The sequence below is a fragment of the Sorex araneus genome, chromosome 9, assembly GCF_027595985.1.
Source record: "Sorex araneus isolate mSorAra2 chromosome 9, mSorAra2.pri, whole genome shotgun sequence".
Lineage (NCBI taxonomy): Eukaryota > Metazoa > Chordata > Mammalia > Eulipotyphla > Soricidae > Sorex > Sorex araneus.
The window spans coordinates 47,501,222-47,645,400 of NC_073310.1; the positions used below are offsets into that span (position 1 = coordinate 47,501,222).

Genomic DNA, 144,179 nt, shown 5'->3' on the forward strand with positions numbered 1-144,179 from the left:
ATCATGCATGGATGAAAATCTGTGATGACTGAAAACTAACAAAGGATATAAAATAACAGTATGAAAGATCTTGTTGGATAGATGAAACTTTTCTGAATTCAGCTGGTGGTGGCTATCCAGATTTCTAACTGTCTTAAAGCAGAACTGGAGGGCCGGGAGACAGCTGAAGGGGCTGAGCATGTACTTTATGTGTGGGGCTTGGGCCCCATCTCCAGCACTGCATGGTTCCCCAAGAGCCTCCCTGAGAAAGCTCCCAAGCAGTGAGTGAGCTGGGAATAGTTGCTGAGCATCCCAAGGTGTGAGCCCTCCCAGCAAAACAGAAACAAAACTGTTAGAACTCTATACATCCCCCATTCATTAAAGTGTATAATTAGTAAAAACAAAAAAAGTGCAAAACAGTGCCAGGAATTCATGCCTCTCCCTTTCCTATCTTACTAAACAGCCATAAGGTAAAGGTAACGGGGATCCAGGTCACCTGAGAGACACTTGTTACAGATGGCCTCGGTCAAAGTTCCACCATATTCACATGCACTTGGGTTTCCCAGATATGACCAGATATGCTAAATCTTTCACTTAGGTTTTCTCTCTTTCTTTTACCAGAGAAGATATCTTCTTTTTTTAGCTTTGGTGGATGCACAAATAATTAGATTTATGGGATATTTTATTCAATGTTAAGATACCATACAATTCTTAGTATAAAACAATATATATATGTTTCTACACAGAGCTCTTAGCATGTAAACCATGAGGTTAATTAATAAGGGTAAATTTTGTTTTACTTATTTGACTTAGAAATTCTTTTTTATTCTGTTTTTTTTTGGCACAAAAAAAAATGATGAGGGCTTACTTCTGTCTCTGTGCTCAGGGAATACTCTTGGCAGGGTTCAGAAAACTATCTGGGTGCTCAGGAAACTGTATGGGGTGCCAGGGATTGAACCTAGGTTGGTCATGTGCAAGGTAAGTGCCTTACCCACTTGCACTATCTCTTTAGCCCCGAAAATTCTATTTTTGGATTAGGTAATACTGAACTAAGGTCCTTAACCTTGACATAACTAAGTGTGCTATCTGGTTGCCTGATCTTCTATAATTCCTATTTCTAATATTTTGGGGAGGGATTGGGAAGCTCCTGGTCAATGCCTAATATTTTGGGGAGGGATTGGGAAGCTCCTGGTCAATGCCGAGGAGCTCTATTGCAGCTCCACCCATTAGGCTAGAGAGCTCGATGCTTCGGGCTGTGGATGTGATGCTTCTCAGGTTGGATGGTGCTGGGGACCACGAGGGTTACAACTGGTGATGAGTGGAACTGGGACTGGGGGAGTAAGTTGTACCAGAGTTTGAGCTTGGGCCCTGCACATGCAAGGCATGCACTCCCGTCTTTGGACTCTCCCCTTGACCCATCTATTTCTCAATTTGACATTGAGCATACTTAGCTGTTAGCCAGGCACATGTAAACATATTGATGAGCCACCTTCCTTTCCAGAGACTCTTTCCGTCCATTTATCCTTTATCTTAGTTCCCTTCCAGACTTGCCATATTTGATTTGCTCTGCTTTCTTTGTCTTTTTATCCTTGACTGGGAGGGACTAGAGTGTTTATTTTTATTAAATTATAAGTTTCCCCAGCACCTCCGTCATCATGCTCACTTGGATGGATCGTGATTCATGTTTTATTCTTAATGGCACACATATATTTTACTATAGTGGTTGACAAAATGTCACTTCTTTTATATATTATGTATTGTTTATTGCAATCCATTACTCCGTTTTGCTCTGTAATCCCAGTTCTAAGAAATCATCTTCTAAATGCACGATCTATCTCAAATAATGAAAACTATGTGTCTTTCTTTAAAATGAGGTCCCTTTCAATGCAACTTTAATCTTGTTAAATTACGTGTCTGAGTGCAAAGAAATATAAAGGATTCATAAGTAATCTCTTCAAATTTAAAGTGGAATACATTTTCTTTTCTATTTAAATAGCTTTCAACCAGATTTGTCCCACAGGGGCAAGGCAATAACCTGTTCATCAGATTCCACTTTTCCATATAGAAAAATTGTATAGATTTTTAGCTATTTGGATTAGAGATTTTATTCTTTTTTTTAAGTGCAGATGGATTTTTGTTTTTTTGGTAAACAGTCAATGACTTTATATTGTAAAACACTTTTATTTTTTTTTTTTTTTGGCCACACCCGGCGATGCACAGGAATTAACTCCTTGTTCTGCACTCAGGAATAACTCCTGGCGGTACTCGGGGGACCATGTGGGATACTGGGAATCGAACCCGGGTCGCCTGCCTGCAAGGCAAACACCCTACCCGCTGTGCTCTCACTCCAGCCCCTGTAAAACACTTTTAGATTTACACAGAAATTGAACAGATTATGGAGCTCCCATATACAAATAATAGAGTTCCCATATATCTATTATCTTACCTTAGTATAGTATATTTGTTATATTAGTAGATCAGTTTTTTGTTTGTTTGGGGGCCACACTGTTACTCCTGGCCCTGTAATTAGAAATTACTCCTAGCAGTACTGTGGGGACCATATGGGATGCTTGGGATTGAACCCAGGTCAGCCATGTGCAAGCCAAGTGCTCTACTTACTCTAGCCCAACTCCTTATTTTTCTTATATGTGTATGGACCCAAGTATATTTATTTTATACTTTAAGTTAAAATCAATACTACCTTCACTAACTTATATCCTCATACTATGCTTTTTTCTATTGTGCTTCCCAAGTACTGGTTTTATTATTGTAATTATTTTGACTTTTGGGCCACACTGGTGGTGCTCAGAAATCACTGCTGGCTGTGCTCAGGGGACCAAACGTATTGCCAGGGATTGAACTGTGGTAAGTCAAAATGCAGGCAAGTGCCTTAAACCCGATACTCTCAGACCCCCTATTGTTATTCTTTCCCCCACAGATTGAGAATTTGTGGTAAGTCTGTGTCAAGCAAAGTCAATTTCAAATAACATTTGCTCACTTTGTACATCTGTGCTGCATCTTGCAACATTTCAAAGTCCTTATATAGTTAATTCCATCTGTTATAGTTTGTTATGATGCTATTGCTGAAATTTCTTGTGGTCACTGGGAACCACCCACATAAGACAGGAAATTGAAGTGTGATCTGACCACCTAGCAAACTGATCACTCTCATCTCTCCTCCTCTCCAAGAATTTTCTTAGTCCTTGAGATCCAACAATACTGAAAATTGGCCAAATTAATAGTCCTATGATGACTTTTAAGTGATAAAATAAAAGGAAGATGCTATATATCTCTAGGTTTAAATAAAAAAATAGAGAGAATTAAGCTTCAGGAGGATGGCATGACCAAAGCTGAAAGAGCTGAAGGCTAAGCCTCTCCTCCTGAACAGTGACGTCATGTTTGAAGGAAATGGAAAGTGTTCACTACTCAGGAAACACAGGATTCTAAGAAGGTGAAATCATCTCATTGCCCATAGACCATTTCTTCCAGCTCTTCCCTTGGTTGATGTTAGTGTGCAGTTGATGTGTGAGGGTCTGGCCCCCTTACTGTGTGTGTGGATCTTACGTATGGTTCTGGTGCTCCAAAGGGGTTGCACATCTGCTAGAGTGCTTGCTGGAGTGAAGGACGTGTCACACTAATGAGTTGTGGTGTTGCCACCCATACTCATATTTCCTGGATGTGCCAGGAGTGCATATGATTGTGGTGCTTACTGGGGTTGAGGGGGTCAGACCCTTTAATTGCAGTGCTCTCATTCACCTAACTGTGGTGTGCTTGGAACTCAGTTAGTGATGTTGAGGTCACAAACAGCGGTGTGCTGGCTCCATACTCTCAGACAGTGCTCTGCTCAGGGTTTACTTCTGGAGGTGCTCAGGGTTTACTTCTGGAGGTGCACGGGGACCGTACGGATTGCCAGGGATTGAGCCCTGGTCTACTAAGTACAAGGCTAGTGACCTACCCACCATACTATTGCTCCACCAAACCCTCCTAGAGAAAGTTTTAATGGGCCATAGTGCTCAATCCAGAGCAGGACCCTAAAACTCTGTTCAATTCATAAGACCAAGAAAGTATAGAAGCTGTGAAGGAGAGCTTGAAGGTAGTAAAAGTTGAATCTTAAAGTTTAGGGAAAGAAACCCTCTCTATAGTATTGGGATGGTTGGAAACTGTAGCACAATACTCAGAAGATGTAGCTAAAAGGATGCAAGTGTTTACACTAAACCACAGATCTTCCCTCTGGACAAGCAGAATTAGATAGTAAGAAGATGCCATCTAAGACTTTCTTAAGGAAGGGGTGGAGCGATAGCACAGCAGGTAGGGCGTTTGCCTTGCACATGGCCGACCTGGGTTCGATTCCCAGCATTCCGTATCTGAGCACGGCCAGTAGTAACCCCTGTATATTGTCGAGTGTGACCCAAAAACAAAACAAACAAACAAACAAAAAAAGGCTTTCTCCTGTCTCTGCACTCAGGAATTATTCCTGTGCTGGGGGACCATATGGGCTGCTGGGAATCAAACCCAGGTCAGCTGCATGCAAGGCAAATGCCCTACCTGCTGTGCTATCGCTCCAGGCCCACCCAAAAAGCTTTCTTAAGGAGTGAGGAGACAGTGCCTGGCTTTCAAGCTTTAAGGAACAAGCTGACTCTCCTAGGGGCTAGTTCTGCTATTAACTTTAAGTGGAAGCCAGTGTGCATTTGTTGTTCTGAAAACCCTAGGGCACTTATGAATTATGCTAAACAGACTGTATTTATGCTTTATATGAACAGAACAAGGCTGTTGGATGGGAGTGTGTCTGTTTATATCATGGTATAGTTATATTTTAAGCCCACATTGAGATTTAGTCAGAAAAAAATTAAGATTTATTTCAAATTAATATTGCTCACTGGCAATGTATTTGGTCATCCAGGAGCTGTCACGGAGCTGTATAAGGAGATAGCCATACCCGGCAGGCAGTGCTCAGGCCTTAACTCCTGGTTCTGCGCTCAGGGATCACTCCTGGTGGGGCTCAGGGAACCGCCTGTGGTGCTGGGGGGTCAAACCTGGGTCAGCTGCATTCAAGGCAAGCCAGCACCTTTACCTGCTGGATTATCTCTCCAGCCCTCAAGGAATACTTTTAAGTTTCTAGTCTTATACCCTTTGTAAGTCTATAGCTGCCCTGGATAGTGATTTCCCTGATGGAGCTAGGCAAAATGGTGTTTGTTTGTTTGTTTGTTTGTTTGTTTGTTTGTTTGCGTCACACCCAGCGATGCTAGGGGTTAATCCTGGCTTCAGGAATTACTCCTGGCGGTGCTTGGGGGACCATATGGGATGCTGGGATTCGAACCTGGGTCGGCCACGTGCAAGGCGAACGCCCTTCCCGCTGTGCTATCGCTCCAGCCCCCATGGAGCTAGGCAAAATGAATGGAAAATATTGAAAAAAATTCTAAAGAGTATTTACAGTCTCCTTTCTTTCTCATTCTCCCTCCGTACCCACCCCCCTGGCCCTGGGGCTAGGAATTATACCCAGAGTCTCACACAGAAGAGAAAGGATCTCTACTTCTATATTATTTCTCTGGCCCAGGGGCTTCAATCTTTTATAAGCACAAAACATCTTAAATTGGCTATTATAGAAGTGAAAGCGATTCTTCAATATAGTTCTTGTTTACTGGGAATAAAAAGGGAGAACATGCTTGATAAATGATATACTCAAAGATTCCAACTCAGATTGATGGTTTAAGAAAAGATGATTTCGTTGCCTAAGCAATAGTACAGTACTATGTCTCCAACCCCAACTACAACTTTTTTTTGGTTGGGGGGAATTGGGGGACAAACCTAGCAGTGTTCAGGTGTTACTCCTGCCTCTGTTCTCATGAATTAATCCTGATGGTTCTGGGGGACCACTGGGAATGCTGAGGGATCGAACGATGGTCAGCTGTGTGCAACTGCCCTGTCCACTGTGGGTGACCCCCACGTGGAGTGCACCATGTTTTCCCTTCTTTGTAGTCTCCACTGTCTGTTGGAATTGTGGACTTTTCTTGAATAACAAGAGCAGCAGTGGTTCAGAGCCAGAGAACAGGGTTTCTCAAACTCTTTAGTTTCTGGATCACTTCACACTGTTTCTTTTTTAGGGAGACTGGGCTTTGGGGCAGGGTGGCGGGGGCGACGATACCCAGCTGTGCACAGGGGTTAACCCTGGCTCTGTGCTCCAGGGTTGCTTCCAGTGGTGTCAGGGATCAAACCTAAGTCTCCCACCTGCAAAGTATGTATTCAGTACTTTGTGCTATTTCTCTGGCGCTCACAGCACACTCCTCAACATTTCATTTTTTAATGTAAGGAGAACTGCTATTTATTCAGCCATTGATTAAGCTGATTGAATTGTGCATGAACTCTACATTACTTTTTTTTTTATTAAATCACCGTGAGATACAGTTACAAAGCTTTCATGCTCTAGATTCAGCCGTACAATGATTGAACATCCATCCCTCCACCAGTGCACACTTTCCACCACCAGTGTCCCCAGTATGTCCCCCGCCCACCCACTCAATCCCAATCCTCACTCTGCCTCCATAGCAGGCAATTTCCCCAATACTCTCTCTCTACTTTTGGGCATTATGTTTTGCTCAAATTTTCCCACCACCATTCAAGCCTGCCTGCCAGGGGCAGATGCTAGATCATTTATTGTCCATTGTTCATTTATTGTCCACTGTTTTTAATATCATGGTTGCTGCGGCCGTGCGCTTCTGGAATCCTATATTGTACATGATTGGGTTCCAGAGACATCTCTGTAGGGCACCAATCCATTTTGGGATTCAATTGGGCATCTCTGGACAAGGGCTGTTGGTGCACTAAGATGGCACCTGGAGGCACATTGTGGGTGTGACAGCCAAGCCAGTGAGCAGGCGGGAAGCCAGGGAGGGACAGCCTGGCACCTCTGCTGCCATGTGGCATGGAGATTTAGTCCTGGAACCCACATACCTGGGTCTTGCTTGTGGAAGCTCTTGGTCACTGGGATTCCATCTAGAGTAGGCAAGGAGAGGGCACCTGCTGCATCTGGGGTGCCTTGGTGAAATTGATGTGGTATGGGACCCAGAGAGATCTCTAGCTCTGTGGTGTCTTCTGGAACTCGCTACTGTGTCTCTGGCTTCTGATGTCTTTCAAGATTTATTTATGGGTCTCTGAAGCAAGACCAGTAATTGAGTTTACAGGGTGGTGCTGGAGTTGGTTCATGAGAGTGACTGCCAGTGCTTCCATGTTCATTGGGAAGTGGACGGAGATAGCCCACCCTAACTCCATGAAAGCCTGGAGATTTCAGTCACAAAACCCGAATCCCCGAATTTTCAGCAGATTATATCTTGGAGGGTTGGTCCTGAGATGGTGGAACCAGGCTGGGAATACGGTGGCGATTTTGGATTGTGGAAGCAAGTGGCTGCTGGGAGTTCTCCCTGGGCAGGCACAGGACAACCTGTCCCCCTCCGATTTACCACGATCTGTTTAGCCATGCGTGGGTCCGAGATAAACTGTGGCTTTTGATCTCTTTCGAGATTCATCTATGGGTCTCTGAAATAAGGCCAATAAATGAGCTTGTATAATAAATGAGCAGGAGGTGATTTGTGGGCATGGCTCTCACATACTTAACTTTAATTTCTTGGTAAACTTGGTCCCAAGTTGTTGACCAAAGGCCAGCAATGACCAAAGGCACAGTGGCAATTTGGGGGTGTTAGGAAGCCTGAAGTCGTCATCAGGCTGCTGATGCACTTGCACTGCAGGTATAGATTGAATTTTTTTTTTTCATTTCTAACCTACTTTACTGAACCTAATCTTTGGGAAAACATAATTTAAGGAAAGAAACCAGAGCTGAAATATTTATTAGTGTTTATACAAACTGCAACCACTTATTCAAAAACAGCAAAGTTTTATCCTCAATTCGAGTATATTCTTTAATAGGACTGTATTTGAATAAGAATTTCATACAAATAGAATATATGCCTTAACACAAGAAAGCAAGGAAGGAATATTTTATGTTACACAGAACAGACATTCAGTTTGTTCAATCAAGGTAAGTTGCCCCCCCACTGCTTTTTCTTTCATATGTATTACAAACGTGGCAGTCAGTTTGGTGGAGGCCGACAGTCATACAGCCTGTCAGGTTAGTAGTGTGAAGTACATGTGACTGTTGCCGCAGGGATCGTGCTAATACAATTTTCTTTGCAGAGACGTGATTGAATTTACTGCCTACTCTTCAGTGTTTCCACTAACCATTCCATGGCCTCATCGAGACCAGTGCCTTTGGTTGCAGAAGTTTTGAATATCTGCCATTTGCGGTCCTTCAAAGCAGGTAACCCAAGCGAATTGGCCATCTCTGACGGAGTCATGGCCTGTTCCATGTCCTGCTTATTTGCAAACACCACCAAAATCGCTTTCCTTAGCTCTTCCTCCTCCAACATGGCAACCAACTCAGATTTGGAAATGCCAATTCGGTCTCGGTCACAACTGTCTACTACATATATGACAGCATCTGTGTTAGAGTAATAACATCTCCAGTAAGGCCTGATACTAGTCTGTCCTCCTAAATCCCATACTTGGAATTTAAGATTTTTATATGTTACCGTCTCAACATTGAATCCAATGGTCGGAATTGTAGTAACGACTTCTCCAACCTGCAATCTGTACAAAATTGTAGTCTTTCCTGCTTCGTCTAATCCCAAAATTAAGATCCTCATTTCCCGGGTTCCAAACAGACTAGAAAAAATACTGGAGAAAAAGCCCCCGTTGGCGGCGGTCCCCGTCGATGGTCACCCGGCCCAGTGTGTGCGCCCCGGCGCCGCCGCCTCCGCTCTATGTGGGCTGGAGCTCCGGCGCGGTTCCCCGGGACGCCAGCCGCTCCGCCAGCAACTTCCACGTTGGACTCCCGGCGGGGGCGGGGGCGGGGGCCCAGATTGAATTTTTTTTTTTTTTTTTTTTTTTTTGCTTTTTGGGTCACACCCAGCGATGCTCAGGGGTTACTCCTGGCTTTGCACTCAGGAATTACTCCTGGCGGTGCTTGGGGGACCATATGGGATGCCGGGGATCGAACCCAGGTCGGCCGCGTGCAAGGCAAACGCCCTACCCGCTGTGCTATCCCTCCGACCCCCCAGATTGAATTTTTGAGAAACTTTTTAAAAAACTTTTTTCCTTTTGGCTTTTTGGGTCATACTGAGCAATGCTCAGGGATTACTTCTGGCTCTGAACTCAGGAATTACTCCTGGCAGTGCTCAGAGGACCGTATGGAATGCCAGGGATTGAGTCAGAGTCAACTGTGTGCAAGGCAAATGTCCTTCCCTCTGTACTATCACTCCGGCTCCTTAGGAATTTTTTTAATGTGTTATGCCTAACAATAATTAATCATATAAGGATCAGAGGGGCTGAAGCGATAGCACAACGGGTAAGGCGTTTGCCTTGCACGCAGCCTACCCGGGTTCAATTCCCATCATCCCATATGGTCCCCTGAGCACCGCCAGGAGTAATTCCTGAGTGCAGAGCCAGGAGTAACCCTTGTGCATTGCCAGGTGTGACCCAAAAAGCAAAAAAAAAAAAAAAAAAAGTGATTTTGTATATCTCTGATCCTTTTTTTTTTTTTTTTGGGTCACACCTGGCTCTGCACTCAGGAATTACTCCTGGCAGTGCTCAGGGGACATATGGGATGCTGGGAATCGAACCCCGGTCGGCTGCGTGCAAGGCAAACGCCCTACCTGCTGTACTATTGCTCCAGCCCCCAAAATCACTATCTTTAACTTAAAAAGTAATAAACCCAAAATACATTTTAAGATTGCGTGATTTTATGCAAAATACTTTTTTATTATTTGTTTTTTGGGCCATATCTTGTGATGCTCAGGGGTTACTCCTGGCTCTGTACTTAGGAATTACACCTGGTGGAGCTCAGCCTACCTGCTCTACTAACTCTCCACCTCCCCAAGTAATCTTATTTTCCCAAATAAAAGTAATTTAGTAAGAAAAATGGCATTGTTTTATATTTTTCTTTATCTCTTTAATATCTGGATTACTAGAAGGCAGCTATGTTCTCTATGGTTCAAGTATATGAAATAAATAGGCGGAGAAATTTATTCTGTAGACATTTATGGATATTCTATGATACTTCAGAAAAGCTGAGAATGTGTCACATTAGAACTGAGTTGTATTGGGCATGTGGGTTTTGTGACCAAAATCTCCAGGCTCTTACTGAATCGGGCATGGGTAACCTCCCCTCATCTCCCTGTTCTTCGAGGAGCCTGACAGTCATGCCCATGAACTGTTCTGGTGCCATATAAGCTCATTAATAGCCATGATCTAGAGATTCACAAATAAATTGTGGAAGAGATCAACAAGTTGCAGAGATGCCTCTGGACCCCAAACTCACCAACTAATTAAAAATTTAATGACAGCTGTATCACTCTATTAAAAATCTTAGACTTCCCAGAGTGCATGGCTGTGAATGCTCTATATCACTGTGGAGGAGCACACCACATTGGCTGGGGTGTCAAGTAGAAGGCAAACAGATCTTGACTAAAAGAAAAAAAATTAGCACGCAAGGCTCAATCTGTAACAACATGGTAGTAATTTCTTATACAAGGGCTTAATGGCTCCAGGGTGAGATACAACAATCTCCACACACTAGCTTCTAAGGAAACGTTTTTGGATAACTTTTGACAGATTATTCATAACAAGCAATACAAAATAAATTATTTATGTCCTGCTATTGGGGCAGGTTGGGGTGGTGTTTGGAAAATTGGAAATAATGGTGGTTGGAATATTGGATGTAATAAATTATTGTGAACTACTTTATATGAATATATATATATATGGAAGAACTGAGTTCTAAAAAGAAATATGAAATGATACCAAGAAACTTGCTTCTCTCTCTTCACTCTCTCTCTCACACTCACACACACTCATACACACAAACATCTCTATCCAATCATCTGTTTTGCACTTTGAATGTATCTTTTACCCACAGATGATTTCATAATGTTCTGTCTGCACTGATCATTTGAATAGCATTGTGTCATGTAGATCTTGCATATGTTGACATATCTCATCACACAATATCAAAGGGTCACGTTCATGGCATTACATAGCATTACATTTTTGTTTGTTTTAAATTATAAAATTTTAAATTATAAAAAATTTAAAAAATTAAAAAATTATTTAAAAATCTTAAAAAATTTAGACATGATTTACAAAGTGGTTTACAATCAAGTTTGGGGCATACAACTGCCCATCTCCATTCTCATAATGTTCCCACCTCCATTTTCACCACCCTTGTAGTACTAGTCTTTTTTTTTTTCTTTCTGGGTCACACCAGTGATGCTCAGGGGTTACTTCTGGCAGTGTTCTGGGGACCATATGGGATGCCAGGGATTGAAGCCGGCTTGTCCACATTCAAGGACAACCCCTGTACTATTGCTCCAGCCCCGGTACTATGATGTTATCAGAGAAAAAAAAGAATCTTTAAACTTCCAGGCTCAGGGTGGTGAAAATGTTTTAAATTTTTAAATTTCACTTGAAAACAAAATTTTATCATTGGCAACAAAAACTGTCAGTTTTTTTTTTGCTTGAAGTGTTAGGCTCACTTCATTTTGAAGAAATATTTATCAATTCTCAAAGCAGAGCAGCATGAATTTGTCTGTCAATTTATCTTTCAAGAAAAAGAGAAGTGTTTCAGTGGCAAAACCAGTTAGATCAACTTAGAAAACAGCCCTTATGTGTTGCTCTTCAAGACAAGTCCCCAACGTTGGAATAACGCAGAACTTCTAGATTCTTCAGACAGAATGTTAGGGAGAAGAGCTTGAATTTCTAAAAGATAATATTTGCTCTGCTTCATCAAGGATGATCCTGAATCAAAACACAAACAACTACAGTGTGCGGCAATACTGTGAGCTGGTCACTACTAGGAATATTGTGTCACTCTGGATTCTGGTGGCGAATGTCAACAGTGTTACTGTAGCCTTGCATCATCACTGCCATTGAGAGTCCAATGAGAAAGGCAGAGGGACTGGGAAGGAAGTGGTGCCGAGTTAGATCCTCCAGAGCATCGCATAGTTCTTAGAGCCCCGCTGTGTGACCCTGGGGACCAACCCAAAGTGGTGCTACCCAAGTAGCATCTGGGTCCCTAAGCATTGAGCTTCGAACCCGACTCTCAGGATTGGCACGAGAACCGCCGTGGAGTGCCCTTCCCACTTGGCTTCAAAGAGCATGTTGTATTGTGGTAACAAGTGTTCTGTTTTCATTTTTTAGGTCACATCCAGCAGCGCTCAGGGCCAATTCCTGGCTCTGTGCTCAGGGGGACCTGGTGGTGCCCTGAGGACCATATTTGGTGCCAGGAATATGAACTGGGGTCACTCATACCTTAGGCAAGCGCCTTAACCCCTGTACTTTCTCTCTAGCATATCCAATTGTTCCTCAAACTTGGTTTTGAGACCACGTATTGAGAATTGCCGAACTAGAAGAGGGAAAACATTGTGAGAAAAATGTCACATAATGGAAAAAGCCTGTTGAATTAAGTCCCTGATACTTCTATTAAATGAAGAGTACCCATCCAGAGACAGTACAGTATCTGGGCACATGTGTAGTATACACTCAGTCCAAGTTCTATTCTTGGGACTACAAGATCCCCAGAGCGTCTCTAGGCTCAGCCCTGGAGGCCCCCAGGACTGCTGGGTGTGTCCCTGGAGAACCCCATCGCTCCTGGGTATGGTCTGGGGATCCCCAGATTTTGGCAGCACTGCATCCTAGACCCTTGCACTAAACTGCCAACCTGGGTGACCAGCACAATTTGGCGTCTTGTGCACCCCACTCCCCAACAAATAGAAAAACCTAACCCTTAAGCCTATTCCTTAGGCCTTATTGCACATTTACATGCTTTGGAGATTTAGTCTAAAAATTAAAGCACAGTGTGACAGGTCCAGTAGCACTAATGGTGAGGCTCAAGCAGAAGCACTACATAAGTGTTATTAGAAGCATATTAGAAGAGGGGGAAAGACTGTACGAATTATCAGACCAGAAGACAGGATTTTAATGGTCCTTGAAAAATGGGTACAGTTTGTCGAGGGTGGAAGCAAAGGCTTGCTCAAAAGCACCACCGAGGAGCAAGCCTGAGCTGAGAGCTTGTGGCTATGACTGGCAAAAAACGGAGTAAAGCCCGGCTTTTGTTCCATTGTCGTCCCGTGTTTATGAAGAGGCGAGGGGGACGTCTGTTTGGGTCAAGATTGTCGTTTCAAACCTTAGAGAGGAAAACCGTTTAGACTGATGGTGGCAAGGAGCTGGGGAGTTAGTGTGGACAGAGAGTTCCTTTATCGAACACGCATATAATAGCTCAGAATTTGTCTTTAGACGAGGTCAACCAACCAACCGGTTCGCCTGGGGGGTGGGCTGGGGGTGTGGGATGACAGTGGGAAAGGAGTTTTGCTAATCCAACATCCACGATGACTGAAATAACAGCCCGTGGGGGCCCAGGAGAGCGCCGTCTCGGGCGGTGTGCATCTAGGTCCGAAACAACACCAGGGTTGGGGTGGGAGGAAAAAAGCGCTTCCGCCGCACACGCCGCTCCGCACATTGTTCTCACGAGCCCTCTCCCCGCCCCCCTCGGCCCGGCGTGGTCACGGGCACTGCGACCGGGGAGCTCAGCGCCTCGCGATCGCCTCCGGACACCCCCTTCCCCCTCCCCGCCCCCGCCCCGCGCGCTGGGCGAGTGGACTTCCGCGGCCTTCCGCGAGCGCAGCAAGTCGGGCTCCCCGCGCTTGCCGTACGGCGGACCGTACCACCGCGGCGGGCGGGGGCGCCGGGCAGCAGCGGAAGCGGGAGCGCGGAGGGTGTGTGTCAGGGAAAGCCGGGCACGGAGGAGGACGCCGGGTCGACGGTGCCCGCCGCCAGCCCGTCCCTCTCCCCAGCCCGCGCTGCCCCCGCGTCCCCGCCGCGTCCGGGCGCCGCGGCCGCCGGCAGCCGGGCCGCCTCTCCGCGCCGTGGCAGGTGAGCGCCGGGCGCGCGCGGGCTCCCCGGGCTCGCTCCCCACCCCCCGCGGGCCCGGGGCCGGTGGCGGCGGCCGGCCGGGGAGGCGGCCTCGGCGCCCAGTAATGGCAGCGCGGTGAGCCGGGGAACGCGAGCTGACAGCCGCCGCCGTCGCCGCCGCCCACCCGCCTCGCCGGGGGGCTCCGGCCTTCGCGCCTGGGGGGCTGCCTTCCCCCGTCCCTTTGTCCCCCACCCCCCCGCCCCTTGTCCCGCTTCTGCCGCAGGTAACCCCGCCGGGGAGGTGGGGGCGGGGGGATCGGGGCTGCAGACGCCGGGGCAACTTCCCTCCCCGGCTCCCGGGGGGCGGGCGGGCGGGGAGTTGGGGGGCGCCGTGCGGGGGAAGGGGCGAGGGATGGAAAAGGGGCGGCGGGGGCTGAGGGTGCCTTCGGCGGGGACCCGCTTCCCCGCCGGGCCGACCCCCGAGTCCTGCCACCCCTCGGTGCTGGATCCCGGGCCTCCCTCCCCAGCCCGGCCTGGGCCGCCCCTCCCTCGGGCCCCCGTTTTCCTCCGATCGGGGGAAGGTGAGCGGGCGGAGGACTCACTTCTCTGCTCGTTTTGCGGACTCACGGAGACCCGCAACTCTCCGTGGTTGGGGGCTGGTGTGTGTGTGTGTGTATGCGCGTGGAGGGGGGGTGTCGGGAGGGGGGGTGCATACAGATCTTGCATTCTTGCCGCAAGTATTTTCACTTTTGTTTCAGCAGGCAGCGAAGATCGGTAGCTCTGGGGAGGGGAGTAGCCTGTGTGCATGCTAGCCCCTGTCTGGACACTTCGGGGCTGGTGAAATGGGATCCCCACACTCCTTAGAGCATTGACTTACACACAGGGAGTCTGGACCTGCTCCCTGCCACCCCACAAATAGGGGCATGTAAATAAGACATCGGTGACTTGCAGCCTCGGTACTGTTGTTAAATTCTCTCTCCCTCCCCGTAGATTGCTATTACCAGTTGGAAGGGGAGGAACCCCCCGCCCCCCCCCAGCGTAAAATTGGAAGGTAATGAGATTATAAACTGATCGCATTCCCGCCACAGCGTTGACCTTTCCATAAAGCTTTGTGCCGGACCTGCCCCAAGCCAGCACTCGCAGTAAAAACCAGGCGATACTCATTTTTGTTCTGATTACTCCCCACTCCCTAATAGACAGTTATGGACATTCAAATGACTGTCTCGCCCTTTGGAATTTGGCATTACTTTCGAGGAGCAAAATGCTTTCCCTTCCTTTTGCAGTGTTTGGAAAACCCGTTCAAAAGAGTCACAGATGAAATGACAAGTCCAGTGTTGAGAGTTACTACTCCCCATTGGTAATGGTCCGGCAAGTTGGGGAAAGTTTCTGCAGCCAGCAGGCCCAGAATGCGTGGAAAATGTCTTTTCTGTGTATTTGAATGTTCATGAGCATCAGACACACTTTCGCTTCATTCCTCTGCCTCTCTGGTGGGTGATAAACTGAAGCTAGTTCATCCATGTCTTTTATCTTCACCAGTCTGTCGTGTGGTAGCCGTCTGTTAAATGTTGTGGACCTTGTTTAAAGTCAGTTTTGCATTTTCCCTCAGTCAAGTATTTGTTAAGCTCTCAGGTCCCATGCAAGGCATTATTGCAGGCATTGGGAGTGCACCAGACCCATGACATTTCTGCCCTCATGGACCTTGGGTTCTGGTGGGGAAAGGAAAGAGACACAGTAAAAAAGAGAACATTGAAAGTGAGTATGCCAAGGAGGAAAATAAGCTTTGGAGTTGTGGGGCAGACTGGGGCATCAGTTCAGATGCTGTGGTCAGGAATAACTTGGTCCTGAGGTGACCTTTGAACTTGATATCTGAAGAGGGAGAAGAATTTACCCTTTGGAAGTCTGAGGGAAGTGTGTGCCTGGTGGAGGGAACAGCCAGTGGCCACGCGGTGGTTTCTGAGAACTGGAAGGAGCTCAGTAAAGGTGGAGTGAGTCGATTGAGAGATGCGTTTGTCTGACCTCGAGGGGCCAGGGCTGGTGAGGGCCTGATGTCCAAAGGGATTTGGCTTTTATTCTTGAAGTGTGTTGCGTAGAGCTGGCGGTGTGGCTGCATCGTTGAGCACTTGTGTTGCTGAGTTTGCCTGAGTTTGATTCTTAGCATGGGGGAAAATTGTTTTTGCGAGTTTTGCAAAAGAGATGGCCAGGGTCTGATTTCTTCCTGCCTGTGGGGAAGATTGCATAATAGGAGAAAATCAGCAGGGAAACCCGTGAAAGGAACAAGGTGTATTTGAGTGGAGTGGTGGCCGCAGACTGAGAGATAAGTGAATAACTATCGGGAAGTTAAGGATGTTTACTGAACTTGTGGTGTTCAGGCTGTGAGTGCAGTTGGATTGGGCTGTGGTGACATAGGGGTTGAGTTTCTGGAGGACAGTAAAGATGCTTTGTCTTGAGCTGGGGAAGAGACGTGGGGCACTGGTTGTTCTGTGGGAAATAGGGTTGAATTGGACCTGTTAAGTAGGTCCGATGAAATGTGCAACGGGCAGTTGGATATGCAGCTCTGGAATTTGTGGTGTGGTTAGTCCACAAGTAACTTCCAAGCATCTGGGTCAGGCAATGGGAATAGTAGTGGTGAAAAATTCCTGTCTTTCATGTTAACTCTAGGCAGAGTTGGGAATCATCAGCATTTGTATACTGATTTATTTCTGTTCCAAATAAAAGTCACGTGATTGGAAATTTTAAGTGTGCGATACGGTTTAGAATGGGAAGCTCTATTTCATACCCACCATTGTTTAGTTCTGAGTGGAGCCCAACAGTGTTTGTGGGCTTCTTACCCTTCCAATGATACATTTTGTACACATGTAAGTAAACATGTCAGATAGTCTTCTCCTCACTTTGCAAAAGTGATGACGTGTTTTGCCTGGAGGTACTCAGGGCATCCTGTCAGGTGCTTGCATGGACCTAGGTGGCAGCATGCAAGGCCTTGACACCTAGGCAGGCTCTCTGGCTCCCTGCCTGTTTACTTCCTCCCCCCTCCCCCCAAGACTTTTTTCTTTAAGGACTGTTTACTTCAGTTTGTTTTTTGTGGTTATTTTGTTAATACCTCTCACTCTTTCCTCCTGACATTAAAATAAGTAGCTAGTTTTTGTAGGGTAACATCTTTGATAGAAAATATTTAATAATGCTTTCTTGAGCAATGGATACTAATTACAACATCGAAGAGTCCAGATCATAGGTGGGGAGCAAGCTCAAGCGCAACATGTTTTGCAGACAGGAGGCCCAGGTTTGATCTGTGACCCCACATCTGGTCCCCAGAGCATCACCAGAAGCAGAACCCCAAGGATGGAGGCAGGAGTAACTCCAGAGAACCACTGGGTGTGGCGCCTCCCCTCCCCCACCCAACAAAAATAATTGAGACTGCAAATCATTAAGTGATAGAGCTGAAGCTAATATGTTATATTGCAATTAACAAAAATGAAAGACAACACACCACACTTTAATTCAGTGTAACATTTAGTCTGTAATTGTGCACTTTTTAATGTACTGTTTGAAAATTTTAGCTAACCAAAGGATTATCATTTATGTTTTAATATTATACATGATGTTGCTGCTGTTATTTAAGGTAGGATTATTTGGGACTGGAGCGGTGATACAGCGGACAAGGTGCTTGTCTTGCATGTGGTTGACTTGGGTTCGATCCCTGACGCCCCATATGGTTCCTTGAGCACCTCCAGGACTGATTCCTGAGGGCCGAGACAGGAGTAAGTCCTGAGCATTGCCAGGTGTGCCTCTCCCTGCCCCTCCTTTCGCCCCCCCCCCCAAAAGGATTATTGCCCGATTATTTGTGTATGTCAGGATGTTTCATCAATCAGATAAATAGTTCAGTGTTTTTGCTTTTTGAACTCAGCACCTCTGGCCCTTGGTAGGGATCTGGAATATAGTAAATACCTAATAAGTATCCATTAACTCAGTCTTGTCTTATTTTTGGATTTATTTTGTGCAAATATTTTTTGGTTGTTTTTTTGTTTTGAGCCCCACCTGGATGTTCTAAGGCTTTACCCCTGCTCTGTGCTCAGGGATCTCTCATGGCGGGGTCCCAGGAGAATATATCCTGTGCTGGGGATTGAACCCTGGTTTGCCTCGTGCATTGTAAGCCCTTTAACCCCTGTAATAGCGCCTCAGACCAATATTTCCTGAATATCCGAACTTTGTTGTAATTCAGTTGAAGGAAAATACAGGATACTTAACTTTTTAATTTTGAAATAATTTTATTTATTTATTTATTTTTTTGTTTTGGTTTTTTTTTTGGGGGGGGAGGTCACACCTGGCGATGCACAGGGGTTACTCGTGGCTCATGCACTCAGGAATCACTCCTGGTGGTGCTCGAGGGACCATATGGGATGCTGGGAATCGAACCCAGGTTGACCACGTACAAGGCAAATGCCCTATCTGCTGTGCTATCGCTCTAGCCCCTATTTTGAAATAATTTTAAACTTACAGTGAAGTTGCAAAAGGGCTGAGAGAACCCAGAAGTACCACCCAACTTTTGTTCATTTTAATGGCAAGCGGAGCATGATGACCAGAACCAGGAAATTAGCATGTGGTCTGGTACATTCTGCAAAACTGTAATTCGGTCCAGTACTTTCTCCAAAACTGTAGAGCTTTTGCATCTCCCAGTTTTCCCCACTGATGCCCTTTTTCTGATATGAGTCCGTACAGGGACTGGACAGATAGTATGGGTAGGGTACTTGCCTTGCATGTGGCCACCGGGGTTCAGCTCCTAGCACCTCATATGTTTCCCCAAGCACTGCCAGGAGTAATTCCCGGCACAGAGCCAGGAGTAACCCCTGAGCATGGGGGGTGGGGTATGGCCCCAAAACAAAAGGAGTCCATCCAGATGAGACCTAATTGTTGTGTGCCCTAATCTCTTCTGATCCCTGGAAGTCTCCCCTCCCCCCCCTTTTCATCTTTTATGGTCTGCATGTTTGTAATTGTGACGAATGGGATCAGACTTTGTTTGGTAACAAATTTGGTGCTCAGGGCTAATTCCTGACCGTGCACTCACGAATCACTTGCGAATCACTCTCGGATGCTCTTGGGAGACCATCTGGGGTGCTTGGACTTGAGTTTGGGCTGACTGCACTGGCAGGCTCCTAGCTGCTGTACTGTCTCTCTCGCGCCCAGGTTTTGTTTTTTGTTTGGTAGAATGGCTCCAGTTTGGGTTTGTATGATTTTGTTGTTGTTGTTTTGGACCACACCCTGCAGTGCCACTCCTGACCCCTCCCTGAGGATGGCTCTGTTCTTGCTCTGGGGACTGTGCTATGCCAGGGATCAACCCAGGGCTCCAGCAGGCAAAGCATGTGCTTCAGCCTTTCCGAACTATCTCCCTCAGCTGGCCTGTGATATTTTCTCATGATTAGATTGAGATTATATTGGGTTTGGCACAAATATTACAGAAGTGATGGCAGGTTCTAGTTAGTGCCTCTTGTCACAGGCTAAAGGATATAATTATATCCTATAAGAGAAGGTAAGGACTTTTGCTTGGGTAAGGTCTTGTTCCTGTCTGTCCGAGTTTCCAATTGTAAAGTTATAGTTTTTCTCTTTGTAGTGATTGTTTTCTTGGGGAGATTCTTCAGACTCTGCAGATTCTGTTTTAAAATTTTTTCCCACTCTGTCCAGGTTTCTCTGGTAAATTTTGCCTGTTAATTACTATAGTGCTGTTTGCCTGATGATTTAACAAATATGTATATATACATATATCCATATGCATATGCATATAGACACCTATATATACATATATTTTGGGGGAACACCCTGCCGCACTGGGCTTGGGGGATTAATTCTGGTGGGCTCATGATGTGCCAGGGATTGAGCCTGGGGCTCCTACATGCAAAGTATGCATTCCAGCCCATCCTCAACTGATTTGATTTCCATGTTTCTTATCTCTTTTTCAGTTTGTTGTTGTTGTTGTTGTTAGTGGGTGGGAGTGGGCAACTCAGCAGTGCTCAGGGGCCACGCCTGGACCATATATGATGCTGGGATTTGAACCAGAGTAATGGCTGTGGCTATAGGCAAGCATCTTAACTTGTGTTCACAGAGAACTCTGTGGCTCTGTTTTTATTTCTCTTTTCAGTAATGCTTTTGAGTAGTTCCATAAGGAAGAATGGCTCCTTCTCCCTCTTTATTCATTCAGTAATTTTTCCTACTGGTATTGCGTCATATATATTTGCCTCTATTCTGTTCTAATCCTGCATTTATTTTGTTGCTCTGCTAGCTCTGGCTTTCCGGTTGGCTCTGTCTTTTCAGTGCATCCCCGAGTTCTTTTCTTTAGGGAAGCTCTTCCTGTTTTTCTGACACCATAAGATGTTTCAGGCTCATCTTGCATTTTCACTGCGACAGCCCTAGAGCCAGTTACTTGTCTCAAGGTCTCTGCTTCTTTCTATTGGATAGTAGGGTTACTTACCAAGATTTTCAGCGCTGTGTATACTGTTAGGGGGGTGTCATTGCTTTCAGATCCTCTCAGTAGGCAGATCTAGAAAAAAATATATTAATAATGATCTATGAGTACTTCAAATGTCAGTTTACTTCATCTTTTTCTGTGTGTTTTAAAAACCACAAGTTGATGCTGCTAACTGTTTCTAGTCAGGAGCTGGAAAAGTATATGCTAACCTTCTCGCTCTTTATTTATTTTTACTTTTTGAAATGAAACAAGTTTATTTGGGAGAGAGTGATAGAGGTGCTCAGGAGACCGTGGAGGGATGGAGAGACAGTACAGTGGGTAGGGAGCTTGCCCTGCACGTGGCCCACTGGGTTCAGAATCTGGGACCCCATATGGTCCCTGGCGCTCCTCAAGGAGTTATCCCGGAGTGCAGAGTCAGGAGGAAGCCCTGAGCACTGCTGGGTGTGGCCCAGCCTCCTTTCCCTGCAATAAAGGCCTGTTCTCAACCTTGGAAAAAATTGTAGCACTGTAGCACTGTCTTCCCATTGTTGATCGATTTGCTCGAGCTGGCACCAGGAACATCTCCGTTGTGAAACTTGTTGTTACTGATTTTTGGTGTATCAAATACGCCACAGGTAGGTTGCCAGGCTCTGCTGTGTGGGTGGGATACTCTCAGTAGCTTGCTGGGCTCTCGGAGAGGGTCGGAGGAATCGAACCCGAGTCGGCTGCGTGTAAGGCAAGTGCCCTACATGTTATGCTATCGCTCCAGTCCATTGGGAAAAATAAAGAAAAAAAACCAATGCCTTCAAATAATTTCTTTTTAAAAGTCTGCCTGAATCAAAAAGAACAATGACATTTTGTCCTCATTTTGATTAGTAATATAAATTTAAGTGAGTACTTCACATTTAGATTTAGGTACTTAAGCACTGGAGACTGTTAAGTACATTCTTATTACGTATCTCTGTATACTTCTATTATTGTGGGAAATTCACATAAAAATGTACCATTTAAGCCCCCTGGGAGGGGAATAATTTAGGATAGTTTATTTATTTATTTATTTTGCTTTTTGGATCACTCCCGATGATGCACAGGGGTCACTCCTGGCTCTGCACTCAGGAATTACTCCTGGTGGTGCTCAGGGAACCATATGGGATGCTGGGAATCGAACCCGGGTCGGGTCGGCTGCGTGGAAGGCAAATGCCCTACCCGCTGTGCTATGGCTCCAGCCCAGTTTTACTATTATATTTTTATTTTTGTTTTTGGGCCATACCTAGTGATGCTCCGGGGTTCCTGGCTCTGCACTCAGAACTTAGTCCTGGTGGTGCTTGGGGGACCATATGGGATGCTGTGGATTGAAACCTGGTTGGGTGCATGTAAGGCAAACGCCCTCCCCACTGTACTGTCACACCAGCCACCAAGATAGTCTTATTTTTCTTTCCCTTTCCCCTCCCTTTGTTCTGGTCATGGGGGTTGCAGACCTGGCCATGGCGGAGAATCACACAGTTTGTTGTGGTGCTCATATATTTGGTTGGGTGGTTTGTAGTCACTTAATTTTGTTGTGGCACCAGGTAGCCCAAAGGCAGGGGTGGAAATGGGGGTGTTTAGGGTGGGGCTGCCAGGATCACCCCCAGGCGCCTGGGGTGGTGTTGGGGACTAAAGGCGCATCCTAATCCTCTTGGTTTTGGTTGTTTTGGACCATAGCAGAAGGTGCTGAGAGTCATTCCCCGCTCTGTGCTGCAGGGGCGGTGGTTGCTTAGGCAGGATAGCCCCCAGGTGTTCCGGGATAGGGAGTCCCGCTGGCCGCCTGTGGGCACTCGGCCTGCCGCTTTAACGCTGACCCCTAGGCCCTATTTTAACTATTTTTCATGTACAGTTTATTGATACGACTTACACTCAGGTGTTATTCTCAGCTATCGTCACTATTTCTAGATTTTTCTCCTTTAAATAGAAACTGTGATCATTGAACAGTCACCCCCTATTCTTCCTCCTGCCAATTCCTGGTGACTTCCTGATCTATTTTGTGTTTTTGTGAGTTGACCTGTTCTCAGGACCTCCTGTAAGAAGGAGCGCGCAGGGCCAGAGGGGTAGCACTGGAGGTAAGGCATGTGCATACAGTTCAAATCTGTAGCCAGTGGGTCGGTAAAGGGGGGCACATGGGAGAGCGTTCCCACCTCTCTGCTTGACCCACCTTGGCCGCCAGTGCTCGGGGAAGTGTTTGGCCTAGATCCTAACCTCAGCTCAGGCATTTGGAATCCATTGCCTTTCCCTCACAGAAAAGTATTTCAGGAGATAAAATGGGGAAGCAAGAACATATTTATTGAAACTTAGAAAGATGTGAGAGGACAGAGAGGGAAAAGTACGTGTTGGAGAGAGAACACAGGTTTTTCCAGACTGGAAATAAACAAGCAAAGAAACAGACAAGCAAGTGAGATAGGTGTTCAGGGGAGAACAGGGATTGAAGAGGAAGCCCCGAATGGCTTTTGGAAGGAGTTTTTTTTTTTTTCTTTTCTTTTTTGGGTCACACCCGGTGATGCACAGGGCTTACTCATGGCGGTGCTCAGGGGACCATATGGGATGATGGGAATTGAACCCGGGTAGGCCGCGTGCAAGGCAAACGCCCTACCCGCTGTGATACTGCTCTAGCCCCGGAAGGAGCTTTTTAATCTCTTCTTCCAAATGGGTTTTTCTGAAGTTCTGCATAGATGAAAGTCAGCCTGGGCATTGGCACAGGGCAGCTTTGTACTGTTGGTGATCTCCTCGTAATCTCCCCGATTCTTCTGTAACTTCTCCCTCCCTGAGGTGTCCAATCTTAGTGGTGCCTTGATTTCTTTTCGCAGAGCTCAGGATTTTTATGTGTCAAAGGGATGTGGTCTTCTTGCCTTTTGGGCTAATTCAGAGGTAGGAAATCTCTATTGTTAAGTTTCATTATTTCCCAAAAGTTCATTGCCAGGTTTCCCTTACCCATCTGCCCATGACGGATCCACGGCATGGGTTATGGTCCCTACTCCCTCAGCCCTCAGCACTGCCAGGGTTCACTCCAGAGCACAGAGCCAAGAATCGCCCTTCAACACCACCAAGTATGGCACCCCTCCCTCGCCTCCTCCAAAGGAGATAGTGTTTGTTCCTTTTCTCTGACTTGCCTGACTCCGTGTCTTCAGGGTTCACCTATGTTATAATATCTACCCAAACATTCCTTTTGTGTGTATAATATCACACTTTGTTGATCTATGTTTTGTTTTGATTGTTTTGGACCACACCAGAAGGTGCTCGGGAGTACTTCCCAGCTTGGTGCTCCAGATGGGGTGGGTTGGCTTAGGAGGGGTTGCTCTCCAGAGTCTCAGAAGCACATTTGTACTGTTGCACACCACACTTTGTTTATCTGTTCTGCTACTAGCTGCTGAATCCTGTCCACCTGTTGAATATTTTGAATAATGCTGCTGTGAACATAGGGGCACAGTGTTTTTTTTTTTTTTTTTCAGTCTCTGCCTTCACTATTTCTGCTATTCCTATTTTTACCTCCTCTTCCTCCTTCCTTTTCTTCCTTTTCTTCATTCCTTCTTCTGTCCACCTGGCAGTGTTGGGGGACCAAGTGATACTAGGGATCAAACTCTGACTTCCTGTTTACAAAACATGTACACAGCCCCATTGAGCTATCTCTTTGGCTCTAAATGTTTACCCTTTTGAGTTCCTGTTAAACTTTTATTTAGTTTTATTTTTTGGGTGGGAGGGGTGTTTGGGATGCATCTGGTGGTCCTCAATGGTTACTCCTGTATCTTCACTCAGGAATTACTCCTGGCAGTTCTTGGGGGACCATATGGGACGCTGGGGACCAAAACCCAGTCTGCCACGTGCAAGTCAAACGCCCTATCACTGTACTTTCTTTCTGGCCTGAGTACCTGTTAGATTTTTTCAATCATGGTTGCACCATCTTAAATTCTTAGCATTGCACATTTCTTCACATCCTTGCCAAAATTTGTTGTTTTCTATTTTGTTTGTTTGGATTAAAGAGTAGCTTATTGGGTGTGAAGTATTCTGTTATTTGGGCTGGATTTGTTTTTCCCTAAAGGCCTGTGAGGTTGGGCATATTTTCATATATTTGTTGTAGAACTTTGTATGGCCATTTGATAGCTTTGAAGAAACTTCTGATGCAAATCTTTTGTTATTTTAAAATTGAGTTTTGTTGGTGAAGTATATACTTCTTTGTATATTATAGTTATGAGTCTTTTGACTTTTTTTGAGGGGATAGCTGAGGATCAAACCTAGAACCTTACACATTTAGGGTACTCGTTCTCCTGAACCACATCGCTGGTCCTGAAAATATGTGTTTGTCTCTTGACAAATAATGGATTCTCTTCATTTTTTAAAAATTTATCTATCTATCTACCTATTTATTATTATTATTTTTTGAGTCACCATGTGGAAAGTTACAAAGTTTTCAGGTTTAAGTCTCAGTTATACAATGCTCAAACACCCATCCCTTCACAGTGCACATATTCCACCACCAAGAATCACAGTATAGCTCACCCCGCCCCCCCACCCCCCTGTGTAACTGATACATTTCACTTTACTTTCACTTTGATTACATTCAATATTTCAACAAAACTCACTGTTATTGTTTGGGGTTTCTTCCCCCTAAAGTCGGACCTGCTGAAAAGGAAGCATTTGATAGTTTGTTTTCCATTGCTGAGAATGAAGAGATATGAGGTCGAGTGACTGCACTAGCGGCCTCACGGTTTTGGGTTTTTGTATTTTAGTATTTTAGTAAGTAAGTCCAGAGAAATATCTGCCAGAAATTGCATCACTACAAACTTGTACTTCTCAGTTATATTATATTCCACATATGAGTGTAATCTTTCTATGTCTGTCTCTTTCTTTTAATAGTGAATCTCAGGGCTGGAGAGATAATACAAGAAGAAAGGTTCTTGCCATTTTTTGTTTTGTTTTGGGGCCATACCCAGCTGTATTCAGGGGTTATTCTCAATTTTGTGCTCAGAGATCACACCTAGCTGGGTTTGGGGAACATATTGGGTGCCAGGGATGGAACCTGGGTTGACCACGTGCAAGGCAAATGCCCTGAAGACTGTGCTATCAATTTGGCCCGAAGGTTTTTGCCTTGCCAACCCCATTTCAATCTCTGGTTCTGCACAGCTAGGAATTACCCCTGCGCACAAAATCAGGAAAGAGTAAGACCTGAATAACTGTTGGAAGTGACCCCAAGCTCCACTTCCCAGAAATAGTCAACTTTGGCACATGAAAGATTTAAAATTTTTTGAAAACCATTTTTTTTTGTTTCCTTTGCTCTTGGCGTCATATCCAAGAAGCCATTGTCCAGTGGCATAGAGCTTTACCACTATGATATTTTTTCCAAGAATTTTATAGTTTTAGCCCTGAAGTTTGGGTCTTCCATTATAAGTTAATGTTTATATAGGTAATTACTATGTGCATGGATTGTCAGTAGATGGCTTACATTGGAACATATAACAGAAACGTCTAACTTTGACCTGCATGAATTTTAATTTTTAGGGTGCTAAAAAAGCAGTTAACAAAGATGAAGAAGGAAGTTGTGTGGCGTTATGATGAAGGGATGGCATTTTTTCCTGCCTGACAAGCTAAGAATGAAATGAAACGATAAAAATGTTTCCTTAGAAGAAAGTTAGTGAAGATTGTTGTATCTCACCATAGAGCCATTAAGTCCTTGTATGAGAGATTACTGAGATGTTGTTACAGATTAAGCCTTCTGTGTTTATATTTTGTTAATCGGGATTGGTTATGTTCTGTATTACATCCCGTGCAATCTGGTGGGCTACTCCTGGTTCATCAGTGTTGTAGAGTTTGGGATGTTGTGCAGCTGCATTTGTGGCTACGTGCTCCAGGATCCAAAATTTTTAACAGTGACACAACTGGAGTTATATTTTAACTGAGTGGTGTCTCCAACTTTTGCTTCTGGCCAGTGCCCGTCTGTTCTCTGAATCTGTGAATTTAGTGTTTTGTTTATGATTTTGTATTCTGCATGCAAATGAGATTATAGGGAATTTCTCTTGTCTTTGACTTACTTTCATTAGCATAATGCCCTTTACTGTTATTCCATGTTGTCACAAATGGCATATTTCTCTTACTTGTTTTCATTTTCTTTTTGTTTTTTTGGGGGGTGGTGGTGGGTGGGGTGGGCCATACCTAGGGGTGCTCAGCAGCAGGGGCTGCTCCTGGCTCTGTGCTTGAAGGTCACTCTTGACAGTGCTCAGGAGGCTGAGAGTTGCCTGGGATTGCACTGGGCACGCCAAAGCATGCACTGCACCCTTGGAGCCATTTCTCTGGTCCATTTTTCCCTGCTTGGGGTCTTAATTACTTACATGCTGCATGTTATACATAAAATAACACATTAAGATTGTGTGTAACACATTTTCTTATCCATCAGTGGACACCTAGGTAGTTCCCATATGGTGGGGGTCTGTTGTAAATGATGCGACAATAACCAGGGGAATACACATATCTTTTTGAGTGAATTTTTTTCTTTTTCTTTGGCTATATACATGAAGCAGAATTGCTGGATCATATGGTAGTTCTAGATTTTTGAGCCAGCACTGTATTTTTTCCAGTTACTGCATCAGTTTTCACTCCCACCTATGGTATATGAGGACTCCTTTTCTCCAGGCTTCACACAAGCACTTATACTTATTTCTTGTTTCCCCCCACTCTGGTGATAGTCATTTTTACAAGTGTGAGTTGCTATAATTTTTAAAATTTCCTTCCTTCCTTTCCCTTCCCTTCTTTCCTCCCTCCCTCCTTTCTCTTTCTTTCTCTCTTTCTTTCTCTCTTTCTTTCTTTCTTTCTTTCTTTCTTTCTTTCTTTCTTTCTTTCTTTCTTTCTTTCTTTCTTTCTTTCTTTCTTTCTTTCTTTCTTTCTTCCTTTCTTTCTTTCTTTCTTTCTTTCTTTCTTTCTTTCTTTCTTTCTTTCTTTCTTTCTTTCTTTCTTTTTCTCTCTCTCTTTCTTTCTCTCTCTCTTTCTCTTTCTTTCTCTCTTTCTCTCTCTCTTTCTCTCTTTCTCTCTCTTTCTTTCTTTCTTTCTTTCTTTCTTTCTTTCTTTCTTTCTTTCTTTCTTTCTTTCTTTCTTTCTTTCTTTCTTTCTTTCTTTCTTTCTTTCTTTCTTTCTCTCTTTCTTTCTCTCTTTCTTTCTTTTCTTTCTTTTCTTTCTTTCCCATACTTAGTGGTACTCAGGGTTTACTCCTGGCTCTGCACTCAGGGGTCCCTCCTGACAAGCCTGGGGGACCATATGAGGTGGCAGGGATCAAACTCAGGTTGACTGTGTGTGAGGCAAGTGATTGACCTGCTATACTGTTACTTTGGTCCCTCATTGTGGTTTTGGTTTTCATTTCTCTGATGATTAGTAATGTTTGTGCCTTTTTGGGGTAGCCGTTGGGACACTGTTTTCAAATCTTCTGTCCATTTATCCATTGGATTGCTTTTTTGTCATTGTTACTGAATTTTGTGTACTCTTGAAGGGACTCAGTGGTAGACCACTTGCCTTGCGTGTGTGAGACCCTGGATTTCTTCTCTCTGGTACTGCTAAAAGTCAGAATGGAAAAGCAAAACTATATGCACATCCTTTACTTATTTCAGTTATTAGCCCCCTCTTAGATATGAGGCTTGGCAACTCTTCCATTCTGTTGGTTGCCATTTCATTTTCTTCCTTTGCTGTGCAGAAACATTTTTGCATGATGTCATCCCACTTATTTGTTCCTGCTGTTTTCTTTAAAAGGGGGCACACCCAGCAGTGCTGAGGGGTCTGGGGCCACTTCTGGTGATGCTTGTCCCATGGTGTGGGCCTGATGATTTGGTGCTTGGAGGGTGACCCAACTGCTTTGTGCACGCTAAGCATGTATTTCACCATTAGGGTACCTTTTGGCCCCTGCTTTTTTTGTTTTTAGTGTTAAAACTAAAAAAGTTACCACCAAGATCTACGTTAAACAGTTACTGTCTTTTTCTTTGTGGGGGGTGGGGGATGGTTCCTATCCAGTGATGCTCATGGATTACTCTTGGCTCTGCACTCATGAACCATATGGGATGCTGGAGATCAAACCAGGATTGGCCATGTATAAGGCAAATGCATACCTACACACTGTACTTATGCTCTGTATCCTGTTTTGTTTTGTTTTTGGGTCACACCTGGTGGCGCACAGGGCTTATTTCTAGCTCTGCAGTCAGGGCTCACTCCTGGTGGGGCAGGTGTTGGGAGGTATATGGGATGCCAGGTATCGAACCCACATTGGCCATGTGCAAGACAAGTGCCTTACCTGCTGGGCTATCACTACAGCCCCCAACTGTCTTGTTCTTCTAGTTTCTTTGTGGTTTCAGGTCTTAGGTTCAAGGCTTTAACCTATCTTCAGTCCACTTTTGTGTATAGTGAATAATAGTGATCTAGTTTAATTCTTTTGCACACAGCTGTCCAGTTTCCTTAGCGTCATTTAAGTGACCATGCCCCCCTACCCCCCCCTTGTATATTCATGACCATTTTACCTTAAATTTATTGACAGCATATATGTGGAATTTTTTTTTTCCTAGATGAGCTTTGATCAGCTCTACTAAGCTGTGTGTCCTTTCTATGCCAGTACCATAATCTTTGGGTATTATTGTAACTTTGAACTATAGTTTGAAATCAGAGAGATGATGACACCTTCAGCTTTGTTCTTCCTCAGCATTGCTTTGGCTGTTTGGGTCTTTATAGCTCCATATACATTTCAGTACTGTTTGTCCTATTTCTGTAAAATATATTATTGGAATTTTCATGAGGGTTACGTTGAATTTGTTGGTTGCTTTGACTGATATGAACATTTTCTCAATATTCTCCTCTGAGCATGGGATATGTTTCCACTTATTTCTGCTTTCTTCTATTTCTCTTGTTAATGTGTTGTGGTTTGCAGTATACAACCTTTCACCTTTGTCAAATTTACTCCTTTTATTTTTTTTGGGGGGAGAGGTAATGAAATTATAAATAGGATTATTTTGTTTCTCATAAGTCACAAATAGGATTTCTCAAATAGGGTTGATTTCTCTTTTTGATAGTTCATTATGTGCATAGAAACAATTAATTTTTTGATATCAGATTTTAAATTCTACTATTTTATACATTTTTCTTCATGACAGTATTTGGAGGAGAATTTAAGGGTTTTCTAGATGTACAATATGCCAGCTACACATAGTAATGGTTTGACATTTTCCTTTCCAGTTTGCATGCCTTTATTGCTTAATTGTTCTGTCTAGGGCTTTCAATTTTGTGTGGAATAAAAATGGCAAGACGAGAGCATCCTTGTACCATTGTCTTGTTCCTGGTCTTGTAGGATGTGCATTTTTGTTTTGGTTTTGGACCACAGCCTGCTGTGCTCAGGACTTATTCCTGGCTCAGGTTTCCAGGGGATCTTAAGGAGTGCTGAGGATCAGACGTAGGTCATCCACATGCAAGGCCGACTCCCTACCTGCTGTACTATTGCTGTACTAAGTGCTTTAATGTTTCACTGTAGAATAAGGTGCTAACATTGGCCCTCCACATGTTGTCATTATTGTGTCGAGATGCATTCTCTCTATACCCATTATATGCCGGTAAGAGAATTTCTTTTCTTTTTTTTTTTTTAATCAGTGGATATACAATTTCATTGAATGTTTTTTCTAGTTAATTTTTTTCTAGTTTACTTAGGGTCTATTGTGATGATCATGCAATTTTTATTCTTTGTTTTATTAATGTGGCTTTTCACATTGATTCATAGGTGTTAAGCTGGTCTTACATCCCTTAACATTGTAGATTGTAGAGTATGATCTTTCTGTGTATGTCTTCTGTTTTCTTTTTATAATGCCCAGGATTGAACCCAGGACCTCATCCATACAAGGCAGGTGCTCTATTCCTGAGCCACTTCTTTGGCTTGCAGTTTAATCCTTTTAATTTTGGATTTGTTTGGGGTACACCTAGTGATGCTTGGGGATTTCTCTTGGCATATTTCTCAGGGGTCACTTCTGGCAGTGCTCCTGGGAGTACATGGACCATGTGTGTGCAATTAACAAATATGCAAGTGAAAAAAAAGATGTAAAATATAACTGTATCACTGTATCACTGTCATCCCATTGCTCATCTATTTGCTCGTGTGGGCACCAGTAACATCTTCATTGTGAGACTTGTTACTGTTTTTGGCATATCGAATATGCCACGGGTAGCTTGCCAGGCTCTGCCGTACGGGTGAGATACTCTTGGTAGCTTGCCAGGCTCTCTGAGAGGGACGGAGGAATTGAACCCAGACCGGCCACGTGCAAGGCAAATGCCCTACCTGCTGTGCTATCGTTCCAACCCGTAAAATATAACATCAGAAAGATTCTGTGTGGGGCTGGAGTGATAGTACAGTGGGTAGGATGCTTGCCTTTCATGTGGCTGATCCAGGTTTAATTTCTGGCATTCCATATGGTCCCCTGAGCATCACCAGGAGTGATTCCTGAACCTCAGAGCCAGGAGTAAGTCCTGAGCACTGCCAGGTGTGGCCCAAAAACAAAAAGCAAAAGATTCTGGGTAGAAAAATTAAAATGATAAGCTTTAGAATGGATAAAACTGAAGCTGTTGTCAACTTAAAATAGCTTTTCTATAGATCTAAGTTGTTAAATGTAAAACTCAAGGTAACCAAACGCAGGGGCCAAAGAGATAGCGCACCAGAAGGGCATTTGCCTTGCCTGTGCTGAACGTGGCCTCAATCTCCAGCACTCCCTCATAGTTCGTCAAGTCCTTCCAGATGTGTCATCCCTGAGCACAGAATCAGGAGTAAATCCCAAGCACTCCTGGGTGTGCCTCTCGCCCCGCTTCCCCCAAATTAAAAAACCTATAGTAAACATGAAGAGAAAACTACACTGCCAGGGCAAGCGAGCCCACATCTCTTGCGCACGGTGTGGTGTCCTCTATAATAAAAGAGAGAAAGAAGAAGGAATATAAACATTCCACTGAAAAAATTCATCAAGCCAGGAAGTGTGTGAGAGCAAGAGAAGACAACAGGAGGAACTACCAAAAAGCCAGAAAACAGTTAATAAAATGGCAGTAAGCTTGTATCTACATTATTACTTTAAATTTGGGTGGACTAAGTTCTCCAGCCAAAAAAAGTAGTGCTTAAACGTGTGCCAAAATAGACCATTGGACCAAGTGGACTTAATAGATATAAATGTATCATTTTATCCAAAAACATAAGAATGATTTTTTTTTGAGAAACACATAGAAACTGCATCCAGGATAGATCATATGTATTCAACCTCAAATACGTATTTAATATTTTGTAATACATTAAAATTCTACCCCCCCCTTTTTTTAACACCACACCCAGAGGTACTCAGGGCTTACTCCTGGCTCTGTGCTCAGGGCTTACTCCTGGCAAGCTTGGGGGACCATATGGAGTATGAACCTGTGTTGGCTGCAAACAAAGCAAAGAACCCTGCCTGCTATACTATTACTCTGGCCCCTGAAATTCTTTCACGTGTCTTTTCTGAACCTAAAAAATTGAAATAATTGGGGGCTGGAGCGATAGCACAGCGGGTAGGGCATTTGCCTTGCACGCGGCCGACCCGGGTTCGAATCCCAGCATCCCATATGGTCCCCTGAGCACCGCCAGGAGTAATTCCTGAGTGCAAAGCCAGGAGTAGCCCCTGTGCATCGCCGGGTGTGACCCAAAAAGCAAAAAAAAAAAAAAAAAAAAAAAAAAATTGAAATAATTGCATAAGAAGTAGAAAATCTGCTAGTATGTGGTGATCAAAAGACAATGCTACTGAACAACCAGTGGATCAAAGAACGTATAAGAAAACAAAAGTAAACCTTGAAACAAAAATGGAAATAAAGCAAAATATGGACTTCAGCAAAAGCGCTTTAGAGGGAAATTCATAGCAATAAAACCCTGTGTCAAGAAGCTAGGAAAAGACGAATAAAGGCCAAAGTTAGTAGGAAAAAATAGTAATGAGAGCGGTAAATGAAATGAAGACTAGGAATAGAAAAGATTAGTTAAGCTAGATTTCATTGTTGGTTTTTTTTTTTTTACTATTTATTTATATTTTTGCTTTTTTGGTCACACCAGCAATGCTCAAGGCTTACTCCTGGCTCTGCATTTAGAAATTACTCCTGGCGGTGCTTGGGGGATAGTATGGGATGACTGGGATCGAACCCAGGTTAGCTGTGTGCAAGGCAAATGCCCTATTCGCTGTACTATCACTTGGGCCCTTTCATTGTTGTTTTAAAAGTTTTAACAAGGGACTGGAGAGATGACTGAAAGCATCAGTGTTTGTTATTTTGCATGCAGAAGAGTCAGGTTTTATCCCCCAAACTACATAGTCCACTGAATACCGCTGAGAGTTGCCCCAATACCATAAAATATCCCTGTATATTACAAAGTTACAAGATTATTCATGATTGAGTTCCAGTGCTACAATGTTCCACCATAAATTCCATCACCAGTGTCCCTTTTTCTCTACCAATGTCCCCAATTTCCGTCCTGCCCTTCTAGCGCCCACCAACTTGTCTCTATGGCAGGCATTTTTTTTTTTGCTTTTCTTTCAAGCACTGTGTGGTTTACAGTACTGTTGCCGATAGGGTATCGTGCGTATCACTTTACCTCCTCTGAGCATCCGGTTCTCCTCCAGGCTGACCATTTCCCTGCACCACTGTAGTCGTAGTGTTCGCTTTCCTGGCTGAGCCTCCCACCCAGATGCAAACTTCTTCCTGAGGATCAGTTCTCATGAAGAGGCCTGGGTTTGATCCCTGGCACTGTGTTGTACCTCAAGCACTGCTGAGAGTGACCCCTGAGCACAGAGCCAGGAGGAGCACCTGAGCACTGTTGTGTATCATAGAAATTACTAAACAAAAACAAACCAGAAAAACAAAACATTTAAAAACTTGGTAACCCAGAATAGCTGAGTTCCTAGAAACATGCAGTCTACCAAGAGTGAATAGTGGGGAAATAATACTGTAATGAAAAGCTGAATAGATTGGGGGTAAGAAGATTGAAGCACTAATCAAAAATCTCACAACAGAATTCAAGATCAGGTGGCTTTCCTGAAGAACTCTACCAAACATTCAAAGGAAGATAGTGGGGCTGGAGCAGTAGGGCAGTGGGTAGGGCGTTTGCCAGTAGGACAGCGGGGAGGGCGTGGCCGACCCAGGTTTGATTCCCAGCATCCCATATGGTCCCCCAAGCACCGCCAAGGGTAATTCCTGAGTGTAGAGTCAGGAGTGACCCCTGTGCATCACCGGGTATGACCGAAAAAGCAAAAAAAAAAAAAAAAAAAAAAAGATTTGTTCCTACCCTTTTCATATTCTTCCAAAACATTGAGGAGGGTGGAATTCTTCCAAACTTATTTTACAAAGCCATTTTTACCCTGATATAAAATTAAGAAATTAGAAAAGTCATTTTCACTTTCAGTATTTTTAGTCACTTCACTAGCTTGATAGCTTCATTTCACTTGCCCATTGCTTTTACTATGTATTTATCTTTCAGTAAAAATTTAGTAGTTTTTTTTTCTTTACTAATTAGCACCCTTTATTTTCAGCATGAAAATAATCCTTCTAACATTTCATGTAAGGCCAGTTTAGTGGAAATAAACCCATTAACTTTTTCTTGTCTAGAAAATGATCCCTCCATTAACTCTGAGATAACAGCTGGGTAAAGTATTTCTGTTTTTTTTTTTTTTCCTTATAGCAGTTTGAATATATTATGCCACTTCTTTCTGGACTGAAAGTTTTAACTGAAAGTCTGCTGTTAGTATCATGAAATTTCCCATGTACGTAAGGGTTGTTTTTCTCTTACGCTCTTATACATCCTTCTTTTTCGAGGGGAGGAGGTTGGACCACACCCAGCGGTACTTAGGGACTAGTCCTGGCTCTGCTCAGGAGTGACCCCTGGCCATGCTCAGGGAACCTTATGCAGGGACCAAGATTTAAACCCAGCTTGCTGCAGCCACAGCCTTACCTCCCCAGCTGTCCCTCCAGCCCCTAAGTGGCTCTCTTCTTAAAAATAACTATTGGGCCAGAGAAACAATACACTTGGCTTGCATGTGGCTGACCTGGAATTCGATCCCCAGCACCTCATATGTATGATTTCCTGAGCACTGCCAGGAGTGATCTCTGAGCAGAATTACCCTGAGTACAGCCAGGTATGGCCCCCAAACCAGCCAGCCAGCCAGCCAACCAACCAACCAACCACAAACCAAAAGCCTGTAGTATTATACTAAGCACATTCATTAGTTTCATTTTAGTGTGAGTGTGTGTGTGTGTGTGTGGTGCTGGGAACCATGGTCTCATATGTGCAAAACATACATCATACATGCAAATCATGTGCTCTGTTTCTAAGATCTCTATCCAGCCCTGTGTTTCCTTTTTCTTTTGACATTTTAATCCTGATATTCCTTGTAGTTTTGGGGTCAGACCTGGCAGCGTTCCGGGGCTGCCGTGGCCCTGTGCTTGGAGGTTGTCCTGCTGGTGCTGTGGGCTGGTTGAACGGGGCTTGGCGGCATGTAACACAAATGTATAACCCCTGTGCTACCTCTCCAGCCCTCGACATTTTAATTATAATTTCTTGGTATGGCTCTCTTTGGGTTTCTCTTAATGTGCACTCTCAATGCATACTCAATCTGGATATTTGTTTCCTTCCCCAGGTTAGGGAAGTTATCAGACATTATTTCTTCAATGATTTATGCCCCTTTGTCTCTTTTCCTTTGGGATTTCTACAACATGAATGTAAGTTCATTTGATGTTGTTTCATAAGTTCTTTATGCTGTCTTCAGTTCTTTTTATTCTGTTTTCTGTTTCCTCCTCTGGTTGGCGTGCCCTCTGTCTGGTCTTCGAGGTGATGGATTCTCCTGCTTCAGTTAGTTTCCTTTTTTAAGTTTCTAGTTTTCTCATAATTGCTTCCCCCTCATGAAAATACTAATGTTGATGATTTTTAGAAACCCCCTTTTAAAGTTGCAATTATACACAAAAGGCTAGTATATTTAAACATTATGTGTCTTTTTCACTCATGCAGTCTCAGAAATAATCAATTCATTGAAAATTACTTAATTTTAAAGCACATTTCAAGTAGTGATACACTATATCCAGAAGTGTTTTAAAATTTGTGTCTCAAACAAATAAAAACCTGTACTTAAAAACAATTTAAAATCTCATTTTAATTCCCGTGGTGTATTTGATATGCCAAAACCAGTAACAACAAGTCTCACAATGGAGACGTTACTGGTGCCTGCTCAAGCCAATTGACATACAACGGGACGACAGTGCTACAGATATAAAGCTTATTATAAAATAACATCACTTACTACCCCATTATCAGTCAAATTTTCAGAGGTGTCATTACTATATTTTTAAAATATTCTTGTTGATCAAGACTATAGCTCAGGCTCTCATAGAGAACATCCCTTGCATGTGGGGTACTGTGGGCTTGGTCCCCAGAGCCGCAGAATGTGTTAGCTGAGTATGTGACTCACCAGCATTGCCTGTGCAGTAGGTTTGATCCCTGCACTCGCATGGTGCCCCACCCCTCTCCCCAACAATAACAACCCCCCAAATCTGGCCAGGATATAGCTCAATGGAGAGCACTTGCTTTGCACTTACTGGGATTTAATCCCCTGTTACCACCCCTCCCCTCCAACAAACACACACTTAAGTGTAAAGACACTCATAATCTAAGTCCAATTAAATTCAAGTTGGTGGATAAATAAGCCATTTTAATGTATTTTAGTTCACTTTCACTTCCATATATCACGCTCCCTCTCTTTGATATGCTCCTGTGTTTTTGTCATTTATTTATAACTTATTACTATTAAAAATCTTGTTATCCAGAAATTCCTGTATTTGGGAATTTGCTGATTTCACGATTAAGTGGCTGTAGCTCTAATAATAAAGATGCATTTTTGATAAGTGGTATTTTAACAAGTGATAGCTAAAGATAACACTGCGATTTATTTCTCTTACTAATAAGTATATTAGTTTTAACTTAATCTGTGTTAGTAAAGCCTGTAGAAAGAAACCTCTTAAATATCCATAACTGTTAAAAATAGAATTTTCAGTTTTAATTTTAAAGCTATTGATAATTAATTTCAATTAATTTTTAAATTATTGATAATAAATTGGACTCTTTAATTGTGGAGGAATCATTAGAAGTCATCAGATATAGTAGACTGGATTCACATGCAAAGAATGGATTACTATTCCAAATTAAGGAATTTTTTTCTCTCAAGTGTACTGTTACATAGTTTATACTGTTAAGTGAGTAGTACAACACTTATGTAAATAGGTGTATAAGGCCAAATCTCTAATGTTTAAAAAACTGTTAAAATCGTTAAAATATGCTTAGGGTTATGCATATTACTTCAAATAATAGGAGCTGGTAACTAGCACACAGGAATGAGAATGGTACTAAGATTTCAGAATTTGTAACTTCATAAGAAACTCCCTTCCCTGTTATATGAATCTAAATTTTTGATAACATTTTTATAACCACCCTTTTAATGTTTAAGTTTTATTTATATACCTCACGCTATTCATTATGTGTGCCCATTTGACGTGTGTAGCTTAGTGAAGCTCAGAACACCCAGGGAGTTGTACAGTCTGTGAATATGAATGCGGTGTAGTTAAAGTGGACTTAACGTCATCCCATTGGCTGACCAGCTTACACTGGTGGGATGCTAGAGCCCAGCCATGTGTGTGCGTGAGGCCCACTTGACCAGTCCTCCCAGACTTTCCCTCGAGACTGAGGGGGGTGAAGAGGAATGCGCCCACCTCTTTCCTCACTTTATATAAGTCACCCACATCACTTGGCAAAATGGTGTTTAAGTAAAATTGAGCCAGAATGTAGCTTAAAGTCAGTAATCCATTCACTTTGTTTTTTAGATGATAATCCACTATATTGCATTAAAAAATCTATTAACTACTTGGTAAATATTTGAGTTAAATATTTGAGTATTTGAATTAACCACCTTTTGGCTTTTATGATTACTCAGTGCTGCTGTAAACATTTGTGCACCAGCATTCTGGTTATTAATATTTTTTGATTTTGTTTTTGGCTCACACCTGCTAGTGCTTAGGGCTGACTCCTGGCTCTGTGCCCAAGGCTCTCTCCTGGGGGGCCTTAGGGGACCATGTGGAGAGCTGGGGATCACACATGGGGCAGGCTTATACAGGGCAAGTGCTCTGCCCTCAGTACTCTCACTCCAGTACCAGGTATGAGCATTTTTACGGACATTTCTTCTTGGCCATGTACCTAGGTTTGAAGTTACTGGGTTATCGTTTAGATACCTTAACTTTTGTAATGTAGATTACTTAGTTTATTGTAATCATGCTATGTAGAAAAATAAAATATGGTTGGTGCTCTGACTGAGAAACACCTGCAGTTTGTTACAAATATAATGAAAAGTTTGCAGATGTTACAATATTGATGTGTATTAACCTTCAATTTTATTTCTCAGTTTTGTTTTAGTAGAGTGTGATTGTTAGGGCCCATAGTGCCATTGACCTGAGGGTGTCATTCGTATCACTGTATAAGCGAGATGGCGGAAATGTAGATGAACTTTTCAGACACCAGTAGAATTGATGTTAACAGTGGGAGTAGAAGAGGCCTGGCTCAGGGTCGAGTGGTTGGGTCACGATACAGTCTCAGGAAGGCACTGGAGAAAGGCTCTGTCTTCGTTTGTAGTTGAATGAGTTGTCGGAGAGCTTGGGAAGTAATGGTCTGTCTGTTTCTTCAGGTGCCAGATCTAAGAGTTCAGCCTCGAAGGGCAAGAGTTTTGTTTTTGACAAGAGTAACCTCTGGACCTAGAGAGGCCCCTGGTATTAATTACTTATGTATTTCTGAAAAACATTAGTTAGGGCAGTGTATTTGCAAGGACAGGGGTCCAGGGCAGGTTTCATCACAGGAACTTCCTGAGTATGTCGTTAAATGGCACCCTGATCTTGAAGAGAACAGCAGGACCTGTATAATCAGATTATTGTGAGGATTAATGGAGTGGATATGCAACACTTGGAATAGTGCTTGACACATAACAAGCAAAATATATCATTACTAGAGTAAATGATTAGTATAAACTCGAGCTGCTAAGGACCTCCAGAGTATATGCAGTGTTGCACAGGAATGGTGGATTCATGAACACAGTTGGATAGGATTCAGAGAATAAGGGTGGAAAGAGGTTAAGGATAACTCCATGGTGTAAAGGGTGGGTGGGGGCACAGAGCAACAGTACAGCCATATGGTGCTTGCCTTGTACTCGGCCAGCCTGGGTTCAATCCTGGCATCCCATATGGTTCCCTGAGCATTGCCGGGAGTAATTCCTGAGTACACAGGCAGGAGTAACCCTTGGTGTGCCCCCTCATCCCTCCCCAGGCTAGCACCTGAGGGGCCCAGAGAGATAGTACAGCCTGTAGAGTGCTTGCCTTGTACGAGGCCAACCTGGGTTGGATCCTGGCATCCCACATGGTCCTCTGAACATCGCCAGGAATAATTCCTTAGTACATAGCCAGGAGTAACCCCTGAGCATTGACAGGTGAGCCCTCCTCCCCTTACTCCTGCTCCCGGCTTAGGACCTCGGCGCCAGAGATAAGAGTACGGTGGGTAGGGCACTTGCTTCCACAGATCTGGCCCTTGTTTGACCCCTGGAACCTCAGCGTGTTCCTGAACCTGCAGGAGTGAGTCCTGATCCCAGCAGGAGTCAGCCCAGACTACAGCTGCTGTGCCCGCCCCGCCCCGCCCCAACAAACAACCAAAAAAAAAAAAAAAAAAAACAAAAGCTGGAACTCGAGTTCTCTAGCTGCTCTTTCTCCTTTCTCCAGGGCTTACCCAGATGCTAAGTCACTGCTAATCCTTTCAAGTCAGTACAGGAAATTTAAGGCCTGGAGGGGAAGCCTGGGAACACTTTGAACTCAGTGTGCCACACCCTCCTGCATTTAGAGTTGGCCTTTCTGATTCCTTTCCTTTGTCTTCCTTGAAGTCTGCCTAGGGTGCCTCTTGAGCGCTTGGCTGGCGGAAAGGTAAGAGTGGTGGAAGGCCCCCTCCGCTCTGTGGGCCGGAGAAGGGAGCTGTTCTCCCAGGTGTCTGTTTCCCTTCTGTCGGCTCCCGGTGTTTCCCTGCCGCCTCCCCCTGAGCAGAGGAAGGAGCTTTCCTCCATGGCTACACAGACCAGAGTGTTGCTCCACTTGCCCAGTAATAAGGGAGGACATTGGGGTCGCTGCTAAAACATACGCTTGAGAGCCTTCCCCTGGACTCTCCTGTTAAATGACATTGAGCCATAAATGTGTTCTCTTCATTCTGTTCTTATGTGGCATTGGGAAGTCTGGAATCTAACTCTGGGACTCTTGCTCCAGAAACCCGCAAACTTCTAGACTCCACCGAGATCTGCTAAGCGGAGAAGTGCAGACTCACTGCTCGGGAGCCAGGCTAGCCCGGGCTGGGGGTTGCCCCGAGGAGGAGTGGGCCAGGACACGGGAATCTAAGACCCCCTGAGCATGGCTGCACCTTTCCCACATTTCTTTGAAGTCTTTTTACCTTTCTAACCTGAATTCATATGAGTTTGGCATTCTCATCTGTCGTTCATCTGTTTCAGTTATACATGTAAATTTTCTTTCCAAAGTTTTAGTTAAATTGAAGTGTCCAGGTATGATAAGCCTTTTTAATGGTTTTGTGCCTTCTCGTTTCCCTGCATGCTGTCTCATTCCTCCATGGAAGTAGTGCAAAACCATGAGGATCTGTGGCTAAGCCTTCTGTTCTGGCCTTCTCCTAGAGTTCGTGCAGCTGGCGCCCGGATCACGCCTCTCTGCCTGCACGCAGAGCTGTCCCCCAGCTCAGGAGTGAGTTAAATCCCAGGCTTTTTGTCTTGACTTTTGGGGTTACACCTTTGCTTTTGGTCTGTTTGGTTTTGTTTTTATGCTCAGGGATCACCCCTGGCCGACTTGGTGGGCACATATGGGATGCTGGTGATCGGATCGAACCTGGGTCAGCTGTATGCAAGGCATATGACCTACCCACTGTACTATGATTCCACACTCTACTTGACTTTGTGCTCAGGGGATCGTATGTGGTGCCCAGGATTGAAACCAGTATTACAGCCACCCAGCCATGCAAGGCACATGCCATGTCTCTCCTGCCTTGGGGCCAACATTTCTAATTGCTTGTCTCTTTCATATTTGTCATTTTAGGAGTTGGCTTTTTGGCCAACAGGGTTCCAGTTTCTTTCCCTCCGTGCTTTAAATGACACTTTAAGAGCTTTGGAACAATGACTTTGATTATAAATAATTTGTACTGCAACTTTTTATTTCCTAGAATTTGTAATGAATGCAAATATTTTATGGAAATTTTTGTCTGCATAGTTATGAAAAGATAGTAACAAGTGTTTATCGTGTTCTTACTATGTGCCAGGCTCTGGTCCCTTGATCCCATCATGCTATTTGGTTTTGCAGTATACTTTTGAATAAAATCTATCTTGAAGAATTTGGGTTAACAGTGCTATTATTTTTAATTAACAGATTTCAACACTAAACTTGCACAATGTCTTTGAAACCAAGAGTAGTAGATTTTGATGAAACATGGAACAAACTTTTAACGACAATCAAAGCTGTTGTCATGTTGGAATACGTCGAAAGAGCAACGTGGAACGATCGCTTCTCGTATCCTTTGGGTGTCGCTGAGAAGTGTTCCTGGGCTGGTGTGGGTGAATATTTTGACGAATGTGAGGAACAAAGAGCGGGGGCACGTCCTACAAAAATACAGGGCAAGGGCGTCGTGGGCTGCATTTGAGCAAGTTCAGCAACTGAGATAGAAAGTTTCAAAATTGAATTGTCATGATTTGTGAGTCATGAGTTTTATGTGACAGTGAAGATTTGTGCTCTTTCTCAGGTAACTTGAGTGTCCTGCCTTGCTTTCTGTTTGTTTTTTGCTTTCTGTTTTGGTCACTCCCAGTAGTGCTCGGGGCTTACTCCTCTGTGCTTAGGGGAGTCTGGGGAGACCCTGGGATTTGAACCTGGGCAAGTGCCATGTCCACAGTATCCACAGTGACTCCCGCCCCGAGGTGTGAGGTGTCCCCTGCCTTTAATGTCACCTAGTGCCACGTCTGTCAGTTTGCTAGAGTGAGTTAGAGGTTGACTGCCTGCCATCATTATGTGGTGCATCTGCACTTTAGGGAAGCTTGGGTTTCCGAAGATGCGCATTCAATTTGTGCTCTTTCACTTGTTAATATTAAGCTAGATGTTGATACCAAAACTTTCAGATCAGAGGTTCCCAAATTTGTTTGAAAACAAGTTATCTGAAAAGTACTCCCTTTTCAGGAAAAACAAACACTTGACCATGTCTCACAGCCATCTACCTTCTCTAACCAACATAAAGCACCACAGTTGCACCCGAGGCTGTTACCACCCTCCCTGCCTTGATCATTCTAGTGTCCCTGGGGGGATACTGGAACCTGTTCTAGACCAGTGATTTTCGACTACTAGATCTCGGCCAGTCAACAGAAAATTTCTGCTTTGGATTGCTACTTAATACAGTGGTGTTGTTTTGTTTTTCCTGTGAAAGAAAATAGATCTATTGAAAAATTGAGAGATGTGAGGGGAGACAAAGAGCAGGAGGAGACAGGCATTTAAGAGAGAACACGGGCTTCTTCAGAGGGAAAAGGAGCTTGAAATGGCATTTAAGGGAAGGTTATAGACAGGTTCTCCAAACTGTTGGCCTGGAGTTCTTTGCACACAAGTTAATCTGGGCATTGTCCTAGGGAAAGTCTTGCACTCTCCATGGTCCTTTCATATATACATATATGTGTGTGTGTGTGTGTGTGCGTGCGTGCGCGTGCACATCATAGGGTGTTTGCCTTGCATACCGCTGTCCCTGTTCAATCCCCAGCATCCCATATGGTCCCCTGAGCACCGCCAGGAGTAATTCCTGAGTGCAAAGCCAGGAGTAACCCCTGTGCACCACTGGGTGTGACCCTCCCCCAAAAAATGGTAGCAGGTATAAAAATGACGAAAATGCCTTGACACTAAAGCTATGTAAAATGATGTTTTGGGAAGACTTTGTTACATTAAAAAGTACTACCGGTAAATTTGAAGATATATCTGGTAGGCTTTGTCAAACCATTTGTGATCTCACTCAACCAGTGTCATCGCATCCAGCAAGTAGACAAAAGAAAAGTGTTTGATGCTAGCTACCTTCCCTTAGGGGACGTAGGGTATTTTCTGCAGGTTACCACTTTAGGAATCTCCAGATCGATTGGTTTAAAAATTTCACTTTGAAGGAGACTAACTGCAACTAGGTAGGTAGTAGTCCTGGTAGGGTGGACATAATTTCATCTGGGGTCCTGTTTCTTTAACAGGAGCCTACGGAGATCTCCTACACTTCTAGTTTTCTTTGGTACATTCAGCATGCCTAGTGATTGATGTGGCAGATGCAGTTCTCGGTAGGGGAGCTCATGCTCTGCGTGTACAAGGTTCTGGATTCAGTCTTGGCCCCCCGCCCCCAACCCTCCCTCCTGCCCCCCACAAAAAATACAGGAAGTCTCCCAGGATTGTGCAGGTAGAGTATGGAACACAGACTTGATTTTATTTGTTTCTGGGACACTCCAAGCAGTGCTCAGGGCTTACTTCTGGCTCTGTTGCACTTAGGAATCCCTCTATGCCCCATGTATGGTTCATGGGACTTAACCTAGGCCATGTGGAAAGCAGATGTATTAATTCTTTCTACTGGGTAGGGTGCCTGTTCTGACATTAAAAAAGTGTATTATTTAAAAAAGTTTTTGTTTTTGTTTTGTTTGGGGCCAATCTCACATGTGCTCAGGGTTTATTCCTGGTTCCGTGCTCGGGAGTCATTCCTCATAGGGCTCAGGGACCTGAACAATGGGGTGGGGGGTGGGGGGTGCTGGCATTGAATTCAGGTTGTCTGCGTGCAAGGCAAACGTCCAACCTGCTGTGCTATCGCTCCAGCCCCTAGTCCTTGTATTCTTAACCTGATGGCGAATGAACTTAAGAATGAAATCTAAAGGCCATGTTAATATTAGTACTTAGAATAAAATTTCCTCCTTTTTTTACTGTTCACACACCTTGCCAAGAAGTACTAATCCTAAGATACTTTTGGTAGACATTTAAGGCCATAAAACACTACTCTGAAAGTGAATAAGAGAAAAAGTCACTCTCTGAAGTGTATACTGCTATATGTGTTAGTACATTTGTTTTTGTTTTTGAGCCGTATGTGGCAGTGCTCAGAGATCACTCCTGCTAATGGAGCTCAGGGGACCATATCAGGTGCCAGGGATTGAACCCAGGTCAATTGTGTGCAAGGCAATTGCCCTACCCTTGGTAATGTCGCTCCAGCCCCAGTACATTATTTTTTCTTTCATTTTTAATATTTTAGTTTTGGGGTGCTAGGGGTGCTATAAACCCACAGGCTCATACATGTGATGCATGTGGTCTCATGGAACTACATCTTTGGTCCCCAACACTTGATTTGTTGTTGTTGTTGTTTGTTTTTGGGCCACACCTAGCAATGCTCAGGGCTACTACTGGCTTTACATTCAGGGATCACTCTTGGTGGGCCCAGGGACTGGACGTGATGCTGCGGATTGAACCCAGATTGACTGTGTGCAAGGCAGCACCCTACCCACTATCCTATTGTTCTGGCTCGCCACAACTTATTATTATTTTTTAAATGATGCTATCTGAAATATAATACGTATCTGGAAAAGTTTTAATTTATATGTATATTTTTAAAATATTTACAGAACATTGAACAGGTTTGTGTATTTTTTGTGTGTGCTTTGGGCCACACCTAGGACTCTGTGCTCAGGAATTACTCCTGGCGAGTCTTGAGGGACCGTATGTGGCGCTGAGGATCTGACTTGGGCTGGTCCTGCGCATGGAAGGATCCTTTCTTGCTGTATACATTGATTTTGCTCTGGCAGAGAACAAATAATTTTAAATCACACACATGAATGGTCACCACACAAGTTAAGAAATAAACCCCTGGGCCAGAGAGATTGGTGTTCTGGCTGAGCACATGCTTTGCCCAGGAGGCCCAGGTTCAGTCCTCCAGCTTTATTTATTTATTTATTTTTTGCTTTTGGGTCACACCTTGCGATGCACAGGGGTTACTCCTGGTTTTGCACTCAGGAATTACTCCTGGTGGTGCTCAGGGGACCATATGGGATGCTGGGGATCGAATCCCGGTCAGCCTCGTGCAAGGCAAATGCCCTACTTGCTGTGCTGTCGCTCCAGCCCCATAGTCCTCCAACTCTTGCATGATCCCCTGACCACAGACTGGTGTGACCCCAAAATTTAAAGAGCAAAAAGGGGCTGGAGTGGTAATACAGTTGGTAGGCTGTTTGCCTTGCACGTGACCCGGGTTCAATTCCTGGTACCACATATGGTCCCTTGAGCCCCCGAGGTGATTCCTGAGCACTTAGTGCAAGGTAAGCACCCTGCCTGCAGCACTGTCCCTGCAGCCTGACTTGAATGTCTTGAAAGCCAGGAGAGGCAGTGCTCGGCCAGCGTGAGGTGCTGAGCCTCTGTCTAGGAAGCCCAGGACTCCCTCAGCGTGCAGCTGGGGTGCGGGTGGGAGGGAGGCGGGGGTGGGGTTGAGGAGTGTTGAGGTCTGTTTGGGAGGGCCTAATCAGTTAGGTAAGGCCCACCAGAAGCTCATGAAGCGTCACCTCTGATTTTGAGTCGACTGAGTAGTAATCTTAATTGTAGCTGCTGAGTGTCTTTTGACATGGAATGTTAACACATTTGTGAATCTGATGGAGCTGACATTTTAACAGTTTCAGTGTGAGCTGAGAAATCTTGAGGCCATTTTTAGAATTCTAACAAAATGATGATGCTTCTTCATCCCCAAAGCAGTTGAAGGTACTTTGGAATTACCCTTAATTATGTTTCTCAAGGACTTTCCTGTGATGAGATATAAGAGTCTAGGTAGATATGCATTTAACTGTTTCTCAGGGCTGAGTTTTTTGGTTTTTGTTTGGTTACTTAAGTTTACTACGCTTTTAGGTAGCTGTTAGAGTTCCCAACTCCCAATAGTGTGACAGAAAGTCTCCTACTTTAGGACTTGACTGTGAAATGCTTTGATAAGACTAAAAGGATTAAAGGGCAGAAGATTGCAGATTGCCTCTTTTAGGGAAATAGGGAAATCAGACCTTAAAACCCAGATTCACTGAAGTTCACGTTTCTCATATATCCTTTTTGATATAGCCATCTTTTTGAAATATACTAGTTTCAACATATTGAAAAATACTGACGCAGGTAATTTCTGTCCTTGTTAGTCCTTACCAGTGTTAGAAGACATCTACAATAAATGTTCTAGACTAAGTAGAATAGAAATGTCTTTCTGTCTTAGTTGGCTGATCATCAGCACTAATTTCCTGTACTCTAGATTAAATCAGACTAATAGATGTTGGTGCTGATTCTTTACCTATATCCTTAAAATATTTATTTAGGGGTCAGAACGATAGTACAGTGGGGTAAGGTGCTTGCCTTGTACATAGCTGACTCGGGTTCGATCCTGGCATCCCTGAGCAGCACTGCCAGGAGTAACTTCTGAGCTACATCAGGTGTTGATCCCCAAAGCAAACAAACAAAAATGAAAAGATTTATTTAAATTTTTATCTAATGAACCATTTTTAAATTCTTGCATACCATTTATTTCATAGATACTGAATTTTTTACATTTGGCATTTTCATTCTTGGTCTTCAGAAACATCAAAATCTTTTGTTACAAGACCTGTTTTAAAATATGTTTTGGGCGCCGCGGCTGCGGAGACGTGAAGGCCCCGCGCACGCCGCCCTAGCACGTTCCCCACCCCCGCGCCGGATCGCTGGCCACCACAGCTGCTGCTGTCGCTGCTCGTCCTCTTCCCCCGCCCCCACCCGGTCCCCCCTCATGGAGAAGACGGAGCTGATCCAGAAGGCCAAGCTGGCCGAGCAGGCCGAGCGCTACGACGACATGGCCACCTGCATGAAGGCCGTGACGGAGCAGGGCGCTGAGCTGTCCAACGAGGAACGCAACCTGCTACAAGAATGTGGTGGGTGGCCGCCGCTCGGCCTGGAGGGTCATCTCAAGCATCGAGCAGAAGACGGACAGCTCGGACAGGAAGCTGCAGCTCACCAAGGACTACCGTGAGAAAGTGGAGTCGGAGCTGCGCTCCATCTGCACCACGGCCCTGGAATTGTTGGATAAGTATTTAATAGCCAATGCTGCTAATCCAGAGAGGAAGGTGTTCTACCTGAAATTGGAGGGGGATTATTTCCGGTATCTTGCTGAAGTTGCAAGTGGTGATGATCGAAAACAAACGATAGATGATTCCCAAGGAGCTTATCAGGAAGCTTTTGATATAAGCAAGAAAGAGATGCAACCTACACATCCTATTCGAATGGGGCTTGCTCTTAACTTTTCTGTATTTTATTGTGAGATTCTTAATAACCCAGAGCTGGCCTGCACACTGGCTAAAAGGACTTTTGACGAGGCCATTGCAGAACTTGATATACTGAATGAAGACTCATACAAAGACAGCACCCTCATCATGCAGTTCCTTAGAGATAACCTAACATTATGGACATCAGACAGTGCAGGAGAAGAATGCGATGCAGCAGAAGGGGCAGAGAACTAAGTGCACACAGTGAGGCATCCTTCTTCCCCTCGAGAGATCTTTTCACACATCTCCATTCCTTATTCCGTTTGGATTTTCTCTAGCAAAGAAACTCATTCATGTGTATGGAATCAACTGTTTAGTCTTTTCACACTGCAGCTTTGGGAAAACTCCATTCCTTGATTTGTGTTTGTCTTGGCCTTTCTGGTGTACAGTTACTGCTGTAGAAAAGTATTAATAGCTTCATTTCATATAAAAATAAGTAATGTCCAAACACTTGTGTAGAGGACTTAAAATGTACCTGATATTTAAATAATTTGAACCAGTTCTGCAAGTGACTGTGTTTTGTATTACTGTGAAGATACGAAAATGTAGTTAACTGCAATTTAAAAGTGTTATACACAATTTCCTCATTTCTATATCCCTCTCTTATTCTTGGGGTTTCCTTTTAATAAGCAACTTCTCTATGCTTTTAATGTATTCTGTTTTGGTTGGATTCCAGGAGTGTTAGATTGAATGAAAAAGACACTTCTGGGCTGGGGTCACATACTGAAATGTCTCCTGTTCCGTACCTCGGAGGCTTCGTGTGTTGTGACAATGGGGAGTTTCCTTATTCACTCTTCATTCGATGCCGTTCCAGTGAACTTACCTTCCCAGTGAAGGTTCACTTACACCTCCTAAAAAAATATATATGTTTTGGTCATTTTCTTGCCATTTTCAGTTTTAAAATTCTATTGCAAACCTGTTTTTGACCCACAATAAAAGTAATGTTAAAAGTCAAAATTAATCCCAAGCCCAGAAAGAACTTTTACATTTTTTAAAGTTTAAAATGTTTTTCATTTATTTTAAGAAAGCACCTTAATTAAAAACATTTTAAATTATTTTTCCCCCTCATTTCTTTTTCGAAAGTACCTTTCAATAGCGAAAGCAAGCTATTTGGTGGAGGCTAGCACTATTCTTTTGCAAGAGGTCAAAGGTTTTGCTCTGGGAAAGAGAAATTCTTGTTTCTGTGATAATTTACAATTGGAAAGTTCATAAATAAAGAAATTCTTTATTTTCTGACTCAAGAGTTCTTATAAGAATGATTTGTTTAAATAAAAGTTGACATTCTACAGAGCTTTAAAAATTGTGTTTTATCATTAAGCCATCCCACAGAAGGTTGAAAACTTCTTAGTTCTTTTCTCTAAGATCTACACATTTCCAGAGTGCTTGGCTGTTTGGACAGGTTAGAGATATTAAAAATACAAAATAGGAAAACACCCATTTGGAAGTCTTTCTTGCTCTGTCTTTCCAGACGTATTTCCTACCTACTTGTACTTTCAGTCACTCCCAAAATTCTAATCTTAAAAATATGAGTCTGTGGTTTCCTGATCTAGTGGCATAATCTGCATGATCAGAACTGCCCAAGCCTCTCTTTGAAGGTGGTTTTGCCTGGAGCCATCTCTTTGCTAATAATCTTGTCACCCTTTTTTTGTGATGATACAAATCTTCCCATATTGTGTCAGCCTTTTGAAAACGTTATTCTCTGAGCCCTGGAGCCCCCAGTTAATGACTAGCTATTTAATAAAGCCAAGTGGAAAATTTTGATGCATTTTGCTCTCAACAGAAAAATAATATTTGATATTATCTTTTCAAGCAATAAAGTGAAATTACATAGTGGTTAACTGAGACATCAAACTGTGATTGGTTAGTTAAAATATTTGTGATTAAAAAAACATAGTATGAGACTAATACCCAAGGACAGTAGGATTGGTTCACAGTTGGAAGCCTACTTCAAGTGCTACGGGAGAAGGCAGTTGGGCTAGGGAAGGAACAACTGTGGCAGTGATAGTCGGAAATGGTCACTCTGGATAAGAACTGTGTGCTAAAAGTTGGTAAAAAAACAAACACGATAACCTCTCAGTATCTGTATTACGAACTAATGCCCCAGAAGGGGGAGGGAAGAGAGGAAGGAAAAAAGGGAGGGAGGACAAGTGCCATAGAGGCAGGCATTGCAGGAGGGAAACTGGGGTCATTGGTGGTAGTGTTAAGTGTATACTGGTGGAGGGATGGGTGTTGGACCACTATATGACTGAAAGCCGATTATGAACGGCTTTGTAACTGTGTATCTCATGGTGACTCAATTAAAACAAAAATTGTGAGTCTGATCTCACTGAGGAAGAGACAAACTTGTGCCCCAGCCTGTGCATGGACTGGAATGGACCTTCCTCCATTCCAGTCTTTCACGGACCTTCCTCCACGCATAGAACAGAAGGTGAACCCTTCTAGCCAGCGCTGTTTGCATGCACATGCCTAAGTAGTTCTTGTGATACCTTGTAGAGTATTCAGATGTTCAGAGACATCTTTGAATATCTGTTGATACAATAAGATACAGGGGCTGGAGCCATAGCACAGCGGGTAGGGCATTTGCCTTGCATGCAGCCGACCCAAGTTTGATTCCCAGTATTCCATATGGTCCTCTGAGTACCTTCAGGAGTAATTTCTGAGTGCATGAGCCAAGAGTAACCCCTGAGCATCTCTGGGTGTGACACAAAAACAAAAACAAAAAGATAGAGTAAGTCTGAAAGTTGTAGGTTGTAGAATAATCTGATGAATACTGTGTGTCCCTTGAGTAATTTTTGTTGCTTTTGTTTCTTAGAATCGATGAAACATATTTGCCACTTTGGATACTTCCTAGGTCTTTTTTGATAGGATACATATGTCCATTGCACTAACTTGTATTTTGTAGTTTTCAGATTAGATTTGCTAGAATTTTCCCCTGAATTTTAACCCAAAAGGATAATTTTCATATTTATTGAGTGAATAAAGGAAAGATGCCATGCTTTTTTGAAGTAGTAATGCCTGTGTTAACACTTTCTTCTCCATCTTAATGTAACCTGGATTCTAACAATTCATTTTTAGGTTCCAAGCAAGGTAAATCTCATTTGTTTTAAAGTGGTATCTCCAGTGACTATGGAAACCTTAACAATTTAACTAGAGATATCTATGCTTTATGTGTGGCCTATCCTGAACCCCTGGGAGAAAGACTTTATGCAGAAACAAAGATTTTTTTGGAAAATCACGTACGGCATTTGCACAAGGTAAGGATTGATGGGTACATGATAAAGTAATGCTTATAGCTGCATAATTATTTGACTAGGTCACTTTTTCAGTATATTTCAGTCATTAAGATCTTCTTTCCTAAATAACACTTTAATATATATTTCAGATCTGTAAGTCAAGTGTTGTGTTTTTGGGTTCCCCAATGTAAATCTATTTACATTGTTCAGATCATGTATCTAGTAAGTGAAAGATAGGATTTTTAATTAGTTTGTCTTAGTTTAAAATAATGCTGTATTGGGGCTGGAGCGTATGGCGTTTGCCTTGCATGAGACCGGCCCAGGTTCTACTCTCAGGGATCCCCCGAACACTGCTAAGAATAATTTCTGAGTGCAAAGCTAGGAGTAACCCCTGTGCATTGCTGCGTGTGACCCAAAAAGCAAAATAAATAAATAAAAAGTAAATAACATAATAAAATTAAAAAATAATGCTATGTCTTTGGGTAATGTTTATAGAACTCAATTTTCTCTTAATATTGTGCTCACATTTTGGCAAATTTTTATCACTACATATTATAATTTTTTAAGCCACCCTTTCAGAGATACGCTGTATATATGCTACATAAAAACTTTAAAAAAACTACAAAAAGAAACTTAAATCATCATGCAGCATATATTAATAAATATATAAGTTAAAGAAAATATTAAACATTTATGATGTATAGGTGTGACAGAATTGTTAATCTTAACCTATAAAGGAAAATGGTAAGCTAAAAAACATGGTCAGTTATTTTGGTTAATATGCCATTTATTTTATCTATCAATTTTTTTTGGACGGGGGGCATGTTTTGGGCCCTCTCAGTGGTGCTCGGGCTGGCCCTGTGCTCAGGATTCACTCCTTGTGGACCCCGGGGGGACCATATGGGGTGATGGGGATCAATACCCTTAGCTACTGTACGCTCACTCTGTCCCCTAGTATGCCATTTATAGGATCAGTAGCTTGATCTTTGTATATGTGAGAGTCAATACTGCAGTAATTTGCTCTAAAAAGTAAAGTAATTTGCTATACGCTTATTTTGGGTCCAATCAGAGACTGATTGAAATTACTTACTGTTTGGACTAAAAGAATCCATCCTCCTTTTATATCTGTGTGACTTTGGGCAGCTCACTTAACTTACCTGCCTCATGCATTTGTGCTTTTGGCTTCTTCATAAAATTCATAAAAAACAAGTCTTTATATTTATGTAAGCTGCATATGGCAAGGAGCAAGTACTTTTTAAATGGTCCTAACTTGTAAGTAGAGCAGTTGATCACGTGCCGTTTCTCTTACAGCACTTGAAGGCATTGCTCTGCTTACATATAGTGCACACATTTGGTATTTTATTGTGTTTTTGTTGTCTTTCGACCACACTCTGCAGCCCAACAGAGGCTATGCCCAGCTCTCCCTCTGGGGGGCTCCTCTGGATCTGTGGGAAGCCATGAAGTCTGGGAATCAGACCAGAGCCTCCTGCGTGCAAAGCTGATGCTCCGCTCAGCCCATTGGTCTAGCTTTTTGGCTTCTTTTTAATAACATTGTTAGTATTATTGTTATTATTATGTCTGTCTTGTAGTGGTGCTTAAGGAATACTCCTGGCTCCATTGTTCACAGGTCACTCCAGTGGTTCTTCGAGGACCAGGGGCTACCGGATCGCACATTTTTATCTAACTTCTTCTCCACCTCCCCCATTTTTATTGAGGCACCGGGATTTACAGTACTATGAATGATAGTTCATGCAGATGTCCCAACACAGCACCCACCACCAGGGTGCCCGCTTCCCTCCAGTAATGTCCCAAGGATCCCTCCCATCCATCCCTGTCCCCAGTTCTGTAGACGAGTTCTCAGGTTCTGTTGCCTGTGGCCATCTGTAGTCTCTTGCTATGTTTCTTTATACCCTGCATGTGAGTGAGGTCGCTCTGTATCTGTGCCTCTCCTGACTGACTGCATGCGTCCCGGTACCCTTTAGTCCCTTCACCTAATGCCAGATCGCGTGAGGCTCTGTTTTCTTGTAGCCGATTAGTATTCCATTGTGGATCTATGCCACAGTTTCTTTATCCAGTCATCTATTACTGGGCATTTGTTATCCAGTTTATCAATATTAACCTCTTGCATATCAGTAAGTGATGCAACAATTAAGTCTCGGAAATTAACATTGGTATAATTCTGTGATTTAAAATGATACTATGTTTTGGGATCCAGAGCACTACTACAGCGGGTAGGGTGTTTGCCTTGCATGTGACCGACCCGGGTTTGATCCCCAGCATCCCCTATGGTCCACCGAGCAGCACCAGGAGTAATTCCTGAGTGCAGAGCTAGGAGTAACCCCTGAGCATCACTGGTGTGACCAAAAAAGAAAAAAGAAAAAAAACAGATTGTGAAGTCATCTTATGAATCTTTGAACTCTTAGATTATTATATATGTTCTCTACCTACAAGTCAAAAATATAAGTTGGCTAATATGTAGATTAAAAAATTGTTAGCATTGCAAACAGATTTGAAGCAGGTTCACCTGTGGGAAGAAAATCTGTGAGAGGAAAGTTACTAAATTACTGAAATAAATAAAATTATTACCATTAAATAAATCAGGACATATAGGATAAGTAAAAAGAAGAAAATAATTATCACTCATAAAATAACTCTGGAGTTGAGGACTTGATATTTAAATATATCTATACTTTACTATCAGTTTTTGTTTATATAGTTAAGGAATTTGATGTTTATCTTCTGCATATTTTTTATGCACACTTTGAATTTTTATTAGGATTAGAAATGGTTAATGAAATTTATTTTGCAATCTGGGTTTTTAAAATTTTTCATTATATTAAAATACAGTGATGTGTGTAAGTATTCTTATTGCTGGGCATATATGATTATTAATTCATATAATTTGTTTCTATAAATACCACTCTTATGAACAGCCTTGCAGCTAAATTATTTCTGTGTTGCCAAGTGTTTGTTTCCTGGATCCAACCTGGCTGTATTCAAGGCTTACGTCTAGCTCTGCGCTCAGGGATCACGCATGGCTGGGCTCAGGGGACCTTACTGGATGCAGGGGATTGAGCTGCATGCAAGGCAAATCCCCTCCCTGCTCTGCTGTTGCTCCAGCCTTGAGTATTACCAAGTTTTCTATAGACTAAATTTCCTAGGCGTGGAATTATTCGATCATAGGTCACATATTTATTTAATTGTTTTATGGCATATTTTATTGTTCTATATTTATATTGTATCCAACCAACTATTGGATTTAGCTCTCAGTTTCTAAGGGTGTCCTGTTCTCCACATTAGTTTTAGTGAGAATCACTGTTTTTAATTTGCTTGTCAGTGACATGAAGAAACATGGGCATACAGCAATAGAATTAAGTTCTCTTTTAACCGGATCCTAATACTCTGACCAAAAGGTGACATCAAACCATTCTATTTTGTTTGTTAATTCTAGATTTACTTGCCGGCATAGCTACTTCACTTTCATATCTAAAAATCACATTTCCAGCACATTTTCATCATTGAAACTAGTTAAATTAGAAAATAACTTGAAAATTTGTGAATTGTGTGAACTATTTTAGAGTATAACATTGTAAATAAATTTTATAGTTATAGTTTACAATTGAAAATGACAAGTACTATCTAAGTAAAAGTATTTTTCTTTTTTGCGTAGAGAGTTCTGGAGTCTGAAGAGCAAGTACTTGTCATGTATCACAGGTATTGGGAGGAATACAGCAAGGGCGCAGACTACATGGACTGCTTGTATCGGTAAGCATGGCTTTAAGCTCTTGAGACTCTTAAAACGGAATTGCTCGTATTCGGTACTGACATTTAAAAGAAATGATCTGTTACCCATTTGAATGCTCAGAACTAAAGCACACCCAGCAATATGGATCTCTGTGGGCATAGTGGGCACTTGGCAACGGACAGTTACGTGGGAAATTGTTCAAAGTGTATGGGACTCTAGGACCTGTGTTAATTCTGCAGTGACCCAGCAGAGTAAATCTAAATCCATGTCTCTCTCTCTCTCTAGTAGGCTGTTGCTGGAGCCTCGGTGTTGTATTTTACGTTTTATGAAAACACCAAACACCGTTCTTCAAACTACTTCAGCCTCTAGGCCTCATGTTTTCCTGCCTGTCTTCCTGCTATACTCTCCAGATTGTTTTTCTTTCTCCAAATGACTGATGTGTTCTCTACTTCCATATCACCCTCTCTCTCTCATCAGTCTCCCACATTCCCTTCCCACCCCCGTTTTCCAGGCTTTTTCTTAGGTCTCTTAGCTCCTGGCATTAGCACGGGGTCTTTTGTCCTTGGCTGGAACATGTTTTATTTTGTGAGGGTGGTGAGGGAGGCCTGTGAGGGACACAGTGATAATTTTGTTTGTTGTTAGTTTGTTGTGAGCTGGGCCACAGGATGACCCAAGCTACGTTTCTCATTGGGAAGACATTGAGAAGTGGATGTGTGTCATGTTAAGTGTCACCAGAGGACCACGTTTAGGACCAGGCCCTGGTTCTGTTGGTGTATTTGTCCTTTCTTGCTTTCCTGGTTCTGATTCACTTAATGGTTTTATAGCAATCCTAGAGATTTTTCACTCTAACTTGCATATGTTAGAAACTGGAGCTCCACACATCTTTTGAGAAGCATAAAGTACAATAAAACCAGGAAATTATAGTTGTTGGCAAGCACAAGGTTGACTCTTGCTTTGATTCATATAAAACACTGTTTGTTGTAGATTAACAGTTGTCTGACATGGTTAATTTGGAAAACTGACTCTGAGAGGTTAAAGGACACTGCTGAAGGGTACTCAGCAAAAAATTCCAAGGGCAGAATTTAAACCCAGATCAATCTTCATTAAGCCTGTATAACTTCATCACTTAGATGGATTTGTATGCCCATCCCCCCCTTTTTTCTTTTTTTTGGTGGGTCACACCCAGTGATGCACAGGGGTTACCCCTGGCTCTGCACTCAGGAGTTACTCCTGGCGGTGTTCAGGGGACCATATGGGATGCTGGGAATCGAACTCAGGTCAACCACATGCAAGGCAAACGCCCTACCCGCTATGCTATCGCTCCAGCCCCCCATTCCCTTTCTTACACTGAATTTTCTTTCTGGGTTATCTTAGTTCCAGCCACCAAAGTATGTGGCTTTTCTATATTGTTTAAATTTAATAGTATTGTTATGTAGGTGCCTGTACCTTCAGGATGTTCCATCAGTTCATTGTGTGATTGTAGATATTCTGAACTTGCTTTTTATATTCATATTTGTCCTCAGTATTTTGATGATACAGTGCTGCACAGCCAGATAAATAGATGCTTCAGTTATCCTTCTAGGATTGTCTTCTTTATCTAACCCTCTTTAAGTACCTCTTAAATTCATTATTGCTCACTATTATAGTTGAAGCTTATTTTCTCTCTCTCTCTCTCTCTCTCTCTCTCTCTCTCTCTCTCTCTCTCTCTCTCTCTCTGGTTTTAGGCCACACCCAGCGATGTTCAGGGTTTATTCCTGGCTCTGCACTCAGGAATTACTCCTGGTGGTGCTTGGGCATCATATGAGATGCCAGGAATGGAACCTGGATTGACCACGTGCAAAGCGGGCACCCTACCTGCTTCATTATCCAGGTTCTAGGATTCTGATTTTAAAGAAAAATAATACCACTCCTGCCTCATTTCACCTGTACTCTTACCTGTTCAGACCCCTCTGGTCCTTGAAGTGGAGTACTTAGAGTTTTAACATGTGAACAAACAACTCTTGAAATCCAGTACATATTAAGCATGATAACCATCCTTGTAATTTTGGAAGAGTGCAGTGTCTGATTTCTTCAGCTTCAGAATCAACTTAAGCTGTTTCTTATATACTCTTCTTTACTAATATGTGTAGAAATCCAGATAAAAAGAGGATACTTACACTAAGTATTTTTTAAACAGAATGAATGATAAGAAGAGACAGTACTGCACTATACTTGAGCAGGACAATCAAGTATTGCCTGTGTGGCAGAGTATAACGTTTTGTTTATTTTGGAGAAGGAATGTTTGGGGCACCCCTGGCAAGTATGTGAGGGCTATTCCTGACTCTGTGCCTGGGAGTGACCCTTGAAGGTGCTTGTGAACCAGGCTCCTCCTATGTTCTCTCCCGTCCAGGAGTGTGAAGTATTTAAAGGCATTACTGCTTTTGCTGGCTGGAGAGCTAGCACACCTGTTCAGGCTCTTGCTCGAATGCCGCTGACCCTACTGTGATCCCCAGCACTGTGAATGGCCCGAGAGCACCACCAGGGAGTAACGCCTGAGCCCTGAGCCAGAAAGAGCACCTGTGCACTGCTGGGTGTGGCCCAACCATGACCTCCTGCACCCCAGGAAAGAAATTATTGGAAGCTATTCTTTTTCTTTTCTTTTTTTTATGATTTCCTTGGAGATCCTTATTACTTAAAAACCCATGTGTGGTTCCACTTTGACTGCACAGCACTTTGGTGACTTAGAAACTAAGAATGATGTCCATCAAAACTTAATAAATAAATTTATTTATTAATTTATTTTGCTTTTTGGGTCACACCCGGCAATGCTCAGGGGTTACTCCTGGTGGTGCTTATAGGACCATATGGAATGCCAGGAATCTAATCTGGGTTGGCCACATGCAAGGCAAATGCCCTACCCTCTGAACTATCGCTCTGGCCCCATCGAAACTTAATTTTCAAATGATATCTTTCAATCTTTTAAAAAATTGTGTACTGAGTAAAATCTAAAATCAGATGCAGTTGGTGAAGAAGAGTGTGCAATAAACTTTATGAGACAGAGTATCATATTCTATCAGATATAAATCACATAAACATCAGCAGTTCATTGAACAAGTATTTTCGAAGATTTTGTGTTAGACTGCTATTGGTTTTGGATGCTGGCTAGGTCTTAACTTTTAAGTAAGCCTTAAAGAGAGAAAAGAGAAGAGAGTTGTCTAAAAGAAGCAAATAGAAATATATCCCATAGTAGCAAGTACTATGAAAAAGGCACAGATCACAGAATAGTTTCTGCACTGCAAGTGGGAAGTTAACGTTAAGTGAGGCCTTAAGAGGTACATGTTTGAGCTGACATCTGAATGATATGTTTCTGACTCTTGCTCAGGTAGTCTGTCTTGAGTGAAGAAGCCACTCTGTCTAGTTTGCCCTTTTTCCTCAGCTGGACGTCAGTGGTTGAAAACTCAGTATGAAATTGTGAGGGGTAGAGTGAGCATGGAGAGTAAGGTTAAAGGCATTTTATAGGGATTTCATAACCAAGGGCATAGAAGACTGAAAATGTCTGTAAACCTTGGGAGTCTTGAAGTTCGTGAAGCTGGGAGTGGAATTTGTATGATAAATGGTTATGGACATACTGCCACCTTGAGTTAATTTTGGGAATTACATCTTTCATTGTTTGCTGAGAATGTCCGTAGTTGCACAGTTTAATTTGTAATTGGCTTTGCTTTCAGTTTTGATACATATTGTGAAAAACATTCTGAAAGTATGTGTTTTAATATAGAAATTTTGTGGATGTTTCCCGAATGCTTGAATATCAGTAATGGTACTGTACCACTGTATCACTGTCATCCTGTTGCTCATTTATTTGCTCTAGCGGGCACCAGTAATATCTCCATTGTGAGACTTGTTGTTACTGTTTTTGACATATCGAATACGCCATGGGTAGCTTGCCAGACTTTTCCGTGCGGGCGGCATACTCTCAGTAGCTTGCAGGGCTCTCCAAGGGGGATGGAGGAATCGAACCCGGGTCAGCCACATGCAAGTCAAATGCCCTACCCGCTGTGCTATCGCTCCAGTTCAATAACATGCTAATTATCTCTTATACAGGGCCTTAATGGCTGCAAGACGAGATACAATAATGGTACAACTGGCAGAAACTTTCAGATTGTTTTAGTTGGTGAATATTAAAGGCATTAATAGTGAAATCTGGGATGGTGAAAATGGGTATTTGAACATCAGAAATTCCCTGTGTGTATCAGTTTCACACTGTGTTTCTCACAATTATTGGAATATGTGGAAACATTTTTTATTCTTTCATTTTTGGAGGGGTTCCCTTGCTGATGGTGTTGGGGTCAGGCTATTGGGGCTTGAACGCAGGACCTCGTGAGTCCCAGACACGTACTCCGACCCTTTGAGCCGTCTCCCCTGCCTCTGGCTCTTTTGTAGAACTCTTTCCTTGGTGTACGAAGTACACACGTTTTACTGTCTTCATAGTCTACTCTTGTCTCCACCTCTAATTATGATCTTTGTTGTTTAAAAATAGTTAAAATAGAGGCTTGATTTGCTATAACGTCTTCATCATTTTCTGTTTACTTCATTACAGTGTGAATGTGTGGTGCTCAGTTCAACAGTGTGGTTCTTAGGCTTGAGATTTTCTTTTCGGTGGGGGTGGTGTCAGAGGTTTAGCCACTGCTGCCTGTGTAGGGCTCTTCTCGCTCTGTGCTCAGGGGATTATGTGGGTGCTGGGATTGAACGAAGGTGGCCCATGCAGAAGGCCATCACCTTACTTGCTGTGCTGGCTCTTCAGTTCAAGCTTGAGGGTTTGATTTTATTTTGTTTTTTAGCACACTGGCCTGTTTTCAGCTGGATCTGGGCTCAGGGAACTTTATAAGGGTTGCTGGGGATTGAACTGAGGCCGGCTGCGTGCAGGCAAGCACCTTACCACTGTACTGGCTCTCCAGCCCAAATTTGAGCTTTTTAAAGTGAAACTAGAGTAGTAGGGGTGAGTTGTGCCATTCTAGAGGTTGTATCTCAGCCTTGAAGAGAGAATTGAGCTGGTAATTAACTTAAATTGTATCTCTAATTTCTATATCATTTTTTCATATTTATTTTGACATACTGCCAGATAATGCATTTGTTTTTCAGATATCTCAATACCCAGTTTATTAAGAAGAATAAGTTGACGGAAGCTGACCTTCAGTATGGCTATGGTGGTGTAGACATGAATGAACCACTCATGGAAATAGGAGAGGTAGGAACATCTGCAAACAACTGGTAAACCTGACACTGGATGCTGAGATTATGGGATTCATTTTTTTTTTAATTGTTAAGATTTAAAATATCCCAAATGTGGGGTCAGATTGATAATACAGTGGGCAGGGTACTTCCCTTGCATATGACCAACCTGGGTTCTGTGCCGGCACCCATCTGGACCCCTGAATACAGAGCCAGGAGTATGCCTGAACACCACAAATGTGCAATACAAAACCAAAAATATCCCAAATGTAAAATAAATAGAATACTTTATTTCTCAAGACTCTTTAGGTTGATGAGAACAGAAAAGGTGTGGTGCGTATCATTTGAATAGATAATGACAGATGAATGAGTAGTAGAAGTTCTGCCATGTGAAGAAGCTCATAGGAAATGTTGCTTGTACTTAGTACGTAGGGTGCTGAGGAGTAGTATAGGAGATTGCACAGGGAAGCAAGGGGCATCCCCAGCATCCTGGTGTGGTCCCAGATGCCACACGGCTTCTGGAGCATCACTGGGTGTGACCCTTGATTTATTTGGCTGGCCCTGGATGTCACGGGACCTGATCAACCTGGGTATAAAAAGAAAAAGAACATAAAAATCAAATATTTAGGGGCCAGAGAGATAGTACAGTGGATAGGGCACTTGCTTGCAGGTGCCCAACCCAGACTCAATCCCAAGCACCCCGTATGGTCCCCTAAGCCAAGAATGATCCCTGAGCTCAGAGCCAGGAGAGATCACTGAGCACTGCTGGGTGTGGCCCAGGCCTCCCATCACCCCCTCCCCCACAAAGAAAATAAATCAGACATTTACTGATAATGAATCAAAGACTTTTCCAGATTCCTCCATTCAGCTGCATCGAAGTTGCAGCTCACAGTTTGAGAAGCCAGGCTTAGGGTATGGCGGTGTTCACAGGGAAGTAGTGCCAAACGCTGAAAGAACTGCCTAATGTCAGTTCTAAAGGGTGTTAATGAAGGAAACAAACAGCAAAGACACAACTTTAGTAGAAATGTAAAGGAAAATCCTTTTGGAAAGAAACTTACAGGGGCTGGAGCTATAATACAGTGGGTAGGGCATTTGCCTTGCAAGTGACTGACCTGGATTCTATCACGGCATCCCATGTGGTTCCCTGAGCGCTACCAGGAGTAATTCCTGAGTGCAGAGCCAGAAGTAACTCCTGTGCATTGCCAGGTGTGACCCAAGAAAGCATAATGAGACTTAGACTTTAAATACTAATTTCTGTTGACCAATTTACTGTGCAAATGATAGAATCAAATATGATATAAAACATTAAATAACTAAATATTAATAGTGAAATCAATGAATAATCAAATAATTAAGATAGGAATAAAATGTATATGTTTAAAAATTTTGAAATCAGTGCTAAGTAAGGGTGACAAAATAAAGGTTTTTACTGGCATAGGAGAATATGATTTTAAAAATAAATGTAGGTAAATAAAATAATTGTAGCAAATGGTACATGAAAACTTTAATAAAGGTGACAATAGTTTGTAAAAATATCTTTTTTATAGGAGGTTCTTTGGGGGGTCAAGGGAAGGTTCAGTTACTTTTAGCTAGACACTATGGGTTACTCCCAGAGGTGTCAGCAACCAAACTCAGATCTCCAGCAAGCAAGGCATGCACCCACTATGAAACTCTTTGGGCACATGTGTTTTAAGAGGAATGAAATAGTAGGGAAAGCATCTACAATTTCTCTCGCACAAGGAGGTCTTTTCACTTAAGGGTTATCTTTTGGCAGCACTTAAAAATTCTGTACTAAGGATTTTTGTTCATTATGTATGGAATTATTTTTCTTAGTTTTCAATTTTTCTGTTACACACTGCAATAAATACATAGAGTGTTTTTCACTTTTCTGCCAGGCACTGTTCTGTATTCTGGGAATACAATACTAAAAGTAGACAAAAACTTTATACCTTTGAATTTACTTTTGTGTGTACACCTCTCTACCTGAACAGAAAGTTTTATAGACATGGATAACTGAAAGTGGGTTTTTATGGCTCTTGGTATAAACTGAATTTTGATGACCGTATATTTCTCTTTCAAAAGGCTTGATTATTTTGCCCTCATAGGTATAAGATCCTATTCTTTTACACACTACTCTCTCACAAGCTCCCCATCTGTGCTATTCTGAAGGGAAAGAAAAGAAGGTAAAACCGGAAGGATGTTCCCTGTGGGGCGATAGATGCTTTTATTCGAAATGGAGCTGCCAGTGTGTCAGATAAAGTTGCCCCAGAGAAATGGCATAGAGTAGAGGCTCTTTTCATTTGGAGAGACTTAGACCTGTGTAAATGTTTTATTGTAAACAGAGGAACAATCAGTTTTGGTACTAGAATAATTTTTAGGGAAAATGTATTCGAGTTTAAGCCTAAACGTAAAAGACAGAACATTGAAAACTTTGGGGAAGCATTATAAAAATATACATCTCTAGTGTTAGGTTAGGAAGAAAGTTCTTAAAAGACAGGGGCTGGAGGAAAAGCTGCAGAGAAACCCAGCCCTTATGAGCTGGGTTTATGAGCACCAAGCCAGGCATGTTCCCTGAGCGCTGCTGGGTTTGGCTCAAAAGCAAAACAAAAAAGACAAAAGAAAGGATTGGTAAATTTTAGTACAAAATTTAATTTTTAATAAACACCAGAGAAACTCATCACAAGTCACAAATGGCAACAAACCTCAATATGTTTGGATGTCAAGGTATGTATAGAGCCATAGATATAGCTTACATTATCAACAAGGCAAATGGACATTAACTAGAGTAAAACATGAGATACAAAACAAGCATAAAAAGGATCCGTATTTCATCTGTCTGAAATGCAATTACCAGTGCACCAAATGAAAAATCTCATCAGGGTTTTCACCAAAGCCAGTATATCACGGTTTTATGAAAATGCTGGTTAAGACTCCTAGGAGATCCTGTTCTGCACTTGAATGATGACCCAATTGTGAGGGCTGGTTGTCTCCAAGCATGTTAACGGTAACTCACACATTGATGAGGCATTACTTTGTGAGCATTGCTTAGTAAAGCTGCATTGTAGGCCTAGCCCCATAGAGCATCTTGACTTGTAGCTGTGTGTATTTCGGGGAACCGTTTGTTTTGTGCCCTGGAAGGCATATGCAAGAAAAACATTTTTTCTCAGTTCCAAAAACACTATCATCACAAACACTTTATCATTAATAGAATAGAAAATAAACCAAGAAGGTTAATTTATATGTTCAGATGAGGGAGGATACAGTATAGCAATGTCAGTGCTTTGTTGTTGTTGAATTTGGATGTTAGTAACATGTAAAAGTTAAAACATGTGAGTGTACAATGTGATTTTGTCAACTTCAAAAATACTTACACGGGAACACTTACATAGCTGGTAGGAAATAAGCCATAGAATTCAGTATAGTAATGATATCTAGGGTAAAAATACTGATCATTTGGGGTACTGTGATGGTGAAGTTATTTCTTGAGCTGGCTGATGAATGTGGAGATGTTGTTACTCTTAAAATTGGCTTAGCTTTTATGTTGATAGATTTCTAATTTAAGAAAAGCCAGTTTTTTTCTTTCTTTTTTTGGGTCACACCCGGCGTTGCGCAGGGGTTACGCCTGGCTCATGCACTCAGGAATTACTTCTGATTCCATGTGTATCTTCAGATTTTATTTGAAGTGTTTGTTTTGTACCACTCTTTTTTGGTTTTGTGCTGGGGCCATACCCAGCTGTGCACAGGGATCACACCTGGTGCTGTTGAGAGGGCCCTCTGGGGCGGTGGTGACTGAAGCAGCTGCGCTTGACAAGTGCCTTGCCCGCCCTGCTCTGTGGCGCCATTGAATCACCGAGGATAGGTGCTTCCACTTGAAGTCTTAAACGTTCTAATTCAGTCTTGATGTGTGTTTCTTTTTTTCCTGGCAGCTAGCATTGGATATGTGGAGGAAGTTGATGGTTGAGCCACTTCAGAACATTCTTATCCGAATGCTGCTTCGGGAAATAAAAAAGTGAGTACAGACTTCTCTCTCAATTCCGGTTTGCTGTCTGAAATGGCTTAAAATCGCGTACAGTTTTATAATTGGTAACTGGACCAGGCCTCATTTCATCTCAATGGAGCTGCTTATTTCTTGTTGTTAGTTTCGTGCCTCCTCAGCGGTGCAGGGGACTGCCAGGGTCATACCAGGCAGAGCTCAGGAGACCAGGAGGTGCTGGGCTCAGGCCCCCTGCAAGCCCTCACAGCTAGCTCCCGGGGCCCGAGACAGCTATATTCACTTGCATTTTACAGCTTAATGTCAATATTTTGTTTATTTTTTGATTTTGTATCTTTTTATTTATTTCATATTTTTAAAATCGAATCACCGTGAATTAACAGTTATGATATTCATGATTGAGTTACAGGCATGCAGTGCTCCAACACGCATCCCTTCACCAGTGTCCACTTCCCTCCCCCAGTGTCTCCAGTTTCCCTCCTGCTCTCCAGCCTGATTCTGTGGCAGGCACTTTTTTTTTCTTTTTTTTTTTTGCTTTTTGGGTCACACCGGCAATGCTCAGGGTTTACTCCTGGCTCTGCACTCAGGAATTACTCCTGGCGGTGCTCAGGGGACCATATGGGATGCTGGGAATCAAACCCAGGTTGGCTGAGTGCTAAGCAAATGCCCTACCCACTTGTGCTATCGCTCTTGCTCCCTGTGGCAGGCACTTTTTATATTTTTCTTTTATCCTTTTTACTTTCTTTTCTTTTCTTTTCTTTTCTTTTCTTTTCTTTTCTTTTCTTTTCTTTTCTTTTCATTTCTTTTCTTTTCTTTTCTCTCTCCTTTTCTTTTCTTTTCTCTTCTTTTCTTTTTTTTTTATTAAAAAAATACCGTGAGAAATACAGTTGTAAAGTTGTTCCCGATTGGGTTTCAGTCATACAGTGTTCCATCACCCATCCCTGCACCAGTGTACATTTCCCACCACCAGTACTCCCAGTTTCCCTCCTGCCACCCCTTTTCCTCTCCCACCTGCCTCTACTACAGGCACTTTCCTCTTCTTTCCTCTGACTCTTTCTTGCTCTCTTTCCTCTGATTTACCCTCCTCCCCGGCAGCGTGGTTCGCAGTAATGTTACTGATAGGGTATTATGCATATCACTTTCCCTCCTTTTAGCACCCTGTGTCCATCCACACTGACCACTTCCTTCTATCATTGTCACAGTGGTCCCTTCTCTGACATTCCTCTGCCTCCCCCCATCCCATGACACGCTTCGTGTTCCTACTAAGGACCAATTCTCTTGCTCTTTGTTTCTCTGTTTGCCTTTTAATAACAATATTTAGACTTTAAAATTTTTATTTTATTTTATTTTTTTGTTTTTAATTAGTGAATCACCGTGAGGGTACAGTTACAGATTTATACAGTTTTGTGCTCGTGTTTCCCTCATACAAGGTTCGAGAACCCATCCCTTCACCAGTGCTCACTCTCCACCACCAGTAAACCTAGCATCCCTCCTATCCTCCCTAATCCCATCTCCCCACACCCCACCCTGCCACTGAGGCAGGGCATTCCCTTCTGTTCTCTCTCTCTAATTAGCTGTTGTGGTTTGCAATAAAGGTGTTGAGTGGCCACTGTGCTCAGTCTCTAGCCCTCATTCAGCCCGCAAATCCCTTCCCCCGCATGGCCTTCGACTACATTATAGTTGGTGATCCCTTCTCTGAGTTGCCCTTTCCCCAGAATGTGAGGCCAGCCTCCAAACCATGGAGTCAACCTCCTGGTACTTATTTCTACAATTCTTGGGTGTTAAGACTTAAAAAAAATTTTTTTAATTGTTTCATAATCTTGATTTTTCTAAAGCATCTTTTTTTTTTTTTTTGCTTTTTGGGTCACACCCGGCAATGCACAGGGGTTACTCCTGGCTCACTCAGGAATTACTCCCTGGCGGTGCTCAGGAGACCATATGGGATGCTGGAAATCGAACCCGGGTTGGCCGCGTGCAAGGCAAACACCCTACCCGCTGTGCTATCACTCCAGCCCCCTAAAGCATCTGTTTGATTTCTATAACCTAATGTGTTTAGTGAGTAGAGTCCCTGAAGGAAGTAACTTGATCTTCAGTCCACAGACCCCTTGAACCATCAAGGCAGTGCGGAGTTGTTGAGTTGTTGGAGTCGGTTCTCTCAGCTTCCTGCTGGAGAGGACCTGTTTAAGAAAATGGATTCTTCTAGTTAGCTGGTTACCTCTTAGCCCTAGTGTTAAATCAATACTTGCCTATTATGTGAAGTGACTCCTGCTAATAGTCTGGAGTGACTGACTCTTTAACTGATGTGTGAATTGAATCTGCGACAAAGCGATTTTCCCGTCAGTTCCTGAATACAGCTTTGGGTGAACTCTTATCTAAAAGATTTGTACTAGACATTTGCGCCAGAGAATGAAAATCACCAAAAGTCAGTTACACTAATGCAAGTAATTAACTTCAGGTTATTAGAGCTGATATAAACATTATCTAGAGCAGAGAATTGCAGTGTGATCATAGCTACTTCCCCTGAATCTGATTTTTTCTATTTTAAAGACCCAAATACAGTCTTTTAAAGGAGGGAAACAGCAAAACATTATACTGTGACTCCTTGTAGGAAGTAAGGGATTGAGAGGTGGGAGGAATTGCAAAAGAGAAGCTTTTGGTTTGGGGCCACACGTGGTGTTGCTCAGAGGTAATTCTTTGCTCTGTGCTTGGGGCCACATCTGGTTGTACCTAGGATCTTGTGCCAGGTCTGGAGCACCCCTTTGTACCCCACCCCACACCCCACTGCATGCCAAGCATGCGCTCTGCCCAAAGAGCTTTTTCTCGAGCTCCTTATTCATTCTGATATCAAATAAAAAGTAGGTGGTAGCAATGGATAATTTGGCTTTTAAAAAAAATTGGTTGTAAGGGGGAGGGAAATTACTGTACACTTTAAATTATTCATTTTAAAAGAACGTAATAGAAATAAAACCAAAAAGTATAATAGCATGAAACATTTTTCTTCCTTGTTTCTTTGTATGATTAAATGGAAGAGTACTTCTTGGGTCCAGGGAACATAGATTAGGGGGATCTAGGAAGTATTAACATTTTTTTGACTTGGATTAGTTATTTTCTCTTAGCTAAAAGTTTTACATAATTTTCTAATTCTGCTTTTATGAAATGTCTGTTAATGTGATTTGGTTTTTACCCAGTACATTTTTCTTCATGTGATTATTAGCTTGCCAAAAGTTAATTTGATGAGGAATCAAGATTGACTGTAAGGAAAATTATGTACTTACAGTCTCTCTCTCTATATATATATATATTTTTTTTTTCCTAGAAAGTATAGAGACTGATCAGAAATACTAGGTCAACATGTTTGAATTTTGTTGTTAGAATCCATTATAGTATTATTTGTTATGATTTACTGATAGTTAATTTTTATGTCTATTAGGCATTTTCCCACATTTTACAGTAAAGGAATGAAAATTTGATATAAACATTAAACATGAAAACTTTCTGCCATACATTATTTGGAAAAACTTTGTATATGTTGCTTTTTAATTCTTGTAACAAGAATTGGTACTATTTATTGTTTTTCACATGGAGATATCACTTTTTACTAAAGTGGTGCTTTAGTAAAAAATTTGACTTCATCATCATCATCCCGTTTATCGTCGAATTTCTCGAGCAGTCTCAGTAACATCTTCATTCGTCCAAGCCCTGAGATTTTAGAAGCTTCTCTCTACTCGTCCTTCCAATGATGCTGTACTAGAGGCTCTTTCAGGGTCAGAGGAATGAGACCCAGTTTATTACTGGTTTTGGCATATTAATACCCCATGGGGACCTTGCCAGGCTCTCCCATGTGGTCAGGAAACTCCCAGTAGTTTGCCAGATTCTCCCAGAGGGAGAAGTAGGCTATAAGATATCATGCTTCCAGGAGCTGGCTTTTAAGTCTCTGGATGCTGGCCATTGACAGGATTACACGGCGCCAGGGTCAGTCCCTGGGTGTGACCGCCTAGCTACTGGGAGATGGGAAATCTGGGCGGAGGAGGCCCAGTCGAGATCCAAGCAGCCTTGGAGGTCTCAGCCCCGGATCCCACACACCTGGATTCCTCTGCCGGTTCCTTCATGAGTGAGGCTTGTCTGAACGTGTGGAGATGGGCCTTGAGCATGGCTGTGGCTAGGCTCCGGAGGTCTTCGGCCGCCAGGAGCTCTGCTCTGGGTGGGGAGGGAAGCTGGAGCCCATCCCCTCCGAGGAGGCCCTGGGGAAGACAGCCAGGCGTGTGGGCAAGAGACTCTCTGCGTCGCTCTCTTCTGGGAGCTGACTTTTAAGTCTCTGGATGCTGGCCGTTGCCATACATTATTTGGAAAAACTTTGTATATGTTGCTTTTTAATTCTTAAAACACTTGTTACTATTTATTGTTTTTCAAATGGAGATATCAGTAGTGGTGCTTTAGTAAAAAATTTGACTTAATAACTATAATAATAGTAATAATCATGATAGTAGCACTGCACTATAGCACTGTCATCCCGTTGTTCATTGATTTGCTCGAGCGGGTACCAGTAATGTCTCCATTGTGAGACTTATTACTATTTTTTGGCATATCGAATACACCACAGGTGGCTTGCCAGGCTCTGTCATGCAGGCGTGATACTCTCAGTAGCTTGCTGGCTCTCTGAGAGGGACAGAGGAATTGAACCTGGGTCGGCCATGTGCAAGACAAATGCCCTACCTGCTGTGCTTTCACTCCAGTCCGCTTCATATAAAAATAAATCTCTACCTTCCTCATTTCATATCATTATGAAATTTAAATCTGGGATTTTCTAACTCTAATCCATATGTCATCATTTTAATCCACAGGATAATTTTTCTGCTCCTACCCCCAATACGTTTCATATATAATCAGTCTACTTTGTTTTACAGTGCTGGGGCTCACACCCAGGTCCTTTCACACTCACAGTACCAGCACATAAACTGATCAACAATATCCCAATGTCTGTGTCTTCTTCCAGTTGTTTTTTTTTTTTCCCTCTGCATTGCTTTAACATCTTTAATGTGACCAGATATTATAACTTGCATTACCTGGTTGAGTAACTGTGGTAGGTTCTTCCCATTTGTAATATTGTCTGATTCTTATAATGAAATAACAGTTGAATAAAAATGTAGGGATTATTTTACAAATGGGGAAAATGAGGCTTCAAGGGGTCTACTTACATCAGATGATTAGTATATGGTAGAGTAAGAATTAGCACTTAGAAGGTTTTTTTTTTTTTTTTTTTTTGCTTTTTGGGTCACACCTGGCAATGTTCAGGGGTTACTCCTGGCTCTGTACTCAGGAATTACTCCTGGCGGTGCTCAGGGGACCATATGGGATGCTGGGAATCGAACCCGGGTCGGTCGCGTGCAAGGCAAACCCCCTACCCGCTGTGCTATCTCTCCAGCCCCACTTAGAAATTTTTTTGATTATTAAGTCTGTGTTCATCTATACTATATAGTCTTAGAAATATTTTACTCAAGCCAGAGGTGGCTCAGCCATTGAATACTTGCCTTGCATGCATGAAGCTCTGAGTTAGATCCCAATCACTTCAAGAAAAAAAAATCCCTTTTTCCCCCTCAAGTTGAGGCACACCATGCTTGTACTGAAATAAATATTTTATTGTGTGAATATATATAGCATCTTTGTGAAATATCAGAATAGGGGCTGAAATGATAGTACAGCAGGTATAGCACTTGCCTTGCACACAGCTGACCCAGGTTTGATCCCCACCATCCTGGTCACCAGAGCCTTCTAGGTGTAATTCCCGAGTACAGAGCCAGGAGTTACCCCTGAGCACTGCTGGAGGTGGCCAACAAACAAACAAAAGTCCCAGCATGGGGGCTGGAGAGATAGCACAGCGGGTAGGGCGTTTGCCTTGCACGCAGCCGACCCGGGTTCAAATCCCAGCATCCCATATGGTCCCTTGAACACGGCCAGGGGTAATTCCTGAGTGCAGAGCCAGGAGTAACCCCTGTGCATCGCCAGGTGTGACCCAAAAAGAAAAAAAAAAAAGTCCCAGCATGTTGCAGATTTTACTTCCTGCCAGCTTACTTATAGTTCCCTTTCCCCATGGTCATCCCTGGGTTCCTAGCTATTCCCTGAAAGCTTCTAAAGAGCAGCACTAGCGGTTTCTCAATCTGGCTGTTCAGATCAGGCTTACACAACTAGTGTTTGGAAGCATTGCTCTTCAAATAAAAATTATAAAGGTAATTAATATGTGGCAGTTGGAGAAAAGTTTAAATGTACATAAAATATAAAAGAGATAAAAGGCCTTTTGTTATTTCTCTAATGCCTTTTACTTTGTTAGAGAAAGTTTCTGTGCATTTAAAATCATGTACACAAAAACATGCATAAATATACGTATGTTTATGTGGATCTATGTTATGCATGCTTACATTACATACAAATATTACATGTAAAATTATTACATGTGTGCGTATGTTTGCGGAGCTTTTTGAAGCCATAACTTGCTGAATTCCCATTTTTTATCCACTGAAGCATATTCAAGAGAAAATCGGAAATTTTTCTTTTTTTTTTTCTTTTTGAGTCACACCTGGAGATGCACAGGGGTTACTCCTGGCTCATGTACTCAGGAATTACTCCTGGTGTAATACATCCCGTATGTATTACTCCATATGGGATGCTGGGAATCAAACCCGGGTCGACGGTGTGCAAAGCAAATACCCTATCCTCTGTGCTATCAATCCAGCCCCAAATTCTGTTTTTATAAAGTTTTCTGGATGGCATTTATACTGCCAGTTCATGCTACCACTGTTAAAATACCATACCCGCTGTGCTATCGCTCCAGCCCCTAATCTTACATTTATTTGCAGAATTGACGTGTTTATATAGTGAAAAATTTGAGGCATTATTTCTCAGTGTGAGGCCATACCTTTTACAGTGGATAGAATTCCTGATGTTGAGAAATTGCTTTTTGTTTCATCCTTAAAATTCTTGGTCCTTTCAGTTGAAGGAAATACGTTAATAATTTGCCTGACTTCTTCTTGGGCTGTGTTAGAGCTCCAACAACAACAGAAAAATAAGAAAGCAATAGTTGAATAGTTCTGCCCATGTTTCCCACATTGTAAAGTTGATTGGATAATTTTGGAGGGTGTTTCCAGTTGAATAACTTCCAAATGCTGCTGGGGCCTGTTCCTGGCACTTCTTGGATGGCTGAATGTGAAGGCCTGAGACTTGGCACTGTGGAGCCCGTGACCCTCAGGGCCATACCCGGGGCTCTGCAGGGCTGGGGCTTGAACCAGGGCTGGCCACGGAAAGCATGTGCTCCACCCTGTGTAGTCTTCTGGCCATCGTGACTTTCTGGGAGTAGGGGCCTCCCCCAGCAAGGCTCCGCCAAGCCCTGTGGATGATAACGCCACAGAGCTAGACCTGATGGTGCTGGGGGTGTGGGGGCAGTTGGCTGGGGATCTAACTCAGAGTCTCCTGCATGCCAGACCTGGGATCCTTCACGCCGAGCTCTCTCCTCAGCCCTCGGAGTGGCATTTTTAATGAGCAACTTGGAGTAAGAAGTAAAATGAAGTTAGGATTGCTAGAAAAATTGCAAGTTTTTCAGATACGGTGTAATTTGTTTTTCTGAGATTGCCTACTTAAATCTCAGCTCACTTCTGCGATTTGGCTGTCAACTATTTTTTGATGCCAAAAGGCTTTGTCAAACAGATTTTGTTCTCATCACAAGTGAAAGTTGGTTACGAACAGTTAGCTACTTTACGTTATTCGTATGAAACGAACTGCTCTTACAAGGTTATTTGTGATAAATAATTGTCCCCAAATGAAATACAGTAAGTTAAAGTGCTCAAAGCATTTGGTGGAATTAGCTGTATCCAAGTGGAAAATTTCCACAACTTTGTACAGTAATTTGACTTGTGTGGGTATTATTTTGTAACAGATTCTAATATAAAACTTGCCATCCCAACCTAATACTTGCTAATGGTGAGGTTAACTCTTTTTAACCTTCAAATCTGCCATGTGTTGTTTAAGGTTGAAACTACTTTTCTGTGAGGTTGGTTTTTGTTTTGTTTGTTTTCTTTAACCCTTGAGACTGTGTTATTTGATTGGACCATTGACACAAACAGTGTTCAATTGATCTATTCAGAAAATTTCAGCTTGAGGCTTTCTTTACTCTTCCTGATTCCTGACTTCTGACTCTTTAAAAATTGCAAGCAATTTTTTCTAAATTATTTGTGTGAATGACAGAGTGGAAATTAGAGAATTCTAATCCTTTGACACATTTCATTTCCTGATCAAATTACTTCATTGGATTTTTAGCTGCAAACTAAGAAAAAGTTGTATTGTTGATCTCTGACTTTTTTTTTTTCTAGTGTATGATAGATGAGTGCTAAAGAAGTGTACATAAATGGAAAGATAAATGAGGCTGAAGACAAAAGCATAGTATTGTATATATGTAATATATGCACATATGTTTTGCTTTTTGGGTCACACCCGGTGATGCACAGGGGTTACTCCTGGCTCTGCACTCAGGAATTACTCCTGGCGGTGCTCAGGGGACCATATGGGATGCTGGGGATTGAGCCCGGGTCGGCCGAGTGCAAGGGAAACGCTCTGCCGCTGTGCTATCTATCGCTCTGGCCCAGAATAGTATTATATTCAGTAAATTATGTAAGGCACTCGGAAGAGTGGATGGAAAGAGGTGGGAGGAGGGAGACCGAGGCGGTGTTGGCATGCCTCCCCTTCCGCGCTTGCTCTCTGGCCCTCCAGTTCTTTACGGTTGGCCCTGGACTCCTCTCCCATAGCTTGGATTGTGTAGACCCCACTTGTAACCACATTGTTGTTGCTGTTGATTTGCCTGGCAAGATTCTGAGAGACCTGTGTTGTGTAGGGGATTGACCCCAGGCTGGCCTCCTGCAAGGCAAGTGTGCCCTGCCCACTGTGCGGTCTTTCTGGCCCAGGTACTGAGTTTATTTTCACACCTGTGGATCCCGTATTCATGGATTCCACCATCCATGGCTGTTGTCTGGCTGACTTCACCACAGATGTGCTCACACCAACTTAGTGGGCATTTCTAAATATAGGAAAAAATACAGACCCTTGTCTCCCACGTTGGGCAGTAGCACCACTGCTCCCTGAAGGGGGCACTCTGGAACAGTGGGGGTGGCGGTAGTAGCCTTGTGTGCAGTTTTGTTTTACTTAGATTTCCAGGGGTGCTGAGTATTTTCTGAAATGGGGGTGGTAGGTAAGTTTGGGAGCACAGGTACTTTGTGAATTGTTTTTTTTTTTCCCTTTACTTTTGGGATCACACCTGGTGCTGTCCTGACTTTACTCCTGGCTCTGAGCTCAGGGATCATTCCTGACAGGCTTAGGGGACCATATAGGTTCTGGGGATGGAACCCCGGTTTGCTATACGCAAGGCAAACGCCTATCCCTCTGGCCCACATTTTTTAACCTTCTTTGAAAATTCAGAAAATTGAGTGCCATCTTAATCTTTTTTTTTTTTCTCACTGATCTCCAAAGAAATGAAGTAGGGAGAGGCGGCAGGGGTGCACACTTATTTTTTTCAGGAGTTCTTGGGGATTTGAGGGGCAGAAATACTTTTTCTTCCGCCCATCATACTCGACATTGTCAGAAGTTTTATTAGTATGAGTTGAAAACATTTTCTTGCCTTTTGTCTACCTTTGGGGTTTTGTTTGTATTTTTGTTTTGCCATACCAGCTGTGCTCAGGGATCACTGCTGGTGGGCTCAGGGTGCTGGGGATTGAACTCGGATCCACTATGTGCACGGTTAGCACCCTTCCTGCTGCACCATCTCTCCGGGACTCCTTGTGCCTTTCTGAGATGGCCGTGGGTCACAGAGACAGCACCAGTTTTCTGAGTGTTTCCTTCTCACCCTCTCTGTACATGTTCTGTGCTTATTCTGCTATGCTTGAATTTTTCTGGGTTATCTGCCTTTCAGAATTTCTCTAGGTCTAGACTTACTATTAAAGCATTCCTCTGTTGCCCATAGGTGAGCGCCTGTGCAGAGGTCTGAGGAAGTTTGCCTGAACTTCCACCTGGTGTAGGTGCTGAGTCCTGTCAGCCACATGGAGCAGCTGCCAAGCTGCCCCTGAATTCCACTACATCTTCTGGAGAGCTAATCCCCGCCACCCGGATTGCAGAGATCTGTGGTCCTTAGGCTGGGGTGAGGTTATACTGTTTGCAGGAGTAAGGAAATAGCTTCAACCTCTTCTTTGAGTCCAGGTCTTTGCCTTCATCACAGAAAAGAATTTAGGGAGAAGACCTATTTAGAAAAGCAAGGCGAAGAGGTGTTGAAGATTTAGTACAGACAAGGGAGGTGTCAGGCGTTGGCAGAGAAGGGGATCCTGGAGGCAGTGGGGCCATTAAAGAGCTGCTCTCTGCAGGCTGGAGAGTCCCGAGGAAGAGGCTAGAGTTTTCCCAACCTTGGGACCACCCCTCCCCCAATTTGGTACTGTGTATGGTATTTTCAGAACCGGCATGGCGTTGAGTGCTCTAGGTAAGGGTCCAGGTCACTCCCGTGCCGTCGCAGTGCTATTACAGGGGAGCGGTGGGCAAGCTTTCCACCCCCCTGATTTTGTTCCAGATCCAGCCAGTATATCCGTGACTTTGCTGGTTCGTGGCTGGAGAGTTGTGTCCCTGGGATGGTTACTAGATGCAGGTGGACGTGTTCTAACCTGGAGAGGAGGCTGCATTTACTTTAGTGGACTGTACCCAGTTTTCATTTTAAACAAGGGGTAGCTGAGGGGTTCTCTAGGAGGATTTGCCCAATGTCACATAGCAGTATTAGGGTTTAAGAGTCCCAGCCTCACTCTTGTGATTTATTTTTTGGTTCGTGGGCCAACCCTAGTGATACTCAGGGGTTACATCTGGCTCTGTACTCAGGAATTATTTCTGGCAGTACCTCGGGGTTCATGTGGGATGCCGGGGATTGAACCTGGGTTGGTTGTGTGCAAGGTAAGTGCCTTACCTGCTGTACTAGCTCTGGCTTCACCCGGCCTCAGATATGACCGTGACAAACCTGGTTTGCTATCTGTGTTATATGCTTTGTTGCTTTGTTTTAAAATCCTTGCTTTGATAATCACAAATGAGAGTTTTTTTAGTCACCTATGAGTTTTATTTCCCCCTCCAAATTGATATACTGAATTGATTTCTTTTTTAACTTGGTCAGTACTGAGAATATTAGCTAATGCTTCTTGATGAACTCAAGAATCAGAATGCTATGCACTCCTGGATTATGCATAATATATAATTTTTTTCACTATTGCAAGGGCTGTGCCTTTGTTTTTGGGCCACGCCAAGTGATGCCTGGTGGTGCTCAGGCCTCACGGGGGCCACATCCAGCAGTGCTGTGCCGGCAGCATGCCACGTCAGGGAGCAAACCCAGGACTTTGTACTCTAATAACACCTGGGCCACACCCCCTCGTCATACTATCTTGATCATTAGTTTTATTATCCCCACTTTACAGAGAAAATGTGACTGTCTGGAGGATAAGCCTGACATGAAGCCCAGGCAGCCTAAGGCTGTGCCATGCTGGTCACATTAGTCCCCAGCGCCCCAGCTGAGTGGTCTTTGTAATTTCATTTTGATAATAGTCATTTTTCTTGCAGTCCTTTTATCAAATAATATGCTGTATTTCTAAAAAAAAAAAACAAAACAAAACTCATGTTCTAAGATTTATAAGACTTTTTTTTTGTAATCCCCACATTCAGTTATGTGGGATTGTGATCCACATTTTTAAAAAATGAAACTAGATCGTGATATCATCAGGTTTAATCTGAGCTAAGAAGGAAACCATGGAAGGTAAAGTGAGAAAGAAAGAGCTTCTTCAGAAGGTCCAGAGTGACAGTACAATGGGTAGGGGCTTGCCAGGCCTGCAGCTGACCCTGGTTCAATCCCTGGCACCCATGTTGTCCCTGGGCACCACCAGGGGTAAGCCCTATGCACTGCCAGTGTGACCCCAAACAACAACAAACCAAGCCCAAGAAATAGCTTTTTCCTGTCAAATCTTAGAGTCACTCACTATTCTTATTATTTATGTAAACTGTATCCAAGGTCCCAAAACTGGCAGAATTATTGCAGTCATATTAATTTACATATTTGAAAATGCCCAGAATATCCAGATCATTAAAAGAAGAATGAAAGCTGAATAGAAGTGCTGAGGTAGGGAGGGACAGTAATTTAGGCAGATAACTACTGCAATGCTTTTCTTAAATATTAGAGACTCTTTAGCCCAGATCAAGGAGCATAAAGGTTTTTTGTTGTTTGCTTGTTTTTTTGTTTTTGTTTTTGGGCCATCCCCACTGATGCCTAGGGCTTAGTCCTCACTCTGAACTCGGGGATCACTCCTGGTGGACTCAGGAGACCTATGGGATGCCAAGGATTGAACCTGGGTGGGCCGCAAGGCAAGGCGAGTGCCCTGCCGGCTGTACTAAATCCTCTGCTTCTAAAATGAAATGAAGTATTTTCATTAGAGAAGTAAACCTTTGCCTAATGGTTTGATCTGAACATCATTATTGGGGTGAGAAACTATGAACTTGGTGCCCGATTTTGCCAGTTCATCTTACTGTAATTAAGATGGTAATAAAAGCCTGTTCTATACATCGCTTTGACAGTAGTGTGCTTGACATTGTAGGAACTTGCCAAGTGTCACCCTGAGGACTTGGATTGGTTCTACTTATTTTTTGTTTTTGTTTTGGGCGGCTGCAGTTTGCAGTGTGACTATACTTGGCTCTCTGCCCAGGAGTGACCCCTGTGGTTCTCAGGACCATGTATGGCACTGGAGATTGAAAGGGCAAGTGGGGAGAGCGGTGGCTTGGAAGGTGCCTCACCTCCTGCGCTCTTTTTCCGGCCTCAAGATGCTCTCAGAGGCTTGCTCTTCAGGCCCGTGCTTCCCCTTGAACCCGAATCTTGCTTGCTTGTTTCTCAGCTTCTTGTCACTCTGGAGAAGCCTGTGTTTTCTCTTGAACACATTTCCCTTTCTCTCCTCTCACATCTTTCTTTCTTTCTTTCTTTCTTTCTTTCTTTCTTTCTTTCTTTCTTTCTTTCTTTCTTTCTTTCTTTCTTTCTTTCTTTCTTTCTTTCTTTCTTTCTTTCTTTTTTACAGAGTTCTGCTCAACCACAGGAAGAGCATTGTCTCTCTTTTTAAATTTATTTAATTTTTAATTAGTGAGTCACAGTGAGGGTACAGTTACAGATTCACACATTTTCTTGCTTGACCTCATGCAATGGTCGGGAGCCCATCCCTCCACCAGTGTCCATTCTCCACCACCAATGAACCCAATATCCCTCCCACCCCCCAATCCCAACCCCCACCCCACCCCGCCTGTAGCAGGGCATTCCAATATGTTCTCTCTCTCTCTCCTTTTGGGTGTTGTCCTCTCACATCTTTCTAATCAAACTTCATTCAATAAAAACTCTTGCTTTATTTGAAAAAAAAAAAAAAAGAGGAAACTAACCACTGGTAAAATTTATATGGAAAATTCACCTAGAGTTACAGAAATACAGAAATGCTAACAGACAGCTTTCTGCTTGAAAGCAGCGCTGGGAGGGGTCCTAGAGAAAAACAGCCAGGGGTGATTTCATCAAATGATACACTTCAGGATCTCAAGTATACTTACAAGAAACGCTTGCCATCAGATTTCTGTACCTGGGATTGTTCAGACCACCAATACTCAAACTTTGGCTTCTGATAGTTTTGTGGGCAGTGCAGTTGAAATATTCTTCAGCTGCGAGTATTAATTGAATTTATTAAATAGTCTTAACCGTGAACTTTGAATTCATGGGCTTTTATAAACAGTAAAGAAGTATCATTATCACCATAGTACTTTTAGTTTTACAATCAAAAGCTTTTATTTATATTAACATTTAAGGTGTGTATTGACTATCAAATATCAGGGGGTTGAAGGGTGTTCTCTTTGCACATAGCTGACCTGGGTTTAATTTCCCACACCACATATGACCCCCAAGACCTGCCAGAGGTTGTTCCTGAGCACAGACCCAGAAGTAAGCTTTGAATACTGCTGGGTGTACCCAAAAACAAACACAAATTCTCCAGATCTGATATTAAAATGTTTATACATGTATATAATACATATACATGTATATATACACATATACTTACATATGTATATACACATACATGCATACGTATATTATATGAAACATCATATTTCCGTCGCTGTATCACTGTCATCCCGTTGATCATCAATTCACTCGATCAGGCACCAGTAACGTCTCCATTTGTCCTAGCCCTGAGAATTTTTTTTTTCTTTTTGGGTCACATCCAGCGATGCTCAGGGGTTACTTCTGGCTTTGCACTCAGGAATTACTCCTGGCAGTGTTTGGGGGACCATATGGCATGCCGAGGGGCTTGGCTGTGTGCAAGGCAAACACCCTACCCACTGTGCTATCGCTCTGGCCCCCTAGCCTTGAGATTTTATAGCCTCTCTTTACTTGTTCTTCCAGTGGTGCCGCATTGGAGGCTCTTTCAGGGTAAGGGGAATGAGACCCATCATTGTTACTGTATTTGGCATATCCAATACGCCACAGAGAGCTTGCCAGGCTCTGCGTGCAGGCAGGATGCTTTCAGTACCTTGAGAGGTTCTCTGAGAGAGAGAACAAGGTTATAAGAGGCTGCATGCTTCTACGTGCTTCCAGGAGCTTTGTTTTATAGTCTCTGGATGTTTGCCATTGATGGGATTACATATTACAAGGCGGGGGTGGGGTGGGGGGAAAGGCAGTTTGTGGGTGTGACTGCCAAGCTACTGGAAAATGGGGGTTCTGGGTGGAGGAGGCCCAGTCCCAATCCAAGCAGGCCTGGAGATCTCAGTCCTGGGTCCTGTACACCTGGGTTCCTTTGCCAGTTGTTTCATGTGTGAGGCTCGTCCAAACGTGTGGAGAGGGGTCTTGAACATGGCTGTGGCTGGGTTCTGGAGGTCTTTGGCTGCCGGGGCTCTGCTCAGGGTGGGGAGGGAATCTCAACCCGCCCCACTCCCAGGGGTCCCGGTGAAGACAGCTAGGTGCCATGTAATCCCATCAATGACCAAGATCCGGAGACTAGAAAACAACGCTCCTGGAAGAGAGCGACGCAGAGTCTCTTGCCCCTGCATATTTCCATAGTCTATTAAAGTGCTCTCTTATGGAGCTGGAGAGATAGTTCAGGGGTTAAGGTACACACGTTGCTTGTAGTGCCCTTGGTTTGATCTTTCGTATGACATGTTTCCCTGAGCATCGCTAGCTGGCAGCCCCGAAGCCCCCAAGCACCACTAGGATCGCGTGGGGAATCCTGGCACTGAAGAATGGGGGTAGCATCACGTCACTCGCTCTGGTCTAATACTGCTTGGTATGGCCCCAGACTGCCTGAGCACTGCTGGGGAGGCCTCAAGTGAAATACCTGCTCCAGTGCAATAGAAATACATTAGAATAAGCAGCTCTATTGTGGCATACTTGATATGTTCCACAGACACTTTTTATTCTAAAGAATATTTTGTGATTATGCCTTATTTTAGTGATCGTGGTGGAGAAGACCCAAACCAGAAAGTAATCCATGGGGTTATTAACTCCTTTGTTCATGTTGAACAGTATAAGAAAAAATTCCCCTTAAAGGTAAGAAAACCTCTTTGAAGAACATAATTAGATCTCTTTGTTATATTTCTTAAAGTGTTTGTTCTAACTTCTAAAACTGATATTAATTGATTTAGTTTTATCAAGAAATCTTCGAGTCTCCCTTTCTGACTGAAACAGGAGAGTATTACAAACAAGAAGCTTCAAATTTATTACAAGAATCAAACTGCTCACAGTATATGGAAAAGGTAAGAAGGAAAACACATTAAGTGTGTTTATTATTCATTAGGCATTTACAAATATTTAATTTTCTTTGTTAATGTATTTTGGTGGGGAGAGTTCTTTGGTCATTATTCTGAGAACTGTAATTATACACCTGTTGATAAAACATGTCCTTGCTAAATAGCATTTTGGGGTGGTGATGGGGCCACATTTAGCCAAGCTTGAGTTGGTTATCTTTAAAATTAACTTATATTCACATTCCTCAAAAATAATAAAGTATCGTGCCTGGTAGGTTTGATTGGTGAATAGGATAAATTTTTTTTTTTTTTTTTTTTTTTTTTGCTTTTTGGGTCACACCCGGCGATGCACAGGGGTTTCTCCTGGCTTTACACTCAGGAATTACTCCCGGCGGTGCTCAGGGGACCATATGGGATGCTGGGAATCGAACCCGGGTCGGCCGCGTGCAAGGCAAACGCCCTACCCGCTGTGCTATTGCTCCAGCCCCTGAATAGGATAAATTTTAATTTTATTTTAATTTTAGTTCTTTTATGGAGAAGAAAAAATCCAAATATTATAATACTACTAGTATTATATGCTGCAGAATCATGTGAATTTGTCACTCTTTTGGTCTGTTGAAATTTTTTGGAAGGCTGAAACAGAGGCTCCATAAAATATTTTACTATTAAAACAATACTTAGTGGTAATTATATTTAACATCCAGTATATATTTTCTCGGTAAAATGTCATTATAAATTTAGTCATCATGTAAGATATGTTAGAAATTTTAACCAGACTTCTTTATTGGCAGTGTTAGATTTAAGCATCTTGTCATGGGGTGAATTTTGCTTAGCCCGGGAAGTATTCTATGTGGAATGCTATTCCACAGCTTGTCATAGGGCCTCCATAGAACATAGGTCAAAAGATAGCAGTATTTACTGATAACTCATAATTTCTGCAAAGCCAGGTCTGGGAGACTGCCTTGTTAAATTTTCTTCTTACTTTTGTCACTGATTAACTTTGAAACCTTGAATAAGTCCCTTTTTCTCCATTTGTTAAATGAAGGTTATGCTTAATCTGTGATTCTCAGTTTTGAGTTCTTTTCGAATGTGACTTTTTTGGGGTGGGATAGAGGGACGGGGTGCAAGCAGGCACACTCAGCAGTGCTCAGGACTTAGTCCTGGCTCTGCACTCAGATCACACCTGTCAGGCTCAGGAATCATATGGGATGCTGGGAAATCGAACCTGGGTCATCCACATACAAGGCAGATGCCCTGCCCACTGTACTATCTCTCTGGCCCCTGCATGAAAGAGTAACAGTGAACACCTACTGTAATCTAGACATCTTCTTGCCTCCCTTTAGTTTTTCTGATTTTGCCCTAACCTGCTTCCACATGGTAAGCACCCCATAAGAAAAATAGGTTCTTTCTTCAATCTTGTACCTCATGTATATAGCAGTCTCAGAAGTGTGCAGGACTGATGTAGTTTGCCCTCTGAACATTACCTTTCTTCCCAATATCACCTTGTACCCAGGTAAATTTAGCCGCACTCCTCAAAGGTTTAAAGGTACATAGTTCCCTGGGCTGGGGAATATAGTCAGGTGGTAGAACTCGTGTTTGATAGCTGAAGTGAGGCCCTGAGTATGATATCTGGCACAACTTTGCCCAAGTGAACACCACCGGGTATGTACTAGCCAGAGAATAGTAAAGCTCAGAAATTTGTTAGGTAATGTAGTGTCGTAATACAGAGTGTTTCTAGGTGTGAATATTTAATGTATGTGCTATGCTTAGCAGGATTATTTCTCTGGTAGCTGGTTAGTGGGATTGTTTATAGCTCAGTGTATTTTACGTAGGATACGTTTTCCTAATGGTCCTGAATATCATAATTATAAGTAAGTACATTTTAACCTTCAAAAATTTAAATGAAATCCTTAATGTGATAGCTGTGATGTATATGCCTTCATGTCTATACTTTTCCTGTTCTGTGTTAGCCTATCTATACAATAAGATGGTTTGAGTTAGTGAATAGGACAAATGTAGACTAAAGTTAGTCCTTCTTCATAAATTCATGAAATGTAAGAGATAGCTAAGTAGCTCAAATAAGAATTTGACATGAATTATGAAAGGTGGGTTGGAATTATTAGTTATGTAATCTTTGCTATCTGGTCATGGTTAATTGATCCATTAGAATTAGTCCATTAAAAGTTGCTTACTGGTGCTGGAACAATAGCACAGTGGGTAGGGCGTTTGCCTTGCACACGGCCAACCCGGGTTCGATTCCCAGCATCCCATATGGTCCCCTGAGCACCGCCAGGAGTAATTCCTGAGTGCACAGCCAGGAGTAACACCTGTGCATCGCTGGGTGTGACCCAAAAAGGAAAAAAAAAGTTGCTTACTGATATTACAGGATTTTCCACACAGTAGCTCTTGACTGTAATAATATATTTTCAAAGGTTCTAGGTAGATTAAAAGATGAAGAAATTCGATGTCGAAAATATGTAAATCCAAGTTCATATACTAAAGTAATTCATGAATGTCAACAACGAATGGTAGCAGACCACTTACAGTTCTTACATGCAGAATGTCATAATATCATCCGACAAGAGAAAAAAAACGGTAAGTTATTCCAAACATAACTGTGAGTAGAAATTAAAACTTGGACATCATCTCTTAGCTTCTTTAGATTACAAACATGTTTTAGTAAGAGTTTCCAAAAATACTCTATATGTTTTAACATGAATTATTGATAATCACTTAAAGACTGTTTTGGTTAAGTAAGTATATTTTCAAAATGTATTCTGAAGTTGAAAGAAAAACTGGGAAAATATTCACACATTTTTATATGTCACAAATGGCTACTGTAATATGTTAAGAGCTTATAAAAAATAGAAGGGAAAGGGCAAAATATGAAAAAGACATAAAGAAATGGAGATGCTTAATCTAACTCAAAAATAGGAGAAATACAAAATAATATATAACTGCTCAAATAAAAAATGAAAATGAAATTTTTTATACTATATACACAGTTTGTTTTGTTTTGTTTGCTTTTGGGTCACACCTTGTAGTACACAGGGCTTATTTCTTGCTCTGTGCTCAAGGATCATTCCTGGTGGTGGTTAGGGGACCATATGGGGTGTAACAAGGGATTGAACATTGAATCCAGGTCAGCCACACGGGAGGCAAGCTCTCTACCCACTATACTATCTCTCTGTCCCGATAATAGAGTTAAAAAAAAAATAGTTTTCAAGTAGCAGGGAATTACATGTATTACCTGAATTACAGACAGAAAATCAATGTTTTCAAAAGGTATATTGATTTATAATCAAGAGCAATTTACTAGGTTTGTTTTGACACCCTCCCCCTTCTCCAAATTCTTGATAGTGTTTAAATTCAGAAAGTTATACACATTGCCTAAGAACACTGAGACAGTAGTGAAGAACAATAAGGGAAAACTTTGGCAGATATCATGATATCCCATCAAACCATGGTGATTAAGACAACAGGCATGACTGGTAGGCCGATGAAATGAAATGAAACAAAAGCCTCGAAATAACCCATGCATTTGTTGGTAGTCGATTTAAAATCAAGGTAGCATTGCAGAGTAGTGAGCAAAGATAGTCTTTTTAAAAATATTGTGTTGTTTTTGAATAACTGTTTGGGATAGCTATTAGGAAAAAAGTGCAATTTGGACTCTACTTCAAATATCGTAGATAAAATCAATTCTGTTTTTGATCAAAATTTGAAGCCTAGACAGTTCTAGAAGATACTATACAAGATTTTGAAATTAAGAAACACACTTAAGACACAAAGCATTATATAGAGGGGGCCAGAGAGAGAGCACTTGCCTTGTGTACAGCTGACCTGGGTCAATCCCCAGCATCCCATATGGTCCCCCAAGCATCGCCAGGAGTGATTCCTGATTGCAGAGCCAGGAATAACCCTTGAGCCTTATTGGGTGTGGCCTAAAAACAAGCAGTATACACAAAGGAAAGATTAGGTACACAAAAATAGAATTTTAAACTTTGAATAGTGACTTTTTTGGCCATAGAATCATCAAATTAACATAAAAAGATTATCATGTTTATAATGTCTACAGAAAGTTTATGTATAAAATGGTCAAAAAATTTCAATAGCCATTGTAAACTAGAGGATACACAAATGCCCATTATACAAAAAGATACTTGATCTCATTAAAACAGGTTGATGGAATAAAAAACACACTAAAAGGCTTAGATGTTGTATACCCTCAGCACCACAAACGTGTAGCTATGGAAATTTATCTCAGGGGAGGGAGGTATGAGTGGTAGAGCACATTCCTGGCATGTGTAAAGCCCTGACTTGCCTCATCTTCGAAGTTCAGAAACAGGCATCACTTTTCTGTGATTTAGAACAGTCGTCTTGGCCACTGACCCACTGACTGGTGGTGGTTCTATAGATGAAAAAAGGTTGAAGACCACCGGTTTACTGCCTTGATTCCAACTACTGCTCTGTGGGCTGGTGTGCAGGAGAGGGGCTGTTTGGCAGATATCGCCTCTTCTGCACGTTGATGATTGGGAGAGAGGCGTGGATGGTTTCCTCTGTATACTCACGTCATTCTGCGTGTTGACCATAGCGTATTCAAATGTCTTCTGAGCTATTTGGAAATTGATAACTGAATCTCTCTTTTTCTCAGACATGGCAAATATGTATGTCTTACTTCGTGCTGTGTCCACTGGTTTATCTCATATGATTCAGGAGTTGCAAAATCATATCCATGATGAGGGCCTTAGAGCAACCAGTAATCTTACTCAGGAAAACGTAAGTTGTGGAAGGAACTGAGAATTTTTCCCTCTTATTATAATTACCTTGAAATTGTTGTTTGTTTGTTATTTTACTGTATTATGGGATAAATGAAAAGTCCTATAGTGCCAGCAAATGAAACATCTGTATTACAATATTTCCTGGATAAATCTGGAGTTTATCCTACTCATTTTGGAATTGGTAAGTTATTACAAAAAATTGCAGAATCAGAGGCTGGCTTTTTAGTTTTATTAGTTATTTACTTTACCTGAGCTGTGTTCAGGAGACTCCTCCCCATGATTCTTGCTAACCAGGAGGGTATAAAATTTTCCCACACCACCCTGGCTGTGCTTGGGGACTTCCCACGCTCTTCCTGGTGATGTTCGGGAGAGCTTGCGGTGCCAGGGATGGAACAAGGTTGGCTGCATGTGAGACGTGCTTCTCTCTGGCCCGAGAGGCTTCTTCTTAACCCCACTGATGCAATCATCTAGCAGTTGTTCATTGTCTTCTCAGAGGAAAGATGTTAGCATTTCCAAACAATTGTGTTCTTGTGTAATTAGCATTAACATTTATGGGAATATATAATAGTATCAATTGCTAGTAATATATAGCTTACAAATTGCTTTTTTTTTTCTTTTTTGCTTTTTGGGTCACACCCGGTGATACTCAGGGGTTACTCTTGGCTCTGCACTCAGGAATTACTCCTGGCGATGCTCAGGGGACCATATGGGATGCTGGGAATCAAAGCTGGGTCGGAGGTGTGCAGGGCAAATGCCCTACCCCCTGTGCCATCGCTCCAACCCCACAAATTGCTTTTTTTATGTTTGCTTTGAATTTGGTAGCCCAGGAAGCAAATTAATTTTTTTAATTAAGAAAAAAATGAGGAAGGGGTATGCAGTTTACCCAGCTGTGCACAGGGGTCTCCTGGCAAAGCTTAAGAGTGCCAGGGATCGTTCCTGGGCCTCGTGCACACGAGGAAAGCACTTCAGCCTCTTGAGCAGTCTCTACAATCTACCAGAAGCGAAAAGAGACCGAAACAGTCCACCTCAGGTCTCCCTCTAACCCAGAGCATGGAACAGTGGCCTCATGTCCGTAATACTGTCTTTCCTGCCAGTTAAATGACTAACTTTCTACAAAGTGTTTTCCCCCATCAAACTGTATGTCTATCATCAAACCTCATTGAATCACTTTCCTATTACTAGTGATGCTTCAGATTAGGTGTGCTCAGAACAATATTTGACTTTCTGAAGTTTGCTGATTTTGCTCATCATTCTACTGCAGCAATCTGTGTATGTCTATTCTTGTTCAGAAGCATTAATACAATTCTGAACGCTTAATTGTAGGTTTGTTAAGACAGTGAGGTCTTGGGGCTGGAGCCATAGCACAATGAGTAGGGCATTTGCCTTGCACGCAGCCAACCCAGGTTCAATTCCCAGCATCCCATATGGTCCCCTGCGCACTGCCAGGAGTAATTCCTGAGTGCAGAGCCAGGAGTAACTCCTGTGCATTGCCGGGTGTGACCCAAAGAGCAAAAAAAAAAAAAAAAGACAGTGAGGTCTTAACACTTTATGTCCTGCCACAGTTGTTTATAAAACTTTACACTTTTGGAGAACTGTATTACTTAGGGTTATGGTCAATTATTATTTATTATTCTTATTTTTATTCAGGATTTTAAATAACATTGAACAGCAAAATTTTGAACGTAGATGTTGTTAAGCTATAGGTAGGTAGAAATACAAGAGTGTTTCAGCACGAATAATTCTAAGTGACTTAGTTGTAAATACTAACTATATCATCTCCTTGATGAGTGAGGACTCACTTTGCCCTATGGAGATACTTTTTTCCCATTGAGTTGGGGGGAATTATACTGCTTTGTTGGCTCCAAGACCTCGTTTTTTCACATCTTCTTGAAACCGTCTCTCACTCCACCTCTGCTCAGTGGTGCCAGGGATCATAAATCTAGGCCTCACGCCTGTAGGACATGCCCTTTACCCCTGAGACACATCCCTGGGCCTGTACCTGCTTTTTCAACTCAACTTTTCACGGCTTGAAGGCAGTTTTGATCTATAAAACCATGTATGAGGGTGATTGACTTTGTAGTTCAGACATTGTGTCTTGGTTACCCTTAAGAGTATTCCTGGAGTGTTTTAGCCAGTGTTTTTTGCAAAGCAATGACAGTCTGCGTTTCTGGTGTTGCTAATTCCAACAGCAAAATTTTAGATTTTTTTTAAGACCTTAGCTACCGTTGTGTGTACATGAAGAATTATCTAGGGAAAAACTTTACTTTTAATTAAAAAACTCTTTAGTAAGCCAGATTTTACCTTTGAATGTCTTAAAATATGATTTTATACCTTGTATTTCATGTTTGTAGATGCCAACACTATTTGTGGAGTCGGTTTTGGAAGTCCACGGTAAATTTGTTCAGCTTATCAACACTGTTTTGAATAGTGACCAGCACTTTATGAGTGCATTAGATAAGGTAACTTTTTAATGCATGTTTAATAAGCATATTGAGTAGTCATTCTTTAGGCGTTTTCAGAATTAGGACTTCTAATATAACCAACTAAAGGGTTAAATTAAATGCTTGAATTATATAGGTGTTGAATTTCTTATAAATATGTTGTGTAAAGGAAATTGTTAGAACTAGTTAATAAACTATTATCTTCTGAAAAATACATGGAAAATAATGATAAACTTGAGTAGCACTTTAGCACCGTCATCCTGTTGTTCATCAATTGCTCGAACAGGCACCAGTAACATCTCCATTGTGAGACTTGTTGTTACTGTTTTGGCATATTGAACATGATGCCACGGGTAGCTTGCCCTCAGGCTCTGCTGTGATATACTTGAGTACTGTTTTTTTTTTTTTTTCTCAGAATAAAACACATTATTGTGTGTCTGAAAGGGAAGTAAATAATACCTTACAAACTGGAATTTTGACATACTGTGAAGCAAAGGTCCCTAGACTTAGTCCACTGCCCACTCTTCAGGGAAAAAAGTTACTCAGGGCTGGAATGATAGTACAGTGGGTAGGATGCTTGCTTGCCTTGCATGCAGCCAACCCAGGTTCTACCTCCAGCACTTTGCAGGGTTCCCTGAGCCCATTAAGAATAATTCCTGAGCACAGAGCCAGGAATAAGCTCTGAGCACTGTTGAGCCTGGCCTCAAAAACAATCTTCACCCCCCTCAAAAAGAAAAAAGAAAAAGAAAATCACTTTAGCATTCCCTCATAAGTCTACCTTTTTTTTTTTTTTTAACTTTTGGGTCACACCCGGCAATGCTCAGGGATTATTCCTGGCTCATGCACTCAGGAATTACTCCTGGGGGTGCTTGGGACCATATGGGATGCTGGGAATTGAACCCGGGTCGGCCGCGTGCAAGGCAAACGCCCGGCCCGCTGTGCTATTGCTCCAGTCCTAGAAGTCTACCTTTTTTTTTTTTCTTTTTGGGTCACACCCAGCGATGCTCAGGGGTTACTCCTGGCTTTGCACTCAGGAATTACTCCTGGGGGTGCTTGGGGGACCATATGGGATGCTGGGAATCAAACCCAGGTTGGCCGCGTGCAAGGCAAATGCCCTACCCGCTGTGCTATCGCTCCAGCCCCTAGAAGTCTACCTTTTTAAAGCAAACAGTGCCCCAGTTGCCCCCACGTCTGCTACTGCTCCACCTCCCCGGCCCACACTCCTGCCTTCCCCCACCACCATCCCCCGCAGTGTTCCAGGCTCCCTCATCACCCAGACTTTTATTTTAGGAAAGACTGTTCTGAAATATTTGCTTGCACATGGCAGGAATTATATGGACTGGAGCCCGAGTTGCACACAGCCAACTCAGGTTTGATTCCTCCACCCCTCTTGGAGAGCCCAGCAAGCTACAGAGTATTCTGCCCGCATGGCAGAGCCTGGCAAGCTACCTGTGGCATATTCGATATGCCATAAGACAGTAACAACAAGTCTCACAATGAGACATTACTGGTGCCCGCTCGGGCAAATTGATGAGCAACGGGATGACAGTGACAGACATTTGCTACATTAACAAAATACACACCGTGTTTTGTGTGGGGGCAGTATATTTTGACTCGAAGATCATCCTGTATATTGATCCACCTGCACTTTGACTTTATTCCTAGCAGCTGCTTACCGACTTGTTTTCTATTTAGGCCCTTACATCAGTCGTAAATTACAGAGAACCCAAGTCTGTTTGCAAAGCCCCAGAATTGGTAAGTTATATGTGGAAAATAATCTTATGAAAAAATTTCTTCATTTTTTGTTTGCTTTTTGGGTCACACCCGGCTATGCTCAGGAGTTACTCCTGGCTTTTGCACTCAGGAATTACTCCTGGCGGTGCTCAGGGGACCATATGGGATGCTGGGAATAGAACTCGGGTTGGCCGCCTGCAAGGCAAATGCCCTACCCGCTGTGCTATCGCTCCAGCCTCACTTATGAAAAATTTAAATGTCTGATTTGTTTTATAGCTTTTACTTTTTTTTTTTTTTTCAGAAAAATGGCTGAAATAGTAAAAATGACTAACTGCATTTTATACACTGTCATTTAAGGAATGTAGTAAGCCACGTGCTATATAATTTTCTTAGGAAATAAGAAAGTCTGGAGAGGTAGCACAACTTCCTTTACTTACATTGCATTAGACTACCAATGCTTTGTTTGTCCCAAAGTGTAAATTTTTTGACTTGTTTTATAGATGTTTCCCCCCGCCCCCCAAGCTCCCATTTGACACTAACTAGAGATCTACTTGGGGGCCACACCCAGGAGTGCTCAGGCTAGTCCTGGTGGTATTTGGGGACCCTTTTGGTGCTGGATCAGACCCCAGCCTCCCGCTGCAATGCATGTGCTCCAGGCTTCAAACTCTCTGGCCCCCTGACAAGTCTTTTAAGTTCTTACTGAATGTTTGATTTTAAAACGTAAGCTTTACGAGCCATGGATCTCAGTGGCATAGCCCTTGTCTTGCCTGGATGAGGCCCTTGTTTTAATCCCCAGCACTGGGGCGGGGGGAGGGGGAAAGAATGCAATAAGCACCAGACATGCTGTAGGATGACAAAGCTTTGAACACTTAATTTCAAAGTGTAGGTTTGTTAAGACAGTGAGGTCTTAGATTTTTATGTCGCACCACAGTTTATAAACTTTCCACTTTTGGAGTAACCTGTGTTTCTCTCTTGTATTTCCATCCACCTGTACCTGTAACATTTGTGTCCAATGTTATTCAAAATCCTGAATAAAATTTGTAATAATAATATTGGGCCTAACCGTCTAAATAATACAGTTCTACAAAGTTCTGATCTCACTTTGTGCTGTTGTCGCTCCTCTTCCTTTAAGAGGTTATAGTCATATATAGAATGGCTTTTTTCATAAGATTCACTGTTGATTTCTTTTTGAGCTTGCCAAGTACTGTGACAACTTGCTAAAGAAATCAGCAAAAGGTATGACAGAGAATGAAGTAGAAGACAAACTCACGAGCTTCATTACTGTATTCAAATATATCGACGATAAGGATGTTTTTCAAAAGGTGAGTAATGAATAAAAACTTTTGTTTCAGTCATCTTGTGATTTTTTTAAGTCATTGGAAAGTCGTTTTAAACTTGTAAGTCATTTTAAACCCTGATAATATTTTTTAATGCAGTTCTACGCAAGAATGCTGGCAAAACGTTTAATTCATGGGTTATCTATGTCTATGGATTCTGAAGAAGCCATGATCAATAAATTAAAGGTAATTCAAGTCTTTAATCCCATTATACCCTAGAAATCACTCATTTAGCACATAAAATTGTTGATTGCAGTATTATGTACAGCTGTTGGAAATAATTCTTTTATTTAAAATTATTTTGGGTGACTGGTTAAAGGTATAATAGTATATTCATATAATGACAGAATTGAGATAAAATCTCCCACAAGATAAGCCAAGTTAACTTTACAAAAACTTCTTTTAATTACAAATTAATGTAATTAAGTTTCCCTTATGTGCAGTTTTAGTATGCAACAGACAATTTATTTCACATCATTTTTGTTTACATGCTTATGAGATGAGCAGTAGCCAATTCATATTTATCCTGATTTGTTCAATAGCTTATAATTTTCCTTTGTAGTAGTTGCTGGTTATATGTGATTCCTTTTTAAAATAACAAAGAGAAAACCATTTAGTTCTTAGAAGTGCTGTTGACATAAAGCTTTTTCTATACCTGAGTTAGGGACCCACATTTTTTCACTGAAAATGATAAGGCTTTAAATAATTTCAAAGTAATAACTCTTTACTACACAAAGGTAGCATTAAGAAATACACCAAAGAACCTTTTAAAAAATTGACTACTGGCTCAGGAATCTGGAAAAAACCCGAGTGCCCAAGAACAGATGACTGGTTAAAAAAACTTTGGTACATCTATACAATGGAATACTATGCAGCTGTTAAAAAGATGATGTCATGAACTTTGCATATAAGTGGATCAATATGGAAAGTTTCATGCTAAGTGAAATGAGTCAGAAAGAGAGGGACAGACATAGAAAGATTGCACTCATCTGTGGAATATAAAATAACAGAGTAGGAGACTAACACCCAAGAATAGTAGTATATTAATGCAAGGAGGTTCTCTCCATGGCTTGGAAGCTGGCCTCACATGCTGGGGGAAAGGCAGCCCAGATAGAGAAGGGAACACCAAGTAAAATGTGGTTGGGGATCCCGCGCTGGAAGGGAGATGCGTGCTGAAAGTAGACTAGAGACTGAACACGATGGCCACTCAATACCCCTATCGCAAACCACAACACCCAAAAGGAGAGAGAGTACAAAATGGAATACCCTGCCACAGAGGTGGGGTGGGGCGGGGGGGATGGGATTGGAGGGTGGGAGGGATACTGGGTTCATTGGTGGTGGAGAATGGACACTGGTGGAGGGATGGGTTCTCGAACATCGTATGAGGGAAACACATGCACGAAGATGGGTAAATTTGTAACTGTACCCTTACGGTGACTCACTAATTAAAAAAATAAATTAATTTAAAAAAAGAATATATGTTATCTTATTCCCATAAAAATAATCGAAGCAAAAAAGAATATAAATAAAAAAACTTGGAATTCTTATAAATACTGCTATAAATTTGGGTTGACTATATTTTACAAGTCATTCTATTCAGGAGCATGCTATGTATCTCCATTAATTCAGAACATGTTTTATGCTCTTCAATAAAATTTTATGGTTTAAAAAAAAATTGACTACTGGCTCAAATATTTCCAGTTATCTTTCAGGTGTATTTATTTGTAAATCTTACCAGACATATATTATAGAGTGTTCTGTAATTCTGGCTTATTGATAGGCTTCTTTGTTAAAGGGAAATTAGTTTCATAAATAAGAATTTTAGCAAATAATTTAGTCTACCTTTAGAACAAAGTGTTCAAAAAGTTTGGATATCAGCTTCTTTGTATTATGAATAATATAGAACTTTGGTGTAAGTATACATTATATAAGCAAGGATTTTTACTATATAGTTAGCAATAGCAGCATGTTCTTACTAATAATATTTTATTATTTATCTTTCAATGATCTATTTCTGAACCTCTTTTCCAGCAAGCCTGTGGCTATGAGTTTACCAGCAAGCTGCACCGGATGTATACAGATATGAGTGTCAGTGCTGATCTCAACAATAAGTTCAACAATTTTATCAAAAACCAAGACACAGTAATAGACTTGGGAATTAGTTTTCAGATATATGTTTTACAGGTATGACAAGTACTTTGTTGTGGGCAAGTGCTACCCATCTCAGGTACCTGGGTTTTGTTTGTTTGGGGACCACAGCCAGCTGTACTCAGGACTTACTCCTGGCAGTGCTCAGGGGACCAGATAGGATTGAACCAGGTTTGGCCACATGCAAGGCAAGTGCCTCCTTGCTTACTGTATAATCTCTCTGTATAGAATATCTGAAATGAGCCAGAGAGAGATATTTCAGATATTCTGAAATGAGGAATTTATAAATGAATACCTGATTGTAATTATTTCAATCCGTAGATTTAGGTAGCTTCTAAAGTTTCTTTTTATGTTGATTTGGATTGCAACGAGCTGTGATGGATTTTATAAACTTCTTGAGGATGCAAAAACAAGTGCTTTAGTTGTTCAAATTATTTGACATATAGACCTTCAAGTTAGACATTTGCTTAGCATTTTCATTTTGCTTTTTTCCCTTTTAGGCTGGTGCATGGCCTCTTACCCAGGCTCCTTCGTCGACATTTGCAATTCCCCAGGAATTGGAAAAAAGTGTACAGATGGTAAGTTTGCAAGAAATGTGGATCTAGTTATTGTCTAATTATTAAAACTTTAAATTATGTTATGTCACTTTAAGTGTTTTTTTCTAAAATTGCAAGGGCTCATGGCCTTAAACTAAAGCCTCAAATATTTACAAATTATAATTAGTCTGCCTTGTCAAAGAATGTAAATGATTGCAGCTAAGGGCGTCATAACAGTTCTTTATCAAAGAAGTTTTCTTTGGGACACAGGGGTAGGGCACTTGCCTTGCACACTACTGACCTGAATCAATCCCCAGCACCAGTATGGTCCCCCAAGCCTGCCAAGAATGGTCCCAGAGCACAGAGCCAGGGCTGAGCCTGAATACCACTGCGTATGGCCCCCAAACAAAAAAAGCAACAACCAGAATAAAAAAATGATGTTAAAAGGTTTTCTTGGACTGGAGTGATAGCACAGCAGGTAAGGCATTTGCCTTGCATGCATGCGGCCAACCCGAGTTCGATTCTCAGCATCCCATATGGTCACCTGAGCACTGCCAGGAGTAATTCCTGAGCGTATGAGCCAGGAGTAACCCCTGTGCATTGCTGATTGTGACCCTAAAAGCAAAAAGAAATATGAGGTTTTCTTTTTTTTTTTCCCCTTTTTGGGTCCACCTGGCAATGTTCAGGGGTTACTCCTGGCTCTGCACTTAGGAATTACCTCTGGCGGTGCTCAGGGGACCATATGGGGTGCTGGAGATCGAACCCAGGTTGGCTGCGTACAAGGTAAACTTTACCTATTGTACTATTGCTCCTGCCTCGAAGAGATTTTCTTATTCTTAGTATTTCAATTATTGTTGCTCTGTTGCGGCTTGGTTGGGGTTGGGGGATGTCGCATTTATTCTGGTGCCATTGGTTATACTTGTCATTTGCAAAAGAGAAGCAGGTTTCTTTCTGACTCGACAATTATGATTCCAGTAACATTGCTCCCTCCATTGGTGCCCGTATTTTCTGTAGTGACCAGTAGAGGGAGTTTGACTTTATTTTTTTCCTTGTTAATACAGCTTTCAATTTTAAGAGAATGAACATCAGTGTCCTTAATGTGTATATTTCTTATGTAAATTAGTTTATATTGCCTTAATGACTATATATTTTAGTCTTAATCTTAAGTGTAATTTATCAAAAATTGCTTGTATCTTACACATTTCCATTAATGCTATGGAAATTACACTTTTTATCAAAAGTAAATGTTTAAGGGGCCAAAGAGATAGTACAGAGGGTTTCTTGCCTTTTAAATGTCTGACCCATGTTCAGTCAATCCCCAGCACCTCAAATGGTCCCCTGAGCCCTGCCAGGAGCGTCCCTGAGTCTAGAGCCAGGTGTAAGCCCTGAGTGCCACAAGCTGTGACCACCCCCCGCCCCGGGCAACATCAGCAACAACAGCAACAAAAGTTTATGTTATAGTTCTTTTTTACCTGGTCTACAAGCTCACTTAATACAGAAGAAAAGGTTAATATTGAAGAAATGTGGATTGGTATGCGCGTGTATTATATACCTGTATAAACTTCGTTGTTGTTGGTTTGGTCCTGGTGTTTGGACCACACCTCATGGACTGCTCCTGGCTTTGTTCTGATAGGTCACTCTTGATGGCGGTTAGGGAACTAAGCAACCATCAGCCCACTGAGGTGTCGCTGAGTTCTCTCTCTGGTCTATAAGTGTACCTGTTGTGTTTGTTTTGAGTGTTGGGCCATACCCTTGCAATTCTCAGGGGCTGTACCATCTCAGTGCTTGGGGGTCTCTCCTTTGGGCCATCTCCCGGGCCCTTAAGTTGTGTATATTAATGCAGCTGTTAGAAGTAGATAAGCTCATTAAATATTAATATAAAATTTTAAAGTTTTTGAGACATTTTGAATTCTAATTAATGTTCAGGTAGTGTTTGGAAGGTGCAATCCGTGAGCCAATATGAGTGCTAAGCCTGACCTCTTTATTTGAGGGGTGGTGAGGTGCTCATACCCAGTGATGCTTAGGGATTACTCCTGGCTCTGCTCTTAGGAATTACTCTTGCCAGGCTGGGGGGACCATATGGGATGCTGGGGATCAAACTCGGTTGGCCACATGCAAGGCAAGCGCCCTACCTGCTGTAGTATCTCTCCGGCCTTGGCAGTGAAAAGTTGAGCTAGATATATTTACTAGTGAACATTGATAGCACAATTATTAATCATAATGAAGGTTTTATATGTCTTTCAATTCCAAATGAATTTATAGTACTTCCATTTGTAGTTGAATCTTCGTCTTGATGACCTATTTTACTTAATGCGACTTATAATAGTGATATATTGTCTCTATAAAGATTACTAATTTGGTGGATTTTCTCAGAAAGGAGAAAGTTGAATATCTGGAGGGGAAAACGATGCTTGAATTTCAGCTTCCAGGACAGGCAAAGTTGGAAAGCTGCAAGAGAATTCACTGATTCTCTTCACTGTCGAGTGTAAAACTTTTCGTAAGGAGTGGGCATAGTTGGCTTAAAGAACAAATATCTTAAAAGCCTGCTGATTGCTTTTATTTAAAATACTTTTGGCTTTTTCTCCCTCTAAAGGAGCCCATGTTCTCTCTTGAAAACATCTCTCTCTTTCTTTCTCTCCCCTAACACTTCTCTAAGTATATTTCTTTTAATAAATCTAATTTGAATCACTAAAAAAATACGTTTTTTTTCTTTTCAAGTACAAAGATAAGGAGTTATTCTTTCAAAGCCATATTAATAGAATATTTAATTTTCATCATAATATAAAAATATGAAGACAAATCTAACGCCTTATATTATTGTTCGAAGGGCTTTTGTTTGTTTTTGGGCCACACCTGACTGTGCTCAGAGCTTTCTCATGCTCTTCAGTCTCAGGGATCACACCTGGTGCGCTCAGGGAACCGTATGTGGTACCGAGGATAGAACTGGGGTGGTTGTGTATGAGGCAAGCTCCCTAACCAGTGTACTATTGCTTTGGCTCCTGATTTGTTTTTCCGGTTTTTTTAGTCTAATGTTAGATCAGTACATTGTGTCAAAGTAGTTAAAAGTAATTTGATTTATTTTTCTATTTTTCCAGTTTGAATTATTTTACAGCCAGCATTTCAGTGGAAGGAAACTTACATGGTTGCATTATCTTTGTACAGGTAAAAATGCGTTTACTTATATCTAGTTTAATGAGATTTACTGATAATCATTTTACTTTAGGAGATCTGTATCTTTTTTCATCCCTACCATTTTGATTACTTTCAAAGCAATAAAATTTCTTTTTTCTTTTTTATTTCCCCTTTATTTAAACAACATTGTTTACGAAGTTGTTCATTTTTTATAGGCATTCAATATTCCAACACCAATCCCACCACCAGTGTGACCTTCCCTTCACCATTTTCCCAATGACCCAAGCCTGCCCCCTTAGCAGTCACAAAAAAATTATTTCATATTGCTTGTTACAAGTAAATGGCTAGTGAAATTATCAAAAAAAATACTTTCACTGAAGTAAATCAGTAAAAATGTTTAAGAAATAAGAATGTCAGTGAAAATTGTTATATCTTACCCTGGGGTCATTATGTCCTTGCCGGAGGGTTTACGAAGCTCTTTGTTGCCACTTGAGCCTTCTATGTTGCTGGTTTGATGTGACAGTGATCCTGAGAGAGAAAAAGGCAAAAATCCCACTGGAGTGATGACTCCAACCTTAGGTAGGATTACTCTGAGGCAGGAAATTGATGAAAAGATGTAAGTACAGAACCGGGAAATTGTTACCCTGCTGCATATTAAAGTGTATTTGTTGCAAGCAACAAGTTACAGGAATGCAGCCGCTGGGACATACAGCTTCCTTAAGTAAAAATGATAAAGCTTAAAAGCAAATCTCATGCTGACTTATTTTGGGATCCATTAACTGTTCAGTAATGCTGTGTGTGTTTACATTTCTCTAAATTGGTCTGCAGGTTGCTTTTATGCCGCAGCTACCTAGGATGGCGGCTGGGGAGGGCATAGTGGGAAGGAAGAGAGAGAAAATAACACTAAACTCTAATGTTAGTTTATGCTTTGAAAGTTTTGGTGACTTGCACTCACTTTTTGAGGGTGTGTTAATGCAGACTGTTAGTCTTTTTTTTAAGTGAAGCAAGATTGTTTTTATTGAACAAACTTACTTAGAAAGATGTGAAGGGGCGAAAAGGAAAACTTGTTTGAGAGATCATGAGCTTGAAGAGCAAGCAAAGAGACGTCGAGACAAGCAAGGGCGACGCTGTGTTGGAGAGCGCAGGGCCTTGAGGGGGCAAGCCTGATTCTACTGTGCTACACCTTCCCCCCGGACTCTCTCCCGGGCATGTCTCAGCACTGTAGTATGCGGACATGGGCTGTGCCATAATAGCTCTGACAATGTCTCGAACATTTTTCTTTTTTCTATCAGCTATTTTTAAAAAATGGGAGTGTCTCTTTTTTGATCCATTTGTTTATGAAGATTAGTGGGTTGAGGTGTTGTTCACATACTGTTCAATTTTGGCAGAGACTACAGTGAATCCACAGAGAAGCATTTTCTGTGTACTTAGAGATGCTCGTTACGCTTGAACTCTCATAGGAGAGGCCAGATCCCTGCAGACCAGTTGCGCTGTAGCTAGCCATCATCTTCTGGCTCTGGTCCTCCTGACTCTCCCTTTGCCTTCATTTTTTATTTTTCTCTGCTTAAATTTTAGCCTTCATATGGATATTTAAAGACCTTGTTTGAGCCTGCTTGTAAAGATAGAGTTGCTTTACTGTGGTATTATGTTATATGCTCAACTGAAAATTTTCTCCCTGGCTTCAAACAAAATGATAATATTTGTAGCAAGAATGTAGCAAGGCTTCACTTCCATTATTACTTACTTGGTTTACTCCTTCAGGAGAAAAAAACATACCTGAAATAATTATTCCTCAAGAATTTGATGTTTCATTAAGTGATGAATTTGAAGTCACAATTTTGTTTTTATTGCAGGTGAAGTTAAAATGAATTATTTGGGCAAACCATATGTAGCCATGGTTACAACGTACCAAATGGCAGTTCTCCTTGCCTTTAACAACAGTGAAACTGTCAGTTATAAAGAGCTTCAAGACAGCACTCAGATGAATGAAAAGGAGCTGACAAAAACGATCAAATCATTACTTGATGTGAAAATGATTAACCATGATTCAGAAAAGGTACAGTTATTTCAAGAAATTTAAGCATAAAAGTTAAACCTTTGGATAAAGGATATTTAGTTCAGTGGTAGGGCACTTGTCTTGTATACATGTGGCGCTGGGTTCAAATCTATTCAAAGCATAGCCCATCCCCCCAAAAAAGTCAGGACTTTTTCACAGGATATTTGCAATTTTAAAAGGCTGTGATTGTTCATGCCCTTTGTGTTTGGTAAAGCCCTTGAATCAGTTACATTACTGCACACTAAGAATATCTGTGAGCTTGAGTCTGAGAATGCAGTGTGTCCTTGTCTATAATGAGAATTGCAAGCCAAGTGTATATTCCTCTCAGTCATTATAACTTTGTTGTTGTATCTTCTGAATTAGAAAATATCAAATGTGGGCAAATCTTTCCGAAATTGTTATGTTTATAAGAAAAACTAATGATTAATAGTGCTTTGTTTTTATTTTGATTAAATGTCCATAACTTATTTTTCTCACCATTTAATTCTGACATCTCTAAATTTGCATTTTATTATCTATTATTGAACAGCTATAACTGGCATTTTTATGCTGAAATCAGACTTTTTTCCGTTTTAAGAAATGAGAAAATACTAGTTTTGGGGATTTCTGGATTGAAATACTACATTTTAAATAATAGTTAATCTTAAGTTTGTTTTCAAGCCTAAGCAAGTGCTTTTAAATTTATATTTATAAAATGTTTTATTTTTGCTCTCCGTAAGTACTAAAAATAAACTGTTTGCACATTTGAGTTTATACATGAATTTGAAAATTTCTTTGCAGGATTTCTTAGGTTATTATTAAGAGGAAACCCTCATGACATATACTTTTTAATCCTGCTGATGGAGAAATTTCATTATATGAGTAACCTGATAGAAAAACCATTAATCTAAAAAATGGGTTATTAGCTTTCTCTTGCAAAAAAGACTACTCACTTGTTTCTGGCAGTGTATAAAGCATAAATTCAGAAGTGAACTGTCAGAATCACCACAGTTACAAGGAGCAGTGATGCTTGGTGCCATTATTAGACTGTCTCCCCTCCCCTCCCCTCCTCTCCCTTGTCTTTGGGCCACACCAGCCAGTTCTTAGGACTTTTCCTGATTAAGAGCTCGAGTCAGTATTGGCAGACTTGGAGAACCATCTGGGGTGCCTGGGATTGAACCTGGGTTAGCCACTTGCAGGCAGGTACCCTGCTCGCTGTACTATCTCTCTGGCCTCTAGCCTATTTCTTACCTCTGTTTTGTCATTGCAGCATTATGCAAAACAATTTGGGGTTGACATTTTCAAAATTGGGTGTTGAAAAATCGTGAGCTTTGGTTTTATCACCAAAATTAGCACATAGATTTTCTTTGAAGCCAATAAGCCTGATTCCTTTGTTTTATGCAATAGTTGGGCAAAAATATGCACATATATTTAATAATTTTAAAGGTGAACACAAAATTGATGTGTTTTAAAAATAATTCTATAGGAATATTTGCTGAAATTCTATCAAATGTAAAACTAGGAAACTATTATTTTTTTGCCTCTTTCACAGAAGGCAGGCTTTTCCCCCTTTAAGTTAAATACTTCTTATAGTCTGAAGATTGCCAGAATCTTAATCATGTGCTTGGTAATTTAGTTTATTGCAGACTTATTTAATGATTTATTTCTTATGAATGCAAATGAATTATTTTCTCATAGGAAGACATCGATGGAGAATCTTCATTTTCATTAAATATGAACTTCAGCAGTAAAAGAACAAAATTCAAAATTACCACATCAATGCAGAAAGATACACCACAGGTAAGTGCTTTTTCTTTCTTCTCTCTGTCCTCTTTGTTCTGGGGACGGCCAGTCCCCTCTCTCTTGGCTGGAGAGGTGCCCTTTGTTGTGTGCCTGGGACTATCCCTTGCAGGCCTTCTGCCAGCTAGCTCAGGCCCAGTGAGTGCTTTCTATTTTTTAAAATTTACTCATTTTGAATCTTTTGGTTTGGGGCCACACTTAGCATTGCTCAGGGCTTACTCCTGGCTCTCTGGTGAGGGATCACTCTAAGATCAAACCCATGTTGCCCCGTGCGGCAAGCGCCCTGCTACCTGCTAGACCATCACCACACCCCGGCATGTGCTTTTTAGTGGCATTTCTTCGTGAAATATTTAAGTATTAGACTTTGCAGTTGATAGTATTGAGATAATGTAAAAATCACTGTATGTTAAAATTAATGCAGTTTGTTATTTGTAGTTTTATTTTTATTTCATGTGTTTTTACTGACTTTATGACATCTGGCAGGATTTAATTGTATTGATTTGTTTATATTGGATTTTGAGCCACACCCAGCAGTGCTCAGAGCTATTCTTGGCTCTCTGTTCAACAGTGACCCCTGGCTGTGCTCCTGGACCAAATGTCATGCCAGGGACTCAAACCAGAGTTGTGGGGTGCAAGCAAGCACCAGAACCCCTGTCCTGCCTCCAGCACCCCTGCCAGTACACTTTAAGTTAAAAATAAATAAATTGTAGTATAAAGGGTATTTAAAGAAACAGTGTTGTGGAGTGGGATAGATAGTACAGTAGGTAGGCGCTTGCCTTGTACACTGCTAGCCTGGGTTCCATCCCTGCATCCCATATGGTCTGCTGAGTACCGCCAGGAGTAATTCTTGAGTTCAGAGCCAGGAGTAATGCCTGGCATTGCCAGGTGTGGCCTGAAAATGGAAAATTAAAAAAAAAAAACCCAAAGTGGTGTGTGGTTTATTCATATCTAAATCATTGCTTGTTTCATGTGTTTTTTAAAAATTTCTACCTTGAGTAATATAATCCCGTTGCTCATCGATTTGTTCGAGTGGGCACCAGTAACATCTCTCATTGAGAGACTTACTGTTACTGTTTTTGGCATATCCAACATGCACAGGTAGCTTGCCAGGCTCTGCCGTGCGGGCTCCATACTCTCGGTAGCTTGCCGGGCTCTCCGAGAGGGGCGGAGGAATCGAACACGGGTTGCCCGCGTGAAAGGTGAAAGCCCAACCGCTGTGCTATCGCTCCAGCCCGAGTAGTATAATCTCTAACATTTTTTATTTGTAAAATATAGAAAAATATCACAACACAGTTATTATTTCAGAGAACAGTTGAAAATGCTTCTCAAACTTCACTGGGTAGATGAACCACCTGGGGATTATTTGGTTGGGTGCTGACGGGAGCTCGGTAGGCACAGGCTCTGCTTGCAGGAAGTGCAGCTCCGTTCCTGGCCCATGAGGTCCCTGAGCACCACCAGGAGCAACCCGAGAGCACGGGGCTGGGAGTAGTCCCCAAGTCCCACCAGGTGTGACCCCAAAAGCCCTCAGTTGGTGAGGCTGGAGAGATGGCTCAGTGTCTAGGAGAGCTTTGCTCTCTGGCATCACATCATCCTCTGAGTTCTGCCGAAAGCAGCCTCTCAGCTCGTATTTGGGAGTGCAGCTTCTGAGCAATACCTGGCATGGTGGGAAAATGACAAAAAGAAAAAATTCAGTTTATAACCTAGTTGATTTGGAGTGGGCCAGTTGATGTGGGAAGCCTCAGCTATTTTTTTTTCTTCAGTGTCTTTTGTTTTTTCTTAATTTTTTATTGTGTTAATTAGTGAATCACCGTGAGGCAGTTACTTACAGGCTTACAGACTTTCGTGCTTGCATTCCAGTCATACAATGATCCAGTACCCATCCCTCCACCAGTGCCCATTTTCCACCACCAATGGTCCCAGCATCCCTCCCACCAACGCAGCATCTGCTATTGATTCTTGGAACTCAGCAAATGATTATCACTTTGTTCCCCAGGAGCCTGTTCCTGTCACAGCTTGAGTGCCACCCCTGTGGAGGCTGATAGGAGATCTCTGTTCACATGACATGGCATTGGCTGGTGTTTTAGGCTTGAAAGTTTTAATGAAAAATCTACTTACTTTTACTTTTATTGTTTTGCTTTTTGGGTCACACCCAGTGATGCTCAGGGGCTACTCCTGACTCTATACTCAGGGATCACTCCTGGCAGTGCTTAGAGGACCATATGGGATGCTGGGGATTAAAACTCGGTCAGCTGCATGCAAGGCAAACGCCCAACACACTGTACTATCACTCGAGCTGTAATGGAAATTTTTATCACTTCATTCTTAACGTGCAAAACTGACATAAATAAGAACATTTTGTGCTCAGATTTGAAGTAAAAACTTATGCATTGTCTACTAGTTATTGGTGCACGGCAAATTACCCCTTGTCTTAGTCACTTTAACAAGCGCATTGACTTCATTGCCTTGTTCCACTGTGTTTCCTTGAGCTCCCTGGAAATAAACCCTATCTGAACCATCCTTCCTGACTTTTCTGCTTGAGCCAAATACTACTGTTTAGACGCTAAAGTGTGTACAAGAATCATGTTGTACTTAACACCCATCCCTTCACCAGAGTACATTCCCCATCACCAGTGTCCCCAGTTTTCCTCCTGCCCCCCACCCCCGCTCCACCTCTGTGGTAAGCACTTTCTCTCTCTCTCTCTCTGTCTCTCTCTCTCTCCCTCTCTCTCTCTCTCTCTCTCTCCCCCTCCCTCCCTCTCTCCCTCTCTCTCTGCGTTATGGTTTGCAATACAGATACTGAAAGGTTATTCTAAGAAATATAACTTTGACCTACGTAATAACTGTATAGTTTGATGTTCTTTATTGATTGGGAATTATTAGCTACTGGTAAATGAATTCAGATTAAATGCAATGGGGGTTTCATGTTATTTTTGTTCTATTTCCACCTGACCTCTGGTAAAACAGGAAATGGAACAAACTCGAAGTGCTGTAGATGAGGACCGGAAAATGTATCTCCAAGCTGCTATAGTTCGTATCATGAAAGCACGAAAAGTACTTCGGCATAATGCCCTTATTCAAGAGGTAAAGTAGGGGAAATAGCCTCAGAATTTCTTGGGTACGGGACGTTATTTGTGTGTGGTTCATTGTAAAAGACAGTACAGAAATAATGAATTCTCAAATAGCAGCAAGAATATCCATGCCCTGAGTACAAATGTGCCCCATCTGGTGAGTCTGTGCCGATTATTGGAGATGTTAGACAGAGAAGCACCCGGTGTGCTTCCTGCCCTCGAAAATTTCACAGACTAACTGGGAAGAAGCCCCTGGCTGAAACACTATGCAGGTGAATGTAAGATTGTATTAACATGCACTGAAAAAGAAAATGTGGTACTGTGAGAGTGGTGTGAAAGTCTTGACATGTTAGGGAAAGATTTTTCGAAGTCTTACCCCAGATATGAACTCAAAGTTGAGTGAAGATTAAATGAAAACTTGAGGATGTTTATGAGAATTTTTATGGATTAATTTGTTGGTAGCCTTTAGTTATTGGTGAATGTTAACTTTTAATGTATCCATATCCTTCTTGTTAATCAGTTACAGTAAAAATAATAGGTTTTTTACTTATTTTGCATAAAACTTAATTATTATTATTTTTTTTTTTGCTTTTTGGGTCACACCCGGTGAAGCACAGGGGTTACTCCTAACTCACACACTTAGGAATTACTCCTGACGGTGTTCAGGGGACCATATGGGCTGCTGGGAATCAAACCCCGGGTCGACTGCATACAAGGCAAACTCCCTACCCTCTGTGCTATCGCTCCAGCCCCTGAAAGATAATTAATGTTGATCTTACCAGTTGATACAGTTGTTCCCTCTCTCCTTGTGCACAGTCCCTTGAGTTAAAAAAAATTCATATTCTTATGGCAGTGACTTGGTATATCTGTCTCCCTATCTATGATTTTATTCAGCTCAGTTGTATTTCCTATGTGACTCTAGTTTGCGAAACTGCAGTACATGAGCTCTTGTGGCTCTCACAGTTGAAGGGAAGTGTCTGTGGCTGGCCGATAAGCCATGGTCTGATATTCATGTCTCTTTCACAGGTGATCAGCCAGTCCAGAGCTCGGTTCAACCCTAGTATCAGCATGATTAAGAAGTGTATTGAAGTTCTGATAGACAAACAGTACATTGAACGCAGCCAAGCATCAGCAGATGAATACAGTTACGTAGCGTGATGTTGCTCTCCTCCAGTATGGGTATGAGAAGACCATTGCCATCACCATTTGGTGTGTTCCTGTGGGAAAAAGCAGGCCTGTGCCTCCATAATTTGGTCATTTGGCAGCCCCTGTTTCTGCTGTTTACAACATCACCAGTGCCACGTCATGAGCGTCAGAGAAAATGCCTAGAGATATTTCAAGCTCATGTCATTATGACATTTCTCAAAACTTTATTAAAAGAATGAGTGAAGTATTGCTGAAATGTGGAAATTTGGTTGGGTACCATGCTTTTTCTCCCCTTCACGTTTGCAGTTGATGTGTTTTTTTTTTTAAATGTATCTTAAAGGACATAAAAATCTTAAATATTGTAATATGACAGATAACCTAATAATTGTATCTACATTAAAATGACAAACATGATATTGCTGCTTGTCAAATAAAAAAAATAAAGAAATAGAATGCCGTTTTTATGTGGACGATCACACAAAATAATATATATATATATAAATATTCGTCAAAGCAGTTAATGCAGTTCTGGTTGCATTTTTATCTGAATGGTTTAATTTACTTGTACTCCTATTTCAATTCTACATGAAAAAAGTCTATTCTTGGATGCATAAATTACTAGCATAACGAATTTTTATGGATTAGTACTACTGAATTGGATATGAGTGTTTTAAAATTTGAGATTTCAATTCTGTCAAATTTCTGGCCAGGTGCTGCCCTACAGGAAGGATGAGATTGTGGTATTCATAAAACATAATTTTTTGGGTTTTTTTTTTCTTTTTGAGTGCAGGGATTGAACCCAGTTTTATGCATGCAAGAAAGGCATGCATTTTACTATTGAGCCACATCCCTGTCCTCTCAATATATAACTCCAATAGAAAACAGTATCTCAGGGGTATTGCCTTTGCTTTTTCCTTCGAGTTTCAGACCTTATGATACCAGTACATTCCTTATACCCCTCTCATATTTCAACACAAAATTCACTCAGAGGTCGCAGAAGAGCTTAATAATGCATAGCCTAAACATCTTTTTAAAAATCTGAGTAATACATTATACCAGGTGCCACTCATGAAACATGAAATTCCATTATTTTGCGCTCTACATAGTTTAACAACAGTATTATAAATACATCTATTACATAATTATATAACCACAGCATGTACATAATACACAAGTTTTGGGGGGTGGGGGTGGGGTTTTGAACATATACAGCAGTGTTCAGAGGGTACTCCTGACTCTGTACTCAGGGGTCACTCCTGGCGGTGCTTGGGGACCAAATGTGGTGCTGGGGATTCAAACCAGGGTCAGCGGCATCAAAGGCAGATGCCTCACCACGTTCTGTAGTATCTCTCTGGCCCACAGTTTTTTTAAGCTGGAATAGTATGTACCACACAAAATTTCACTTAAAAAAATAACCTTCAGTTTTTATCTCTGATAGACATTTTTAAAAGAAAGAGACAATATAACACAACCTGTTTGTTACACCTGCCAAAAAACTTATAAATATGGGTCCATTCTCAAATTTCTCTTATGCTTGCAAAAATGTCTTTTATGAGATTGAGGTGCTCCCTACTATGCCGAGGCACGTGTAAAATTGGCTTTTAAATCAGAGGTGGTTACGCTTTTTCCTAACTCATGTTGCTCCTGTGTTAAAAAAAATCTATCAAAGTTAATAATGACTTACAAATTGTTCTTATAATTTTTCTTTCTAAAGTAAATATTGGCAAACCATCTAACATTGTACATTCATTGTCAAAAAAAGAAAACCCAGGCGTTTGTTTCAATGATTTGATAACGTTCTCTAAATTGATTACTTTTTTCTTAAATATTTATAACTGTAAAATTAAGTTTTATCCTGCTATTTAATTGTCAAAATATATTGGGAAAAAATTGGACAAAATATTTGTGCTGAGGTCTACGAAAGTGACTGATGAGTTTTCTTTGCATCATTTTTCCATTTTACTTGAAAGGAAACATATGCTTTTGATTGAGGGCAAGTGGTCAGATACATTCAGACATGTCATCCTTTCTAGAAAGGAGCAAAGATTAGAATGAAATTTGCCACAGCGTATGAGGAAAAGACTGGAAAGAGCTGGAACCTTATCAAAGTAAATCAAGCAGTTAAAGTCACTATGGCAGAAACCCTTAGCACAACAGAGTACTCCCTTATGGTCCCTGTTGTATGATTCCTAGTGGACAAAAAAGGTCCAGCGTTTCATAGAGAGAAGAAAAGGGACTGGGCAGAATAGTTGAACAGCTGAGGGCATGCAAGAGGCCCCAGGTCCTATTCCCGACACTGCACGCTCCTCGGAGTAGTCAGGAGTAGCCCCCATAAAGATTCAAAAAAGGAAAGAAAGTAGAAGAAAGTTTTCAATGCCTTATCTTGGGAAAAAAGAGTAATGTGAAATAAAAGCTGTTAACAGATGTCATAGGCTCTTGTCAACACTCCACTGCTTCCCTTTGCGACCATGTGTTTAATGACTGCTGTAGGTACGGATTTATCTTGTCTTTCTTCCACGTTTACGACAGTTTGCCTTAAACAGGATAGATACACTGACTTATAATGTTTTCTCTTACTTTATAACTTAGTATGTAGGATTTCATAGCCCTGGAGACTGCAGTGCTGTGGTTGGTTAATACTTTAAACCTTTATTGAGTGCAGAATGAAAGGTGCTCCACTGACTTTGTTGACTCTTGAGATAATCCCATTAACTAAGCATATTCCTCTCTCTCCTAGATGAGTTTTCCAGGAGTCACTGCTTGAAATTGCAGAATCTGAACCTAAATTCCACCAAAGCTGTAGACTTAAATACAGTCTCTGTAAACGTGAGTTTTCAGTTAAAAATAAGGTTTGAGCTTAGACTCCAGCAGTTGAAATGTTTGGAGCTGTATAGCAGTAGGTATGGAATTTACTGAACTGCTAGGTTTGGGTTCCTAGGACAAGTAATTAAACAAGTTAGAGTAAAGATGGGAACCTTTTAATATACTAGTTCTTGGGGCTGGAATGATAGCACAGCAGGTAGGGCATTTGCCTCGCATGTGGCTGACCTGGGTTCAATTCCCAGCATCCGATATGGTCCTCCGAGCACCACCAGAAGTAATTCCTGAGTGCAGAGCTAGGAGTACCCCTGTGCAATGCCAGTGTGACCCAAAAAACAAAAAAAATGTATATATATGTTTTATATATATATATATATACACACACACTCGTTCTAGGTGCCATAATAAGTGGAAATTAATATGGAAAGGCACATTGGTATGTCGTGAGTCATATTAAGTCTGAGGCCATTATCAGAGGCAATCCTTGCATGCTCTAACCACATGCTCTAGGCAGTGTTAAGAGTCAGGAGTCACAGGGAGAAATGATCTCATATGCTGTGATCTACTAGGGAGTGTCGAGGTTATTTTCCTTTTTTCTCTTACTCTCCTTCCAAAGCTTAGGCAATTCACCTTCCTTTCATCCTCTAACATTTACTGGTGTCAGGGTACAGTCACTGCAGTGATAAGGAGAAGGAATGTGGTTTGCTCCAATGGAGCTTTTAGATTTGTAACATTTAGTCCTAAATGCGTCATTCCAAATGTGCCAAGTGCATTTGAACCACACCGAGGGAGGGTTATGTAAGAGAAGCAACAAGGGCAGAAAATGAAGGTGGGAGAACATATCCTACACAGGGTTAACTCGGAGACCCTAGAGGCGAGAAGCAGGGCCAGAACCTAGGAACAGGAAGGCCTGTACAGTTAAGTGACATGGCTGTTCAAGAGGGGAGTTTTCTTTTTCAAGAAAAAAAAAAAAGCAAAAAAGATGATAGAAAAGTTAACTTAGGTACTAGTGCATGGCTGTTTACTTTCATATGCTTTATGTACATTTGTATGTTTTTGTATTTATAAACTGCTTCATAATATTTACACAATTTAGTGGAAAATGGGCAGCCTACCTTAGTGTGAAGAGTGGGTATTCTAGAAGGGCCGGACGGTAGCCACTGGGATTAGTTACGAAGCCCAGCAGGAGGTGATGTTGCTGTCAGGGCAGCATCAGGCTCCGGAGGAAGAACCAGGTGATGTTGCCGTGATTTAATAATGGCTTGGGACTGCGGGGATGAGCAGAGGGCTAAGGGGTTCCCAAGCCTGTCCACGAGGAAGGATTAGACTGGAAAGGAAACCAGCGCTTGCCTTTTTACTCCTTGTGTCTGAGTTGCTTCTGAGATGAACCTAATGGAGCAGGAGTTGGCTCATGCACGTCTCAAACTATTGCTTCAGTCCTGAGCTTAGAAACAGTTGAGAGTTTTTTGGGTTTGTTGTTGTTTTAAGATCCCTTTTTATTTCTCTGTCATCCAATGTTTCCCAAAGTGGGGGGTATCATTTTGGGGCCACTGAAATTGTGGGTAGGACAGAGGGCAGATAGTAGCCTCAGGTGCCATTAGGGTGCCTTCTATTTGCTTAAACCCAGATTTCCAGGAGGTGCTGGGGAATCCTTTTCCTAAAAAGGGGGCGGTGGGTCGAATAGGTTTGCGAGCCTTTGCTCTAGCCTGTGAATTAGCAACATCCAGGTTAAATGTGCCTGAAGAAAGAACAGCAAATGTTTATAGTCACATGGGTGTGTCTATTTTAGATCAGAAACAGGAGTGGAAAGAGGAGAACATTCTGTCATTTTTACACATTTTAAGATACGCCTTCCTGAATTTTCGTGGGTGTTCTGTGTCTTCCCTACTTTGAGGTAAGGATATGTTTATAGGAATAGAGTAATAAGATGAAAGTAAACCACCCACTTGATTCTTACATTCGGAGTTATTTGTCAACTACTAATTAAGCATGGATGGCCTTTGAGGGAGAACTGTATCAGTGTTTGATGTGTCATTTCCCCCACAAGTTTAGCAGTGTCATTTTTGTAGCAAAGGGAGGGAAATTTTGAAAACCAACCTGTTTGAATAAGGAAGAATTTTTTTTTTCTTTTTGGGTCACACCCGGCGATGCTCAGAGGTCACTCCTGGCTCTGCACTCAGGAATTACTCCTGGCGGTGCTCAGGGGATCATATGGGATGCTGGGAATCAAACCTGGGTCGGCCTCGTGCAAGGCAAGCGCCCTACTCACTATGCTATCGCTCCAACCCCAAGAAAGGAAATTTTTTAATTAAAAAATGTTTTTTGTTTTTTCATTTCTTTTGCCCTTAATTTTGGAAGGGGGCAGGGCCACTCCCAGCAGTGATTGGAGAATTGTATGTGATGGCGGGATTGAACCTGGGTTGGCCACCTGCAAGGCACACACCCCAACTGCTGTACTATCACCTCTGTCCCTGTTCCTTTGTTTTCTTTCTCTCCACTGTTTTAGGAGGCATTGCAGCTTGTATCAAAGTTAGGAGTCCTAAGGAGGGGGGAACTGAGTGGCTCAATAATTTTATGTTGTTTGGCCAGATCGATTTTTATCCTTGGAAGAACTTTGATGTTGCAAGAAAAAAGATGAACATGGGGCTGAAATGATAGTGCAGTGAGTAGGGTGCTTGCCTTGCATGTGGGCGAACTGGATTCCATCCCCAGAATCCCATATGGTCCCCCAAGCACTTCGAGGAGTTATCTCTGAGCATCACTGGGGTGGCTCAAAAACCAAGAAATAAAAGGAAAAACTATTTTCTTTGACATGAGCACCTGTGTTTAGGTAGTTAGATACTACTAAGGTTTCACATTGTTTATTTATAGGCCACACAGCTATGCTCAAGGTTACTTTTGACTTTGCGCTCAAGAATCACTCCTGGTGGTCCTCAGGGAACCAATTGGGGTACCAGGGATTGTACCTGGGTTGGCTGCATGCAAGGCAAGTACCTCACCCACTGTATTATCTTTCTGGCCCCAAATCTCAACTTGTAATTAGCTTAATATTCCATGCTTTTACTCTATAATGACCAAAGCACCCAAGACCTCTTGCCAATGTCCTCATATTCTAGCTCACCTCTTCCTGCCCACTTTGGCAATCTCAATAGGGAAATCCCAAGGCTAAGGGTTTGTCATCATTGGCATTGTCTTAAAGATATTTCATAAGTGTTTTTTATACAGGGAAAGAAGGATAAACATAATCTATCCAAGAAGAATCTTGTTTAGTGTAAGCATACCTCATATTTGGTCTGAGGGGTTTACCAATGTAGCAAAAGTATTGAGACATTAAAGAAAAAGACGAATTTTTAACATTAAAATTTTTATACCACTGAAGTGACTAACTTGAAATCAGGGCTCTGTGCTGAAGTAAATATCCGAGATGCCTTGTTTGTATTGGACACTTAAAACAGTCATTTCTCGGGCCAGAGCAATAGTACAGCAGGCAGGGTGTTTGCTTTGCATCCAGCACCCCATGTGGTCACCTGAGACCAGCAGGAGTGATCCCTGAGCATAGATTCAGGGAGTAGCCCTGAGCATAGTGTCAGGGAGTAGGCCCTGAGCACTGCCAGGCGTGGCCCCCAAACAACACCAACAAAATAAAAGATAATTTCTTAATGTGCATGGTTAAGAACGATGAAGATTTATAGCCACTTGGTAGATTTGAATATGTAAAAAGAACTTGGGAAGGTTGCTTGCCCTCTCGTGTAGATGACGTGCTTGGCCCTGGCTAAGCCTCCATCCTCACTGCCCATATATCAGGGAAGAAACCAAGCTGAAGGGGGCGGGCTCCATGCCACCGTCTAAGCTACCTTCTCTGCTCGCACGACACTGCGCGGCATTTCCAATGACCAGTTTGTGTTCCTTAGGAGATCGCACACTGAGGAAGCCAGACTGAGTGGGAGGAAGAGCAGGTTCACTGAAGAACCCATGCGCTTAGCCCCCTCTGACGAAATCTCAAAACTCGTGACCAAAGGGAAGGTCATGAGGCTACCAAGCCCCAAGTCTTGGCAAGCAGAGAGAAAGGAAAGGAGGAAGACAGGTAGCTGATGTGTTTTCCTTGAAACCCGCAGGGATGAGTGGTGGCAGCCACGTGTGATACAGGTCAGGAGTCTGTGCAACAAGGCAGCGGGACCCAGACCTGGAATTGTGGTTTCTGACCATCAGTGAAATGGGATGTGGATTCAGGATAGATAAATGTGAGCTGGGGATAGTCCCTTTTTGCCTGAACAGTTGGCTCTTTTAGGGGAGAGGAGATGGATGTTTGAGGCACAGCCTGCAGTGCTCAGGGACTACTCCCTGGCTTTATACTTAGGGGGTCATTCTTGGTGGTACTTGGTATCCAAACTTGTGGGAACTGCATGCAAAGCTATTGCCTTTATCCTTATACTTTTTTTAAATTTGTTTTGCAGTGAGTGTGATGTTCATTTTATGAGACTGACCTAAACCTTGTATTCAGTTAACATATTGGCTATAATTTACTCTGAACTCAGTAGCATCCCGATAGAATATCTGTCCATGAAGAGACAAGGAAGAAGGTTCTAGATCCTTCCAAGAGCAAGGGCCTACTGCCACTGGTTTTAGACTTATAGTTTACAGATCTGCACAAGAATATATTTATTTTAAACATGGCACTGTTGATTGATAATAATTTACTTCTATTGAGGTAATACTGGTTTACCTGTGTAAATTTTTGGTACACTGTGGCAGCTGTATATGTCACATCCTGCCCACCACCAGACATCTGTCTAACCATTATCCACCTCCTCTACATGTTACACCCCTTTTCCCTCTACTCTTTCCTCTGGTAACTGCCATTCTGTTTGTAGTCCAAAGATTTGTTTATATTCGCAAGTGAGTGAAATCACTGAGTATTTGACTTCTTCCTTCTCACTTAACCTTATTTAGCATGACCAATTTTGACCTATGCCCAAAATGGGCAATATGTCATCTTTCATGGCTAAGTTGTATTTCATTTTGAAAATATATACACCACATTTTTAGCCAGTCTTCTGTTGTTGGGCACGTAGTACATTGCTGTAGCTTGGCTATTGTGAGTAAACCCTGCAGTGAACGTAGTAGTGCACGTCTCTGAATCCAGCTTCTGTCTTCTTTAGCTGCCAGAGGAGAATTACTGCGTCCTATAGTAGTTCTCCTTTTTGTTTTTTGAAGAACCTCATGGTCTTCCCATATTGACCACATCAATTTGCTTTCTTCTCTACAGAATACTGTGGCTTCTTTTTCTCCATATTTGCAGTGTGGGTTTTTGAAAATGACCTTAGCAGTGTGAGGAGGTTCCTCATTGTGGTTTTGATTTCTGTTTCCCTACTGATAAGTAGTGTAGAATTTGGTTTCATGTGTTCATTGACTTTGTATGTTTTTGGTGAAATGCCTGATTTTTAAAAATTGGGTTGTGTGATTTATTTTTGAGTTGTGTGTGGTTTTTTGGATATGAACCCATTTTTGATATGTGGTTTAAAATGTCTTCTTCCAGGGGCTGGAGCGATAGCACAGCGGGTAGGGCGTCTGCCTTGCACGCGGCCGACCCGGGTTCAAATCCCAGCATCCCATATGGTCCCCTGAGCACGGCCAGGGGTAATTCCTGAGTGCAGAGCCAGGAGTAACCCCTGTGCATCGCCAGGTGTGACCCAAAAAGCAAAAAAAAAAAAAAAAAAAAAAAAAAGTCTTCTTCCATTTAGTGGTTTAATGATGTCTTCAGTTTAATGATGTTTCCTTTCACGGAGAAAAAGCCTTCCTAGTTTTATGCAGTGTACTCTTTGTTTACATATATTTGTTCTACTTGTGCTTGGAGACTAATCCGCAAAGACCTCAGAAAGGTTAGTGTCAAAGACCTTATTGTCTCTGTTATCGTCTATGTGTTTCATGAGTTGGGATCTAACATTCCAGTCATTAATTAATTTTGAAATTGTTTTGTTCTTTTTCCTGTGACAAATCAGTTTTCCCAGAACCATTTTTTTAATTTTTTAATTTATTTTTTAATTGAGTCACTGTGAGAACAGTTACAGGGTTTTTAGGATCAAGTCTCAGTCATTCTATGCTCAAACACCCATCCCTTCACGAGTGCACATGTTCCACCACGAAAAACCTCAGCATACCACCCCTCCCACTCCCCCTCTGCCTGTGTGGCAGATGATTTTCACTTTACTCTTTCCTTACTTTGATTATATTCAATTTTCGACAGGAAACTCACTATTATTATTTGGAGTTTTTCCTCCAACAGTCAGACCTGTCGGAATGGCATCATTAGATTGTATGTTTTCTATTGTTGGTAACAAAGAGCATATGATGTTGCACGGTTGTGAAAGCGGCCGCCCAGTTTTGGAATTCTGATATTGAGTCCAGAGATATTTCTGCCAGCAGTCGCTGCATTCTGAGATTGGTTTCTTTTTTTTTTTTAATAAGAATTTTATTTTATTGAATCACCATGTGGAAAATTACAATGTTTTCAGGCTTAAGTCTCAGTTATACAATGCTGAAACAACCATCCCTTCACCAGTGCCCATATCCCACCACCAAAAAAGAAAAAAAAAAACCCACACAGTACACCTCCCATCCCGGCCCCCCCCCCGCACCACCCCCCCCCAGCCTTGTAACTGATACATTTCACTTTACTTTCTGTTTACTTTGGTTACATTCAATATTTCAACACAAACCTCACTATTATTGTTAGGAGTACCCCACTAGAGTCAGACCTGTTGTGAAGAGAAATGAGGTTTTGGATTTCTGTACTTTAACAACTAAGTCCAGGGAGATTTCTTCCAGATATTGGATCGTTGCAAGCTTGTAAACCCCATCTGTGGTCGTCATAATATGGCGGTCACCACGCCCTTCATCCCCGGAAAGGAAGAGGCGAGAGAGAGAAATACCTTTCCCCTCCTGGGCGGGCATGGGGCCGCAGCTTAGTTCTCAGGCTGGAGACATTCTGCGAGGAGCTGCCCATGCCAAAAGTAGTTTTGCTGGGTCTGGATTCACGCTCGTGCAGCTGCGGAGAGGCCTCACACACACGCGGCCCCCGGGGTCACATCTCGGGGGCCCCAAGATTGGTTTCTGTGGCACTTGGATCGTGGCTGTTCAGGAGCGGAGGCCAGAACCATTTTTTAAAGCAGACTTTTCTTTGTCCATTGGCTCCACAGTAACCAAGTTTGTTTTCTGTATATGTATGGCTTTTATTTCTAGATCTCACTTCTCTTTTATTGATCTTTGTGCCTAGTTTTATTCCAGTCAGGGCCTGACACATACGAAGCAGCGTCTGACATCCACCAAGCCACTTTCCCAGCCCTGTTGAGAGTTTTTATTATAAATGGAAGTTGGATAATATCAGATTATTTTTCTACATCTATTGAGACAGTCTTATGATTTTTAGCTTTCATTTTGTTCCTTTGATGTATCACATTGGTGAATTTGTGTATATTGAACCATCCTTGCATCCCTGGAATAAATTTCACTTGATTGTACTGTATGATGTTCGTAATGTACTTTCAAATAAGGTTTGATAGTATTTTGTTGACAAGTTTTCCATCTATGTCCTAAAATACTGGCCTGTAATTTTATTTTTTGTGTGTGCATCCTTGGTCTCAGTGTTAGCATTAGCATTATGTTTATCTCTTAAAAGTTGTAGGAAACATCCCTTCCATTTTGCGTTTTGGGAAGAGTTTGAGAAGGATGGGTTTCAGGTATACTTTTTTTTTTTTTTTGGCTTTTTGGGTCACACCTGGCGATACACAGAGTTTATTCCTGGCTCATGCACTCAGGAATTACTCCTGGCGGTGCTGGGGGAACCATATGGGATGCTGGGAGTCGAACCCAGGTTGGCGGCGTGCAAGGCTAATGCCCTACCCACTGTGCTATCACTCCAGCCCCCACGGTTTTAGAATTTTTGATAGAATTTACCAATTAAGCAGTATGTATTGGACTTTTGTGGAGAAAGGCAGGATATTGATTACTCTTTCAGTTTTTTAACTTGTGACTTGACTTTTTTCTTTAACTTCTCTGCCCACATCCAGCACTGGTGTGTAAGGGCTTACTTCTGGCTCAAAGCTCAGGGATCACTCTTGGGGGACTCGAGGGCAATGCCATATATCGGGTACTGGGGTTCAAACCAGGTTCAGCCACGTGCAATGCAAGCAGCCTACCCACTAGCCATTCTTTTATTACTTATTACTTGAGGCTTTCTCTTTTTGAGTCAAAGGTTTATCAGTTTTGTTGATTTTTCTTCAGCAGTTCTAAATTTCATTATTGTTTTGCATTTTTTCTATATTTCTACTGTGATTTTTAAAAATTTCCTTCCATCTACCCTTTTTAATTTTTTTTGTTGTTCAAAAAAATAAAATAAAATATTTTTTTTCTTTTTCTCTAGTTCCTGTAGACATAATTTTAGGTTATTTATTTGAATTTTTTTTTCAAATAAATTCCTGAATTTTTTTCAGTCTGTATTTTGTAAACTTCCTTTCAGTATTGCTTTTGCTTCAGTCCAAAGATGCTGGTATGCAGTATTTTTAGTTTCATTTGTCTCCGTATTTGGGGAGGGGATCCCTCAGAGGTAACCAGGCCAGTTGGTGCTCACATAAACTTGCTCTGTACTAGGAATCACACTTTGTGGTGTCACCAGGGACCCCAAACCTCAGTGCCTGTAGGCTCACACTCGGAGTGGGAGGTGGTGCAGGGGATGGAGGTCCTCGCTGCATCCCACTCAGCAGCCTGCGTCCTTTGCTTTACTGCGCTGTTGGCATGTTCTTCTGTCTCCCCGTTTTACCTGGTTCTCCGTGTTTACCTCTGTGCTGTGGCTAACTCTGCTACCTGTTCTGTGACTGAGAGTTTGGCCATGGCAGCACATGGAGTCCAGGAGCACCGACCACCTGACTCCCAAGCTAGTTGCTTGGGTGTGTCCCCTGGGTGGGCTGCCACTGTGTCAGGACAGCCTGTGGGTAGGGCCGGCAGCCTGTGCCGCTCAGATAAGGCGTCAGCCCTGCACTGTGATGTGCACCCGGCCTTGGCCTGTGACTTGCCGGGAGCTGTGGCAGGGTGTGTGCTGAGCAGTGGTCCTGATGTGCTAGCAGTGACTCGCAGTTGTGACAGTAGCCATGGGTTTCTGGGTGCCGACTCACCCTTTGAGGCAACCTTCAGGTAGCTAGCGAGGCTCGGGCTGCTGGCGGGAGCCGGAAGCTGTGGGGTGTTTGGCAGCTGACTGGCAAGACTCTAGTTTGGAGAGGTCTGGGGTGTGGGCTGGCGGTGGCATTTGTCGAGTATAGGCTGTGACATGTCTGCTCGCAGTCAGAAGGCAGGTCGAGGCCAGGCCTGCGTGTTTCCTCAGGATGGACATACCCTTTTGATTGTGGTTAATACGCTGATAGCACAGCAGGTAGGGCATTTGCCTTGCACACAGACGACCCGGGTTCGATTCCTCCGTCCCTCTCAGAGAGCCCAGCAAGCTACCAAGAGTATCCTACGCACACGGCAAAGCCTGGCAAAGTACCCGTGGCATATTCGATATGCCAAAAACAGTAACAGCAAGTCTCACAATGAGAGACGTTACTGGTGCCTGCTCAAGCAAATCGATGAACAACCAGACGACAATGCTACAGTGCAGTGCTACGCTCTTATCCTTCACACTCTTAGGGTGGAGACTCGCCCTTGGTGTCTGGTATGGAGGCCGGTTTGCAAAGTGGATCCATCAGTTGCCAGAGCCAGCGACCTCATCCAGAGGCAGTGCCTGAAGTTTCTTGCATCTCACTCCAGTGCCGCACGGTCGCTCCCTGGGATTCCCTCCCTAGGTTCAGGCGTTATTCTGACATGGCGCCGTACCACGACCCCGGGGATGAGATTCTGTGCACGGGCACACTCAAGCCTGGTTCTTTGTTTCCTCATCTTTTCTCTGCCAACTTCCCTCTGTCCCTCAGGGTTTCTATTTTTAGACACAGCCCTCTCTCTCCTTTGCAGGGAAAAGGTCTCCGCCTGAGCTGTCTCTTCCTCCGGTGCCTCTGCCTCTGTGATGTGGGTCCGTCCCTGGCGAGTCACGTGTCTCTACCCCTCATCGCGGAGTCTCTCTTTGTCCAAGTTCACATCTGTGTTTTCGATAAATCCATGTTTAGTTGTAGACTTTTTTTTTTTGTCTGTGGGAGGAGTGGGCTCAAGTTCTCTGTGTCAGGCCATCCTAAACCTACCCAGTCCTAAGATTTTGTGGTTTTTTTTAAGCCCATCAAGTTTATGAAAGTTTGTTGTGGTCATCCTCAAAAGTGAATACTGTTCACTGTGTAACAGTTTTTAAAAGGGGTGTACTTAAAACTGTGGAGGACTTTTTATATGAGTAATAGCTTCATGAGTAGGTTGTTCGCCTTGCACAAGGCCAACCCAGGTTCAATCCCTGGCATCCCTTATGGTTCCCCGAAAACTGCCAGCAGTGATTCCTGAGTGCAGAGCCAGGAGTAACCCTTGAGCATTGCCAGGTATGGCTCCAAAACCAAAAAAAAAAAAAAAAAAGAAGCCAGAAGAAATAGTTCCTAAGGTATAGAAACTATTTACCAGGTGAAGAATTTGTTCACTAACAAACGCCTCGTTGCCAGCCACAGGTACGCCTGTTTGGAGAAGCTCAGTTTCAGACTGGACTCAGTCCAGCGCGCGCCCAGGGACTTCATCACTCCCCGGCCAGGCTTCGCTTCTGCCTTTGCTGCGTCTTGCAGCACATGTGCACCACCCATCCCACACAAGCCAGGAGGAAATGAGGGAGACTTGGAGCAAAATCTCCTGAAAGGTCTCTGCCAGAGCAAGTCTGGAGCCTCCTGCCCTTAGCAAAGTGAAGCCCAACCGGCACGGGGACCCCACAGAGTTCTGCCAGGAGGGCCGCTTCTCACACACACCACTTGTTCTCTGCGGGCTCCTGGCAAAGGAAAAGGTTGATCTTTGTCACTGTTGTTGAGGCCGGAGGACCCCAAGCCAGGGGATCCAATGGTGCCAGGGGTTGAACTGGGGCCGGCTCTCTGCATGGCATGTACCTCAGTACCCCAACTCTCTCTCTGGCCCCAAGGCAGAGTTTTTTGAGAGAAAGATTGACTTTTTTTTTTAAATTGATTACCATGAGACAGAGTTATTACAAAGCTGTTCATGATTGGGTTTCAGTCATAGTGTTCCAACACCCATCTCTCCACCAGTGCAATTTCCCAGCACCAATGACCCCAGTGTCCTTCCCACCCTCCCAGTTCTCTCCTCCATCCCAGTCTGCTTCTATGGCAAGCACCTCCCCCCCGCTCTCATTTTATGTATTATGGTTTGCAATACAGATGGTGGAAGATTATCACGTATATCCCTTTATCTTCAACACTCAATTCTTGTCCAGCCTTTTTGGAAAACAACATGAACATTCTTCAAAACACTAGAAATTGAACTCCCGTTTGACCCAGCAATACCACTTCTGGAAATATGCCCTGGGAATCCATAAACAAACAACAGAAACTCCGTCTACACTTCTGTGTTCAGTGCAGCTGTCACTGTTACTGTCATCACGTTGCTCATCGATTTACTCAAGTGGGCACCAGTAATGTCCCCATTGTGAGACTTGTTACTTGTTTTTGGCATATCGAATATGCCACAGGTAGCTTGCCAGGCTCTGCTGTGTGGGCGGGATACTCTCGGCAGCTTGCCGGGCTCTCTGAGAGGGGCGGAGGAATCGAACCCGGGTTGGCCATGTGCAAGGCAAACGCCCTACCCGCTGTGCTATCGCTCCAGCTTCAGTGCAGCACTATTCACAAATAGAATCTGGAAACATGCTGAGTACCCGAGAACAGATGACAGGATAAAGAAACTATGGTACACACAGTGGAATACTACACAACTGTTAGCAAAGAAGTAATGAAATTCACCTATAAATGGATGGGAAGATTTACTTTTGATTCCAGTCCCTGGTTATGCTTTTGGCTTAAATGGCATGGTTTTTCTCTTCGCTGTGCAGGGGAAGTGTCCAAGGAAACACCCTCATTCTCTGGGCTCAGATATACATGTTCTAGGTGATCCCTCCAGAGCTGAGGGTAAGGAATGTCAAGACTAGAGAAATTGGATGTGTGAGATTGTCTGTTTTTTCGTGATGAGCTGAAACAAGAGCAAGGACATCTTCTACTCTGGTCTGAGGCTGACCTGGTGGGCCAGCTGGAATGGGCTCTTCGGGCTGGAAGCAGGTCTCTCGCCTGTGAGCTGCTATGTGGGGAAATCTCAGCCCAGTACCAGGGAATTGGAACATTGCCTTTGCCTCGGGGGCTGAAATTTCTCTGGGCAAAATGCTTTTGGGTTGAAGGAGGCAAAATTCCTGGTTTTATGGGGCAGCTTGCTTTTTTCTGTAACGTCTCTGCTTTTCCACCAGGCAACCCAGCTGGCCGCTTTCCTGTTGGCCTGGAGGAATCCGAGCCCAGATCTGACGGTGTGCAAGGAGACGGGCTGAAGGGCTCTTGGACTGGAAGAATGGGCCCGCAGGACTGGAGAAGGCAGGGATGCTGGGGGAAAGCAGGACCCGGGAAATCAGTGTTTCCCACTTGGCATACGCAGGTGGGCTGAGTTTGGGCACGTGGAGGCTTTCTTCATAGGTAACTGATACGCACACATATGGGGGGAGCTTTGACTCTGGATGTGTGAACTAAGTAGCACCAGCTAAAGTGGCCACAGTGTATCATGCTGTTATGGCTATGTGTGCATGTATACGTATGAGAAAGAGAGGGGCGGGGAGAGGATGGGAGGGAAAAAGGGAGGGAGAGAGAGAGAGGGAGGGATCGGGATGGGGAGGCAGAGGACACATATGTATATGCAGGAGCTGTCGCTGTGGGGCAGCTCCTCCGGAATGCCACACTTCCCACTTCTGCCTTGACATGCTGTTGCGATTCTGAGCAAGTTTCTGTATCTGAACTGCAGTGTTGCGGGGAGGGTTCCCTGCTGTTGTTTATCTGAAATACCTAAGGGCCAGCTCCGACACACCATTTTAAGTACTTGATAAATAATATTTGCCTGGCCACAGATTCCACGGACTTTTTTTTTTTTTTTCTCTTCCCAGCCAGAGAATAAGGCCTTTCTTTCATGGACACCCTCGGTCGCTTGTTCCAAGGTTACAGCTTTTGGGCCAGGAGCAAACTTCCCTTCCAAACCCCTTTTCAGCCACTGATTCCTTTCCTCTGTGTGGCTGAGGCCTGGAGGGGTCCTGCGCTTGTCTGGGGGACAGGCTGAGGACCTCATGTTCCTGGGGCGGTAGGGAGGCCGGGGTCTTGAGGGAGCGGGCCTGGAGGAAAATGCGTGCATGCACATCTCAGCCAGGGGCCACTTGCCCTGGGTCTACCAAGGACACACTCTGTAGCTGGAAGACCTGCCCCAGGCTAGTGGGCTGCACTTCTGACCTCTAGACCCCAGCAGTGAATAGAGCCATGGTAGAGGCTAAAGCAACAGAAGGGATCTGACGGTGGCAAAGCAAGACCCCATGAAGACATTCAACTGCTTGAACCAAAGCATCCTGAAAAAATAAGGAAGTCACTGAAGAGAGCGTAAAGATGCTCGTCATAAACATGACTTACACAGTTTAAATCTCAGCAAACGAACTGAAGCAGAGGCAGGTTGAGGTCTGAGAGAGGAGCACAAAAGAGCCAGTGAAGGAAAAATCTCAGGGGCTGGAGCCATAGCACAGCGGGTAGGGCATTGCCTTGCATGCGGTTTACCCGGGTTTGATCCCCAGCATCCCATATGGTCCCCCAAGTACTTCCAGGAGTAATCCTAAGTGCAGAGCCAGGAGTATCCCCTGTGCATCACCGGGTGTGATCCAGAAAGCAAAAACACAAAAGAAAAATCTCAGAATGTTGGAAAAACTGCAGACAAATAGAAATATTGACAATATTGTTCAAGTACTTGAAAGTTAGATCCAGAAGACCTTACATGTGAATAATAAGATTTCCAAAATAGTAAAATTAAATGATCCTGGTCTAGCTGGCCTGTGTGTGCCCTGCAGGCTGGGAGCTAGTAGGGTAGTGTCTAATGTTCTTAAGAATTCATCCGGTGGGGGGCACGATGCCCAGTGGTACTCAGGGCACCATTTGAAGTTCTGGATCATGTGCAGAGTTTGAAGCAGAGTTGTTTACATCCAAGGCTACAAACAAGGCTAGCTTGTTTAATAATTTTATTATTATTTAACAATCTATAATCCAAGGCTATGATAGCTATGATATAGCTATCATCCTAATTTTCCTGTACTATCTCTCCAGTCCCAAGAGTTCAGCTTTTTAAATGAGGAAGTGGATTGCCTTGGTGGAAGAAAATAGTTCATTCTAGTTTTGTTTCTATTCCATTACACGGTAGAGAAAAGCTGGTTTACGTACTCTGCATGCAGGACAGTGAGTAGTTATAAAAGGATTTCTAAAATTAATTATAAAAGTGACAGTGGTACTTTGCTTCCCCCAAGTCTGTTGAGGAAGAACAGAAAGACACCCAGGGGCCAAAGGGAGAGCCCAGCAGGGAGGAGGGGTGCTTGCCTTGCACAGAGCCGGCCCAGGTCTGATCCTGGCACCTAAGGCCTACCAGGAGTGATCCCTGAGCACAGAGCCAAGAGTTAAGTCCCGCACACCATCAGGTGTAGCCCCCAAACCAGAAGAAAAAATACTCCTGCTCCTTGCCCATCCTCACTCCCACCCCCACCCCCACATATCAGAAGTTGTCCACATCGTTGGCCAGGGATAGAAACTGAATGAATTTAAGAGGCCATGTAGAACCAGAGAAGCTGTGGGTTTCAATGCAGCTGGACTTTTCCTAGACCTGATGCTTCACAGCCCTTTATAGCACTTAGAACACTTCAGAATTTATAGCAACACCCCCTAATACTTCAGTTTCACAAACTCAAACCTCAAGGAAGTTTTGCTCGTTCTTGAGCCAGATTCATTCACATCTTGGGAGGCAGAGTTAGACCTGGCTCGTGCCCAGGAGGCCGCAGGGGTTCTCAGCACCCAGATCCCCAGTGAACTGTAAGCCTGCTGGAAAATCAGCAAGTTAAAAATAAAAGAGAGATGAGAGAGGGAGAGGCAATGACATCAACAAAGTTTAGGAAAGGAAAGAAAGCAATAATATAAAATAAGCAGCAAACCAAGTGGTATGAAAGGATTAGAACCAAGTATTCTATATTGAAACATTAAATGTGAACAGGTAGAATTCCTTATATTCAAAGGCAAGAAATGGTCACCTGGAGGTTGTTTATAAGACATATTTTAACCAATAAAGATGAAAATGCGAAATTAGTAATGAAATCCAGGGAAATACAAAAATGCATATTGTAATATAAATTAATGTACAAGGATATGATTATAGGTAGAGACTTAATAGACTTTTTAGTGGAAATTTCTGGCAAACATAAAAGTAACAAACTATGTAATTACTCATATTTTCATCATCTAGCTTCAAAGATTATCAACCCAAGGCCAACTATGATATTTTCATATATATCTGTCAGGATGGACAGTTTATTAGACGAAAGAAACTAGTAAAAACAAATTCAAAGAGATGACCAATGGGCATAACTTACTAGGTTGCAGAGTTTCGTTTGTGTTTTGGGCCACACCTGGGGATGTTCTGATTTACTCATGGCTCTGTGCTCAGGAATTACTGTTGCCGGTGCTTCAGGGACCATGTGGGATGCCGGGGATCAGACCACATGCAAGGCAAGTACCCCTCCCTGCTGTACTGTCATTCCGGCCCCTGCACTTGGGATGCAGTTTGAGAGAGAGAGAGCTTGCCTTCACCAGAGAATTAGGTGAAAAGGTACTTTGAGTGATTGTGCTATAATGAAGTGAGTGGGAAAAAGTGAAAGGCAGTTCTGGATGGTTTCACTCACATGTGAAATAAAGTCTGATTGGTTTGTTTTTGGAGTTTGGGTCACACCTGGTGATGCTCAGGGCTCACTCCTGGCAGCCATATATGGTGGGGATCAAACCCAAGTTAGGTGCATGCAAAGCAAACACCCAACCCGCTGTACTATCTCTCTGCCCCTCCTGACACATTTTAATTATTTGAAGTATAAATAAAAATTAAATTTAATTATGTAAGTATAAATTAGGCATAGTAATTCCAATAGTACTGATAACAGAATAATTATAACACTATGCTAATATTTTTATAATTATATATTAAATTCCAGGCGTGCAGGCAAGAGACGCTGCTGTGGTCTCTCAGAATACCTGATTGTATGTGACATTTTCCAACCAATAGGATGTAACTGCAGTCTCCGAAAATGATGCCATGGATTAAGGGGCAGCCTTACTCAAGCGATGTCCATTTGTTCTCATTACACTCTTTTGCCCCAAAATTCTTCTGCATATTCTCTTATATAACCACAGAACAGTAATTAGAAATGGAGGATTTGACACTTATACCATACTACCATTTCTCCCATCTTTCACAATCTGTTCTCACATTTAGTATTTTTGTCATCTGAGTTAAGTCCCAGATCATACAGAAGTAGGTCTTTTCTGTCTGTTTTAGTTCTGGAAATGTTTCTCCATATTTCTGGATCTCTTGTGCCCTCTTTTTAAAGAAGAGCTAGCTTGGGAGAATGAGTCTAGGGGAGTCACCGGGGCGTCCAGGGGCTGGCTGGCAGCTGTCCATCTAGACCACCGGGGCTCTCCATGGTCTCCTGTTGAACTCGAATATTTTCACAGAACACCGACTGTATACAAGGCCACTTGGATCACACCAGGTCATAGCAAAAGCAGGATGAACTGATCTATAATTATTTCTGAACTCTGATAAAACATAGCCATAGCTGAGGCTACAAAATAACAGACACCACCAACTCTGGCTAGCAGGAGTGACTGCTTCCTTGCCAGTTATATTTTTAGCCTGCCCTCCCATAGATAAGATTTAATAAGATTTCTTAATTATAACTTCCCTGTGCTGCTTGACAGTATCCAGCAGAGAGGGAAGCCCTGCTTCCTTCAACCCTTCTCCACACCCGCCCTGTCAAAGCCTGCAGTTCATTCCTGGACCCTCTGATTGAGAAGCTCAGACACCCAACGTTTGCATCTCCCCCATCATGTTAAATAAACTCAACTTGTTAACCACGGGAAATTCCTTCTGTGTCTTGAATGTAAGGCCTATTTGGGGGCCTATTTTTTCCCCCAAAATAGTTCTGACATTTAAAAAAGAAAAAAAGGAAGAAAACTGTCTTCCTCCGCTTCCACCTTTCTGCTCTTTCCTTTTCATATTAACTTCAGTTTTCTGCTGTATGTCCACTGGTTACATTGTTTCTCTTGTTTACCTGCTCCCTTTCTTTATATTGCTTTTATAGGTGAAATCATCTCCAATTTGTCTTTCTCTTCCTTACATTGCATAGTTACCTCAGAGTGCTGCAACTACATAAAAAAATTATTTTAATAGCAGAGTTGTGTTTCATTGTCTATGATATATATATATATATATATATATACACACACACACTCTCTCGGAGTGTGTGTGTATATATATATGTATATTGTGCATATATATGTATATTGTGTATGTATATATATATGTATATATACATATATACATATATATACACACACACACACAAACTCTTGGAGAGCCTGGCAAGCTACTGAGAGTATCCTACCCACACGGAAGAGGCTGGCAAGCTCCCCATGGCATATTTGATATGCCAAATACAGTAACAATAATGGGTCTCATTCCCCTGACCCTGAAAAGAGCCTCCAATTGTTGGGAAAAACGAGTAAGGAGAGGCTGCTAAAATCTCAGGGCTGGAACGAATGGAGACATTACTGGTGCCCACTCGAGTAAATCAATGAACAACGGGATGACAGTGATAGTAATATATATATATATATATGTATATATATATACACACACATATATATATCAAGTCAACAATAGATAGGTATTCTAGTTGTTTCTACATACTGAAATATTGTGGTGGATATACTTTTTTGAGTTAATGATTTTATATTCTTCAGATGGGTAACCAGAAATGGGTTTGCTGGATTATAGTTTTTGGGTTTTGGTGGTTATTTTTGGTGGGGTAGAGTAATGTTGGGCCAAGCCTGGCAGTATTCAGAGGTTGCTCCTGGCTCTGTGCTCAGGAATGATGCCTGTGGCGCTGTGGACAGTCACGTGCAAGCAAGCTCCCTACCTGCTGTGCTACCTCCCTCGCCTGTTTTTATTTTTAGGAGGCTCCATATTGGTACCCACATGGATATATATATCCGTTTACATTCCTACCACCAATGTGTAAGAGTTCCTTTTTCTTCACACCCCCCGCCTACATAGGTTGATATCCTTTGGTGAAAGCCATTCTTATAGGTGTGAGATAGTATCTCATTGTGGCTATGGTTTGCATTTCCCTAATGATAAGGTATGTGGAACATATTTTTAATGTGCCTGCTGGCTATCTGTATATATAACCACTTTCTAAAAGGTGCTGATTCTTTAAAATTTGTAATAGTGTCCTTAGAGTTTCATATAAAATATAAACATAAAAAATATATCCATACCACCAATGAAGTTTGAGAAAAATAGTTGTAAGTTCTTGAAGACTCAGTAGAATTTGTTAGTAAAGTCAACTTCTGGTCTTATTTTTTTGAGATTTAGGGGGAGGTATATGTTTGTTTTTTAAGTGTTGGGGTCTTCCCTAGTAATGTCCAGTGCTTACCCCTGACTGTACTCAGGAATCACTCCTTACAAAGCTTGGAGCACCATATGGGAGCAGGGGATTAAACCCCTGTCAGCTGTGTGCAAGGCAAGCGCCCTACCTGCTACACTATCTCCACAGCCCCTTCAGTTTTTATTTATAATAGGCACATTTAGTTTATGGATTATAGCCTGTAACTATAATTACTTATTGTGCTGCTAAATTGAACAAAACTTGACCAGTACAAAACTTGACTGGCTGCTGTGCCTTTTTGTCATTTCCATGACCAACAAAATTACTGAGGCTTGTCTGTTCTTGGCCTGTTCTATACCCAACTCAGTTATTTCTCCAAACACCATCAGTTTCTTGCAGTGGACCTAGTATTTACAAAGCAAAGCCAGGGACTTACTTCAATGTCAATGCGTCTAGGAAGACTTTGTCTTAATCATGACAGTAAAACTGCACTGTAGCACTGTCGTCTCTGTTCATCGATCACTTTGAGCAAGCACCAGTAATGTCTCCAATTGTGAGACTTGTTGTACTGTTTTTGGCATATTGAATATGACACAGGTAGCTTGCCAGGCTCTGCTGTGTGAGTGGGATACTCTGGGTAGCTTGCCACACTCTCTGAGAGGGACAGAGGAATCGAACCCAGATCAGCCGCATGCAAGGCAAACACCCTACCCGCTGTGCTATCGCTCCAGTCCAAAAGAGCAAAACTAAGAAAAGAAAAAAAGTATCTGTTTGTGTGGTGCCAGGCATCATAAAAACAACTATTAACCGTCTGATGAAAGATTTCAAAGCAAAACAAATTACAGTAGGAGAATTAACACCTTCTTCTCTCACCATTGGACAGATCAGCCAGACCCCCCCAAAAAAAAAATCGGTAAGGAAACGGAAGGTTTAAAAGAGGAACATCTATTTCTTTCATTTCCTTCCTTTTTACTTTTCTTTATTCAAAAAAATGGCAGAGATTTTACTTTAAAAAAATTATAGAATTATATATCTGATGAGTACAGATGCAAAGATTCCTAACAAAAATCTAAGTGAACCAAATTTAGTTCAATTTGCTAGTATTTTGAAATTTTTTCCATGTATTGCTTGACCCAACCATGACAAAGTGGAACTTATTCCAGGGATGCATGAATGGTTCAGTATATACAAAATAACATGATACACTACATTTGCAAAAGGAACAAATGCCATGATAATATCATGACTGCAGAAAAAAATTTTGGTGCAATTTAATCTCTATTTATGGTAAAAAAAAAAAGGCGGGGGGAACTTAACAAAAATAGACATAGAACTATAGAACTTACCTGAGTATAATAAAGGTCATAGCAACAAAGCCCAGGTAGCATCTTAATCAAAGGCAAAAAAAACAAAGCCTTTCCTCTAAGATTAGGCGCAAGACCAGACCAGTATGGTCCACTCTCCATTCATTATTCAAAGTAGCTATGGAGATCACAAGCACAACAAGTTGGCAAAGAAAATGAATTTGAAGGATTGGAGCAATTGTCTAGCAGGTAGGGAGTTTGCCTGACCTGCAGCTGATGCAGGTTTCATGCCCAGCATCCCATATGGACCGATGAGCCAGGGGTGATGCCTAAGTACAGAGGCAGGAGTAAGCCCTGAGCTCTGCCAGGTGTGGCCCAAAAAACCAAGAAGGAAAGAAGGGAAGGAGAAAGGAAGAAAGGAAGGAAATTGAGGGCATTTAAATTGAAAAGAGTTTAAATTGCACTTAAACTCGCAGGTGGAATAGATATGCCCCAGGACATGGATGGAGGTATCTTGGCCACTTTGGTGGTGGGTGATGTGACTACACCACCAGGGTAAACACATCATGTTTATTGTAATTATATTTTTATTAAAAAAAAATCTTGTGATCATTTGTGGAATTTGAGAAGCAGTCAGATAGTGTTACCATCAGTTTTCTAGAGAGTTAACCCAAAATGTCATTGGAAAACACAGAACACAGATTTTATTTTTTTTTATAAAATAGTAAGAATGCATTGTAAATTCAAGCTTCCACTATTATTCTTTTGATTTTTTTTTTTTAAAAGAACCTGGGGCTGGAGCAATAGCACAGCGGGTAAGGCGTTTGCCATGCACATGGCCGACCCGGGTTCGATTCCTAGCATCCCATATGGTCCCCTGAGCACTGCCAGGGGTGATTCCTGAGTGCAGAGCCAGGAGTAACCCCTGTGCATCGCCGGGTGTGACCCAAAAAGCAAAAAAAAAAAAAAAAAAAACCAAATAAAAAAAAGAACCTCTTTAAAATGTAAGCTCACCACAATTTCTGACAAGTGCATTACAATTTTGAAATTCTATATATGTTTTAGTATTTTACTATATTTTGTATCACTGGATATATGACAGTGATACAATGATACTAAATTACTAAATTTTACTAAATTACTGAAACATTAAAATACTGAAAATAGTGAAAGTCATTTGTAGATGACACGGCATTGTGTATAGAAACCCATTAAAAAAAAACACCATCAAAACCTTTAGAAATAATAAATGTCATAAAGTGACAGGCACACAAAGATGTGTTGTATTTTTATGTGCAAAAGATGGTGTAGTAGAGAAAAAATTAATTGCATTTATGATTGTATCAAAAAATATCAATTTCCTGGGAGTCAATTGAACTAATGTAGTAAAATTCTTCAATTAAAAACTGTAAGCGTGGGGCTGGAGCGATAGCACAGCGGGTAGGGCGTTTGCCTTGCACGAGGCTGACCCGGGTTCGATTCCCAGCATCCCATATGGTCCCCTGAGCACCACCAGGAGTAATTCCTGAGTGCAAAGCCAGGAGTAACCCCTGTACATCGCTGGATGTGACCCAAAAAGCAAAAAGAAAAAAAACTGTAAGGGTGGCAGCTCAACGGGCTTGTGTACATGCTTTGCATTTGACACTGCATGACACTGCATGTTCGTGCTGCAAGAAGTGACCCCAAACTCCATGTGGAGTAGGCTCCTATGTACTCCCAGGTGTGACCAAACCAACAGCAAAACATGAACCAAAGATCAGAATCTGTACGTCACTATTAAGAGAAATAGAAGTTAAAGTTGGAAAAGGTAAGGAGAAATGTGAGTTTTTAAAAAATTTTTAAAATTTATTTTTAAAATATTTAAATTTTACTTTCATAAGGTTGTTCACATTGAGTACATTCAATATTTCAACACCAATCGCACCACCATTACACCTTCCCACTACCATTATCTCAAATTTTCCCACCACCATTCAAGCCTGCCTGCCTGCCACAGGCAAATGCTAGATAATTTATTTTCTGTTGCGTATTATGAATATCATGAGAGGTTGTACGGCCTGGAATTCTAAAATTGTAAATAATTGGTGTGTATGAACCCCCAATATGCCACTGGGCTACACTAGCACTCGACAGGGATGAATGGAGACGTTACTGGCATCTGCTTGAGCAAATAGATCAACAACGGGATGACAGTGATACAGTGATTTTTAAATGATTTTTAAATAGAAGAAAATAGAAAAACTCTTGTGTTCTTTTATTTTGTGAGTTTGGGGGAGGTGTAGTGCTCAAGAGTCACTCTGAGGGTACTCAGGGACCGTATATGGGGCTGGAGACCAAACGAGGGTCAGCTGCGTGCAAGACCCTGTGCTTTGGGCCATTGCTCCAGTCCAACATTGTTCAAATGATCGTTGGGATGGGCTGGAGAGATAGTATCATGGGTACTGTGTTTGCTTGGCATGCAGCCAACCAGGGTTCCATCCCTGGCACCCTATATCTTCCTTGTGAGTCCTGCCAGGAGTGACCCCTGAGCACAGTAGGGTGTGGCAAAAAACCCAAACATAATAAAACAACAACAACAAAAACCTAACATCTAAAATGACTATTCTATTCAAAGAATTATTCAGATTTAATGCAACTCTCATCAAAATTTCAATGATAACCTTCAAGATGATAGAGCAGATACTGCCAAAATTTGTATGGAATCATAAATCTACCTGAACAATCAAAACAATTCTGAGAAAAAAGAACATGGAAGGTGTGAGAACCTAGAAGTAAATCCTCAATAGGTGGATAGTTAATTTATGACAAAGGAGACCAAGGTCATAAACTGGAAGAAAAAGCCTCTACAGCAAATAATACTGGAAAAACTGATTAACAAGGTGCAAAGGGGGAAGAGGGGCAAAATTGGGCACAATCTCGGGGCTGGAGCTATAGCACAGCGGGTAGGGCTTGCACACGGCTGACCTGAGTTTGATTCCCAGCATCCGATATGTTCCCCCGAGAACTGCCAGGAATAATTCCTGAGAGCATGAGCCAGGAGTAACCCCTGTGCATTGCCGGGTGTGACCCATAAAGAAAAAAAAATATGCCATTTACAAAATAATTAAAAAATAAATTACAGGTCTCTATATTAGACAAGATTCCACAAAATAAAAACAGGTAGAACACCAGGTGTTACTGACTATAGAAATGTCTTTCTTAATCTGACACCATTGGAAAAGAAAACAAACAAATGGAACTACATTAAACTAAAAAGTTTCTGCACTGAAACAAAAACAAAAACAAACTATCACTAAGATAAAAATACATCCTACTGAGTGGGAGAAAATACTCAGACACCACATACATCTGACAAAGGGTTAACATCCAAGGTCTATAAATTACTCATAATGCTCAACAACATGTACACACAAAATTTTTTAAATGAGAAGGGCCAGTGGGTCGGAGAAAGTACGGGGTTTAAGGCACTTCCCTTGCATATGGCTAACCCTTGTTTGGCCCCTGAGCACCACCAAGCGTGACCTCTGAGCACAGAGCCAGGAACAATCCCTGAGCACCACTTAGATGTGGCCCCCAAACAAGAGAGAGAATATAACAATCGACATTTCTTCAAAGAGCCTGAACAGGACAGAAATTTAAATTTTGGTCGAATGTGTCGCATCTCTGCTATGTTGATTTGTTCCAGCACTGTTTTCACCATTGCCTGTGATTAATTTAATTTTGGGCCTGATTTTTTAAAAGATTTTTTTTATTTTATAAGACAGTTTGCAATATTTGATTATATTTAATATTGAAACACCAATCCCACCACCATTACACCTTCCCACCACCATATTTGGGATGTTTCCATCCCAAGTCTTAATCCCTGTCCTAAAGCACAACCGAAATAATGTACTTTGTATTGTCTGTTATGAAAAACCACTGAAAATGCTACAAAAAAAGTATCCATAGAGGAAACAGCGTGAAGATTGTTCTATTTTGGCAGGGGCCATTAAGACATTCTTTAGGATGTCACTAACATGTTGTTAAAAGTTGAGTGATGTGCACTTTCATATATATATATGAAAATATGTATATATATGTATATATCCCTCTATGATTGGTTATCGGCCTGATTTATAAAGGGATCTCTACAATTCAGTAATATGAGGCTACTTTATACAGTTATTTTTCAGTAAGATCAAACGGACTCTAAGCACAGTGCTTGATGGGATCTGAGCTTTCAGGCCTCCGAGGGTCTAAGACGACTCTCTTGCATCTTCCCTTTAGACAAAGAAAGTAAGATGTGTTGCCCACAAGAGCTTGGTTCTTAGGGACACTGGTGACCTGGCCTAAGTAAGAAGTTTCAAGGAACCATTCCAACCTGTCGGGCTGGTAATTCCAGACGTGGGGCTGAAGGTGATGAAATCTCCCACCCAGATCAGGAGCCCCGGCTGTCAAATGTCTTTGTCAAATGTCTGGTACTTTCCACTCAGCCATGCCAACCTTTGTTGGGCCTACATAAATCCCTCCAAATCGGCTTCTGTTTTTTATTTTGTTTTATGGACATGGCTCTATCATTTGGAAGGAAGAACTTCCCGACTTGACTTCTGAAACAATAACTTATTCCAAGCACATTGGTGCTTTCTGAACTCCAGCCTCGGCATTGGCCATGGATGCAAGATCTGTTACCTGATGTTTCCACCCGTATTCACCCCCCACCGTCTATTTTTTACACTAGGATTTAAATTCTTTTGTTCATTTATAGGGTTTCTGTTATATTTTATTACACCTGGCTGTGCCCAGGGGATTGACCTAGGTCAGTGGCATGCAAGGAAGGCTCTTCTATCTTCAGCCCTAAGAATAGTAGATCTTTGTCGTTGGGGGATCACACCTCAGATCATGCTCCTTCCAGGCCGTGTGCTCAGAAGTCACTCTGGCAGGGCTTGGAGACCATATGCAGTGTTGAGGAACTGGGGTTGGCTATGTGCAAGGCAAGTGCCTTAACCCTATCCACTGTGGGTTTCATGGTTTCATTTGTTTTGAAAACAAGAAAAGTCAAGGGTGAAATCCAGGTAGGAAAGCTATTAAAAGGGTCAGATGTGGGATCAGAGACCCCACATGATTCTGAATCACCCAGCCGGCGCCCTCCTGATAGGTGGGCTCCACCTCCAGCAGGTGGCAGATGCATGGGAATTTAATGTTAGGTCATTAATCTGATTTGGGGTGCTTTTTTCTTTCTTTTTTCTTTTTTAAAAAATTTTATTGAATCACCATGAGATAGTTACAAGCTTTCATGTTTGGATTACAATCACACAATGATCAAACACCCATCCCTTCTTCAGTGCATAATCCCCACCACCAATATCCCTGGTATACCCCCCTTTTCTACCCTCCCCCCGCCTCCATGGCAGACAATATTCCCCATACTCTCTCTACTTTTGGGCATTATAGCTTGCAACACAGACACTGAGAGGTCATCATGTTTGGTTCATTATCTACTTTCGGCATGCATCGCCCATCCCGACTGATTCCTCCAGCCATCATTTTCTTGGTGATCTCGGGGTGCTTTTTTCAACAAGCAGTTGACTATTAATCTCTCTGAAATGTGTTTCAGGAGACTTCATGAGCCCCAGCTGTGGGCTAGGGGGACCCAGTAGGAAGTTTGATCACCTTTGGAGGCTCCTCCTGCTGAGAAATGTGCCTGCTCTGGATATGCAGAGACAAGCCATGAGACAGCCGAGGCTGGCTGCTGGCTGCAGAGGCCGTGCCAGGGAGCCCGGAGCCTCGGGCTGCAGCACCTTGGCAGCGGCACTGAGTGAGGCTTTTCCCGTCTCCTGGCTGACAGGTTAGTGTCACTGGGAACACGGTCCCTCCTGGCAGGGCCAGCACAGCAGGTACACGCAAGTTTCCCTCCCTCAGTAGGTGTGTCTGTTTCCATATGGTGGGAAGTGTGCTCAAGTCAGTGGCCTGTTCCAGAAAAGGAGACAAGGGAATCCGTTTCATTCAGTAAGAGAAACTCCCTCAGGATGTCAGGATATTTTCCTCGGCACACCTCAGGGGTGGCATTCCAGGGTCAGAATGGTCATTTGTGCATTTTCTTCCTGAAGTGCCTGGTTTTACCCTCTGCCTAGGTTCTTCTGAGGTCTCTCCTCTCCAGTCATACTCCGATACTCCGGGCTTCTGTGCCTCCCCACTCAGCGGTCACTCCTAGCTGTGCTTCCGAGACCGGGTGTGGTGCCAGGGATTGAACCTGAATCGGCTGTGTGTAAGACAAGTGCCTTCCTCATTGCACTATCTGACCCGAGTTGTGTTTTCTTACGTTCTGAATCTTAGGATACATTGATGCATGCATCGTTGTGAATTGTAGTTTTTTGGGTGCTAAACACTGAATCTTGGGCCTCACTCACATGGGCAGGGCCAGGGCTCTGCAGCTGAGCTGCGCCCCTAACCTCTTGTCAGTGACGTGCGACAAATACCTTTTCCAAATTGATAGTTTGCCTCTTTACTGTTTTTTTTGAAGAATATCTGGGTTGGAGCAATAGCACAGCGGGTAGGGTGTTTGCCTTGCATGCGGCCGACCTGGGTTTGATTCCTCCATCCCTCTCAGAGAGCCCGGCAAGCTGCTGAGAGTATCTCACCCACATGGCAGAGCCTGGCAAGCTACCCTTGGTGTACTCAATATGCCAAAAACAGTAACAACAAGTCTCACAATGGAGACGTTACTGGTCCTCTCTCAAGCAAATTGATGAGCAATGGGATGACAGTGATACAGTGATCTTCGCTTCAAGACCCAGAGACTATAAACTAAAGCTCCTGGAAGAGAACGACACGGAATTTCCTGGACATTATATTCTATCCATAATAAGCAATACAAAACAAATTGTCTAGCATTGACTTTTCGGTAGGTTTGAGTGGTGGTGAGACTGGTGTCAAAATATCAAATGTAGCCAAAGCAGAAAGACAGTATGGGGGAAACTGTCCCCCACGTAGGCAGGGGAAGAGTTGGAACTCAGGTAGGAGGGGTATTACTGGGGATTTTGGTGGTGGAAATGTGCACTGGTGGAGGGATGGGTGTTTGATGATTGTATGACCAAAGCTCAAACATGAAAGCTTTGTAACTGTATCTCACAGTGAATAAAAAAAAAAGGGGGGGAATAATAATAAGATAATAAAATAAAATTAACATTCAGAACAGAATTCAAAAAAGGAATGTGGAGTTCATCCCCAATTCAATCAGCTTAATCAATGGCTGAATAAATAGCAGTACGCCTACATTATTAAAAAAAATATCTTGGCTTCTTTAATTCTGAGGTTTTTATTTTTTACTTTTTACTCTGGAAAATTTCAAAAACAGGAAAGTTGAATGTTTATTATCATGAACCCCCAGATTTCTAGTTAATATATCATATTGTTCAATAACAATTAGTGAATGATTTCTTTTATTTTTCAAAGTTATTCATTTTATTTGTAGGGCTGGAGCAATAGCACTGGATAGGGCATTTGCCTTGCATGCAGCCGACCAGGGTTTGATTCCTCTGTCCCTCTCGGAGAGCCTGGCAAGCTACCGAGAGTATTTCCCCCACACGGCAGAGCCTGGCAAGCTACCCATGGCGTATTGGATATGCCAAAAACAGTAACAACAAGTCTCACAAAGGAGATGTTACTGGTGCCCGTGCGAGCAAATTGATGAACAATGGGATGACAGTGCTACAGTGATTCCTTTTATTTATTTACTTACTTACTTACTTACTTTTTTGCATTTTGGACCACACCTAGCAATGCTCAGGGGTTACTCCTGGCTCATGCATTCAGGAATTACTCCTGGCGATGATCAGGGGACCATATGGGATGCTGGGAATCAAACCCGGGTCAGCCACATGCAAAACAAACACCCTAACCACTATACCATCTCTCCAGCTCCATCAAAGTTATTAATTTTAGAGTATTAAACTTTACCAATATCCTATCTTGTTTGCTATAAGAAGTTTTGGGGTCTTACTATTGCATTGGTTTTGGGGCCACACTCTGGGCTTCCTCCTGACCATGCTCAGGAGAACATATATGGTTCCAGGGATAGAACCTGTGTGCAAAGCAAGCACCTTACCCACTGTGCATGAACCCGAGTCCCCTGAACACTTGTTTAGGAGCCTGCTCCCCTTCCTCCTCCAGTAAAACAAGCAATTTTGCAGAAATTGCATTGACTATGTAGCTCATAATATAAATTATGATTCTTTCAAGTTAAACTTTCCTGTCTGTAAATACATACCATCTTTCTCTTTATGCAAGTCATCTCTGATGTTCATAAAATTACACAGTTTCCTATTTATTGGGTTTGCATACCTTTGATTAGATGCCTTTCTCATTTTGTTAAGCTTCCTGTCATTTTTTAGTGATGTCTTTTTAAAAACTGAAAGAGTCTAATTGGCTGATGCTAGTGAATAGATTGCAACTGTCACTCATGTTTGTATATACCATCTTGCCAAGTTATCACCATTTATTGATTTGTCACTAGTTTGTGTTATTACAGTATGTCACGCTCTAGCCTAATGCCCCAATGTGCATGTAGGATCCCCCACCCTGCCCTCGAGGCCCGGTGCCAACCCACCACCGAGAGGGATCCCGCAGGGGCTGGAGAGAGAGCACATGGGCTAAGGTGCTTGCTCATTTTACTTTGTCCCCTTTCTATCCTTAGGCTTGAATTTATTTTTCTTGTCTCTACAGGCTGGGACACACTGATTGGATGTGGTGATGTGCCTCTTGTCTCCTTCGTGTCCTGAAGATTCTAACCCTTTATGAGTCCTTCTCGTAAGTGAAGGAGTCATCTCTTTGCCTTTTTCTGTAGAAAAGAAGACTATAAAATTAGAATAGCCCATTCTTCAAATAGGTAGAGTTGCCCGTAAAACAAACAGAATTTGGTGTTTTCTTTGTAAGAGGAGAGCCCTTTTTTTAAAAAATGAATAACTATGAGATACACATTTACAAGGTTGTTCATGACTAGGGTTCGGTCCTACTATGTTTCAATGCCCATCCCTTCACCAGTGTACATTTCCCACCACCAGTGTCCCCTGTTTCCCTCCAGCCACCCTCCCCCACTCCCCCATTCCAGCCTGCCTCTATGCTCTATGGCAAACATTTCTCTCTCTCTCTCTCTCTCTCTCTCTCTCTCTCTCTCTCTCTCTCTCTCTCTAGCTTCATAAGTGAAACTCTATAGCATTTATCTTGCTAACAGGAAGATTCTCCTATCAATGAAGTATTTCTGCAGAGAAGCCTCTGTAGTAGCTGACTGTTGCTGTGTCTCTAGGCTGAAGCTGACTGACCACTCTTGAAAGAACAAGTACCCAATTAAAACAACGAATAAAAAGATTTCTGTTTAAACCCATCATACACAATCTCTTCCTCTCTCTTTTCCTCTCTTATATAGCACGCACACGGACACGTACTGTCCCTATCAAAAAATGCTTTAAATGAAATTGCAGCATTTTATTTAAATCAAAGCAAATTGATTTTTATATTGAATTAATTTTTATTAAAGCGCTGTGATTTACAAAGTTGTGCACAGTTGAGTTTTAGACATACTGTTGCAGCACCAACCCCACCACCAGTGTCAGCTTCCCTCTACCAGTGTTCTCAGGTTCCTGCCACCAACCTCCCCCTGCCACCACCCCGCCTCCAGCCCGCTTCTTGACAGGCACCTTTCTAAGTTCCGTTGTTAAAGTTTGGGTTTCTTGATTTCAGTGTTGTTGACTCCGTGGTTTGGGTACTTGGCTCTATTATTTCTTAATGCCACCTTTGTACCTTAGAACCCTGATCTGGCCCCATTGCTTCTCATCGGTCTCTTCCCCACCTCCCCTCCACTCTTTCTTTCCTTCTCCTCCCTATATTCTGGGTTTGATTCAAGGTTGGTCTGAGAATCCCCCTTTAAAACATTGCATTTTAAAAAAAATCTATGTTAGGTTCCCAGGCTGACTTCTTTCTGACACCAAGCAAGAGTCTAATCATTTGCTTCTTGACGTGCTGCAACATGAATACCTGGAAAGAAAGGCTCCCCGAGAAGCAGAGATTAGCTCTATGGGAAAGAGGAAGAGAGAAGTCGAGAGCAAGCCCGAGCAAGTGTGTTAGTCTTCTTTAAGTACCCGCCCTGAAAGAACAGATTGAACTCTTGCTCCTAAAGATACTATCAACTTCTGGGAGGAAATGTCAAAAACTGAAGAAATCAGAGTAAAGCCTTTATTAATCATCCCTTCTTTCGTGCAGCTCCGAATGCCTCCCATGTATGGAGCCCTGAGACAGACACCGAGGGTGGGAGGAGTAAACATGGAAAGGTGCCTTCCAGGAGTAAGCCGCAGAGAGAGGAGCACAGATAATGAACCCGCACGGGCAGCTGTGGGAGGTGGGCTCCCGGTACAGCCCCCAGCAGGGAAAGACGCTCGGCAGTCTGAGCTCAGCTCATAGATGGTTCACAGTGTGCAATCAAGACTTTTGTTTTCAGCCAAGAATAAAACTGATTCTACTTCTACCCCTTGCTTTCAATGGAACTGCGTGCTATCCCAATCCTCTTGCTGAAGCTAGCAAAAAAAAAAAAAAAAAAAGATGACTTATTTTTTAAAAATAATCTCGTGAAGTTCATGCCCAATTCAATCAGCTTAATCAATGGCTGAATAAATAGCAGTGCTCCTACATTTAAAAAAAATAGATCTCCTTAAAAGCATAAAAGAATAAAAAGAAAAAGAAGGAGATCCTATGTCCACATCCATACATCAATAGACATCTATAGAAAAAAACAACAACAACAAAGTCAGGCCAGGGAGAGTCGGTGGCTGATCTCCCGCCTTCCATGTACAAGGCTTTGAGTTACTGTCTATTACCACGCCTAGAATCATGACAACAAAGACAAAGGCAACCCAGCCCGTGCCAGTGCTGCTGTTTCTCGAGGGAGGGCTTCTGATCAGGGCTTCTGCACCCCCGGCACCAGGAATCAAACGCAGGGCTTCAAGCCTGCAAAGCAGACACGCTCCCTCCAGGCCAGGCCTAGCACCATCCATGCATCTTTTGAAGGTGGGTGACAAAGACCCCCTGGGCTGTCTGAGCTGTTGGAACTGAGCTCGGAGAGCTGGAGGTGTATACAGAATTCCTGTGCAGAGGCGACGGCTCTGGGTTAGTCTCGTCCGTGTTTCTCCTTTAAGTGGAGCTGGGCTGCAGTGGCTCTATGGGTTTGTGCTGCAAACAGGGCAAGCGCCTCAACGCTGTGGCCACGCAGGTCTCTGGAGCCACGAGGCACCTTCAGAGAGGAAAGAGCGATCCCTGGGGTTCTGAGGCTAGATAGAAGACTCAGCGATCTCAGCAGATGGGAGACATTTAACCCCCTTTTCTTTTGCACATCAGAGAAGCACCTGCAGCCATCAAACTTGGATACAAAAAGCCACCTGGGAACCTGGAGACTGTCCAGGAGTCCCAGTGTCTGTCTCGCATGTGACTGGCCCTGCTGTGGTCCCTGGCACCATGTGGTCCCTGTAAGCATTACTGGGTGGAGCCCTGGGGGACCCTTGCACCTGTGGGGTGGACTGGCTAATCCCTGGCGCCGCGGGGCTTGAGCAGCACCTCATCATCATGTCCTCACGCTGAACCCCTGCCCAGTTTTCTGAGATATGCTGCAGAGGCCCCCCAGGCCGCCCGAGCCCCTTCCCAAATTCAGTGATTTTATTTTAAAACTACCTCTAGCAGGACTGGAGTGATAGCACAGGGGGCAGGGCTTTTGCCTTGCACATAGCCAACCCGGGTTCGATTCCTCTGTCCCTCTCGGAGAGCCTGACAAGCTACCAAGAGTATCCCGCCCGCACGGCAGAGCCTGGCAAGCTTCCCGTGGCGTATTTGATATGCCAAAAACAGTAACAACAAATCTCACAATGGAAACATTATTGTGCCCACTCGAGCAAATCGATGGACAAGGGGACGACAGTGCTGCAGTGCTACCCTCTAGCTCAGTTCCTGCAGAAAGAATTTCTCTGCTCCTCAGCTCAGAAGACTGAGGTCCTCTGTGCTCATAACAAGCCCAGGCAGAGTGGGGAAGCGACCGTGGACTCCCTGCCCGGCCCAGAGGAAAGGCCTGTGGTGCTCAGACGACACTGGGTCTGAATCACAAGAGGAGAGGGAGTAGCCAGGAATCCCGTACCTCAGTGTCCCCCAGCCAGCGACGTTCTAAAGACGGGCCTCTCTCCCTGTGTCACACCTGAGCTTGTAAAAATCAAAACAGATGCTCAAACCGAGAATGATGGGATCTCCTGGTGGAAAAACAAAGCAAATTCCCCAAAAATGTTAAATCCAATGACAAATGAGAAAGACATTGACTCAGAAATCAACCTGAATATCATGGAAATTCATCTAACAGATGACAAATTTTAAATATTATGCCAAGAAATGAAATTGGTAGGTCATATGGAAACTCAATTCTTGAATGTTTTTTAAGAAGTATCCATACTGTTTTCCATAAGAGCTGAACCAAACATTTCCCTCCGACAATGAAGGAAGGCTCCTTCCTCCCCACATCCTCACCAGCATTAGCTGCTTCTATGACTTTGTTGTGTGCCAGCCTCTTCGGCATAAGGTACCTCTTTTGTTTTGATTTGCATTTCCCTGATGGTAAGAAATGGACACTTTTCCATATACCTCTTGGCCGTGCGTGTGTTGTCTCTGAGGAAGTGTCTGTTCAGCTCCTCTCCCAGCAAAACCATTTCTTGGCTTTTCCCCCAAGAGCTCTAGAAGAATGCTTTGAAAAGGTATTTGCACTCCTGCCTTCACTGCAGCTCTCCACAGTAGCCAAGACTGCGAAACAGCTCAAGTACCCCAAACGAGACAGTGGATAAAGAATCTGGCATATATGCATGCACAGTGAAATACTTCTCGGCTATTGGAAAAGATGAAAGCATGTGATTCACTGCTGTGGGCCTGGAACTAGAGGGTTGTTCCATGACTTCACTCATGAAGTCTGAGGGACAAAACAGAACGAGCTCTCATATATGGAATATAAAGGAACATAATAAGGGGATAACAGATGGCCCATGGCAACAGGCCATGAGCATCAGCCTATAGGACTAGTTTGCCAGGGTGTGGTGGGAGCCCACCTAGGGGTTTGGGTGTTCTGACACTCTGATAGTGGGTGTAATGTTGAGACATTGTATGCCTGAAACTCCATCATTAACAGTGTTGTCAGTCACAGTGCCTAAAGAAAAACTTAGGCAAAAGATCAATGAACTGTATCAAGTGCAAACTAACAGAGTGAAGCGTAATCAAATAAAAAGGGAAAAGCAGAGCAGAGGGAATTCTTTGCCACAGAGACTAAAGCAATAAAAATATTTAGGGGTAAAATATGCAAGGAATAAAACAAAGAGTCTCAATCTCGTGGAAAAGAATTGAAAATGAAATTCTAGTAATGACTCAGTTGGCAGAGAAGACTTAGGAAGAATAAAGACACTTTGAGAAAGATCAGACTGTCAGAAGAGGGAATTATTATTTCCCAGTGCTGGAACAGTAATGGCAGGGAGGGGTCAGGTAGCAACCTTGAATGCAGGGGGGCGGTGTGGAGGGGGCGTTGCTTTCTGCTCTCTGCTCTCTTTTCACTTCAGTAGATGCACAGGGTGCTGAATAATTTCCTTTTTGTCAGGGTTTTGGGGCCACACTCCTGGCTCTGTGCTCATCCTGCTGGGGACAGTATGTCTTGCCAGTGATCAGCAATCACTCTGCTATCTCACAGTCCAGGTGTTTTTTTTTTTCTAAAAAGGGGGTGGTAGACCAAATCAACTTGGAAATGTATTTTCCATATGCTCAGGGCTTACTTCTGACTCTGCACTCAGGACTCACTCCTGGTGCTTGGGAGACCATATGCTGTGCCGGGGATTGAGCCAGGGTCGACTGTATGCAAGACAAGTATCTCAGCCTCTTTACTATCTCTGCCACCTAAACATAATATTTAAAAAGATTGATGTAATTGCTTACAATAAAATGAAAAGCTCTATTCATAAAATGACAATATGAGGAGAGAGCCACAAACTTGGAAAGATCCTTGCAAAACACATGACAAAAGACCTATATCTAGAATATTGAATGGGTATTATAAACCAAAAAAGGGGGCATAGAGAGAATTGATAACCCAAAATAAAATGGCATGAGCTTGAACTTGAAGTCTAGGTGGCCAGTAAACATGATGCTCAACCTCATCAATAATTGAGATATGAAAGTCAAAATCATAATGATCTACCTCTACCCCCTCACCAGAATAGTATTTTATTTTATTTTTTATTGGATGTTTAAAAACTGAATCACAGTGACATACTTAGTTACAAAGTTGTTCATGATTGGGCTTCCATTGTATAATGTTCCAACATCCATCCCTTCACCAGTGCAAATTTCCCACCACCGATGTCCCCAGTTTCCCTCCTACCCCAGAATAACATTTCAGGGATTGACTAGTCCAGGTTGAGAAACTACTGAACATTGTAAGCAACACTGGTGGACTTTTTTTTTTTTTAGCAGTCATTCTGGGAAATGATGGCATTTTTGTTTGTTTATTTGTTTGTTTTTCTTTTTTGGGTCACACCCGGTGATGCACAGGGGTTATTTCTGACTCATGCACTCAAGAATTACTCCTGGTGGTGCTCAGGGGACCATATGGGGTGCTGGGAATCGAACCCGGGTCGGCCACGTGCAAGGCAAATGCCCTACCCGCTGTGCTATTGCTCCAGCCTCCTTGATGGCATTCTTTTCTAAAAATGAAAATCTGCATGCCAGCAAGCCGAATCTGATATACTTAAAGGAATCCCAAGAGATGAATCTGTCTGTTCACAGTAGCAGCAATATAAATCACCCAGGACTGGAAAGAACCTCAGTGGTTGCCAAGTGCAACGTGGATCACTGGTAGCATAGCTGTGTAAGAAAAATAAGGAGCATCGCATTTACTGAAAGCAGAGTTGATAAGCTATGATGTGTCACACTCAGTGGCTCCAGCTAGGGCTGCTCTGAACTGGATAATGTAGCAGGTGGTTCCAGCATTCTCCAACAGGTCTCCTGTTCCACACATTAGGTCGAATTCTTTCGACTTTTTTTTTTTTTGGCTTTTTGGGTCACATCCTGTGATACTCAGGGGTTACTCCTGGCTCTGCACTTGGGAATTACTCTTAGTGGTGCTTGGAGGACCGTATGGGATGCCCAGGATCAGACTTGGGTCTGTTGTGTGCAGGACAAAGCCCTCCCCGCTGTTCTATCACTCTGCCCCTGGATTTAGACTTTATCTGGATTGTCTAATGCAGCATGAAAGGTCCTCCTAGCCTTGCATGCAGTGGGACCCTGGTGAAATCCACAGCACCACAAAGGGTCCCTCAAACACCATTAGAAGTGAGAGCAAGCACAGAGCCAGGAGTAAAGCCCGATTGTGGTTCCAAAACTAAACCAAACCAAACCGAGAGGATTTACTCTTGCAAGAACTTCCTCCCGAACCTGCCTTCTTCCTTTATGTTCCCCCCATCATCCTTTCCTCTGTTTTTTGTTGTGTTGATGGGAGCTTGGAGTTGGGGTCACATGCATGGTTTGTGGTTCTTAATTGTGGTGCTTGCACACATTTGTGCAGAGCCAGAGATGACACTCTTCTTGTGGCACTGGGACTCACAAACAGCAGTGCTCCCAGGATCACCTTTGGCCTGTGTGACACTACTGGGTACCCAACTCAGGGCCTTACACCCAGAAGGCAGGTACTTTGCCACTGAGTCATCCCCAGGCTTCTCTCTCTGACCATTTTAGAGAAGAGCCGGTGGGTCTTCCCTTTCTCCTCACTAGGCATCATTCTCCTATCCAAAGTGCAACCAGGAGAACACAAAACTAGCTTGGTCTCCGAGAACTGGCACCAAAGGTGGTACCCAGAACCTTGGCCCTCTTCCCGTGCCAGAGATGTTCTTAGGACACTCTGTTCCTGCCACTCTTATCCTCTCTCTGTTATTTTAAAAACACAGACTCACACTGGAAAGAATTGCCTGAAGGCTGAGTTCTAGAGATTCCCTAACATTGACGGGCCAGCTAGTGGTCACTGCAGGCTGTGACACACTGTGGAAGATGGCAGTAGGACTCTGGGTGGGAAGGAAGGAGGGATCTTAGGGCCAGGGATAGGAAAACTTGTCAAAGAACCACGAAGCTTTCTGGGTCTTTGGATTCCTGAAAAGTGGGCCGGCTCCAAGACTTCCGGTAGCCCTTATTCTCTGGTTCTGCTCTGCTTCGGGACTGCTAGCAGCTGTGGGTCTCTGCTGCCTGACAGAGGCAAGCTATAAGCTTGAAGATCTGTAAGACACAGAAAGGGAATGGAGAGATTGTACAGTGGTAAGGCACTTGCATTGCTAACCTGGGTTTGATCCCTGCACCACATACGGTCCTCCGAGCCTGTCAGGAGAGATCCCTGAGCTCAGAGCCAAGAGTAAACCTGAGCACTGCCAGGAGTGGCCAAAAAACAAAACCAGAAGGAAACCAAATCCAAGGCATCAGCCTCTTCTCAAGGCTTGAGTGTGGACCAACACTCCAGCCAGCAGTGTTCAGGGGCTATTCCTACTTTGGTGCTCGGGAGTGAGCCCTGAAGGTTTTCAGGAGACCATAGGCGATGCCAGGGATTTGAACCAGGGTTCATGGCCATGGCAGCTGCGTACAAGGTAAGTGCCTTTTTTGTTGCTTTTTAGGTCACACCTGGCGATGCACAGGGGTTACTCCTGGCTGTACACTCAGGAATTACTCCTGGCAATGCTCAGGGGACCATATGGGATGCTGGGAATCAAACCACAGTCGTCCGCGTGCAAGGCAAACGCCCTACCTGCTGTGCTATCGCTCCAGCCCAAGGCAAGTGTCTTACTTCCTGTCCTGCCCCTCTGGCTCCTCGGAAGTGCTCTTTCCATCAGCTTGCATTTCCAGCGATGCTTGTTTTAATTGAAGAGGCATTCTGTGAGCTTCCCCTAGAATTACCATCAAGCACCACCATTCTGAGAGTGAAAATCAGAGGCTGCCACCCACAGCAGGATGTGGTGAGTGTCGCAGCCCATGGGAAGCAATGGACCCCTGGAGCTTAGGGGAGCAGGTGTGTCCCACATGAGAAGAGGGCAGACGCAGGTCTGGTCTGGGATGGCTCCTTGGAGAGGTGGCGTTGAGCTGAGCTAGAATACAGGCTTCGGAAGGTCCAGGCGGGAGGAGGACTTGGGCCAAGGGAAGACCTGCTAAGTGGTTTCCAGCATTTCATTATGGCTCGATTTAGGGGGTGAGGAGAGAGAAGAGAGAGAAGGGAAGGGAGAAGAGAGTGAATGGAAGGGACAAAGAGGTCAAGAAGAACGGGAATGAGAGAGAATGAGGTGGGGAGGGGAGGGAAAGAGAAGGGGTAAAGAAAGAGAAGCAACGTAATGTTGAAGTGATTATGTTGAGGATGTTTATGCCACGCTCGGAAGCTTAAGCCTTCGTGGGTAAAAAGAGAGATAGTGAAGAACTTTGAGGCAAGCTATGCCCAGCTCTCGGTCTGAACAAGCCTCGCTTATGTCTGGCTGGTGATCAGATCTACATGCATCACCTCCGTAGAGTCCTTCCTCTTCTCCCCATCCCCCAACCTTAGTTCATGCCACTCCTTCTCTTGCCTACATTCCCAATTTTTAGAATTGCACCTGCTGTGTCCGCTCCTAACATACCACACACACACACACACACACACACACACACGCAAGAGAGAGAGAGAGAGAGAGAGAGAGAGAGAGAGAGAGAGAGAGAGAGAGAGAGAGAGCTAGATTTGATCCTTGTTGAAGCACAAATTCAATTATGTTCATTCCCCTCTCGGAGACTTTTGAGCTTCATGTGACCCTTGGGAGGCAGCCCACATTCCTTTCATGGGACACACCTGCCCCTTCCTGTTTCTTGCTGTTCTGGAGCCACACCCCATGCTCCCCAACTCTGTGATCCTTTCTCAGGGGGAAGCACCCCTGCTCACCTCCTCTGCCTCATCCCCCACAGCCGGGGAGGTCGGGGTGAGCCATGTCCTGCAACTTTTCCATTGATCTTCCTGTTGTTTTAGTGCTCACCTTTCAGTTCCCCAGTGCTGGGGGCAGAGCGATAGTACAACAGGGAGGGCATTTGCCTTACGCACAACGGGCCCAGGTTTGATCGCCAGCATCCCATATGGTTCCCCAAGCACCTCCAGGAGTGATCCCTGAGTGCAGAGCCAGGACTAACCCCCGAGCATCACTAGGTGTGACCCAGAAAGAAAAAATAAAAACCAATTCCCCAGAACTGTTCCTTCTCCCCATTTCTTGTCCTTCAGATAAAGCTGTCCAGGCTGAACCCCGAGCCTGCCAGGCTCTCTCTCTGGATGTGCTTCACTTGGCTCTGGACCCGTTGGCACAAGCTAACGGCGTGAAAGAAAAGCCACACTTCGAGGATCGGGGCCTTTCAAAGCAGCCAAATAGCTCTTTCTGTTTTCTCAG

General features: G+C 42.7%; 2 protein-coding genes and 1 pseudogene across 7 annotated transcripts; 2 read left to right on the forward strand and 1 right to left on the reverse strand.

Annotated features, from left to right (window-relative positions):
- Nucleotides 1-8,111: 8,111 nt before the first annotated feature.
- Nucleotides 8,112-8,733, reverse strand: LOC129407105 (ADP-ribosylation factor-like protein 1). The gene has a single exon (XM_055147284.1). The coding sequence runs from the start codon at nt 8,670-8,672 to the stop codon at nt 8,178-8,180; it is 495 nt and encodes a 164-aa protein (XP_055003259.1). The 5' UTR covers nt 8,673-8,733; the 3' UTR covers nt 8,112-8,177.
- Nucleotides 8,734-13,814: 5,081 nt separating this feature from the next.
- On the forward strand, nt 13,815-103,393 carry CUL2 (cullin 2). 6 transcript variants are annotated; one of them, XM_055147134.1, is made up of 22 exons: nt 13,817-13,953; nt 35,020-35,101; nt 40,871-41,011; nt 49,943-50,045; nt 53,695-53,789; nt 58,888-58,993; nt 62,904-62,986; nt 78,485-78,581; nt 78,677-78,787; nt 81,211-81,373; nt 83,430-83,554; nt 85,908-86,015; nt 87,693-87,752; nt 88,925-89,053; nt 89,168-89,254; nt 91,100-91,252; nt 91,717-91,794; nt 94,848-94,914; nt 96,738-96,940; nt 98,618-98,719; nt 101,684-101,800; nt 102,814-103,393. In XM_055147134.1, the coding sequence occupies exons 3-22, from the start codon at nt 40,893-40,895 to the stop codon at nt 102,943-102,945; spliced, it is 2,238 nt and encodes a 745-aa protein (XP_055003109.1). In that variant the 5' UTR covers nt 13,817-13,953; nt 35,020-35,101; nt 40,871-40,892; the 3' UTR covers nt 102,946-103,393. The 6 variants fall into 6 exon arrangements, with proteins under 6 accessions (XP_055003108.1, XP_055003109.1, XP_055003110.1 ...); XM_055147135.1 differs by lacking the exon at nt 13,817-13,953 and adding an exon at nt 14,009-14,216; XM_055147133.1 differs by lacking the exon at nt 35,020-35,101 and having other exon boundaries at nt 13,815-13,953.
- Nucleotides 41,047-48,101, forward strand: LOC129407018 (14-3-3 protein theta-like; annotated as a pseudogene).
- Nucleotides 103,394-144,179: the final 40,786 nt, after the last annotated feature.

Bases quoted from the DNA above. Each gene is read 5' to 3' on its own strand.
- LOC129407105 (XM_055147284.1), bottom strand. From the start codon at position 8,672: ATGAGGATCTTAATTTTGGGATTAGACGAAGCAGGAAAGACTACAATT.
- CUL2 (XM_055147133.1), top strand. From the start codon at position 40,893: ATGTCTTTGAAACCAAGAGTAGTAGATTTTGATGAAACATGGAACAAA. The intron at 58,994-62,903 runs GTAGGAACATCT...TTTTCCTGGCAG, and splicing joins CACTCATGGAAATAGGAGAG to CTAGCATTGGATATGTGGAG. The intron at 101,801-102,813 runs GTAAAGTAGGGG...TCTCTTTCACAG, and splicing joins ATAATGCCCTTATTCAAGAG to GTGATCAGCCAGTCCAGAGC.